Source organism: Panicum virgatum, chromosome 1K, assembly GCF_016808335.1.
Source record: "Panicum virgatum strain AP13 chromosome 1K, P.virgatum_v5, whole genome shotgun sequence".
NCBI classification, from domain to species: domain Eukaryota; kingdom Viridiplantae; phylum Streptophyta; class Magnoliopsida; order Poales; family Poaceae; genus Panicum; species Panicum virgatum.
Genome location: NC_053136.1, coordinates 37,955,379 through 38,072,521, shown reverse-complemented (window position 1 = coordinate 38,072,521; position 117,143 = coordinate 37,955,379). Strand labels below are relative to the sequence as shown.

Genomic DNA, 117,143 nt, shown 5'->3' with positions numbered 1-117,143 from the left:
GAGGGCGGCCCAGTGGCGAAGCAATTCTGCAGACAAATAATCGGCGAGGCGCTGACGTGTCGGGCCGGTATTGGCGTGGCAGCGCCGGAGTGGACAAATGGATGGGGTTTCTTTTGTCACGGTTTACCTGTTCTTTCAGTGACAAGATATGGGGAAAAAAAAGAAACAGATTGGCTCGTTGAGCATGCTACCTAGCGTCGTCCTTGCTCGAATCCTGTTAGGATGTTAAGCCAATCGAGAATTGATAACTCGGGAAATTGTCGCCTGTGATGTGATCACCTCGGAAGCCCCTTTTTTTAATACCCATTCTTCTATTGCATCCCCAGATGTCATGATCGAAGACGCAGACAAAAAGTCAAGAACATGGAGGGGGTTCATGCCCGGGTGTTCCCGTCCGAATAACGGAGATCGTTTCTTTTTGTTAAACAAAACAAAACAAAAATGAAGAACGAAGCACAAGCCGTCAGAGAAAGAGCGACACGACGCGGCGGCAGTTGGGGCTCGCATCATCCCCACCGGACCACCACCACCACCACCCGGTGTGCTCGCCGGCGTCACCCTTCACCTGCCCTCGGGGGCGTCCGGCTTGACCGCTTCCCGGTGCCGGATCGAATCGACCTGTGTGGGTGCGGCTGTGCGCATGCGGGCATGGCTTCTACGCCAAGTGACCAAGAGGCAACGGAGGCGTGGCCACATGCTCCGGAGCCCGGACACACATGCTCGCCCTCCTTCAGCGCCGCTGAACTGAATAGCTTCGGGCACTGGCGATCCAAGCCCAACGAACGGATCATCATGACAGGCGCCCTGCTTATGACGAGGGGAACGTACGGCTGTACGAGCTTCCTTTTCTTTTCGAAAGCGACGGCATTAGCGCTGGCTTAATGATCACGATCCGGCAAAGGCGAAAACAGAGAGAACCAGAACAAGCTGACGGTGCCCAGGACACTACTTGTTTATTGAAGCCACTGGATCGCCCTGACAGGGTCCAATCTGGCCAACAATCAATCCGACAGCACTCAAAGGTGCACGCTCAGTTATGAATTAGGCTCTCCTGAAACATCAAGTCTTCCCCCATTCGTGCGGCCCTCGATGCAACCACGGCGATCGTCAACGCGCAGGGGCGAAGCTATGCGCGGCTCGCCAAGACAGCTAATCAGCTATGCGCAGTGAAGTGGTGCGCGCTGGTGCACGGGCCCAGGGCCCAGGGGCGGGTTCACAGGCACAGCCTGAAGCAGAAAGTCTGACCACACTGCTCAAGAAGCTTATCTAAGTCACAGCGATAGAAGCTGCGACGGCCAGCAAGAACAATTAAGACGTTGCGAAGAGACCGTAAGACGTTGACAGTAACAGTTCACACAACCAAATCCGTAGTTAGAACAGGATACACATACGTCAAACGATGGATGAGGCATACACGACACCCAACTACAAGCTCAAATGACACGAATACTTGTACTTTGTCCAGACTCCAGCAACGCGACCAACTGACAAATCATACATGCGTCCAAGACTGGCGGGCGCGAGCGGTTTTTTCTTTTTTATATTTTTTAAAAATTAAAATTTCAAAAATATATGTCCGTTTTCAAATATTTCAAAAATATACCCCGGTCGCCCTCCCATAGGGCGACAGGCCCAATGTGTATTTTTTTTTTCAAATTTGCAACGAATTCCCTGGAGAGAAAAAAAAAGGCGGGGGACCTGTCGCCCCCCCAACGGGCGACAGGCCCCTGTCGCCCATTGGGGGGGCGACAGGCCCCCCTTTTTTTTCTTGGACTTTTATTTTTGCAGGGACCTATTTTGAGCTATTCGAGCGTGTATTCGTCATCATCGTCGGCAAGATCTCGGCCGCTAACTCCTACCGCACGTTACTTGTCCTTCATTAAATCACGGAAAAAAATCGCAAGAACTTCACTTATTTCACGAGCATTATGGAACCCACAAACATAATAAGTTCACATAAATAATATCTATAAAAACAAATGACAAGTAACCTACCACAATCATAAACATCGGATACAAATAAGCGGTCCACAGCTATCTCATTACAAATAAACATCATATACATCTAACCACCCCTAGGGCGTCGGACCCTCTTAGCCCTCTGCTGGGCACGGACATGTCCCTCGGAGTAGGTGAGAACATCCGGAGACCTCACCTGTCGCTCAGGACGCGCAAGGGGCTGCGGTGTCTGCTGCTGAGAGATCCCAAGTGGTGCTCCTCCTAGCTGTGAATACCCCAAGACATCGGGGTCACCTTGCGCGGCAGGCTCTTCTGGACTCAAGCTGTCGAAGTCGTCTAAGGTGAATGTCTCGTTATCTGGTCGAAAGGAGGAAGAAGAAGGTTCGGCGCCCGCATCGGGGTAGAATCCTACGCAAAAAATATGGATGTTAGCGTACGCTCGTATATTTCGTAATGACATGTAGAAACCGAAATACGAAACATAAATTAACCTGTGCACGCCGGTATCTGTGGCCCCGGTACCATCCCTGGATACGGTCCGCCAACTGGTGCTGTCCCTCTAAACATTCCAGTATGGCCGAACGCAGTAGCTGGATCGTATCCTGTATGTGATATTAGTAAATATATAGGAACACTTGATGTAATTTTAAAGAGATATGTACGTTACCTGTACTTGGGAAGAACTGCGACGTCGGCCCGTGTATGGTCGACGGACACGGGAACGACGACGACGCCTGAGACGACCCGTGGCTGTCTTCGTACTGCACACGGCTTCCGAAGTTGTGCGTTACCTGACGCAACTGATCACGCTGCCTCGACCATGCCTCTATCTGCTCAAACTGGGTCATTGGGGATCCGGCACGTACCCTCGTCAGGTAAGTCGAGCAGTCCGTCTCCATCATGTTGCAAAGGCGAAACTGCATCAATTCAGTAAAGTTACAAACACATGAATTATCTTATGAATATGATTATATATATATGCAAATATGATCAAGAGACTCACCGCGCCAGCTAGTGCCTCCACGTGGTGCCGGGCATAGCCATCCTGAGGCCTCGCCTGGTGTGGCTGCGGGTGAGTGTCAACAAAAACCAAACGAGCCCGAGTCCGGGGTAAGTACCAGGTGAGGTAAGCCCTAAAGGAGCTATCTGTGTGTGGTCCTGTTGGATGGACCAAGTGCTCGTCTGCCTGTTCCCATTGGTCCGCCCACGGCTGGATCTTGGTGAGCCAATCATCAGAGCACGGCAAGCCACTCCTTGACAACCTACAAAGTGGACCACGAAGAATCGTTAGAATCGACACGAATGTATGAGCCAAGTTCATTCATAATTACCTGTGGTCCTGGCGACTGACACACTCCAACGCGGTGGGCACCGGAAACTCCTGGCGCTGCCCAAACTGTCTCCTGACTCTCCAGGGGCAATATGCCTCAACCGCGATGTCATAAACCAGGACGGCGGAAGTAAGCCACAGGCTCGCATTCGCGGAGCAGTGCGAAGACAGGCCTGCTGGTGCACGGGTAGCCACAGCCTCTGGGCTGTAAGGCTCCCAGACAACGTCCTCGGGCGTCAGCATGTCGAGCTCCGAAACAAACTCAGGATATGCGCGTTTAACCCGCGCATGTGCCCAGGACCTCTGCATTCCGAATAAGTAAAATTAAAAGTGCGCTAATACATCATGTAAAAGTGCGCTAATACATCATGTAAAAGTGCGCTAATACATCATGTCTCCTGACGCCAGATCCAGATAGTTCCCATAGTGGGCCTCTCGTCCTCCTCGTCGCCGTACATGCCCCCGTGGTAAGGCTCGTGGCTGACCAAGGGGCGACCAACGGCTAGCCTCTCGTACGACCAAAGCTGTAGCAGTAGTGGGCACCCTGACAGGATAGCGTTCCCATGTGTCTTCATGCACCCATCGCAGAGTCCACGGTAAGTGGCTGCAAGTACCGCCTCACCCCAGCTGTAGGGCGGTACGTCCTCGTCCCCTTCCGCAATCTCCCGTGCATACGGAAGGAGAATCCTATCGACTGAGTTGCCATGAGTGTTGTTGAACATGATGTAACCAAACAACTAAAGTAGGTACGCCTCCAGCGATCTGGTCACACTGTACTCGTCGGCATCCGCAGCCAAAAGGGCAGGCTGCATAAACAATTAAGATAAATAGTTTCAACTATCAATGGAACATGTGAATTGTAACAATTAAATTTATATTTGGAATGAATACGTACTGTAAACTGTAGGAACCAGGTCTTCGAAGGACCTGCTGCTCGCGGGTGCGGGTTGATCGGACCTGCTTCATCCACGCGGTCAACCAGGGCAAAACGGGCCTCCAGCTCATCCTTCCATGAGGCCGCCACCACACGCGGACCTACAGCCTCCCCGACGATAGGGAGGCCGAGGAGGTAGGCCACGTCCTGCAGCGTAGGAGTCATCTCCCCACACGGGAGGTGGAACGTGTGTGTCTCCGGCCTCCATCTGTCAACGAGCGCCGTCAGGAGGGATCGGTCGAGCTGAATAGGCCCAACCTCGACAAGACGGCTCAGAGTCAGTAGGCTGGCCTCACGTAACCTGCAAAAAAACAAAAACAGTCGAAACAAAGGAATACCGGCGAATACATAAGTCATAAACAATAATATTTCATTACATACCGGTCACACCAATCGTTGTGTATAGAGATCGCCTCGCCGGGTGGACGAGGACGTAGCACCTCTAGGGCTCGGTGCTCAACAGCTGCAAAGTAAGACCTGTGGCTCGAGTCGATCACTGGGTCTAGCAAGGAGTCCATCTCCATACCTGCATTCAAAAATATATGAGAACACATAGCTAAATATATATTTCATACAAACTAGACACATAAATACAATAATACTTCATTACATACCTGTCATATTTCATTACTACATATTACAAATAATGAAATACAATTGTGGATCATGACACCGAATGCCTTCCACGAGCAATTCTCGCCGATGCTCGTCTGAACGTAGGAGGTGCTCCATCTCTGGGATTTCCGGAAGGACCGACGTCAGCAGCATCGTGAAGTGCATTCTGAGGACACTTCTTGTAGTTGTGACTCAATGATCCACATTGGCTGCAACGTTTTTGTGCCTTGCTTGCTTCCGACTCGTCCATATCATTCCGAATACGACGTGTCTGACGGCGGCCTTTGACTTTCTTAGTGGCTGGATCAGGAATAAACATCTTATTCTCATTATCCTGAGTGAAAGGCCCCACAATTCCAATCCCGTATACCTCATGTCCCCATGTGGATACAGCTGCTTCCTTGCTGAAGTACGGTGAAACAAATAGTCCTGGCTATAACGCAGACTCTGTACATGCCGCAATGAGATGGGAGCATGGCATATGCAATAACTTAGGCTTCATGCAGGAGCAGAATGCTTTGCCATCAACTGTAATCAAACTCTCTTGTACCACTCTATCTCTACGGATACCACGACCACTTCTATCCTTACATAGAACCTCAAATCTATGCTCCATTGTACCTGTGGATATGACGCGGTGCAGTTTTGCCTTTTCAATCTTCTCTTGCATATATTGTGTCACTCTTTTGCAAAACTGAATTTGGGGGTTGCTGATGTTTATGCTTGCAGCCGTGTAACGCTCTCTGAAATACTTCATGCACCCATACATGATGAACTCAACAATTCCCACAAGTGGAAAGGCACGACAAGAACGCATAACCATATTGAAACACTCTGCATGGTTCGTTGTCTGAATACCATACCGTATTCCGTTGGTATCATAAAGGAATGACCATTTCTCCTTAGGTGCACCTCGAATCCAGTGTGAAAATGGCTTCTCAATTGAATCCCTAGCCTCTGCAGCCTGACTCGTGCCTGCTCCTGATGCCCTTACCTTCACTAGCTCTGCAGTCAACTGATCAAGCATCTACCATAATGCATTGAATTTTCTCTGTTGATTTTGGGTGCATAACCTCTTAAACAGGTTCTTAAGATCCTTGTTCTTGAAGTGTTCATAGAAGTTTGCACCCATATGCCTAATGCACCACCTGTTTTGGACATCAGGCCATAATGGAGGCGTTGTCGCAGTTCCACATTGCAATTTCAGTATTGATTGCAGGATACCTGCATGCCTATCACTAATAAGGCACACATCTGGACGTGCAGCAACAACATGATTGTTCACTCGTTCAAGGAACCAATACCAACTGTCTATGTTCTCATTCTCAACAAATGCAAATGCGAGCGGAACAATTTGGTTGTTACAATCTACACCGATTGCGGTGAGTATCTAACCTTTATACCTTCCAGTCAAAAATGTGCCATCAATGCAGATCACCGGAAGACAAAACTGAAATGCTCTAACAGAAGCACCTATGCAAAAGATGGCTCGTTGCATAATTCTTTGTCCCCTAGTCACGGCTGGTAAAAGGTATGTGTCATAAAAGCTTCCAGGATTTCTAGCAGCAACCTGGGATAACATACGAGGTAGGTTATCATATGATGCCTCGTATGTGCCGAACCGCATCTCGAACACCATTTGTTTCCCGCCATGCCTTCAAATAACTGATGGTGTACTGGTAAGTCTGCTCAATGTGTCGAATAATCATTTTTGGCTCATAATTTAGGTTGTCCATAATAAACCCATACATTTGCTTTGCAACAAAGTCGCATGATATATTGCGATGCGAGGGAATAACTTCTGACAGCAAACAAGTGTGCTCTGTGACAATGGAACATTTCCAGTTTGACTTCCATTTTCCCTTGAATGCATGTACTCGCCATGGACATCCAGCATTCACACACTTCACCTCATATTCTTTACTGCCAGACTTCACGACTCTGAATTCTCGTTTCAATGAGATTGCCCATAGTCTCACAGCATCTTTTACGGCTTCAATGTTTGGATATGTTGCACCTTGCACTACCTCATTCCCTCTGTACTCTCACTCCTGATTTCGTACATCTTCTGCGATATGACTGCCAAAACCATGCTCTTTCCACTCTTTTGGCAATGAGTACTGCTCGTCATCAGATGAGTCCTCATATTCTTCCATCTCTATTGCGGTTTGGTCTTCTGCCTCCATCTCGTCCACAATGCTATGTATCCTCTCTCCCTCATCAGCAAGGCCCTGTGGTCCCATGTTTTGGTTCTCTGTTTCTTCTGACTCATCTTGCTCAACATAATTGGTCTCTCTTCGAATACTCGGAGTTCCTTGATCTGCACAATGTTGGATTTCATTTTGTGTCTTATCCCGGATTTGAACAAGAATGGCCAGAGGCCACCCACGCTCTAGAGCTGCTTGCATGTACTTCTGCCAGTCATCAGTGCTGTGTATCATCATTAATTCCCATAATTCACTTTCTACCTCCCAATTAACAAGAGACTGGACAGTGATCACATGTGTCAACGGATCAACATGGAACCCACGCTGCAGCCACTTACATATGGAACCAAAACTCCTTTCCAGAGGTTTATCTATGCCGCTAGATGTGCGCTTAAAGGCAGAAAGATCTACTCCATTTGGCCCATACATAACATTGTATTCACCATAAAATATTTGAAACTGCATTTTGCTCGACATATCTGTATATCACATAATACTTATCGAGTTATACTCTTTACTTCACTACCTTATTCAATAATCCGTAAAAACTAAGTATGGAATTCAACTATAACGTATAAGTATTCATAACTACGTGATGACTCTCGAATTCTATACTGCATATGCCAAATTCTATTCTAAATCATAATTAATTTATAAACATGTCTCTAATAGCACTGCAATTGTAATAATAAATGCGTAGAACTAATTTTCTAAACTAATTTACTACTACGTAACTACAAACTAAAATATCATTGAACTCCTACTTAAATGGATCTACTATAGCACTAATTAAATTAAATTACTCATATTTAAATACGTAGTACTTAAATATAACAATATTTAAACTAAATGTACTAACCTGCAGATCACAAGTGCTGAATCCGGCAGGGCTTCGCCGCTTTCCTTCTCCTCACTCCTCTCTTTTTTTCTGGATTTTTGGTGGAATTTTCGGGCTCAAATGAGGAGGGAAGGGGAGGGCTGAGGCTTTTATAAGGGGGAGACCCCGGTCGCCCGCGGGGGGGGGGGGGGGGGGGGGGGGGGGGGCGACAGGCCCCTCGGTCGCCCGCGGGGGGGGGTGCGACAGGCCCCCTGCCGCGACTATGGGCCGGGCCCAGCGGCGGTCGCCCGTGGGCCGGGCGACAGGCCCCTGTCGCCCCCCAACGGGCGACAGGGCTTGTTTTTTTTTTCTCTAGGGACTTCGTTGCAAATTTGAAAAAAAATTACACATTGGGCCTGTCGCCCTATGGGAGGGCGACCGGGGTATATTTTTGAAATTTTTGAAAACGGACATATATTTTTGAAATTTTATTTTTTTTAAATATAAAAAAGAAAAAAGTTCCGGGCGCGAGACGTTGAGACCGAGAGAGAGAGGACGAGCGCCGGGTCGGGCCCAACCCAATACAATGCGATCGCGTGCGTTGCAGTGGCGGACCGGCCCACATTCGAAGGGCCCGAGAAAGGCCCTTTCTTTTGAGTCTGCGGCAGCACACACTAGCGCGGTCAGTCTTGATGACGTGCATACGCTCGTCGGCCTTCGAGGAAACCAGGGGCCCCCTTCTGGTCATGGTCTTCGAAGAACGTGTTCTATCCCCCTACTTGTGGGAACCGGTCCGGTTTGACCGGTCAAACAGGACCGGTTCGGTTTGACCGGTCAAATCTTGATGGGTCAAACCGGTCCGGTTCCGGTTTGGGCCGGTACTAAATCGGCCCAAATTCAAAATTCAAAATTAAATTTATAAAAATAAATAATTCCTAAAAAATTCTTAAAAATACTTCAGGGTGCGACGAATTTAATGGTGTCAAATTTTCTCAAAAATTCGTTCGTCTAACATACTTTTTGGGCATTTAAAGTTAAAACAAAAAAGAAAAGGAAAAAATGAGACGGCCCATTAAGGCCCACTTGATAAACCGGTCAAACCGGCCGGTAAACCGGTCTAATCGGCCGGTATACCGGTCCAAACCGGTTACACATGCGATTTTAAATTTTGATTTGAATTCAAACCGGTCAAACTGGCTAGTAAACCGGTCAAACCGACTGGTAAACCGGTCTAACCGGTCGGTATACCGGTACGAACCGGTTGAACTGAGTTTTTTGAATTTAAATTTGAATTTGATCTGTTTTTACCGGTAACCGGTCAAACCGGTCCGGTTTACCGGAACCGGAGTGCTCCGGTTTGGAGTGTCCGGTTGGGAAAAAAAAACCCTGGGCAGCACACACTAGGGCGGTCAGTCTTGATGACGTGCATACGCTCGTCGGCCTTCGAGCAAACCAGGGGGCCCTTCTGGTCATGGTCTTAGAAGAACGTGTTCTATCCGTGCGTGCGCCTCTCCCAGCAGCGAGCCCCATCCGCGTCAAAGTCAAACAGTAGAGAGCGCACCGCCGTGGCATCATCTTCCGAGGGAGAGCGAATGCGACTCCCAAGTCCCATGTTGTGGATGGAAAGAAACAAAACAATTGAAGAGAGATCACCTCGAGTTAGTGGACTACTTGTTGACCCTATTCGGGATCAACGCACGAACGTGCTAGATTGCATGGTGTGAGGAGGAGCTTCTTGCAGCACCTCCTACGTGGAGCCGTCAGACCAGTTAGAGGAACCGATCAGACTGGTCGCCGTGCAGAATGATGACGATCCGACAAACGCTCACCCGGGAGGAGCCCTATCGGGGCAAGCGCGCATATGATTGCCCTAGATTCGGCAGGCCAGCTAGGGCGTCTTCAAACGCCATGGAGACGAAAAAAGAACAACATGTTGGGGGTTGGAAAAGCTAGGCTAAAGAGAAAAAGTAAAGATGATAAAAAGTAGATTTATTTGATAGATTCGATTGGGTTGTATCTCTCAATCGACCGTGACCCTTTATATTTATAGGATGGAGAGGTCTGTACTCGTGAAAGATCGAAAATACATTAAAAACCGACCTATAATCAATTTACAACTCTAATTCGGACTAAACTGCCAAAAACCGGTCAGACCGGTCACCAACTCCGGTCAGACCGGATTTATTACGACGCATAGCAGCCAAAACCGGTCAGACCACCCAGACAGGAAAACTTGCAGGTGCCATATCTCCTATGTCCGGACTTAAAATTAGGCGATCCATATATCCGTTTCGATCGTCTCGACAAGGGCTTCATCTTGGTGCACTCAAAATCATGATTTGACCTCATCTTAATGCTGTTTTGAGGCATTCTTTATCTCATTGATGAAATCATGTCCATAATATCCCAAAACGATCTTCATGTCCTACACAATAGTTATACATGCCAAACTTGCAAAATAATAGGATTTAGTATTGAATTGGTTATTTTGTTTTTTATCCTACTTTCTTTAGGTCATGCCAATTTTGAGTGTCAACACTACTTGGTCTGTTTGTGCGAACCGTCTCGGATTGGGTAGGTGGTGGTCTAAAGAAAGATCACCAGCATCTTCTCCCACCTTTTTCTTTTTGCGGGGAAAAAAACACATCTTCTCCTTTTCTCTATGCCTATTTCCCCCCTTTATTCTTTTGATTCTTTTGATCGTACATCTTTATTTTTTCTTGTAGAGAGCAGCATAACAGTGTGGCTGTAGAAGTATCTTTCTGAATTATATGATGCCGTACTGAATTAATTAGGCTCATTAGATTCGTCTCGCGAAAAAGCACTCAGCTGTCAAAAAACATTTATAAATAAATTTTATTTAATACTATAAAATAGTAAAATTTCTTTTAATGTGATAGGGACTTCTGAAAAAAAATCCTGGAGTCAAACAAGACCGTCCTTGAGATCTTCTTGGAGTGTTCGTGCTTAGCGACTGCAGGCTCGCTAGCGGGATGATTTTTTCAATCCTCTGCCCTCCATATTAAAAAACAGCTGCCATCTGCTGGCGACTTCGACCGCTTTTGGAGAAGGCCTTGTTGGCTCAGCCCGGCCCCTCGCGCGTGTGGATTACAGATTACGCATGGGTGCATCATGGGTGCGCATGCTGCAAACGCCACGCCCATGTGTGCCGTCGTACGTGTGGCTCGGAATTTCCGTGGCTAACCGTGCAACGACTTTTTCTTTTATAAAAATGAAACCATGCAACGAATTTTCCGCGGGCACGACACGGCCATCTCATTTCAACGGTTTCCCGGAACAGGCTTCTCTGTCCGACCTCTGTCTGACGTGGCCGTGCTGCATTCAAATCCTCCAAGGAAACAAACGAAGCGCAGGCTGCAGCCCAGCAGCCAACAGCGAGGGCTACTGGTTCGGGTCGCGTCAGCGTCGACGTCACGCTGTTGGAATCGCATGTCTGGCGGCTGGCGCAGCAGGGTCCTCCTCTTCCTCCTCCGCGGGCCATGGCTGCTTGACCGCCTTCCACCGGCGGGGGGGGGGGGGGGGGGGGGGGGGGGGGGTCAAATCTCATCCAGATCCAGTGGCTCCAGTCGGCTGCTGGTGCTCGCCAGGCCACAGCTCTCGTCTGCTCGGAACCGTCCGCGTGAAACGGCGACGCGTCGGGCCCCACGGCGTTTTCTTTCTGGATCGTCCGGATGCCGTTCATGCTCGGACCCGCATCCGATAAACCACCGGCCGTTTATTTTTTGCCGAAACACAATGCACGCACGCACACAAGCCGACATAGTACAAAGTCAAAAGGCGTTAGAAATCATAAATCTGTTTGTTCTTCCCCTCCTCTTCTCAGCCATGACCGTCGCACACGGGTGTCATCGACATCATGGGCGCCAACTGTAACAAATACAAATACCTTTCCGTCCAACTCGTACCCATTTACTGCTCCAACTAGGATTATACTTTTATTGCTCGCACCAGTGCCCGAACAAAACAGAAGGCGCATCAAAATTTTAGTTACAAAATTTAGTCCGAATTAGTAAAGTGTACGTGTGACACCAATGTATATTCAAAATCAGGGCCGGGGCGTGCGACCTGAGCGACGGGACAGGGGCCTCCAATTATGATGGCCCCCACCTCTAATGACGTACTCAACGAAAGGATTAACGAAGCCATCACACTGGAGCCATCACACGCGAGGAAAACATGGTACCTGTGCCGTGACACAAAACATTATCGCAGCATTGCCCGACGGCGCCAAAGTAATTACTCCTTTTGTTTCAAATTATAAGTCGTTTGACTTTTTTAACTCCAAATTTGGCCACTCATTTATTCAAAAATTTGTGCAAAATAAAGTTTTTTGAATAAAATGAGTGGTTAAACTTGATGTAAAAAAAAGTCAAACGACATATAATTTGGAACGGATGGAGTAGCCAGGGCGACGCGAGTCATGCGGACGCCGCTGACGGATCAGCGGCCATTGTGAGTTTGCCATCATCGGCGATTTGACGAGGTGGACGAGCCATGTTTCTTATTTTTGAGACTAGCTTAGTTGCTAATGCCTTTATATATTGATGAGTGAAAATATATATCAATTTTATTGACAATTCAATTTTTTTAAAAAAATTGGGCCCTGATTTATATTTCGAACATGGGCCTCAAATTTCTGGAGATGGCCCTGTTCAAAATATCGTCATATATAGTACATTTAGTAGCCTAAGTTTTTCTATTCAGTCAACATAAATGCAATTTGGCTAAGTTGTACGCCTGCGTGCAGGCATGACCTTGTCAAGAACGATTGTAATCCTTTGATCTAATTAATAAAACTCTCTTTTACTCGAAAAAAGCCGTCAAGTAGAGATGCAACTCACCAACCCGTAGCATTAGCGAGCCTTTCTTTGTTCAGTTGCTATTTCATTGCATCCATGAGGGAGATCAGCGACTGGGCGTCCCTCGAGGGTGGGCTGCTCGCGACATCTTCCTCCGGCTCCCTGCCAATGCCGACGCCGCCCGCTTTCGCCGCGTGTGCCGCGGCTGGCGCATCGCCGATGCGCACGTGCGTCGATGTCTTGATGCTCATCATGAATCCCGGCAGGATCGCAGTCTGCAATGTAGTGTTGGAATTTTGGGTTTGGTCTATTAATTATTTCAGCTATTCCAAATAAATCTCAAAGGCTCATATAAGCATGAGGAAATGAAAGAGTCGTAGTCCCATCTTACTTGAGGAAGTTGAGGATGTCTAACTTAAAAATAGTGAGGCCATCTTTATCTCTTCAAGCTATGTGTGTGGGGAGAGAAAGGGAACTCCGCACGCGTGCTCTCGCTCGCCTCGCCTCGCCGGGCTGGGGCCGGGGCGAAATACGCGGGTACGCGACGTCCGCATGAATGGTCCGCCGAAATCCGACTCCTCGCCTTGCGAAGGCGCGACTGCTTGCTTCACGTGCGGTGAAGGGGGACACTTCGCAAGAGATTGTCCAAATCGTGCTGACCGCAAGACAAAGACTAATCATGGATCAGGAGGATCCAAGGATGTCAACATGACAACTCTGGGAAGCACTGAGGATGGGTACGGTAATCTGTCTGCTGGGAAACACTGAGGATGGGTACGGTAATCTGTCTACTGTTCTTTTAGTATTTCAATTCATAAGTTGATGGTTTGATACAGGTGCTAATGTTCATGTGTGTGCTGACATCTTTTTGTTTTCTTCTTATCAGACCGTCCAAGGTTCAAGCGTGTTGATGGGAAACAGGTCACATGCTTCTGTTCGTGGTGTTGATACAATAGATCTGAAGTTTACTTCGAGAAAGATAGTGCAGCTGAAGAACGTGCAGCATGTCCTAACTATCAATAAGAATCTAGTGAGTGGCTTCCTTCTATGTTCAGGTTTAAGGTAGTGTTAGAGTCCAATAAATTAATCGTGTCGAAACATGGACAATTCATTGGTAAAGGCTATGATTGCGGAGGTTTGTTCCGCCTTCCCCTTGCAGATTTTTGTAATAAGTCAGTGAACCATATCTACGGTGCTGTTAATGATGATGCGAGTGTTTGACACTCTCGTTTATGTCACGTTAACTTTGACTTGATGTCTCGATTATTCAGCATGTGTTTAATTCCGAATCTTACTATTGCCAAAGGTTCAAATTGCCATAGTTGTGTGCAATCGAAATAGCCTGGAAAGCCTCACAAGGCAGCTGAGGAGAGAAACTTAGCACCTCTTGAACTCATACATTCTGATCTATGCAAGATGAATGGTGTGTTGACAAAAAGTGGAAAGAGATATTTCATGACTGATTTTGCTATGTTTACTTGTTGCAAACTAAAGATGAAGCGCTAGACTACTTTAAAATCTATAAGACCAAAGTTGAAAATCAATTAGAGAGAAAGACCAAACATTTAAGGTCAGATTGTGGTGGTGAATATTTTTCCAAAATCTTTGATGAATTCTGTGAGAAACATGTCATTATTCACAAGAGGACGCCTCCCTACTCACCCGAGTCTAACGGGATTGCTGAGAGAAAGAACCACACGTTGACTGATTTGGTTAATGTCATGTTAGACACTGGTGGTTTATTTAAAGCATGGTGGGGGAGGCTTTGTTGACTGCGAGTATGTCCTGAATAGACTTCCTAATAGAAATAAAGAACAGACTCCATATGAGATATGAATGGGGAGAAAATCATCACTTTCTTACTTGCGCTCATGGGGATGTTTGACAAAGGTCAATATTCCAATCAACAAGAAACCCAAGTTGGGACCTAAAACAGTAGATTGTGTCTTTATAGGATATGCTCAGAGGAGTATAGCTTATAGATTTTTAGTAGTTAAATCTGAGGTACCTGATATGCATGTTGATAGTATTATGAAATCTCGTGATGCAACATTTTTTGAGAATATATTTCCAATAAAAGATATACATAGCACTTTTAGATTTTCTTCTAAGATCACTCCTGAACGTGTTGCTGCTACTGTTTCTGAGACTTCTGAACAACCTGTAGAGCGTGAGGAAATCCTTGAGAAGGATGACAGTGAAGCTCCTCGGAGGAGTAAGAGACAAAGGATTACAAAATCTTTTGGTGATAACTTCACTGTGTACCTTGTGAATGCCACACCCACTACTATTGTTGAGGCATATGCATCTCCAGATACAGATGATTGGAAAGAAGCTGTCCAAAGTGAGATGGACTCGATTCTATCCAATGGTACGTGGGAACTCACTGAGCGACTCTATGATTGTAAACATGTGGATTGTAAATGGGTGTTCAAGAAGAAGCTTAGGTCTGATGGTACTATTGAGAAGTACAAGGCTCGGCTTGTGGCCAAAGGTTACACACAAAAAGAAGGCGAAGACTTCTTTGACACATACTCACCGGTTGCTAGACTGACTACTATTCGAGCACTTCTTTTCCTGGCTGCCTCATATGGCCTTATCGTTCATCAGATGGACGTAAAAACAACTTTTCTGAATGGAAAGTTGGATGAAGAGATTTATATGGATCAGCCTGACGGGTTTGTAGTGAAGGGTCAAGAAAGCAAAGTGTGCAAATTATTGAAGTCTTTGTATGGCCTGAAACAAGCACCTAAATAATGGCATGAGAAGTTTGATAGAACTTTAACTTCTGCGGGCTTTGTCATAAATGAGGCTGATAGATGTGTGTACTATCACTATGATGGGAGTGCAGGAGTCATATTGTGCTTGTATGTAGACGACATACTGATTTTTGGCACAAATATTGATGTGATCAAAGAGGTCAAGTCTTTTCTATCAAAGAGTTTTGATATGATGGATCTGGGAGAAGCTGATGTGATTATGAATATCAAGCTGATTAAGGGTGAGAATGTGATTACTCTTTCGCAATCTCATTATGTGGAGAAGATATTGAGTCGTTTTGGCTATATAGATAGCAAGCCTTCTCCAACCCCTTATGATCCCAGTGTGATACTCCAAAAGAACCAAAAGATTGCGAAAGATCAGCTGAGATACTCCCAGATGATTGGTTTACTCATGTACTTAGCTAGCGCAACGAGACCTGACATATCTTTTGCTGTGAGCAAATTGAGCAGGTTCATGTTCAACCCGGGTACTGATCATTGACATGCACTTGAAAGGGTTATGCGCTATCTAGTTGGTACTATGAGTTATGAGATTTACTATTATGGGCACCCTGCTGTGCTGGACAGATGTAGTGATTCGAACCGGATATCTGATGCTGATGACCTTTATGCCACTAGTGGGTACGTGTTTGCCCTTGCAGGTGGTGCGATATTATGGAGGTCTTGCAAATAGATCATTTTGACGAAGTCAACCATGAAAGCAGAACTTACTGCTTTGGATACTTCCACTGTTGAGGCAGAGTGGCTGCGTGAACTCTTGATGGACTTGTTTGTGGTTGAGAAACCAGTGCCGGCTATTCTTATGAACTGTGACAATCAAACAGTGATAGTCAAAGTGAACAGTGCTAAGGATAATACAAAGTCATCAAGACATGTCAAAAGACGACTGAAGTCTGTCAGGAAGATGAGAAACTCCGGAGTGATAAGTGTGACTTATATTCAAACAGATAAAAACCTGGCAGATCCCTTTACAAAAGGGCTATCACAGAATGTGATAGAAAGTGCATCGAGGGAGATGGGTTTGAGACCCATGTAGCTGCCATAGTGGTAACCCAACCTATGTGATCGGAGATCCCATGAATTAGAATCTGGGAAGAACAAACTATCGGTTAACTGAGGAGATTAACTCTCTTTAGAATCCTCTCTTAGTGAAGATGCAATACTCTCAGATGCTGTATGGTAGGTTGACTATGTGCCTTAATGTGTTTCTGTTGGCTTGATTAAGCGAAGATGCTGTCCTACAGAGCATTCTTGAAAGAAGCACACCTATATGAGCCCCGACTGTTGAATGTCGCAGTCTATGAGACTTGGGTAATCTCTAGCAAGCTCATGAAGAGACCATGGAGTATGTCGTATATGCTCCACCCGCGGTGTAGGCTACTGGCAGCCTTGTACTGGTTATGACTTTGAGTGAAACTTGTTCGCACCAAACTTGCAATTCAAGGCATAGTCTATTGTTCAAGTTGTGGATAAGTGTAGCTTGAAGTTCTAGGTGATAGTTAAACTTAACCGTCCTCACTGAAATACTGGTATATCAAACAGTAGTGAGAAACTGGCAAATCTCAAAATGGGCATTTGAGATCTTGTGGGGGATTGTTGGAATTTTGGGCTTGGCCCATTAATTATTTCAGCTATTCCAAATAAATCTCAAAGGCCCATATAAGCATGAGGAAGTGAAAGAGTGGTAGTCCCACCTTGCTTGAGGAAGTTGAGGGTGGCTAACTTAAATAGTGAGGCCATCATTGTCTCTTCAAGCTATGTGTGTGGGGAGAGAAAGGGAACTCCACACGCGCGCGCTCGCTCGCCGGGGCCGGGGCAAAATACGCGGGCACGCGACGTCTATGTGAATGGTCCGCCGAAATCCGGCTCCTCGCCTTGCGGGGGCGTGGCTTCCTTTTGCTGTTTTATTTTTTTGGTTGCTTGGTTGTTAGGTTTGCGAGATATGGAAGGTCTAGTCGGTTTCCTAATCTGATTACAGATCTGATTATGACGCGAGGTCGTGGGTTCTCCTATATATACATCCTATTGGCTGCCACCAAAATACATCTAATCTGAGTTAGGGTTTTGCCTCCTCTCATTGCTGCACCGCCACCGTAGTCTTCTTCATCCCGAGCGCCGGCGTGCACCGGTGAACGGGAGAGCAGGTCTCCAGAACCTTTTGCCTTTGGGATCCTGCACTGGGAGAGAGCGAATAAGATTTTTGGGAAGTGCCCGGCGCGACTGCTCAGCGATCTTTGCCACGGCTCGTCCTCCGTCCAAGTCCGGTGCTGCGGCATATCGACGTCTGCAACGCCGTCTGCTTCGTTCCGTTCGCACAACCGCCGTCATCCCGTCAGCGCCGTTCGTCTTCCCGACGGCAAACACTCAGTACGTACGCTGTTATTTAGTTCAGTGTTTAATCATGTGTTTACCGCATCTTGTTATTAGTATGATAGGGTTGTTCATGCTAATTCTAGTTAAATTCATGATTTATTTATTTCGGAATTTAATCAGACAATTGCTTAATTATTCAACATGTAGAAGCGCGGAGGCTTGTCGTGAGCTCGGTTACTTTACATGTTTTTTTTGTTCCACAATTACTTTACATAAAACTATTGACTACTGATTTTGTAGTTGCTTCTCAATTTTTGGCTCTGGAATGCTTACTTCAACATCCATCTTTAGTTGGCATTCCATAGCTTTCATTGAATCATTCTTCATGTTATTCTTATATTCTCTACAAGGATCCACACTTTGCTCAACAAACCTGGCTGGCAAAATTTGCTCCACGATGTCACTGTTTTCAGAAATTTTCTTGTCACTGCTTCTCTTGAATAGCGAAAGTTCTTCAGGAATATCCAAACCAGCCTTGGACAGCTGCAATATCAAGACTGTAAACCAGCCTACGTTTTTCTTCCAAAGTCTCAACCTGCAATATAATAGAGTTCTTTGAAATGCACTTGCATATTGGTAAAATAACAAAATTCTAAGGGTCATAGGTTGGTCCACCACACTTGACCAATAGTCCTTGAAGCATGCAACAGTGAATATGCATCTTCTGAGATCTTGTGCTTCCTATCGCACGAGATAAGTGATGTACACAGCCATCAGAAAAGGTATTATAGCAAGTAACTAAACATGTGTGGCTCTGTACAGAATAAGGTCAGACACATACTGCAAAATCTCGATGCTTTTAACTTGCAGCAGCTTCTTTTGCCTCTCCTCCTGGACGCAACCAAACCAGCAATAGATGTAAACGCCAAACAATAACAGCGAAAAAAGGGGAACCAATAGGTAAGGCAGTAGGCGCACCTCCAATTTCTGCAACTTTTTTAGCTTAGTCTTGCTCATCTTTGGGTCCTCCTTAGCTTTCTTACCATCCTGGCAATTCAGAGGTTACAAAGCTCAAACAGGCACATGATAACATTGGGTTGTTCTGGAGTTGTAAAGGAAAGCTAATAAACGGGCTCCAAGCCATGATGACATTACCTTGGATTTGCCCTGCCCCTTCCTCTTGCAGGGCAAAATCAGGCGTTGCTATCCTCCATTCTTGCACTGCAAAGGCCTCAATCTTAGACAAAGCTCACACACAAAGGCACGATCAGAGCACAGGCGGCCGGAAGACTGAACTTACCTTGTTCCAGCGTTCGCAGGAAAAGCAGTGTGAAGGCAGGCTGGCTTCTTGCTCGGCCCTGTGTGCGAGTGCACGTGGGAGGCGGCCCTGTGTAGCCCGGCACCCTACCCCCTGCGCGGCGGTGCTCCAGCCTCCTGCAGCCCTGTGCGGTTGCGCTGTCGAAGCCTGGCCCTTGTGCGTGCTCGAGCCGCTACCTGTGGGCGGGGGAACAGACGACGAGCGGCGGCGGCCGTCCCTGGCTCAACGCCAGCCCGTGCAGACACCGCCCCTACGTACCCTGCGTGCACGGTCGGAGGTCGACGATGAACGTGCCGTCAGCCGCCTCCCTTTGGGGGGGGGGGGGGGGGGGGGGGGTGGCGCTGCGATTCCCCGCGCCTCACAAATTTTGCATCACAAATTTGAGTCATGAGATTCACCTAAAAAGATACTTCCATGTGAGTATATACTACACATAAACGAGAAATGGCATGTGTCTTGTTGTAACAATATGATATGCATCTTTTATAATTTCAAACGTAAGGAGAAATTACTAAGTTGGGCATATGGCAGTGAAATACAGGTTGCAATAACTGTAGATTTAATATTTCAAGAGTCATGTACTGAATGCTACTGTTGGGAATTTGTCTAGGATAGAAACCAGGTGCTGAAAGCCTGAAACACAATACTGTACTATGTGATAACGTGCTTTAGGCCTCGTTTGGTTTTTTAAGTAGTTGTCATATCGAATATTTGGATGTCAATTCGAATACTCGGATGCCAATTTAATAATAACTAATTGCATAAGTTGCAATTAGGACTCTAGATGAATCTATTAATAGATCCTTTCACGAACAATACCCACAACTTCATAATATAGTTCGCAAAAAATAGGATACGGTGGCTGAGGCACTGAGTTCAGGTACTTAGCGAATTAATAGTACCCCCAATCTATCTTGGCGAAGAGATCCAATTGGCAGCAAATTAGTAATGTGGAATAATCTTGCTGCACGTCTAACTAATATTACACTTAACCACGAACGGGATGATTTCAAATGGAATCTAGACCAGATAGGTGTTTTTATGTAAAATCACATTAACTCAGACTAATATATCAGAATATCTCAAATACAAAAAAAAGTTTTGGAAACTTAAAATCCCACTCAAGATCAAAATCTTTCTATGGTACATAAAACGAGGAGTCATACTTACAAAAGACAACCCGACAAGACATAATTGGCAAGGGAGCCAATAATGCTGCTTTTGTCATGAAAATGAGACAAAACAACATCTTTTCTTTGATTGCCGCGTTACACGGTTAGTATGGGCCTCGGTCTACGTGGTTTGGGGTTTGCCTAAACCAAGTAGTGTATCTAATATGTTTGAAAACTGGTTGAATGGTATACCAAAAAATTACAAATCACTTGTCCTTGTAGGTGCTGCAGCCCTTTGCTGGTCTGTTTGGCACTGCAGAAATGCAGTGGTATTTGATAACAAAAAATATTCTTTTTCTGCAGGTGATCTTCGCGACTACACATTGGTTACGAACATGGGCTATCCTACAACAGCCCTGTTCACAGGACATCCTTGTGGCGGCGTCGCATTTTTTGGTCCAGGTGGTCAAGAACTTTTTTGCCTGGGTGCATGGGTGACAGTCTAGTCTTAGGATTGACAGTTATTAATGTCCTTGGCTTCTATAAAAACTTTTTTTGTAGGGTTGTGTGTCATTAGGGCAGAGGCCGGGAACATTTCAAGCCGATATCACCTCGATAATAAAGTTTCCCTTTTCTAAAAAAATGAATCTATTAAATATAATTAATACACAATTAATGAATAGTTACTGTATCAATTAGTGATCAAACTATGAATCAATTAGGCTTAATAGATTCATCTCGCGATTAAGTCATGACTTAGTTTTGTAGTAAATCTATATTAGTACTTCTAATTGGTGTTTAACCATAGAATGTGAAGGAACTTATAACTTAAACCAAAAAACCGGCACAAATCTCCCTCCAATGTTTAGCAATTTCGGGTGTGTATGGTCGACCCGACCCGCTGGTCCCCAGTGCCCAAGTCCAAGCTCCGGCCGTGCACGAGGCAGGGAGGAAGCTGCTGCGACCGTGGCCGCACGTTATAAAATTCACCCGCTCCGTCTCGTCGCCTATTCCACCCGCGGCCGCACCAAACCCCCGTCCCTAATCATCCCCCCAACCAAACCAAAACCAAAACCCAAACAAGTCTTCTCCTCCCCGATCCCCGACGTCGCCGGAGGCTTCGCCTGAGCAGCGTCAACGGTAAGCCATTCCCGCCCCTCGCCTGCTCCTTCTCCGCCGCCCTCTGAGCTTCTGGGCGCGAGGAATCGTCGTCTGCCATGTACCAGATCTCGCGTTCCCGCGGGGATTCCCGTTATTTTATTTTTCTTGCCCCCTCTCCCTGTTTCGCGATTGAAATTCGAGCGGCTTGGCCGTTCTATGTCTTGCTTGCCTAATCCGGCGCGCTCTGATTTGATTGCAGGTTGTCTAATCAAAAGGAGCATGACCGCGCTTGCGCCTCCGTCTTCCTCCGTCGCCGCTGCCCTCACCCGCCAACCGTAAGAAGCTCTCGCCTGCGCGACCCTCTCCCTAAGCGTGCTATTGCTTTTTTTGCCCCCGCATGTTTGCGCCGGCTCGGTTGTTTTCCTTTTTTATTTGTTCTGCTTTGGATCATAGAGATCCACACACAGGGTCACGTTTTTATATGCCTGGTATAATTGCCCTGTCTCAATCTGTGTGGACTTGTTAGTAAACCGAGTAACTGATGAACTAGCAGGAGAACATAGTTGAAATTGGATTAGAAAACGCGCCTTTTGTAGTTGGAACAGCTATGTGAAAAGAGCAAGCATTGCAGTTGGAACTGAACTGGAGAAAAATGGCTGCAAGAATTTTTAATGTTCATTCATAAGGCAATGCAGATTTGGTGGCTGAGAATGTTTTTTTAGTTTCTGAATTCCTGTTTGTGACAATGCAGGGCGCGGTTTTTGAAAGGGTGCAGTGTCGCCAAGGAGACAAAGGGCTCGGTTTGCAACCTCTTCACTCCAAATTCAAATAATGCCAAAGTAAAATCAGTGGGCTTGAGAATATCATCATCCTTGAAAAGGGATGGTGGCTATCCAGCTGGTGGTGCCTCTGGGAACGGCGACGTGCTATTGCCAAGAAGTACTTCCGTACGTGGCCAGGACCATTCGGTTGCTGACCCTGTACTCCCGACAGATTCCATGGTTGCGCCAGAAATTCTCTCTGCTAATCTGGCACGTGTTGCGGACAAGTTCGCAGATGAAGACACAGACACTGAACTTGATTTGGATAGCCCGACAGAGGGCTTTGCATCTATTGCAGATGCCATTGAGGATATACGACAAGGAAAAGTTAGTACATCTTGAAATTTACTTATGATATCTTGTACTTCCACTCCATCTATGCTCTGCTAACACTGGTTTATACTTGAAGCTTGTGATTGTTGTTGATGACGAGTCAAGGGAAAATGAAGGAGACCTTATAATGGCTGCTTCCTTGGTTACCTCAGAGGCTATGGCTTTTATAGTAAGGCATGGGACTGGAATTGTGTGTGTCAGCATGAAAGAAGAAGATCTGGAAAGACTGAACCTTCCATTGATGGTTACTGGGAAAGAAAATGAGGAGAAGCTATGCACTGCTTTCACTGTCACAGTGGTATGATGGTCTCATTATCATTCTCTTGCACTCACTATTGTATTAACTTTTCATGTTGCTATGGGACATTTTTTGTTGCTTGTCAGAAGTCTGTACGTGTAGCGTTGTTATCTTGTCGATTGGTTTCCTTATCAAATAGCTCATACACAGCACGTTGCTACTTATTACATGCTGAAACACTCATGTTCTGATTGAGGGATATATCTTTTTTGTACCTAGGAATTGACAGATTTAACTGATGAAAATTTGCCTTCATGAGTTATATTGTTGTGAATAATCAAAATTTCCTTCCTGCTCTATGCCACATCACATTGATCACAAGCTCAAGTCAGAACATTATTCCTTAACTAAATAACTATATATGAAATGTGCAAGGTTGTGCTTATTACAGTAGCGACTATGCCAGAATAGTTTATATATCACGATTTCTGGAACTGCTGGTTGTTAGTTATTTGATTTCCATTTTGGTCTGTGGTTTTGTTATCTTGGAACCTGTTTCTTTAAGGTCTTACTTCTCTGTTCCTGCTACCTTACTTCTGTAGCAATGAGTTTAATTTTCAGACAGTGAGTTGTTTACTGTTCTGTCAAACATAGTCTGCTCTTTCTTTACTGTTCTGTTCTGACAATGAGTTTGCAACAACTGGTACATTCTAGTGAATATTGAAAGTGATATAACTTTGTATTCTTTAGTTTAGGTTTAGTAAGCTAAAGGTGCATATATGTCCGCTACTGAGCTAAATGTCTGAATTTATTGCTTCTTAGGATGCGAAAGAGGGCACAACAACTGGGGTATCTGCCAAGGACAGGGCAAAAACAGTCATGACTCTTGCATCTCCTGACTCTAAGCCTGAGGACTTCAATCGCCCCGGTCATATTTTCCCTTTGAAATACAGAGAAGGAGGTGTTCTGAAACGAGCTGGACACACCGAGGCTTCTGTTGACCTTGCCATGCTGGCTGGATTACCTCCTGTTGCTGTCCTTTGTGAGATTGTGGATGATGCAGATGGCTCCATGGCTCGCCTACCAAAACTTCGTGTGTTTGCTGAAAGGGAGAATTTGAAGATTATATCTATTGCTGACTTGATTAGGTGAGTGCAGAGACTTCTGCTTCTGATGTTTGACATGTTGCCAGTTTGCCAGTAAGACAGTAGTCAGCAACTAACTATAATGTACGCCAATGTGTCATTGCTACTTTGATTACTGGTTAACATTTTTCTCGTTAATTATTGGTCTGATGTACATATGGTAACCTTTTTCATAATTACGCTGGAACAGTGGTTTCTGGCAAAAAAGGAAGAAAGAGAAAAGGATCTAAAAGTGCTTTCAGGCAGGGGTCGACATATATATTTTTCTACCCTAGTTTTAAAGTATTAATTCAACATGCTTTATATGGCTACAAGATTATATTAGTCCCTATGGCTGCCTATGTGAATGCTTCGTCGATGTTCTATGTGCTCTTACCAGTGATTCTTGAGGTATTGATTGGTATGTTAACAGAAGTTTCTGTATTACAGATATAGGAGGAAAAGGGACAGGCTAATTGAACGTGCTTCTGTTGCACGCTTGCCTTTGAGATGGGGCAATGTTCGTGCCTATTGCTACAGATCTGTCATTGATGGAATTGAACATATTGCAATGGTGAAAGTAAGTCATTGTTTTGTAATACTAATTACCACTGTAGAACTTGCTTGTGTGAGGTATTGTTGTGTGCACAGCACCTGAGCTAACTATGAATCATCCTAAATGACCAACAGGGCGAGATTGGTGATGGTCAAGATATTTTGGTGAGGGTTCACTCTGAGTGCCTCACTGGAGACATTTTTGGATCTGCAAGGTGCGATTGTGGTGACCAGCTTGCCATGTCAATGGAGATGATTGAGAAGGCTGGAAGGGGTGTATTAGTTTACCTTCGTGGACATGAAGGAAGGGGTATTGGTCTGGGTCACAAGCTCCGTGCTTACAACTTGCAAGATGACGGGCGTGACACTGTGGAAGCTAATGAGGAGCTAGGGCTTCCTGTTGATTCACGGGAATATGGGATTGGTGCACAGGTAAGACTGAAATTATCACTAAGTTTATTGTCCAACCGTTGACATATAAATGTCCCCCTTTTTTTTGTGAAACTCTGCACATTGAATATATAGGAAAGCTGTGGCATATGAAAGAGACAGTTTGGCAGCTCCAACTTCAAACGACTTAAAAACATTGAACATTTCATGCATGTTTCACTTTTATCATGTACTAAGCAGTACTGACACTTCATTGCTTCTCTGTAGATATTACGGGATCTAGGAGTCCGTTCAATGAAGTTGATGACCAATAACCCTGCAAAGTATAGCGGCCTCAAGGGTTACGGATTAAGCATTGCGGGCAGGGTGCCCTTGCTGACGCCAATAACCAGTGAGAATAGGAAGTACATGGAGACCAAAAGAACAAAGATGGGGCATGTATATGGACAGGCTAACCAAGCAAATGACAGCAACAGCGCAGGAGAGAAGCACTAAGCCAACAAGGCAATGGCACCAGCCCACCATTGGCATTCCAGCCAGTGATATGGTGATGCCATATTCTTCTCTGGTGGAGTTTGCCAAATGAGCTCTTTCCAGATATTCCAATAGATTGATTTGTTCTTCAATTGTATTGTAACAGTAGGTTCAAAGATGGGTAATAATAAGAAGGCAACGTATCTGGTGCAAACCAAGGACCTTGTGCAAACCCGTGCAAACCTACTAAACAAAGTTTCAAATTTTTTTGAAAAAAATCATGAATGTGCTTCTCAGATTACATCATCTATATATACAATTTCATGGTCAAAATCGTCTTACTCTAGAAGTTACAAAAAAGACAAATTTGAGATGCATTTGAACCATTATTGTTGTCAGAAAATTTTTCTTTTTTGTAACTTTTAGAGTAAGATGAATTTGACCATAAAATTTTGTATATAGATGAGATAAGCTGAGAAGCATATTCATGATTTTTTCCAGAAATTTTTGAAACTTTTTTTAGTAGGTTTGTACGGGTTTGTACAAGATCTTTGGTTTGCACTAGATACGTTCCCTAATAAGAATGGCCCCCTTTTTTTTCGTTTTCTGCCCCATGTTATTCTCTGCTGCCATCATATTATCACTGTAAATACATGGTAACAGCCTCGAGACAGTACATAATCGAACCCATGTATACCTGATATCCAGTTGTCTGGGGAATTTTTTTTAGGTTCAAAACCAATACTGCCTTTGTTAAGAGTAGTAGTTCTTGGAGGCATCTGACGTATGTGTTACCCCTAATGGTTTTAACCATTTTCATTTATGCGATCTTGTAAACTCGTTCGTTGAAGCTCAGTATGATCCACACACACAAGCTCTTTTCACCATATTACTGTACAGAATTTGCAGCCACAAGCTGCAGTTGGAACTGGTTTGCCCTGTTCCATTCCCACGTCAGGTGAACGTCATGCAGGGGTGTGAGTGTGAGGCTGCAGAGCCGTCTGCCCTGTCGGCTGTGGCCCGCCGGTCGCCGACGCCCAACAAGGCAACAACTCCCTGCCGCCGCAGCCACAGCCTGCCTACGCCGGTCACCGCTGCTGCCTCGCCCTCGCTCGACGCCAACAGAAAACGCCCGCCGCCGCCTCCGTCACGCCGCACTCAGTCCAGACTCTGGCCGCCGAAGTCACGCTACCGCGCGTTCCCGCGGGCGGAGTTTTTCCACGGGCACCGCGTACCCGGTTTAGTTTAGTTAGTGCCAGCGACCGACTCGCGAACGAGCCAGGAAATTCACCGAGCTGCTCCCTTCCCATCCACCGCGGCGTGCCCGTCCCCTCTCCTCCTCCAGCTCCGGCTGCGGCGAGCCACCCCGGAGCCACCGTGTCCTCCGGCGTGGTCCAGACCGACCGCCTCGATGCCGTCTGACGATCATCCTCCCCTCCCCGTCAATCCATGCGACGGACCACCAGACCCGAAGCACGAATGCTCGCCTCCTCCGCTTCTCCCTCCCCCGTCGCTTCACCCACCACCACCACCTACTTCCTCCTCTGCGGCCTCGCACGGCAGGAGCACCTTCGTCACCGCTCTCGTCATCGCCGGCTCGGTGCTAGCCTTCCTCGCCCTCTGCCTCTCCGTCTTCTTCTTGGCCCGCCGCTGGAGGCGGCGGTGGCGGCGGCGGCAGCGAGAGGCGCTTCTCGAGGCCGCCCTGGCCCCAGCGGCGGCGCCCCCCGACGGCGGCGCCGGCCTCAACCCCGCGGGTGAGGAAGTCGTGCACCACGCGTGGCACATCCGGACCGTCGGGCTCGACGAGGCGGCGATCGAGTCCATCGCGCTCACGCGGTACCGCGCCGGCGGCGCGCTCGGCGCCTCCGACTGCACCGTCTGCCTCGGCGAGTTCCAGGACGGTGAGCTCCTCCGGCTGCTCCCCAAGTGCGCCCACGCGTTCCACGTCCAGTGCATCGACACCTGGCTCCGCGCCCACGTCAGCTGCCCGCTCTGCCGCGCCAGCGTGACGGACCCCGCTGCCGAGCAACCCGACCCACCAACGCCTCCCGGCGCCGCGGCCGGCGCCGCCGCCGAACAGGAAGAACAAGACGCGGGGATCATCGGAGCCCCGGAACACGAGCAGCCGGGTCAGCACGGGGACGAACAGCGCGACCAGCCGAGCATCCCGTCGGAGCTACCGCACCGGCGCCCCGGTCCACGGGGGCGCAGCTTCCAGTTCCGGCGGGTGGCTTCCATGGACTCGCCGTCGCCGGTAGCGTCGGCCGAGGAAGACGAGCAGGCCGGTGGCGAGAAGCAGGGGACAGGGGTTGCTGTTTGCTGCGAGGTGTCAGCAGGATCCGACCGTCTGAACCGCGCCGCCATGAAGAGGTCGCTGTCCGCCGGCAGCCGGTGGACGCTGCTCTCGCGGCATTGCCGCGCGCGCACCTCGCTTCTGCCATTGTGACGGCGCGGGGATCGCCATCTGCTGCCGTGCTGCGTAATGGTGAAACTTTTGCCGAGCCCACCCAGATCACGCCTGTTCTTGAATGCTCGTAGCCATGATCAGCACAGTTTGCAAGTTCAGAGCAGTGGGTTGGCTGCACTACGTACTCTGCATTTCGGACACAGAAGAGGAACCGCGCGCTGGAGAATCATTTGTACAGTCTCGTTTTTTCGAGACTTTGTATCTTGGTGTTCAGCTTGTTCTTTGCAAGATTTTGAGGAATGCCTGGATTGTGTGCATTCAAGTGTTCGAGTAATCCCTGGTCTTAACCAAACCTCTCTTCATGAATCATGATAGTGCTGTATACAAATCCGAAAGTTCCTGGTGCCGTCATTTTTAACTGAAATTCCATCTGTTCATACGGGGCTATCTATCTAGATTTCTTTTTTTCCCCATCTTGTACGGCAGGCTCACGACATTTTGACTGAAATTCGTATTTCCTAGCTTGTGTTTGGGACAAATTTACTGGAATCCTTTACTCGTATGATAAATCGCAATCTCAAGTACTGAAAGTAACATGCTTCTAGTTTACCTCGGCACCTACTACTGAAAGAGAATTTTGTCTGTCCCATGAAAAGTCCAATTCTAGTTTTTTTTTTCAAATAGATTAGTGGTGGCGTGAAAAAGATTCTCATACCTTTATTGTTGGTTACATCAGTTAGCTTTGGTATATAAATCAAATTTAACCACTTAATTAAGTAGATAGTTGAGATCCAATTTATAGAATTACGCTTGTGAAATTCTTACGTTTTCATTGACGGAGGGAGTACAGAAGACACAAACAGCATGCCGGGCCGAGTAAACATTGTACGCGGTCGCTGTGCGTCACGGAAGTAGCTGGGCCTGGAGCTTCAATGTAGAGCGGGCCGCGCGGCTGATGAGATGTTGAAGACGCATCCTTTTCCTTGAATATAGATAGTGAAATTGTAGTATGATTTTTTTTGCAAATATTTCATCACAATATTTTTGAAATTACTTTCCAGACAATTCTAACCATATCATTTATTGAAGTTAAAAGAATTTTTAGTAGGATGCTAATCTCTAAAATTCAGCGTTTGCAGAGACGCAGTGGGGATGCAGTGGCGGAGTTAGAAATGATAGTTTTCAACGTTCATAGGGATGCAGTGCGGTCTACAACTTCTGCCAGTCTGGAGATAGCCCTTCAAGACTTGCATATACCTATGTGATTTCATTTGGACAAGAGGGTGGGGGGGGGGGGGGGTGGCACGACCACTTTTGCCAACATGTAGCTCCGGGAGTGAATGAGAATGACATCACTGATATGCATGGAAAATTCTAAATTAATAAACATTAAACTGAGCATCCAAATTAAGTTTATACTACACCGTTATCTTTCTTATAACAATATTCAAAATAAGGCCGCACTTACCTATATTTGCACAATATTTTTAAAACTATTTGCCTACGTGTCAATTGACGTTTGGCCATCCTACCAATCACAACCCTCCTAGTATTTTATCAACTTATCATCTGTACCGCATTTAAAAAGGAGAAATGACTAAAAATGAGAATATATATGGTATATGGAAAGCAGAGCACAGTCCTGCATCTCATACGTATCATGGATTCATGGGAAATTACCTGTAGCTGTCACGATCGTCCGTGAGACGGTGATCCGACGGTGGATATCAACTTCCAAACTCGTTCGACGTCACGTCACGAAAAATTGTGTCATTCGTAAAAACTCTGCATGGATTTGTGCTTTCTCACCCTTGTTGTGTGGGCTACTGTGGCGGACAGACAGCCTGCCATTCCTCGCGTCCAGCCGACGCCAGCTAAAGCATCTAATAATCTCATGAAAATCTTTTCAAAAAAGAGAGAAAATCCCCCACGCAACTAGTCCGTCATGGCGTCATCGCGATCGCGGCCTCTCTAAACCTCCCCCGAGCCGCAAATCATCATCAAACCCACCCGCCAAATCTGCGCCATCTGCCAAGCACCGCCACCCAAACCCTAGCCCCAGGGGCGGCGCCATGTCCGCCGCAACTACTGCCGCCGTCCTAGCGGCCACGGCCACGGCCGCGGCGGCCTCCGTTGCCGCCGCGGAGTCCCCGGGGCCGCGCGACAACGAGTCGGTCGTGCTGGGCATCTCCATCTTCATCTCCATCTTCTTCCCCATCTTCATCGTGCTCCTCGCCTTCGCCTGCCTCCACCTGTTCCGGCCCCCCCGCGACGACGAGCTACCCTCTCCGGACGCCTCCGCGTCGGCCTCGGAGCGGTCCCGCCGCGGGGGCAGCCGCAAGGGCGGGCTCGACGCGGCCGCGATCGCCGCCCTGCCGCTGGTGTTCTACCGCGAGGTGAGGCCCCACCGGGTCGTGGACGGGCGCGAGGACGCGCTCGAGTGCTCCGTCTGCCTCCTCGAGTTCGACGACGACGACGCGCTCCGCCTCCTGCCGACGTGCCCGCACGCGTTCCACCCCGAGTGCATCGCCCTCTGGCTGGAGAGGCACGCCACCTGCCCGCTCTGCCGCGCCAGCGTCCACGACGACGCGCCGCCGGCTCCGGTGCAGCTGGAGCTCCAGCCGATGCCGCCGCCGCCGCTGCAGTCGCCGGAAGCGTCCCCCGTTCACGCGACTGTCGTGGTGATCGGCGAAGCCGGCTCCAGCAGGGAGGAGGGCGAGGAGGAGGAGGACTGGGACACGATCCAGCGCCTCGCGAGGAACCGCCGCGCGGCGGGTCGGCAGGCGCTGCCGCGGTCCAACTCGACGGGGCACGGCGGCGGCGCAAGCGACGGCGGGATGGAGCGGTTCGCGCTGCGGCTCCCGGAGCACGTGCGCACGGAGATCCTCATGTCGCACCGGCTGAGGCACGTGACGAGCGCGGTGGCGTCCGTGCGCGTCAGGGAGGGCAGCGCCCACGACGCCAGCACGATGGGCGGGAGCGTCAGGAACGCCGTGGCGAGGCTGATGTCGCTCTTTGCGCCGGGCGCCGGGTGGATGAGCGACGGCGACGACAAGTCCGGCAAAGCAGACGCCACGGGGGCGTCGTCTGCAGTCCGCCGCCGCGAGAACTCATCGCGCGGAGCAGCGGCTGAAGAGAAGAGAAGAGAAGCGTCTGATCGGCAAAGAGAAGCCCCAAGCCAGGTGCCCAGGTTCAGCGCCAATGAGTGATTCTGTCCAAAACTTCTGACGATTCCATCGATTCTGTTCCAAAACTCTGACGATTCCGTCAGTCTGTTTCAGTAGCGATGCTTCCTCCAAAGTTGGAGCATCAGAGTGTAGGTTGCGGATGCAGTTTTGCGGATTTTGGTCATTTTCATTTGACCCCATTTTGTTAGATTGTGAGAACAGCATATCTGAACGAGGACAAACATTTGGGAGAACCTGCAAAACATGCAGAGTTCTGGCGCTGATTTGGTTGAGTATACTGGAGTGTAGCTGCGTAGGTTGATAATTCGGTGTTACAATTTTTTTTCATCCCATCCTTGTGACATTGAGAGAAAAAGATGGCAGAACAAAGACCAATTGGTTTCTCTAAAAGAGAAATTATTCAATTTTAGGCATGTGCCACTCTATTTTGCAATTATACATACATGTTTCATGTCCAGTAACGACATTAGCAGTGCAATTCTGTGCTGTTCATATGAGCAAGGTTTTTTTTTTTCCTTCAGAAGATTCCTATAGCATCTCCATTTACAAGAACAGCTGAACAGGGGCTATTCCTAAATGACGTCCTCGAATATGACCTGGGAGATGTGTTGTTTCAGGTGAGCGATGAATCGGCATAACAGTAGCGCTTGGCCACATGGAGAAATGTCTGCTGAAAGAGTAGCACCTCCGTCTCCAAATCCACTTGACTGACTGAATTCTCATTGCTCTCGATGTTTCCTCTAGTTTTTTTTACGAAGTATATATGTTTCCTCCATGGGTCATGGCTGAACTGTGGTGTCACTCGATTAGAGCTGAGTTGAGGCCGAGAATTGCAATTAGATAGTATCTCCAAGAGCTCTTGTATTTATTAATAGCTAAAATCCTGATATAACTATTATGTAAAATGAAATAGCTAGCGAAAAAGAAATGAAATCCAACAGTTTTTCCAAAATTCAAAAAGGGATGGCTAGCGCTCAACGCTAGACAAAAATGCCCAGCGGCACCCCCTGGATAGAAACCGAGGATAGAAGACAAGACAGATAGAGTTTCTGTTAGATTGAGTTTTTTGTTTTTTAGCTAACTCACCCAAGATCGTTGAAGTAGTTGACTGAACTGTGGTATATATTATTCGATTAAAACTGAAATGGTGGTTTATTTCGTTAGATTAGAGTTGTTGCTGTCTCTGTACATCTGTTTCTTTAGGTTATTATCATATATACCATCTATTATCTTATTACATAGCCAGAGAAAAGTCTATTAGTATCGGTCGGGAACCCCTATTTAGTACCGAGCGCCCGACCGGTACCGGTTGTCCAGTACTAAATGAGACGTCATTTAGTACTGGTCGGTAACACGGACCAATACTAAATGGTTTTAAGCCAAAAAAAATAAAGAAAAAAATTAACGAACCCCCGGGAGGCACGCACACCCGCATCGTCACATGCCAGGCGATTTTTTCACGCGTAAATGCACGTGCACAGTCGTGAGGATTCGAACCCATGACCTCCGGCCTCGTGCGTTGCTTTCTTACCATCTCACCTATGCATCACCTGTGACTGGGTGAGAGATGCATTCCTTTTGAAGTAACCCACTCGAAGATCATTTAGTACCGGGCCAAGCCACCGGCTGGTACTAAATTTCGTATTTTAGTACCGGCCGGTGGCTTGGCCCGGTACGAAAATAGTTTTGAGGGCTTTCAAATTTGAACTGGTACTAAAGTGGCGTCAAAGCAACTTTAGTATCAGACCAAAGAATGACCGGCACTAACAGTCATGGACGAATGAACCATTTTCTGGTAGTGTTATTGGCCAACAAACGGAGCCTCCACATTCTCTCTCAAGGTCTAGAAATTCCTACGTTAATATGAGAAAATAAGAGAAATTTAAATTACCCACCACTGCCATTATAATAAAATTAGTCAAAATTTAAATTACCCACCACTGCTATTATAATAAAATTAGTCAAAAATACCCCTTAGTCCCTAGACATGTAACAAAAAAATTATTAATTGAAGATGATAGTTGGAGGTAGATGAATAAAATATGTGAAAGTTGGTATAGAGGATGAGATATAGAGTATGGCGGGTGCGGAAGAAATTGGTACACGGGAGAGGATCTCGATGACTAAACAGAATATTTCTTTTAGATGATGGATTTAGAGTATGGCGAGTGCGAATAGTCTAAGGTAAAATGGAAGACAAAGACAAATCAAATGGGAAATAGATAAGGCTGATAAGGTTATTAAGGTCATTTCTCTATCTCATGTGAACTGTCCACGCTATTTTATTAACATTTGAGAGTTTACACATACCCTCAATAAACAACTTTGTATACTACTTTTATCTACAAAATGTCAAAACAAATTAAAACTTAAAAATTACACGTAAGAAATAAAGTTTGTACTCAAAGCTTAAAAGGCACAAAGTTAAAATACAATATAAAGGACATAACCTTATATAATATCTAGCCGCGCAAATGCACGGGTGGCCCACCTAGTTTTTAAGATAAAATGACAAGGTCTGTTTTAGCATTTCTGTTTTGAGCTTCCCAATCCCAAGTTGGCAAGATTTAAAACTGAAAGACGGCCCCTGCCTGCTAGTGAGTCTGGAACTCAGGATGGTATATGGTCTGTTGGCCTGTGCTTGCTTAACTGCTGGTGATTATCTCCGTTTTGTATTGGAATGATAGCTAGAAATTCTAATATAAGTGCTATTATCTATGTCGGCGTACTGTGTGTTCATTTTGTGTGTTGGTTCCTATGTCCATCACCTTAAGAGGGGGCATTGATTTTCTGAGAAAATGACTTTCTTCTTGAAGCAATTAGACACGCCGTTTCTATCAAGATAAGAGGGAATGGAGGGACGCCGTGTTTCATGCCGTTCGAGCGATGTAGTGGGTTCCCATGTTTTTCCTTTTGCAAAGTCAAGCCAATCTATCCCAAACAAATTGACAAAAACAAAAAACAAACTCACACAATAGATAAAGTAAAGAAAACAAAACTTTCCAAAATGAAAAGAAAATAACGAAATCAAACCACATTCTTGGCTTTGCACCGTGCCGGCCACCGCGCCGCCAGGGAGCATATAGCACATGACCGCACGGCGGCCGTGTTGTGCCTGCCTGTGGCCCCGCTGACCCTTCCCTGCCGCCCCGTGCCCCCGACCACGACGTCGTCCTGGACAAGAAGGACGCCCATCGGCGCCGCGCGTCGTGGCATCTCTCGCCACCAACCGAGCACGTCATCGAGCTTCCCGCGCAGTCGGAGCCGCCGCCGCCGCTGCCCAGGCTAATGACGAGGCTGGTTACCAAAATTTCATTGCTCCAGAATAGAAAGTACAAGTACATAAAGCATCTGGCATACCAGATGGAGATTATAACGATCTCAGCCGAGGAGGCGAGAGTGAAGAGAAGCTAGAGACTCGAGACAGGAGAGGAAATAAGGTTTCCACCTATCAAAGCCAGACCGGAGTTTCTTATAGCGGCACCTCCACATCTCCATGTCCTTGATAAGCCGGAGAAGGATATCGGTGTGGCTGGAGGTTTGCTTGTCGAAGATGAGAGCATTGCGTGCTTTCCAGATGTGCCAGAGAAGGAGCAGTGAGCTCCATGGCCTCCTCCACCCGCTCCACGTCTTCCTCCACCGCCACCGGAACAGCGACGGCCTGCGGTTCCGTCTCAGGCGAAGAAATCGGCACCGACGGCGATACGGGATTCTCGATGTTAGCACGGCCGGCACAGCGGGCAGGTGACGTGGTCCTCGAGCCAGGGGTCGATGCAGTCCGAGTGGAACGCGTGGGAGCACTGCGGCAGCAGCTGGAGCTCATCGCCGTCGTCGAACGCGGTCAGGCACAGGGTGCACTCTAGGCCGCCGCCGCTGCTCTTGTGCTTCCTGATCGCCACGTACGGCACGACCAGGAGCGCTGCCAACGTCGACGGGTGGAGCCCACGCCTGCGCCGCCTGATGGATCCCTGTTGTCCTCCGGCATTGGCGTCCGTGGAGCTGCCATGCTGAAACGAACATGACACCATTTATGTCATTTCGAGTGATTTTGGTGATTGAATGACAGCACAACACTTGGACTAATATGATTGTTAAGATAATCATTCTCAGGTTTTTAAGTTCAAGTGATGACAAAGAGAAAGAGAAGATAGGCGTAGCAAGGCCCGAAGGGCCTCCCCTACGGGGGTTCCGCTACCCGGTTAGCGGACGGGGGTCGAGGGGGAGCCACCCCTCGCGCGTCTCAGGGCAGCGCCCTGAAAGCTCTTCGGATCAGGAGCACCGGAAGAACCGATGCCTAAGCATCGGTGCATCCGACGCTTGTCGGAAGAACCGACGGTCCAAGAAAGGGCATCGGTGCATTGGGTGTACTGTGTACCAGAGACGATGTCAAGTGCCCAGGAGAAGTTTCTTCAGCACCGGTTCAACCGACGGTGCATCGGAGTATTGCGTCGGTGCAATGACGTCAGCGCCCAGGAGAAGATTCTTAAGCACCGGATGAACCGGTGATGCATCGGTACAAAGCATCGGTTCAACCGGTGATCACCGCGTCAGCTGTCAGAAGTTCAACGGCTACTTCGGGTTATGAGTGACCGGATGAACCGACGCTACCCCAGCCAGAGGCATCAGTTCATCCGGTGATACGCAGATTTTCAGCTGACCGTTGGAGCAACGGCTACAAGACTTGGTGGCCTATATATACGCCTCACCCCGGCCATTTGAAGCTTGCTAGAGTTGCTGGACATCCCACACACACCCAAGAACATCTCCAAGCCATACAAAAGCATCAAGATCATATCCTTAGCCCTTAGCACATTTTGAGAGTGTTGTGTAAAGGATTAGCTCTTAGTGAGTGAGTTTGCAAGGCTTCAAGGCTTTGTGCAGTGGTTCATTAGCGAACCAAAATAAGAGCTTGGTGCGCCGGCACCTTGGAGCGTGAAGCTCGTTGGCAACGTCATCGACCCTCCGACTTGGTGTGGAGCGGCGACGACATCTTTGTGCGGGGGACGTGGAGACCCCCATCCTTTGTGGAGAAGCTCCTTAGTGGAACCCGGGGCCAAGGTGACCGTGATTGTGTTCACGGAAGAGACTTGGTGGCCGAGTAGCAATACTCTTAGTGAGTGCTACAACAACGTGGATGTAGGTGTGCCTTTGTGGCTAACCGAACCACAGGATAAACACCCACGTCAAGAGTTTGCTATCTCCTATCCTGCTCATTAAGCTTCCGCATTTCATACTAGCAATTTGTGTGCCTTTACTTTTATAGAATAGTTTCTTGATAGGAAAGGCTATAGGTTGCTAAACTCTTTTGGGATAGGGGTTTGACACTAGAACTACCTAGTTGCACATCTAGATAGCTGTTTTAGTTTAAGTTTTGTGCAAACTAGTTGGAGCCATAGGTCTAAGTTTTTATTAGTGCCTAATTCACCCCCTCCCCCTCTTAGGCTAGAGCACTCGATCACTTTCACATGCCACTGATTGACAAGGACGTAGAGGAGGACGAGGACGCATAAGGCGATGCTGGCGATGGTGATGATTGAATAAAGTAAGCTTGCATCGGAGCTTGCATCGGCCATTCTTCTTCATCGGAGCTTGCATCATCATCATCATCATCATCGGAGCTTGCATCGGAATCCCACTCAATAAAGTAAGCTTGGCCATTCTTCTTCCTCTTGATGAACTTCTTTTTTTTTCTTGTCATCATCTTCTTTTTTTTTGTCATTTTTCTTGTTCGGACAATTGATGACAATATGAACTTCTTCACCACATTCAAAACACTTTTTGTTGACAAAAGAATTTTTCTTTGAATATTGACTTTTCTTGCCATAGCTCTTCTTGCTCATCAATCTGTTGAATCTTCTTACAAAAAGAGCCATTTCTTCATCTGATTCATCCTCATTGCAATCTTCATCATTTTCGCCATTGGAGCATTGTGCTTTTGAAAGCTACACTCTTCTTCTTCTCATCGGTTGCTGCACCATGAACCTCGTCTTATGACTTCTTGAACAAATCATGGGTGAGCACTTCTCCCAAAATTTGTGTAGGAGTAGTGGTCTTCAAATTTGACCTCACAAGCAATGTCACAATTGTGTCATATCTCTCCGGAAGACATCTAAAAAATTTGTGAGAGAAATCCACATCCGGCACATCAAATCCAAGACCCTTGAGCTCATTGACATTGTCATTCAACCGATTAAACATCTCGGGCACTCTCATCTTTCTTTATGGCAAATTCACTAAATTTTTCTTTAACCACATACAATTTTGCTTCTTTCACACTTGATGTACCCTCATGAATTTCCATAAGCTTCTTCCAAATTTCATTTGCATCATTAAGATTTTTGACCCGACTGAACTCACTAACATCAAGAACACTAACACAACACATTCACAGCTTCATCAAGTGTAAATCATTTTTTCATCACAAGATGTCAAGTTTTTCTTATCAAGAATGACATATCCCTTATTTACAATTGTCCATATGTTTCTATTCAATGCCTTTAGATAAGATGTCAAATCTTCCAATAATCATAATTGTTTCCATCAAAGAACGATGGCTTTCCAACATGAATCCCATTTTTACTAGTCATTATTCTTACTCCGGGATGATTAAATTTTTGTTAATAGAGTACATGACTCTGATACCACTTGCAGGATCAAGAACACCTACCAGAGGGGGATGAATAGGCGGCTTTAAACTAAAAACACAAACACTAGAGAAATTTAATTAGTAACACAAGAGAGCTCTTATGTCTAGCAACACCTATCAGGGTGACAAGAGGAAATTAAAACTCTAGAAAAGTAAGTTGCTCAATGTAAATTGCATGAATTGAAATGAGCAAAGAAATAACCGAGCATGAGACAAGATTTTTTCCCGTGGTGTCGATGACTTGCCGGTTACCCCTAATCCACGTTGAGGTGGATTCAAAGAATCAACCGCTCCTCTATCAAGACTCCTCTTAATCTTGAGCCGGCTTGAATCAATGAATCTCTCCAAACCTCGATTCCACCAGAGTTGCTCTTCACCACTCTAGTGAGGTGAGCACAAGAACCTCTCACAACCAATTTCAGGGCTCCTCCACAATCTTCTTGAAGGGCTCCACGAAATCACCTTCTCCACGACGTCTAGGGAGTGGCAACTCCCAAGAGTAACAAACCAATGACGCTTGCTTGAAGATTCCCTAGTGCCACAAAGCTCAAACTCTTGATGCAATGCACTACGATGCTCTCACACTCATAAAGGATGCAATCTCTAAGTAAGGAGTGAGTGAGAGAGAGAGAGAAGAAAACCAGCTCAAATATGTCAAAAAAAGCTTTCAAATGGGCTAAGAGGGACCTCCCACGGCCTGGCAAGTAATATATATAGAGCCCCCCTCAGAAATTAGCCATTATACTCAAAACTCGTGATGACTATCTGCCTCACAGAAACCGGACTGTCCGCCATTTAAAACTAACAGCTAGATCTGCATGACATAGATGACCGTTAATAGCCCACGCGGATTGTCCGCGCCCTTAGGGCGTACCGTCCGCCGTTCAAACTCTAAGCCACTCAGAGACGACAACATTTTTGGGCAAAACAGATAATGAGGGGCGGACCGTCCGCGCCCCCTGGGCGGACCATCCGCCCTTCACTTTTTCTGCGCCACCAGAAATGCTATCATTTTGTCCAAAACCAAAAGTTAGAGGGCAGACTGTCCGCATCTTTGTTACAGAGCCAGCGATGACGGGTACCCGGAGACTCCGGGTATAATCTCAGAAACTCCGGACAGACGTTCGGACATCCAAACCACAGTCCGGATAGTCACGGGGAAAAAGTCCGGATACTCCGGACAACCCAACCATTCAGATCACATATTTTAAACTCGGTTTGCCATATCTCAAACGGTGTTATCCCTCATGCATGCAACATTGAAATTTGAGCAAAATGGCACTAGAGAACGATCAAGCAAAAGCACAATGACCTCTCTTGATAGTACGACTAGTTATCCTATTAATCCTGTCAATTTTCATCCTCTAATCATCTCATGACCTGTAAAAGTAAAAAACCCTATCTTTATACCTTTGCCTTGAGCTTATCCTTTGAACATCATCACCAAAATATCTCCCATACAATGAGGTATGCTCAGTCATCCATGGACCAACCAATACTCATTTTTCTATCAAGAAATTGTTAGTTCATAAATGTTGTCATTAATTACCAAAACTTGAATTAGGGTCCTAGATGCTTTCAAGGGTTTCATGACATTAAATATCATCAATTTTGCTGAAATGACAAAGAGAGAAAATGATGAAATCTCATGAAATGTGAGGAGAGTTTCATCACTTTGAAACCCATCTGGCACGATTTGATTTGGGTTGGGGTCGCTGCTCTATGCTGGGCCATTTGGAATACCCACAATGACATTGTTTTTTATAGAATTAAATATAACTCTATTCTGCAGGATATTTTTAGGGGAATGTACTGGCTACGTCTTTGGGCGCGGTTGCAGCGTGATGAGCACAACAAGAACTTACTATCATCGTTGAGCACTAGAATTGAGATGGTCTCGTTGGAGCAGGCTGACGGTGGATGGAAGCACTTATATAGGTTGTGCTAATTCGTTGTTCTTATTTGTGAACAAGTGTTGCTCTTTTTCATAAACGTTGTAATAATTGGGCTGTGTACGTCTCTGGACGTAGAGGCCGGATATTTTATCCATTATCTAAAAAAAATCTGGCACAGTTATCTAGGTAACTGTGCTATGAAACTGTGAACCGAGACTGGCCTGATTTGGCAATACAATTAAAGAGGAGAGAGAGGAAAATGCTAAGAAACTAGGTCTCATGCAAGAAATATTTTCTTGCACAGAAATCAAAGTGTAAGGAACTAAACAAAACCTATTGCGATGGATATCACAAATACCACGATAGAATTAAAGAATATGGATCAGGAAGGGAATTGGTAGGGACAGGAGAATTGTCATTGGATGAATTTATTTTGTAACCACAATTACAAATTATTACAAATTATGCATGGAGAAATCATAGTTTCTTATGTTAGACGGTGTCTACGTGACACAACATGTCATAGACAGTAGTGCTACTAGCCTACTACATAGTTTCTTGGTTGGGATGGCCCTAAAGAACATCCTCAAATATGACCTTGGAGATGTGACTGTCGATTGTTTCAGATGAAGAATGAGCAACGTAGCAGTAGCTCTTAGTCACATGGAGAAATGTCTGCTTGGTCACCCTGCTTATAGCGTCGCATGTCTGATAAACACACTGACACAGCTCTTGCATCTCCTGATCTACTCGCTGTTCTAAATTCTCAATGTTCTCCTTGGGTGTTCCATTCTGATTGATTTATTAATAAAAAGAAAAGTGAATTAGTAGAGTTCAAGAAAGGACGTGTGTAATAATTTTGTGATGATCGATGCACGCGCATACCTGAGAAAGAATCCTAGAGCCAACTTTGCTGCAGATGGAAGAGGTAAGCTTCTCAAGCTGCGAATAGTCGGAAAGCTTCAGATTCTGGTTGGCCGAACAGTGTCTCCCTGAGTAGATCTCCACTGCGCGAACTAACAACAGTGCTGTGTTTCCTTGACATGATTCATGGCCACCGTTCGAAGTCAATTCCATCAGCCATGTCTTCCACTGCAATAGCAAAAAATGGATGAATTCGATCATCATTATTTTTCCAACATCTATTTCATGACAATTTTGTTTAAAATCTTCATCATGAAGGCATAATTAGAGATGACGTGTCAGATTTTACAGCTTCACGCAGATTGTTGGAAGCATCTTTTCCAGGTGCAAAGAGATTGATCAGCTCATTAAGTGCATTGAGGAGGCCATTCTCCGTCCTCGAATACTTGCCTCCACGCCTGCATTCAACACATGTACATTGTCCACTGGATTCAGATTTGGGATCAGCAGAATCTACAACAAATTTACAAGCTACATGTCGCCTGGGTTGCCTAGCTCTGAATTCCCAAAATAAAAACCAAAGTACAGTGCTATGCTCAAACCTTGCAAGATTGTGGCCGTCACTAGTGAGCTCAGCATTGAGCCCTTCCAGCATGCTTTCAGTAACAGAAGCGTTGCTGCTCAGGAAGCATGAAGAGATGGCCTGGGCAATCACCGCCGTGCGCGCCCACCCCAGCCGCTCCGCCGCTCGGTCTGGTTCGTAGATGTTGGCTGCTGCCAGGAAGTAGGCTCTCATAGCGCTACTTGGAGTCACCCCATACATTTCAAGATTGTTTTTCTCACACCAGCTGTGTACAGGATAGATCGATTGCCATGTAAGTAGATAGCTTGGGGACAGAGCAGGATGCTCGCGGCGACCGACAAAAATTCAAGATTGGATTGGAGGAGTTTCATCACCTTTGGAGGCCTTGCCACTCAAGCCGGCACTGTCTCTGGAAGTTGCTGAAATCAGCCTTTGCCAACTTGAGAAACAAGTCGTTGTTGAACATATGCATCCTAAAATATAGAGAGTTAATTCGAGTGTACCCGTGGAAAGATTTGCAGAAGTGCAGAGTTGGGAAGTATTTAAGGTCTGTGTTTAGTTTCCGGGTAAAAACTTTATACATCAATCACATCAATATTTGGACACATGCACGGCGTATTAAATGCAGATGAAAAAAAAATCAGTTTTCACATATTGTCTACAAATTGCGAGATGAATCTTTTAAGACTAATTAGTCAGTGATTAGACAATAAATTGCTTCAGTAAACATGTTCTAATGATAGATTAATTAGTCTTAATAAAATTCATCTCGTAGTTTACAGACAAATTCTGTAATTAGTTTTGTGATTAGTCTATGTTTAATACTTCAAATGTGAAAAGATTTCATTTCAAAAACTTTACCCAAACAAACTAAACAAGGTCTAAGCTTGGAAATATGAGTACCTGTAAAGGTTCTTCCCGATCCACAGATCTTCACTGCCATGGAACTGCTCCAGATACATCCTAGTCTGGACGCGCGGCAAATTTGCCTTCCAGGGGAAGTCGAGGCCGTAGGCGAGCTCACTGGGCAGGCCTGAGGAGATGATCCACTTGTCGTTGAGGTCGCCGGCGGCTCGCCTCTCCTGGAGGAACGCGTAGCTATAGGCCTTGGCCCGCTGGACAACACCGTCATCGCCGGGGAAGGCGGCCTGGTCGGCAGCGCGGTACAGGTTGTACGTCACGGTCAACGACTCGATGGGCGTCTCCAAACTCGAAGTTTCAAAAAAGAAAAAATCCTTCGTCTCGAAACTCTTTAAGGCCTCTTTATATATATGCACACCAATAATCCAAATCGGAATAATTAAGGATCAGAAATGTTGCCGAATAATACTGTAATTAAATTTGTAATGCACAGCCTGCGTACCAATGGAGACGTGGTATCCGTGCTGCCGGAGGAGACGGAAACCCATGACCGTGTCATCGAGGTCCTTCACCGTGCTGTCGCAGGTAAAACCTATGCCTTCATCACTCCAGTGCCTGTTCAAGGTAAGGGGTGAATTAAATATTACCCGGTCGAGTAGAAATAATAATGATCACAGCAGAGGCCATTTAAGTTTATGGTACCTGTAAACGTAGTCTAAATAGCTGTCAATTTCGCTCCTGAAGTAGGAGGATATTCCCAACCGGTCCAACCGATCGACAACCCATAAGCGTTCGAACAGCTCCAAGGGGTAGATATAGGGTGCTGAAAATGAAGTTATCGATCAGAAGAGAAAATCAATTATATTGCCGCTTTTATGTAGTCAACAGAAACTACTTGCAGGCCGCTGTAGCCTGTATGTAGCTAATAAGAGATGTCTTTATTCGTTCACTCTACACACCTCCCCCGTTGAACTTGTTGACGATATCGGTAAGGAACTCGAGGCATTTCTTATTGCCTGTTTGCATAAGAGCATAAGCTGTCGCAGATGGTGTCCCCAAGAAGGAGCCATCTGGAAACTGAAGTTTGAATAACCTGTCCCAGTCTAATCCTGGAATTCCCTCTAAGCTAAAAAGCAGAGCTGTTGGTACGGAGTGCAGTACATCTATAGGAATCCTACAAGTAAGATAGCCAAACATTTTGGTTAGCCCTAGAAAACCAAAACTATATTATTCATGCTGCTTGAAAGCCAAAATAAAGATGTAGGGTTCCCACAACAAATTTTCTAGAGGGAGTATACCTAATTCAGTAGGTGGGAGATCTTCTATGGTACACAATAACACAATACTGGTCTATACTAGTATTTGAAAATGACTAGTATAGAAATATCCGACGGTTCAGATCAGTTGTATACTATTGAAAAGTTAAGTAGTAGTATACATGAGTAGAATATGGGTATTATGGGAAACAATATTAATAACATCAAGATTCATTTTATCTGGACTATGTTTCTAATTCAACATCGAGATTTTCATTTATAACTGAAAAATAATTATAAAATTATCCCTACTAATTAAGGGTTAGATCTCCTCTATACTATGTACTACTAAATTGTGGTATTATGCGCTATAAAAAAAACCTCGTATGTGGATGTTTCTTCAAAATTCCTACCTAACACCCTTACACACGATAGGTCCTATAATGTAGAAATTATATAAATATGAAAAGCACCAGTTAAATATTTTTTTTACCGGGTGCGCCCTCTTTTTGCTTGAAAACTACCAAAAAGAATCCGAAATATATTTAACAATCAAGCAGATGTAGTTATCGTACTGTGCGAGTGTTAGATCTCTTTTCGCATATATGTCTTGCAATGCGGGCTCATCATAAGGCAAGTCAAGGCCTATATCCTTGGCCATCTCTAGCTGCATTGGGAAGGTCATCTCAAAACCGAACAGCATCCAGTTCTCATCGTCCTCACGTAGTCTCTTTATATTTTCATGGATAAACGACAAGCCTACAACGACAGATCAAGTTAGCTTTCGAAAAACAACAGATCAAGTTCATGCCATTATTTGTGGGGTGACTACTATACATTAGCAAAAAAAAAACATTAATTAGCTCGATAAGGAAAGTCATCAATACAATATATTCCTTGATGGATATATGTCAATGTTTTAGATTTTGATTATTACTTATTATAAGACAAACTATAAAAAATGTACCTTTGTTGCACTTGTCGCTATGAACATTCCAAGTTTTCAGAGCGATGACACAAGCCAAGGTGTTGATGAGCCGGTCTTGGACTAAGAAGAAGGCTTCATATCCCCATGAGCCATCTGGGAGCTGGTTCCTAGTGATACAGTCGATGGACGAGGGGAACTCCGGGCCTTCTCCACCGTCCAGCTTTCTCACAAGCGCGATCCATGCCGTGTCATATAGGGAGATATTGAGATCACCGCCTGCTGCTGACCTCAACGCAGCTCTGATGGTGCCGACCATTTCGTCAATGTGTCTAGGCTCACCCTTTATATATGCAGGGAAAGATTAGTGCTGTTTCTGTAAATTAAATATTTGATTCCCTTATCAAGCATGAGTTTGTAGTATGTATGCACCTTATGCTGCTGTGTCTTCCCAACAACTGGTTTGTGTGCTTCCGCATGTGCTTCGCTCTGTAGTGCCTCCACGATGAACCCTACAAAGCAGACATGCCAAGAGTGCCCCTTGTTATTCTTATTGCTGTTATTTTGTTTTGGACGGATCATTTGATTTCATGTCTTCATTCCGCATGGTTAGAATTTTGAAAGTTTGGCCATTAATATCCGAAGTTATTATATTTTTTCTATGTACATTTATGAAAAAGTATGAATATGCAAACAAATCATGAACTCACACATAGTAAAAATGTTGCTTTTGTTTTGAAGAGAACAAATAGGTAGTAATTTCATTAAAAAAGAATAGATTGAGTCCTAAACCTGCAGATTGAGGAACGGTGAGCATGGAGTATGCACACTTTGAATATTTGCATACATAAATGGCTACTACTTGTTATTTTGGACGTCATTATAGCCTTAAAATATATACAAAGTGGAAAAAATGTAATACCAAATATGAGATGTATCTTTCAAAGAAAAAAGCTTTAATTTTTGAATAAGAGAATTGATTTAGATCCCTTCGATCCACTACTATCCCCTCTGGATATACATTATAAAAAAATATAATGGTGTTAAATAAACATAAATTCATTGCAACGTTGATATATACCTGTTACTGGGGACGCAGCAGCGGGTGCTGTGAACAAGCTCTGCATTCTCTCTCTCTCTCTCTCTCTCTCTCTCTCTCTCTCTCTCTCTCTCTCTCTCTCTCTCTCTCTCTCTCTCTCCTCTCCGTGTCTCGGTCTCTCTCTCTCTCTCCGTGTCTCTGTTTCTCTCTCTGACTGACTACGCCCAATGCTCTGAGATCACAAACTATGTTGGGCCGGTATATATATACAGGTCTGCGCGCACGGGCAAGTTGCTTGGCACCGAATCGGCGAAGAGTATCAACAGGTAGCTAGCTCTAATCAATGCAAAACTATAGTCCATCCACGAGGTGTTGACTATGCGGTTGGGGCGTGCTTGAGCAAAAAGAGGATGCATGCATGATCCGCATGCACCGGCTGCAACGCCGTGGCGTTCTGGCAGCTGTTACTTGATTGTCTTCTCCTCCGATAGTCCATCCACGGTGTTGACTATGCGACGCGGCCGATCGACAGGTGTTGTGGGGCTTGTACAATCAAGATCAAGCAAATTAAGGATGGATAGATGGGCCCAGTCAGATAAAAAATCGATCCATGCGCGAAACGTTTCATGGTGCTCATGTGTGGGCGATGATGTTGTGGTTGGTAGAGATCTTCTCACTACTACTTGTTAATTGTTTTTTTGAAATATAGCTATCAAAAGTGAATAGAGGGAGTATTGTTATCCGCAGTATTAGAGCTCAATAATGACCGATTCTCAAAAGTCCACACACGTGGTGTGCTGGTCAACGATGCAGAGTTACTGCTGATGAAAATCATTGGCAACTTCCTCTCAGTGTTCCAGTGTCGGTGGAACTGCTCTTGGACAGGGTTTGCCTCGATCTGGTGCATGCACATTCATGCGTTAATTTGCTCTGCACACGACGAAACTAAAGGGAAAAAACGAGCAGGCAAAATTTTTGGCGATTCATGCATGCGTCCGAAAGTGAAATTAAACCACATACTCTCTCTGTATTCTAAAGGATGACACGGTCTCCAAAAAACAACTTTGACAGCTAACTTTTTAGTGTAAAAAATTTATAAAATATAGTCAACATATTTTTTTACGAAACAACATTTCAAGATGATGCTTTTAATTTTCAAACTCAACCCAAAAATTTTTATTTATAATTAAAGTTTAAAATATTTGACTTAAGACAAACTCAAAACAATTTCATTTATAATATGGAGGGAGTATGCTTTCATCTTCAACCTTGCGGGCACAAAACTTCCCATACCTCGGGACGTATCATGCATGGGGCACATCTATCTATCTATCTATCTATCTATCTATAATAAAAGTTGAAACAACTGAAACACTTTCACACTAAGATTAGGCCTACCATACTAGCTTTTCACGGATATCCCACTTGTCAAGCTAAAGGTTTGATGAAAGAGGGTGTAGACCCACGAAATTAATATAGAAGGATGTTGACGCGAAAATCCTACCATATGGGGACTCTCACGCTCCACGTACGCTAGGGCCAGGGAGATCTACTTTGCTCCGACATATCAAACCCAACCGGCGCGCGTACGGTGCACTAGGCATGCCAATCAATTTAACCTGCAATTGACAAGGAAGTTAGACGTTAAATTCTAGGCGGGTTATCGGCTAGCCAGCCGATAACGATGGGCACGCCCGGATCGGCCATCGTACAGCCGATTCACGGGGAGACAGGCCAAGCTCATAGAAACGCAACCTACATGCAACACATAGATCCAATTACAATCGGCTATGGTTGAATCCGAAATGATAAAGAGCCGATAGCGAACAGATCTAAGCTGGATAACTGTGATGTAAACTTAAAACAAACTAGATTAAAAGCAATCTAGCAGGATCTAAGCATACATCGATAATTTGGTGATAAAAGCAACAACAAGCTAGACTAACGGATCAAATTAATCAAGTTGTTCCAGAAATTCCACAAATTCCTGATCGGTTGTCGAATCAGGGGATTGTGGTATAGGTTCGTCGTTGATGATGAGGTCGGAGTTAGTGGCCCCTTTTGATCTAGAGGGGAAATCCCCCGTCTAAGATTCTTTGGGTTTCCAGTAGGTCTTCAGCCCATTGTGAGTTTGTTCTTTATATCCTTATGCATGAAGAGTGTCTTCCGCTAATTTGATACAGTAGGCTAGAGATGTGTGGACTCAGTCTGTTCCTGAGAAAATATCGCCCGTTCGATCAAGTCGAGGGCTAGATCGCTCAGGAGGTTGAGGGATTTTGACATCGTGGCGCTGGAGAGTTGATTCCGCAAGATTAATGCAGACTTCAGTGTTGCGAGAGACCCGATCTACTCCAGCGAGTAGTTCGGTGTTGCTTATCCTTGGTCGTTTGATAGTCTTGAGATCCCGGATGTAATTCCTGAGTAGATCGAAAATTTTGGATGTATGGATGATTGAAGTGGTCTCAAGATCGGGGATGGATGCCTGTCGCATAACGGTGGCTTCCTGCTCCGCAATCTTGAGTAGTTCATCCCAATCCTTTTCTATTTTGGGGAGGGACTTGGGTTGAATTGGGTTTTCAACGTGGAGTGGAAGCGGAATTTTGTGGAGTTGATCAATGAAGTTGTTGACGTTGTTGCGTCAAGTCGAATCACGTGTCACCAGCTCCATGGGATTGGCTAGGTTGCTGGTGAAACCCCCAAAGCTGTTGGCAGTGTAGACGCAGGAATCGAAGACGATGGTTGTGCCCTCTGGCATGGTATTGGAGTCGCCGAAATTGGCCATCGAGTTCTCTAGATGATTTTTGGCGAAGACCCCTATCTGGCGCGCCAGCTGCCGGTGTTTTACCGCTAAGCCTACCGTGGGTTCCCCAAAGTAGTTGATTGTAGGCAGGGACTCGCTGAGATCAGAAACGCGATGGTGCATCATCCGCCTATCTATATGCAGAAAACAACGGAGATAAGCTGTTCAATGCCACCAGTTCCACGTCAATATTGAATCCGAGGTAATAGGAATCATTGAAACTCATGGTCATCCAGAATCTATCAGGATGTCATATCACCGTCTTTTGGAGTATGGGGTCTTGTATCATGTTGGAGTTCATTAGAGTACAAGTCTATATAATGGCACCTTTCTCTCTGCACGCATGCATGCTGGTTATGTGCGAGGAGGTGCAAATGACCTTCAATTTCCAGGTTTAAGATTTATTAATAAAAGTACAATCATATTTATGGCATGTTGATTTACTACATGACTTTAAATGCAATGGAAGTCGGGTTTAAGGGCAGTCCAAATGCGATGACTATGATAGTTTTCATAGTATTTAATATGCTACCATGTAGGATATTTTGCTAGAATATCTATTATCTTATTATTTGGCCAATAAATGGAGCCTCCACGTTCGCTCTCAAGGTCTAGAAATTCCCACATTAATCGGAGAAAAATAGAAAAATAAAAATTACCCACCACTGCCATTACGATAAAAATTAGCCTAAAATACCCCTGTGCCTAATTAAAAATCACCCACCAATGCCATTATAAAAAATTAAATACAAAATATTATTTAGCTATGTATCAGTTACAAATATATACTATTAATAAAAATTAAAGCTAACAACAATCAATCAAAATAAAATAAAAATAAAATTAATTATCCGCATAATATTATTAAAGCTCAACAATTCAAATTATTGTTATAAGTAGATCATAGTTGAATTGTTTTGATCAACAATAAGACATAATTTATGATAATGAACAGGATGATGTATGGTAAAAAAAATATAACCTTTAAGTAAGGATACAATGACATGCAATTTTTTTTAATTTTCAATACTAGCCGCGCAAATGCGCGGGCTATACACCTAGTTTTGATGATTTGGCAATGCAATTAAAGAGGAGAGAGAGAGAAAGGAAAATGATAAGAAACTGGGTGTTATGCCAGAAATACTCCCTCTATTTTTATTTACATGCCATATTAAGTTTGTCCTAAGTTAAATTTGGCAAACTTTTGACAAAACTTATAGGAACAAATAATAATATTTACAAAACCAATTTTATTTCATTGAATCTACCATGAAGTATATATTGATAGTGCATATGTTGGATAGTACAGTTGTTGCTATATTTTTTATAGATTTGGTCAAAATTATTCACGTTTGACTTAGGATAAACCTAATCCGACATCTATATAAAAATGGAGAGTAATTTCTTGCAAGAAACCAAAGTGTAAGGAACTAAATAAAACATATTTGGATGGATATCACAAATACCACGATAGAATTAAAGAGTGTGGATCAAGAAGGGGATTGGTAGGGAGAGGAGAAATATCATTGAATGAATTTATTTTGTAACCACAATTACAAATTATGCATAGGGAATTATAGTTTCTCAGGCGGTGTCTATGTGATAATACAGCATGTCATAGACAGTACTACTCATAGTTTCTTGGTTGGGATTGCTCTAAAGGACATCCTCAAATATGACCTTGGAGATGTGACTGTCGATTGTTTCAGATGAAGCATGAGCAACGTAGCAGTAGCTCTTAGTCACATGGAGAAATGTCTGCTTGGTCACCCTGCTTATAGCGTCGCATGTCTGATAAACACACTGAGCCAGCTCTTGCATCTCCTGATCTACTCGTTGTTCTAAATTCTCAGTGTTCTCCTTGGTTGTTCCATTCTGATTGATTTATTAGAAAAGTGAATTAGTAGAGTTCAAGAATGGGCGTGTGTAATAATTTTGTGATGATGCACGCGCATACGTGAGAAAGAATTCTAGAGCAAACTTTGCTGCAGATGGAAGAGGTAAGCTTCTCAAGCTGCGAATACTCGGAAAGCTTCAGATTCTGGTTGGCCGAACAGTGTCTCCCTGAGCAGATCTCCACTGTGCGAACTAACAACAGTGCTGTGCTTCCTTCACATGATTCATGGCCACCATTCGAAGTCAATTCTGTCAGCCATGTCTTCCACTGCAATAGCAAAAAATGGATGAATTCGATCATCATATTTTTTCTTAAAATCTTCATCATGAAGCCATAATTAGAGATTATGTGTCAGAATTTACAGCTTCACGCAGATTGTTGGAAGCATCTTTTCCAGGTGCAAAGAGATTGATCAGCTCATTAAGTGCATTGAGGAGGCCAGTCTCCATCGTCGAATACTTGCCTCCACGCCTGCATTCAACACATGTACATTGTCCACTGGACTCAGATTTGGGATCAGCAGAATCTACAACAAATTTGCTAGCTACACGTCTCCTGGGTTTCCTAGCTCTGAATTCCCAAAACAAAAATCAAAGTGATGCTCAAACCTTGTAAGATTACGGCCGTCACTAGTGAGCTCAGCATTGAGCCCTTCCATCATGCTTTCGGTAACAGAAGCGTTGCTGCTCAGGAAGCACGAAGAGATGGCCTGGGCAATCACCGCTGTGCGCGCCCACCCCAGCCGCTCCGCCGCTCGGTCTGGTTCGAAGATGTTGGCTGCTGCTAGGAAGTAGGCTCTCATAGCGCTACTTGGAGTCACCCCATACATTTCAAGATTGTTTTTCTCAAACCAGCTGCGTACAGGATAGATCGATTGCCACGTAAGTAGATAGCTTGGGGACAGAGCTGGATGCACGCGCGTGGCAACCGGCAAGAATTCAAGATTGGATTGTTGGAGGAGTTTCATCACCTTTCGAGGCCCTGCCACTCAAGCCGGCACTGTCTCTGGAAGTTGCTGAAATCGGCCTTTGCCAACTTGAGAAACAGATCGTTGTTGAACAGATGCATCCTAAAACATAGAGAGTTAATTGGAGCGTACCCATGGAAAGATTTGCAGAAGTGCAGAGTTGGGAAGTAAAAATATGCGTACCTGTAAAGGTTCTTCCCGATCCACAGATTTTCACCGCCACCGTACTGCTCCAGATACATCCTAGTCTGGACGCGCGGCAGATTTGCCTTCCAGGGGAAGTCGAGGCCGTAGGCTAGCTCACTGGGCAGGCCTGAGCAGATGATCCACTTGTCGTTGAGGTTGCCAGCGGCTCGCCTCTCCTGGAGGAACGCGTAGCTGTAGGCCTTGGCCCGCTGGACAACACCGTCATCGCCGGGGAAGGCGGCCTGGTCGGCAGCGCGGTACAGGTTGTACATCGCGGTCGGTGACTGGCTGGACTGCCCCGGGTACACAACGAACTCGCCATCCTTCGTCTTGAAACGCTTTATGGCTTCTTCATATATATGAGCATCGATAATCCAAATTGATATAATTAAAGATAAAAAATGTTGCCAAATAATACTGTAATTAAATCTGTAATGAACAGCATGTTTACCGGTAGAGATGTGGTAGCCATGCTGCCGGAGGAGACGGATAGCCATGGCCGTGTCATCGACGTCCGGCACCGAGTTGACGACCCAGCTAAAACCTATGCCTTCGTCACTCCAGTGCCTGTTCAAGATAGGGGTGAATTAATTATACCCGGTCGAGTAGAAATAATGGTCACAGCAGAGGCCATTTGAGTTTATGTTACCTGTAAACATAGTCCAAAAAACTGTTAATTTCACTCCTGAAGTAGGAGGATATTCCCAACCGGTCCAACCGATCGACAACCCATAAGCGCTCGAACAGCTCCACCGGGTAGATAAAGGGTGCTGAAAATGAAGTTATGGATCGGAAGAGAAAATCAATTATATTACTACTGCTTTTATGCAGTCAACGGATACTACTTGCTGGCTGTAGTCTAAGCTAATAAGAGATGTCTTTATTCGTTCACTCCACACACCTCCCCCGTTGAACTTGTCGATGACGTCGGTAAGGTACTCGTGGCATTTCTTGTCCCCTGTTTGCATAAGAGCATAAGCTGTCGCAGCTGGTGCCGCACAGAAGGAGCCATCTGGAGCCTGGAGTTTGAATAACCTGTCCCAGTCTAATCCTGGAATTCCCTCTAAGCTAAAAAGCAAAGATGTTGGTACGGAGTGCAGTACATCTATAGGAATCCTACAAGAAAGATAGCCAAACATTTTGGTTATTAGCGCTAGAAAACAAAGAAATATATTATTAATGCTGCTTGAAAACCAAAATATAGATGTATACAACAAATTTTCTAGAGGGTGTACCTAGTTTAGTAGGTGTACCTAGTATTGATTAATTAGTAGGTGTTATGTGAAACAATATTAATAACATCAGGATTCATTTCATCTGGACTATCTTTCTAATTCCATATCATTAAAAATTTACCCCTACTAATCAAGGGTTAGATCTCCCCCGTACTATATAACACTAAATGGTGGCATTGTGTGCTATAAAAAACCTCGTAGGTGAATGTTTCTTCAAAATTCCTACCAAACGCACTTAAACACGATGAGTCCTATTAATGTAGAAATTATATAAATATGAAAAGCATTGGTTCAATATTGTTTTTCTGGTTGCTTGGTTCACCCTCTTTTTGCTTGAAAACTACTGAAAAGAATCCAAAATATATTAACAAACAAGCAGATGTAGTTATCATACTTGGCGAGTTTTAGATCTCTTTTTGCATATATGTCTTGCAACGCAGGCTCATCGTAAGGCAGGTCAAGGCCTATATCCTTGGCCATCTCTATCAGTGTTGGGAAGGTCATCTCAAAACCGACCATCATCCAATTCTCATCATCGTCACGTAGTCTCTTCATATTTTCATGGAGAAACGACAAGCCTACAACAACAGATCAAGTTCATGCCATTACTTGATGAATGTCAATGTATCAAACTTTGATTATTACTTATTATTATACAAACTATTAAAAATTGTACCTCTGTTGCACTTGTCGCTATGAACATTCCAAGTTTTTAGAGCGATGATGCAAGCCAAGGTGTTGATGAGACGGTCTTGGGCTACGAAGAAGGCCTCATCGCCCCATGAACCATCTGGGAGCTGGTTCCTAGCGATACAGTCGATGCACGAGGGGAACTCCGGGCCTTCTCCACCGTCCAGCTTTCTCACAAGCGCGATCCATGCTGTGTCGTATAGGGAGATATCGAGATCACCGCCTGCTGCTGACCTCAACGAAGCTCTGATGGAGCCGATCATTTCGTCGATGTTTCTCGGCTCACCCTTTTATATATGCAGGGAAGATTATTAGTGCTGTTTCAGAGATATATTCACCTTTCTGCTATTGGTGTCTAAATTAAATGTTTGATTCCCTTATCAAGCATGAGTTTGTAGTATGTGTGCACCTTATGCTGCTGTGTCTTCCCAACAACTGGTTTGTGTGCTTCGGCATGTGCTTCGCTCTGTACTGCCTCCACGATGAACCCTACAAAGCAGACATGCCAAGAATTGCCCTTGTTATTTCTAGTGCTGTTTTTTGTTTTGGATTTCATGTCTTTATTCGGCATGGTTAGAATTTCAAAAGTTTGGCAATTAACATCTGAAGTTATTATATTTTTCTTTCGAAGTACATTTCTGAAAGTATAATTTTATTCGTACACAAATATGACAAAGTACAAATTAATATAATATTATTTCAATATGCACTGTGGTAATGTGCACCAAATTAATACTTAACTGGAGCTTAACTAAATGCATGGACCCACAAGAGCATTTTCTGCTGAGGTGCAGATCGAAAATGCTAGCAAGGGTGACCTATGTCATAAGAAAGTTGACGTGCAACAACAACGCATCACCTTTGTGCGCGTCACCTTAGAGTGTTTTTTACATAGTGCACGTGCCGTTACGTAACACACTCTCGATGTTTTGTTGGTGTACATTGGACGCTTCATTGAAGCAAAATTTGCAAAGAGGCTGCATATCGGTGCAAGGACGGGCGTGAAGACGATATTCCAGTGACACAGGTTCAGATGGCCAATAGCTAGCTAGTCCAACAGATAAGTTAGCTTAGTTTTATTTTATTAATTACTAGTACCCACTACATATATATACATATATATATATATTATATATATATATATATATTATTATACACGCACACACCAAACCGTACGTGGCGCGGCGAGTTGGTGAGAGAGGGTGGTGAGAGGCTCGAGGAGAGGAGGATGTTGCGAGGCCCATGTGTCAGACGATGGCCAGCAGCTACCATGCCGGCATGCCGAAAGAAGCCGACGTAAAAACCTTTATTACAATAGCAGATCAAAAAAATTACCCTGATGAAATCGCTGACGTCGCCAGAGCGGAGCGCGCCCAGGCAGGGCATGCTGAACCTGCTGCGTCCCCGCAGTCCATCGTCGCAGCAATGCCGCTGTGACCGGGGACGCAGCAGCGGGTGCTGTGAATAAGCCCTGCATTCTCTCTCTCTCTCTGACTGACTGAGACTACGCACAATGCTCTGAGATCACAAACTATGTTGGGCCGGTATATATACAGGTCTGCGCGCGAGCGCATGTGGCACCGAATCGGCAAAGTGTATCAGGAGCTAGCTAGCTCTAATCAATGCAATACTTCAGTCCACCCACGAGGTGTGGACTACGCGACACGGCCAGCCGGGTTGGGGTTTGCTTGTACAATCAAGCTCAATCAAAACGGATGGATGCATCATGCATGATCCGCATGCACCGGCTGCAAGCCTACAACGCCGTGCCGTTCTGGCAGCAGTTACTTGATTGTCTTCTCCCATAGTACATCCACGGTGTTGACAATGCGACGCGGCAGACAGGTGTTGGGGCCTGCGCAATCAAGCTCAAGCAAAGGATGCGTGGGCCCAGTCCAATAAAAAACCGATCCATGCGCGAAACGTTTCATGCAGCTGATATCAGTAGACGTATCATGGGGCATATCTATATCTATATCGTCTATCTATACTATAAATAGTTGAAATATATGAAACTCTCACCCACAAAAAAATAATTGAAACTCTCATCAAGATTAGGCCCACTGTACCCCTCACGGAGTCTCACTTGTCAGGCCAAAAGGTTCGATGAAAGGGTTGGAGACCCATTTTTTGATAGAAGAAAATGTTTCTACCAAAATCATAATATTTTTTACACACTTTATTACTTTTATTGGCATACACTTTATTCCTATATATACGCATCTCGTGTACCCGTTTATTACTTTTATTGGCACACACTTTACTTTTCTTTGCACATGCATTCACCCATAATTCGCGTCATTATTTGTTTTGGAAGGATAATAATTGACATCAATGTTTTATGGAAGAATAAGAAGGAAGACGCGTATTATTTTTGAAAGAAAAATATATGGCATTGTTGCTTGATGGAAGAAAAATTAAATACGTGCATGTGGAAAGTACATCTCCACTAGTATTATGGAATGTACACAATAGATATTTAATTTATTGTAAATGCATCAAAAACTATAACAAGAAGTTTTGAAATAGTTGGCATATTCATATTGACAGTATGATGCACATATTCAGGAAAAACAACATTGAAGCATAGATCGCTGAAACGGTACGGTTCAAAAAAAAACACACTCACACACTGTACGTATATCTATATTGCATCTTGTTGCATTCTATATAGATGCTTTTGGTTTTACTTCCACCACTCTGCCGCCCCACCGAATCCTTCCTCGAGGATTTCGCCTCCGATAGTCCATCCACGGTGTTGACTATGCGACGTTGCCGGCCGGTTGGGGCTTGTACAATAGAAAATCGATGGATGGATGGGCCCAGTCCAATAAAAAATCGTCCATGCGCGAAACGTTTCATGGCGCTGATATATAGAGCTCTTCTCGATTAGTACTAGTACTTGTTAATACCCCTAAAAAAACTACTACTTGTTAATTGTTATCTGCTTCCGAAATCACTGGAGCTCAATAATGATTGATATAGCCCACACACATGTGGTGTGGCTGGGTCAACGATGCATAATTACTGCTGATTAGAAAAATCATTAGCAACTTGGGTTGCCTCTATGCACATTCATGCGTTAATTTGCTCTGCACACGACGAAATTAAAGAGAAAAAACGTGCAGGCCAAAAATGTTGGGATTATATTCATCCATGTCTCTGAAAGTGAAACCATGTGATTATTCTAGATAGGGTGCATTCAAACGTTTTGTGGTCACAGGTGGCGGAGGACATCACGATTATACTATATCCGCATGGACCATCAATTAGATGTGTCCACATCGTAAGGGGGATAAAAGGAAAGAACTTGCGACAAACAATCGATGCTTTCATCTTCAACCTTGCGGGCACAAAACTTTACATACCTCAATGGATCGGGACATATCATGCATGGGGCATATATAATGAAAACACAACATATATGAGATATTTAAGTTTTTGTAAATTCATCAAAAACTATAACAAGAACTTTTGAAATAGTTGAAATTTGGCATATCCATACTTGACAGTATGATGCACATATATATCTAGGAAATACAACATTGAAGCATAGTTCACTAAGCTGAAAAGGGTCAAAACCAACGTAATATGCATGTTAGCATATGGTTTTATTTAAACCTGTGTGACAAGATATATATATATGTTCAAATCCTGTAAATAAGGAAAACCATCTATTAATTATTGCTATTATATCGGGGTCAGTACCGGGTACCCCAAAGAAAGGTCTCCACAGGACAAAACCGTAACCCGACGGCCCTAATAATAATAATAATAATAATAATAATAATAATAATAATAATAATAATAATAATAATAATAATAATAATAATAATAATAATAATAATAATAATAGTGGCACTTTGACTGCTAATTAGAGTGTCAAACAAAGTCAATTGACAAAACTAACTTCAGAATCTCGCGCTAGGAACCTGAAGAATCTAATGAGGTCTTTTACCGCGCGATTAGAGAATAGTTACGATAGCATCACTGTAGCCATTATCTATTAATTACCATCATTAGATTCGTCGCGAAAAGTTACACACATCCCTGAAAAAGTTTTGCAAATTGACTTCATTTACTACTTTATGCATAGAAGATTCTCTCGTAGCGTAGCGTAGCGTGACCATGATGCGGTTGGTTGGCCTGGCTATAGAGCAAGCTATTCTATAGTGGGACATAGAGTATAATTTATTACTATTGTACTAATAATCAATTGTTACTATCATGTCCTCGCATTACCTAATACTAATATCTATCGTGGCATTAGTATTAGGTCATGACACGACCTGTTACTAATGATGGAGACATTAGTATCAGATTATGCCACGACTCGGTATTAACTCTCCTAAGAGTTACTGGTACCGGATTATGGCTCCACCAGATACTAATAAATACGCATTAGTACTGTATCGTGCCACGCCCCGTTACTAATACCAATAGCCCTTTCCTAGGGCTGAAGGTACTGGCTGCAACAGTTTCTATAAATTTATTAGTATCGTGCCACGCCCCGTTACTTAATACCAATAGCCCTTCCATAGGGCTGAAGGTACTGGCTGCAACAGTTTCTATACCAATAGCTCTTTTCGGCTGCATCCGTGTAGAGTAATACAACTGGAAACTAATTATGTGCGTAGAATAAACTCAAAAATCATCTAAGTAGAACCTTAAGGTTATTATAGACTTTTCACGTCCCAAAACTAATTGGATGCGCATTACATGTTTCTATAAATTTCCTCACGGGCCACGGTAGGATTTGATTTCGCATCTAGGCTACCGCTCCAGGCGTGTAGTTAGCATGGCGACCTGTGGCTCGGTGTGCAGTAAACTAAGTCATGACTGCGTACGGCTTTGTACCATCGGAGTCCAACATGAGTTAGGTGTGGCACTTGCGCCTTGTTCGGCTGGCTGACTGGCTGGATGATTTGGCGTGAGAGAAAAATACTGCTGGCTGGCTGGCTGGCTGATTTGGCGTGAGAGAAAAATACTGTTGTGGCTGGCTGAATCTCCCAACCAAACAAGCCGTTAATATATTGTGATATCATCAGTTTTCAAAAAGCAATCACTACTCCACGAGTCAAAGATGCGGAACAGCTGGGACAATCTTGTTTTTTTTCATGGGGCGCCCTCGTGCGTTGATCATCAATCTAAGGAGCCCACAACGTCCATCGATGGATAAACGAAATTTCAATCGTTTAATAAAGAGCAAATATGTTAAAATTATCCCCACGACCCAACGATGCACAGAGCTATTCATAAATTATTAGATGCAGAAGTTAATAATTAAGGTAGATGCAAAGTTAGGGTGTGTTTAGATTTCAAAATATTTCCAGTGCTACAGTACTTCGAATATTTGACCACTAATTAGGAGTATTAAATGTGAATAATCGACAAAATCCATTAAATAACTCCTGGTGTAATTGCGATACGGATATTTTAAGCCTAATTGGATCATGATTTGACAATGCTGTGCTACAGTTAACAACATCCTCTAATGGCGAATTAATTAGACTTAATAGATTTATCTCGTGATTTTCCGTCCATCCATATAATTAGTTTTATAGTTAGATCATGTTTATTTCTTCTACTCTTCGGTTGAAAATTGATATAGTGAATTTAGTCCAAATTTTTATAGGATCTAATCTTCTCTAAACCTAGAAATTTGAAAGATCGAACTGTAAAGGATTTATAATTTCGAACAGATGTTTGATCTGATGATCTGGCACTGGCCACCAGGTTGTAAACGCATCCTGTCCGCTCCCAATCTCCCATCAATATGCTGGCGCGGCTAGAGCCTAGAGATACATGTACTACGCCATAATGAATGCAACAAACGGAAGGGTCAAACACATGTGTCGAAAACTGAGCTCCGCGCGCGCGATGGCACTGCTCGTCAAAGCACGTGTGAGACAAAACAAAGGGAAAAGTTCACTTTGTCCGCTTAATCCCCTGAGCATAGAAAATATTGAGGATAAATATTATGTATATATGTTATTGGAGTTCATCTATATATGTTTACATACACATATATACATATACTTAATTACATACAAAATGCAACATTTTTTTTTGCATATATCATTATATTTGGAGTTATCTATGTTAGTTTCATCATAGTAGAATTCGCATAGGACTTCTTGAATCGTCAAAACCCTTTCCTCTAGTATGAGGTGATCTCGCATCATGTAGATCTATGGAAAAGTAAAACTATTAATTATGATAATTTACAAAATGAGTTGAAGCATTAATAAAGTTTTTTTACTTAATTCCATCTACCAAGCAGTATTCTCTTTTAAGGATCGATTAGTCCATGGATGTTCTTGCAAAAATAGTATGCGCATAAATTATTTCCTTGTGCCTCCCTCCAACACTTTAAGAGAAAAAAGTCATCAGATATCCATATGAATATATAATAAAATAAATAAAATTTACAAAGCAGCATCCAGTAGATACCAGAAAGTCTGTTTTCAAACCCCGCGCATGATCGAAAATGAATAAATTTATTTATCGCATGATTTCGAAGTAATGGTGATGGAAGTGGTATGACCGTAATTACCTTTTCAACATGTGAGTCATGTCTTGGTATAGTTCATATTTTTTTCTCAATGAGTACATAACTATTGCTAAGCTCAAGTCAGAAATTATGACAACTAGTATTCGGTGATTTTTGCAAGATTACATGGAGTCACTTCTTGGCAGTTAGAAATGCATTTTTACAAGATAAATTATGCTTTTGCTTATTCACTAGATAATGTAAATACCATGTCTTTTGCTTATTCACTAGATAAATTATGCTTGCATTTTTATACATCAATATTAAAATTTAAATACCCTAATGCATCCGCCGAATGTATGGTATTATGAATAAATCTTGCAAGTACAAAATACACTTACAGTGTTTCCATTAAGTTGTTTTCCATATTTTCTTCTAGGGAACGACGACCACACTCATCTCGCTGGAGCCGACAATGTGGATGTGCGGTGGAAGCCAATTAAAGCTTATGCAAGCGTGTCTTGTGGGGAAGGACAACTGTTGACGCGAAAATCCCACTAGATGGATCTCCACGCTCCACATACGTTAGGGCCGGGGAGATCTGCTTTGCTCCATCGTACCGAACCCAATCGGCGCACGTGTCGTACGCTTGGCGTACCAGTCAATCTGACTTGCAATTGACAAGAATGATAAACATTAAATTTTGAGAGCTATCGGTTATCTTGCCGATATCAATGATGTAAGCAAATCGGCTATCGCTTAGCTGATTCAGGAGGAGGCAAGCCGCACCTAGGATGACCTAACCTGCAGAAAATACCTAGATCCAGATCCGATCGGCCATGTTTGAGACAACACGAAAGAAGTCGATAGTGAGCAGATCTAGGCTGGATAACTTATGACAAAAAAACTTAAAGCAAACTAGAATAAACAAATTAAACTAGCAAGGTTTAAGCAGATGTCGATAACTTATGGTAAAAGTAACAACATAGATTAACAGATCAAATAACCTAACAGATTGATAATTTCTACCGGTAAATTAGTGAGCAAGCTAGACCCCACCGGACGGATCTAACAAGCTCGATAAACTATATTTGTGAACAGCTAGACCCCACCGTACAGATCTAATGTGCTCGATAATTTTGAGTGTTGTAGACATAGGAAGAAGCAATGCTCTATCAACCTGGGCCTATCTACACAATTCGACTCAGAACTTACCAGCAAACGATGAACGTGCTTGCTAAGAAGAACTCGTAAAGGGAAAAAGGTACTGCAACTAGGGTTTTGGCGAAGTCGCCGACATAAAAAGTAGATGTACTGAATATAAAGGTTTTTGATTGGATGTGGTTGATCAACATTTACAAATCCCAAAGGTCCGCTTTTTATAGCCTAAACATAGACCCCCTTTGCCGATATGGCAAGATTACAACTTGAACTGCAAGAAACAAACTTTCCTAAATAAATAACTCCAAATCTACAAGATAACTTGCTGATGTGATCTCGTCTGCCCTTCCATAGCTCCACTGACTACGACATCAATGTCCATTCCGGCCCACTAGCCCAGTATGATTCTCTGTGCCCTTCGTCGGCCCACTCCTCATCGGCTGCCCATCATCAGATTGACATGTGCCAAAAAAAAATAGTGTCAACACACGGCCCTCCAATTTCGGAGTATGAAGATTTCATGCTTTGAAACTTTGTACATCCAATGCCTCAATCTGCATGACAGACTTGACACCTCGGCCTTTCTGATACTATCTTTTCATAGCCAATGTCTTTTTTCAGGTTCCTTACCATAATTCAGCTGATGCTCCAGCATAGCAACCTTGAGATTTCAATAACTGACAGATAAATCAAGACAAAACGACAGCGGTGCCCCCAGAAGTTAAAGCTTAGAAAATCTGATAGATGAAAACTGCAGCGATTCGGAGACCTTGACGAACTTTTCTGGTACAATTCTCTCATAGCCGATAATCCCCTTCAGGATCATAATTTTCTAAGCCAATATGAAGAGTCATATCAACTCTACTTCTCCTCATAAATAACTTGGGTCTTTTGAAAGAAATTGTAACTTTACTCCTCAAATAATTCTCTCGGATCACTGAACGTGTATGATTCCTCACCAAGGCATTGCATTGCCTCTTTTCTTCCTCCCTCTAATAAGGATTTCTGTGGAGCTCAGGGTAGGGGATGAAAATGAAGCATACTTGTTCCGCACATATTGGAAAGCCAAAAATCGGACACAATGGAGAAAACATCATACAATCAAATCAAGATGTGCATGTGTGTGGAATTTTTGTGAATGGAACTCGCACTCCTTTTGCACAACTCTATCTTTTATTTGTTTCTTGAGATATGAGCTATCTTTCTTCTTTCCTTTTTTTTTCCACGTCTCTGGGCATGGATAAGTTTTTTTTTTCTGCATAGCCCAAATCTTTTTGCATGATGAGTATGAAGAGTTGTGTCAAAGGGATGGAGTATTTTTTGCATGGACGGAAGGTATGTTTTTGCGTAACTTCCAGGGTAGAAGTCAGCATATGAGTAACTGAGTAGGTGAATTTGGACAAAACCACAGCGATGCGCCCGGTAGTTAATGCCTAGAATACCCAGCAGTGGGAAATAGGTGGACTATACATTATCTTATCTTAAAAGTATGAAATGAATCTCACAAGGGTCACAAACAATTTGACAATACTCAATGCAAAAAACAAGTAGCACATGTAAAAGGTTTTTTCAAAGACATCAACATATGGCTCTGGTAGAAATTTAATATCATCGGGGAACTAAGCTATGTTTGTTTTTTGCAAGATAAAATTCTCATGTATTTTTGTAGTAAGAAATAGAGTTTCTTTGATCATACCACATTTTTCTGATGGAGACTTCACTCGCTGGCTCTTTTCATGTGCTATGCTCATTGAGTCTTTATCAATTTAAACAATGACCAATGTAATGGACTTGCATTGAAGCCTCACAACTTGTAGTCATCATGGTCAAGGTCGGCTCATGGTTTTCAAGGGTCTCAGGGCGAGCCAGACACTACGAGTCCGTTTAGGCCCTCCACAATGTTGTAGTAATTAAAAAAATCTCAAAGTGAATGAATAGGCATCAACCTTTCAGAGCTGCAGTGTATAGATGAATGGGCGTTGCTTTTAGTTTATCTCTTCCCAGGCTTGAAACAAGATTTGAGCTGCAGTTGGTGAGGAGAGCTGACAAGAACAATGAATCAATTTTTGATGGAATTGGCAACGGCGCAAGTTCTTGCCCCGCTCCATATTTTCTTGGCATCGCTTGAACTAAGCATCGCCTTCCACAGTGTGTAGAGTAATGCCCCAATCCTCTCTCTCCTTTTTAGCATCACTGAAGACTCACATTTTGGACGATCTTAGACCATCTATTTTCTATTTAAGACCGTAATTAAAAGAAAGGTATAAATTTTAATAATATATGTAATTCATGCGGACGTCCGGAAGACCTACGTGCCTGGCAGCGTGCCTAAGTGCCTGCTCGTATGCTCCGAATTGGGGGAAAGTATTACTACCTACTACATACTAGACCTTGGAACCCCCCCCCCCCACCCACCCACCCCCATAGCCCCGGCTGCCCTCTCCTCTAAGCCAGCCATGATCATGGTGATACAAACAATCTTTCATTGTGAAATATTTTTGCACTAAGGGCGACACATATTGTAACATCCCATAATTTTTACGGAATGTTACATACTCCAATAATGTGAATTTTTAAAAACTTTTTGTGTGCAAGTGCAAATAGCCAGAATAATGTAAGGTTGGCTTCTCCAAAAATATGGTGATTCCTCACGATATTTACCCAAAAAAAATACTTTACAATTTAGAGAGTTTCCGGCTGCATTCTTGTGCAGATTATTACAACTGGAAGCTAATTATGTGTGTAAAAACTCAAAAATCATCTAAATAGGACCTTAAGGTTATTGTAGACTTTTCGCGTCCCAAAACTAATTGGATGCGCATTACAACATCTTTGGTCAACTGCACATGTTTCTATCCATTTCCTCACGGGCCGCGGAAGAACAGATCTCACAAACGGAAGTTGACTTTGCATCTAGGCTGTCCCGTACGGAATTTGACTTTGCATCTAGGCTGCACGGTACGGAATTTGACTTTGTATCTATAGGCTGCCCGGTGCGGGCGTGTAGTCAGCATGGCGACCTGTGTCTGGGTGTGCAGTAAATAAGGTCCTGCTTGCTAGAGCTCCTAGAGCTTTTCTAATTTAGGAGAAGCTCCTGCCAATGGCAGGCTGCCATATAACTTTTTCGAGAGAAGTGATTTTGTGCTGATTATGTAAAGTGATTCTCTAAAATAAATTAAAAAGCTGGCAGCTAAAAAATATATTATTTTAATTCACTTCTCACACTGAATCTATTTTTTTATAAAATTCAATTTAAAAAACATTAAGAATCACTTTTAGCTAGTAAATAGTTACTATCATAGAATCAACACGCTGCACGCGTGGCCAGCAAATTGATCCGACGCTAGGGGCAACTGAGGCTCTATCGCACGCTGGCTCAGCTTGCGCAGGTGCAGCGCTGCTCCCTGTTGACAAATAGAGATTTTTATAGATTTAGATTTTATAATAGGATTTCTTGCGGGATAAGTCCACCCACCCTATAAATACAAAGGGTCACGGCTGATTGAGGCATCCAATCAATCAAATAATATAACTTCTATCTTTTTATCATTTCTTTTTGCCTTAACTTTTCCAATTTATTATTTGTTGTTCCTCCTTCGTCTCTACGTCGATTGAGGGCGTTCTAGGTGGCCTGCCGACCCTAGAGTAACCTTGCGTGCGCCTGCCCCAACGGGTCCTTCTCGGACGACGTTCGTTGGTCTCGCCGCCGGTCGTCCCGGCGACAACCGGTCTGACCGGTATACCCAACCAGTTTGAGTATCGGCGCTACGTTGTGCCGTCGCTCGCTGCGCGTTCTAGCGCTTTGGTGTGTTGGCCCTAGTTCTGCGCCAACATACTTTTTGGTGACTCCGCTGGAGATCAGAAAAATAAATCTGCTGCCATGGCCGGTATTCCTAAACCTGGTGAAGTTGATGCTGCCAACATCAAGAGGCCGACTGTTCAACAACTTCCGGCCGAGCATCAGAAGGTTCTTCAGGACATCCAAAAGAAGATCAGAGAAAAGAAGGAGAAGGAGATCCAGAAGCTGGAAGAAGAAGCTATGAACCAGTACATCTCGCACTTCTCCATCGATCGACAAGGGAAGGTCACAACAGATGCCGCCTCCAATGCTTCACAGTTTGAGGTAAAATTCGATGAGAGCGAACAGCCTGCCCTTAATTTCGAAATAGCTAATGCTATAGATAATGCTGTTTCTTCTCATGTGAATAATAAGTTGGAATTTATTGGTCAACATATGCATGATATGTTTGATGATCGTTTTAGTCGAATTGTAGTACATCTTGGTATGAAGTCTGTCGGTAATAATGCATCTACATCTAATACCGATAAGACAATGCGTGGTTCGGCAATTCCAACTAATTATGCTATTGTGACTAATTCGGCTAATCAGCATAGCCGAATTAATTATAATGCATCACCTAATGCCAATGTGCCATATGGGACAGCAAGTTCGTTGCGACATTCTACACCGATGAACTTTGCTCAACCTAATAATACACCGATCACAAATCGGCTTAACGCCGATGATGTTGGATCATGTAATGTTAAAGAGGAGGTGATTAAAATATTTCAGCAAACATTTGGTATAGAGCCTAAAGTCAAATGCCGATCTTATCAAAGACCATACCCTGAGAATTACGATTATGTTGCATATCCTCAAGGGTTTAAAATTTCTGAATTTGTTAAATTCACCGGTGATGATAGTAGAACTACATTGGAGCATATTGGTCAATTTATTATACAATATGGTGAAGCTAGCACTAATGACATTTACAAATTAAGGTTATTTCCTTTATCTCTATCCGGTGCTGCATTTACTTGGTTTATTTTATTGCCACCCAATTCAGTTTTCGCTTTTGCTGATTTAGAGAAAAATTTCGTGATTATTTCTTTAGTGATGAAACTGAATTGAAATTGTCACATCTTACATCGGTTAAGTAAAAGATACATGAAGGTGTTTCTGAGTATAATAGAAGATTTAGAGATACTAGAAATCGATATTATAATTTGAAAATTTCTAATAGAGATTTAGCTGATCTAGTTTTTGCTAGTTTACTTGATTTTCATAAAGCAAAGCTAGAGGGACAAAAATTTCTAGATGTTAGTGAAGTCTTAAAAAAGCTCTGGCTAATGAAAGTCGAGCTAAAGAAGCTAGAGATTTATAAAAGTTCAATGAAAAGACTAATCGTCCTGTTTATGTGATTGAGTGTGATTCCAATTGTTCGGACGATGAAGATAAAGAAGTATATACTGCTGAATTTGTTTGGCCCTCAAATGATAAACCTTGCATTTGTGGTTCTCTTAACCCGATTCACAAAGATCGGCAAGAAGGATTCACTTTTGATGTATCCAAATACGAGAGTATATTTGATGAATTATATAAAAATGGATACATCAAGATGTCGCATGTCATACCGCCGCTTGAAGAATTAAAGCAGCGAGCTTATTGCAAGTTTCATAATACTTTCTCTCATGCGACTAATGATTGCAATGTGCTTCGGAGACAAATTCAATCGGCTATTAATGAAGGCCGAATAATTGTTCCACAAATGAAGGTGGATCAGAATCCTTTTTTTGCACATACACACATGCTTGAATTGAATAATTGCAAAGTGTTAATTCGGCCAAATCAAGCTGAATCAGCAAAAGGGAAAAATATAATTGTGGGTAAAGAGAGATCTGAGCCTTCGAGATTTCGCCAGGAAGCTCCAGCAAAGAAGGTTCCTGAAGATTCATTGGAGAATTCAATGCTCGGGGGCAGAAATAGAAAAAGGGAGCCGAGTCTGCAAAGATCGGTCTGACCGGGCACTCTGGGAATTCTGAAAACAATTCCAAAAACAAAAGGAAAAGGAAAGGCCGAGTTTTAAATAACTCTTGGCCAAATATAAGAAAAAAGGAGTCGTCTAGAAGCAAAGGGGACGGCCAGACAAAGTTAAGGATACAAATCCATCATCATCTCAAGAGCAATCGAGTTCATGTCAAGGTAATTCATTTAATGAACCGATTGCTTCATGGTATTACTGGTATCCTTGTTATATGTCTTTGGATTATAGTAGGATGCACATGCAGTTGTATTATATTCATTATCCTCCTATATATCCAAATTTTGCTTCACAAAGACCGATTAAAGATAATCTAGTCAAAAAGGATATTGATTGCAGTAAAGAGTGTGAGAAGAGCTTAAAACAAGATTCATAATATCTACAACCGAAGTGGTGTCCCTCAGGCTTGTCTCACACCCAAAAGAGAAGGCTGCAACGGATGCGCAAGAAGGAGTGTATGGAACAGCAAGCGGAGGTTGTACCAGCAAGGTCGGTCACCATGAAGCAGGTATGGAGGCCTAAGCAAGTTGTTTCATCATCAGCTTGAAGGAGAAGTAAGATATGGTCGATAAATTGTTATCGCCCTTAGCACAAAAAATGGCCGATGTATTCATCGCCCTTAGACAATTTTAATTCAAAAGAGTGTTCTTTGGTACGCAAGTTTTGCCAAAGAATAGGGGGGCATATGTTGACAACCAAAATTGGCAGCAGATTAGATCAACCGGTCTGACCGGTCTGACCAAGCGGTCTGACCGGTCTAGGCGTTGTAGCTGGTCTGGCACGACCGACCGGTCAGACCCACCGGTCTGACCGGTCTAAGCAGAGTCCGAGTACAACTAGGGATTTTCATAGATTTAGATCTTGTAATAGGATTTCTTGCAGGATAAGTCCACCCATTATATAAATATAAAGGGTCACGGTCGATTGTGGCATCCATTCGATCAAATAATACAACTTTTATCTTTTTATCTTTTTTTGCCCTAGCTTTTTCAATCTACTATTTGTTGTTCTTCCTTCGTCTCTACGTCGATTGAGGGTGTTCTAGGTGGCCTGCCGATCCTAGAGTAACCCTACATGCGCCTGCCCCGACGGGTCCTTCCCGGGCGACGTTCGGTTGTCTCGCCGCCGGTCTTCCCAGCGATAACCGGTCTGACCGGTATACCCGACCGGTCTGATCGATCTGAGCATCGACACTGCATTGTGTCGTTGCTCACTGCGTGTTCTAGCGCTTTGGTGTGTTGACTCTAGTTCTGCGCCAACACTCCCTCGTGCCTTGCAGCTCGTGGCTCCCAGACGACACTTAGTTGCTCAGCTTCGTTATAGGCTTTGTTGTGAGGGCATACATATCAATCAATCCACACGACTCCGCGAGCAAGGGGCCAAGGGCAGCCTTCCCTGCTGGTGCCCGCCTTCTCCTTCCTCCACCCCCGCTCCTCCCTCACGCACTCCCGGCAGCGGCAGGAGCAGTCAACCCTTTCTACAATTTGGATCAGCTTCTACCGCCATGGCGCCTAGCGGCTAGCCTTGCTCGTTGTGATCTATACGATCAGAAACAAACCGTCAGGTCTCCCGACGAAGTGGGCGTGATGGCCATGGCCTGGCCTGATTGGGAGGAACCCAAGCCAGGCCTGGGAGTCGAGCTGCGTGAGCCGAGCAACGTGAGGGATTGAGCAAGGCAATAGAGCCGCAGTTGCCACGGGTAGGGGTGATAGTAGGTCATGGTCCTAGTGACCTCTTCACAACCTAACAAAATCTTTAAATATTTTAGCTCAAAATTGTATAAAATTAGAGCCCGACCCTTTTAAAGTCCGGTCCTTAGATTTTTTAAGTTCAAAATGTTGAGCCCTTTACCACCCCTAGCCACGAGCTAGTCCAATACTACTATCCACGAGTCAAAAGATGCGGATCAGGGACAATCTTATTTTTTCATTAAAATTATTCCCACGAGCCAACCACTTGACCAACGATGCACATAGCTGTTCATAATATATTAATTAGATGTAGATGTTAATTAAGATAGAAGTAAGGGGTGTTTAATGAGGATGTTAAAGAATCTACAAATTTATATGGCATAAATTGGGCTGGGCACGTGCTGCAGCACCCGGCCCCCAGCACGGGCCCTGGCTCCACCCCCTGCGGAAGCTAGCTCGACAGGAGCAACCGGACGAACACATGCGCTGAAAACTGAGCTCCGCGCGCGCGATGATGGCACTACTCGTCAAAGCACGTGTGAGGAAAAAAACAATTGGCTGATCTGATGATGAAATGTCCTATAAATCAAGCCAATACCGGCGCCATGTAGAATAGTACTAGAAAGCCGGGCACCATGGAGGACAAGCTGCTTCTCGCCGTCGCCGCCGCCGTGGTGCTCGTCGTCCTCTCCTGGAGGCTCATCATCAGGCCTTCCCTCGCCGCGAAGCCGAAGCTCAACCGGCCTCCCGGCCCGCGGATGCTGCCGGTGATCGGCAGCCTCCATCACCTGGTCAGCAGCCCGCTGCTCTTCCGGGTCTCCTGCGCGAGCTCGCGAAGAAGCACGGCCCGCTCATGACGCTCCGCCTCGGCGAGGTGCCCTCGCTGGTGGCGTCGTCGATGGAGGCCGTGCAGGCGATCCTGAAGGTGCACGACACTAACTTCGCCGACCGGTTCACCCCGGCCACCTTCGCGACGGTCGCCTATGGGGGCACCAACCTGATACTCTCGCCCTACGGCGAGTGGTGGTGCCATCTCCGCAAGATCGTCGTGCAAGAGATGCTCACCGCCACACGGGTGCAGTCCTTCAAGCACATCCGCCAGGAGGAGGTGGGCCGGTTTCTGCAGGGCATGGCCGCATCCGTGTGACGGAACCGCCAAATTAAAACTCTAAATTAAGGGTAATGATCGTCATTTGAACACATCGGACGCATTAGCTTAATGATTTGATTTGACGGTCCTTTTTCAACCCACGGCCCGATCGAAACAACACCGGTAGTCCCGCGTGAAAGCGGGCGCAGATGGTACAAGCACAACACATATTTGAAAATATACAAGAGTGACATACGATATTAACAAAGAGTTTTACAAACCGAGTTCAAATACACCAATAGTTTAAATAATCTACCTAAACTGAATAGTTTACAAACTATACAATAGGGTAGCCAAGTTCAAATAGAAAAGAACCTACAACTACGCTAGTGTTCTGCCTCTTCTCAATCGGTAAGACCGGTTCATCCAACCGGTCAGACCGGTCTGCATCGGAACTCTACGTAGACACCGGTCAGACCGGTCCCACCGACCGGTCAGACCGGTCTGAACAGACAGAGGAGCTGCACACATCGGCCACACACGTGCAACTCGCCAAATCCCTAATCTAAGGGTCTCTATCCACCACTTTCCACCCCTCTGCATCTCTGCGGATAAATTTGACGCAGAAGGGGCAGAAATCGACGTCTGGGTGCCCTGAAATAAAATATGGTGGCAACAAACCCTGAGCAACTAATACTCAGCAAGACTTACCCGACCAGTGGGTATAACTTAGCCCACATACCTAGACATGCAAGTCATTTGGCTGGTGGTTATTTTGCAGAAAAGCAACTAAAGTAATTCCTTACTTTCATTATTTTAGTCTCAGATTATATATGAATTAACTCTAATCTAATATTTGCAGGAATCAACTATAGCAAACATGGTGGTGCAATCCAAATAACTCAATGTGTTCAAGATTTTATATATATACATAAATAACTTACATTCTAACATTTTGCTACAATGCAGCAAAGAGATCAAGGCCCTCATAACCGCGAGACACGACGAATCGATTCGATTTAACCTTGTAAGGTGGACCTAACCAACACGGCACGCAAAAGCCCCGTCGGACCTCACGCACCAACCTTTCCCCTCCTCGCCTCGAACTACAAGAACCAGTCCAACGACATATGGTCAGCCGATTTCAACGTGAGACCACTAAAAGTAAACATATGCATCCCCAATTCTCCGCGACTACTCGACTCGCCCCAGGAGTTGGGTGCGGGTTCCTATACTTTCGAAGCAAAGTAGTACTTGGCTTACCGGTTTCGACTACGTCCTACTCCCGGTATGCGGTTAGTACAGTTCAATCCCCGATCAGCACTGCCGACAACGACCGGTCCTTAATTGACACGGACGGAGCTAAGACACCCAGGAATTCTGTCCTGCTGCCATACCTATATATCATTACCATCCCCGTCCAGTCTCCAATTTCCATATCAAATTCAATAACTCTTGTACTGGAATATAATAATACCCTAAATCTCGCGAGTAACCGGAAATTACTCGACTTCTAAATATCATATATCTCGCGAGTGACAAGAATCACTCGTCTTCTATCGAGAATTATTAGCATAGCATTTCTATCGCCCTATACATACTAGTATAACTCAAGGAAACCTAGGGATCATGCAACTAGGGTTCCAAACAATTTCTAAACCTAATGCACAAGTAATAGAATCATATATATATATGTGTCATAATTTAAAATAGTAGGATGTGCACCGGGGCTTGCCTTGCGTCTGCTGCTCAGTACTAGGGTGAATTGGGCCTTGGGCCGGCTCCTCACGATCCTCCTGCTGCAGGGCTGGCCCCTGTGGCTCCGCAACCACCTCGTACACAATTTCCTCCGCCGCGGCTGCTACACGTATGCATATGCATATGACATGAGAGAATGAATGTATGATTTGCAAAAATTATAAGTAATCAATAACCCTATTAATTTCTAACTATTTACATTAGCAACCCCTTATTAACCTCTCTCAGCCACTGCCACACCGGTCAGACCGGTGCCCCTTACCGGTCAGACCGGTCACTCTCAACCCAATCACGATACCGGTCAGACCGGTCCCTCCGACCGGTCAGACCGGTCCCTCCGACCGGTCAGACCGGTCCTGCCCAGACCTAGCTCCAAGAACTGAAATCTTTGCTGCGCCACAACCGACCCACCAAAGTTGAAACCCTTCTAGGGAATAGTTCAGGGATATATTTGGACATTTTTGACCAGAGGAAATCACCTAAGATCATCTAGAAAAGGAGATCGATCCAAACCAAGCAAAAATACCTTGAGTGAGTCTTTCCCCATGGAGAGCTTGAATCCACTGCACACTAGGGAAGGAATCGAGGAGATGAAGCTTCCCAACACCGATTTGATCCGTTCTAGGCCTTGGAATCAAATGGAGAGGGAGGATTTGGGGATTAGGGTTTGGGAAAGAAAAATGAGAGGGAGAGAGCTCAGCAGGTGAGCTGAGCACGGGAATGAGGGAGTTGGTGAGGAAGGGAGTGAGAGAGTGGTTTAAATGTTGTGGGCCCCAAAAATGGTTAACCCAGGTTCAACTGGTCTGACCGGCCAGACCGGTCCCGCCTAGGCTGGCAGGAGTAGTTTTGATTTGTTGCTTTGTTGCGTAAGTTTGAATCTAATGACCATGATTAAGTTAACTACAGAGGATTAACACCTGTAGTGTTACAATCCGCCGCCGCCGGCACCGCGGTGAACTTCTCCACGGCAGTCTCCAAGCTCATCAACGACGCCTTTCTGAGGGAGTGCGTCGGCAGCCGGTGCAAGTACCAGGACGAGTTCCTTGACGCCGTCCACACGACGTCTCTACTGCCGTCGGGTGTAACCATCGCCGACCTCTACCCGTCTTCCAGGATCATGCAGATGCTGGGCACGGCACCACGCAAGGCTCTCGCAGTCCGCCGAAGGGTCGACCGCATAGTCAAGCAGATCATCCAGGAGGCCAAGGAAGCCATGGAGTGCGACGACAAGACAGTCGACGACAGCTTCATTAGCCTGCTGCTCAGGCTCCAGAAGGAGGGAAGCATGCCCATCCCGCTCACAAATGAAACCATCATTGCTCTCATGTTTGTAAGTTTTCTCACTCTATCACCACCTTCCCCACTCCTCATCCAGCCGGAAAGTAATCAAGCTAGGAAGCTGATGAAAATACCTGTGTGTGCACAAATGTTTCTTCTAGGACATGTTAGCTGCGGGCAGCGAGACCTCCTCGACCACGCTGAACTGGGCCCTGACAGAACTAATCCGGTCGCCAACTGCGATGGCCAGGGCACAGGCTGAGGTGCGAGAAGCCTTCAAAGGAAAGAGCATCATCACCGATGACGACATCGCCAAGTCAGGGATCAGCTACCTCAAGCTAGTGTTCAAAGAAACCCTCAGGCTGCATCCTAGTTCACCACTCCTGATCCCACGTCAGTGTCGCGAGACCTGTCAGGTCATGGTGATATGACACAATTTAATCGTCATAGATCAACATATTTCTTGTAATGAATCCAATTTTTTTTTCACAATTTTAGTTTTGACCTTTGATATAAATTTTTCTATAACCTACATATTTCGTCTGCAAATCTTTTGTAATTTGATGAATTTTGTATAACCAAATTTTGATACAAATTTTGTGTATATAATTTTTCTGTGAATAATGTCTTGTTGAAAGGGTACGAGAAATTTGTATAATGTTTGTGTATAATCATTTTGTGTATAAAACATGGGTACTAGAAAAAGCCAAAATGCGCTTGTTGTGGCCGGCACTTGTGACACCGGTGATTAGCAGATGCGAAGACCGATTGGGTGTGTTAGATGTGGGACCGGAACGGGCGACCAGAGGTAGGGGTGGTAATGGGTCATGACTCTAATGGCCTCTTCACAGCCCAATATGGCCATTAAATTTTTTAGCTTAAAATTTTGTAGGATTAGAGCTCGGCTCTTTTAAAACCCAGTCCTTAAATTCTCTAGGCCAAATTCCAAGGCCATTTACCACCCCTAACTAGAGGGAGTGAATGGGAGCCTTCAAAAACTCAACGAAAAAGCCGACTCCAATTTACTGTTCAGAAGCCCTCTCTTATAATTGCCAAGATAACACGAGTCAACTAGTTACACGCTCATCCTAGAAACGATTAGGAATCCTTGACTCAAAGAAGATGTCAAAGAAAATCCACTACCAAAAGGAACTCCTTTTTCAATTAAGCATGCAAGAATAAAACTAACTAAGCAGCAGGACTAACGAAGAGCTAATCGAGCAAGTAAAGATCCAAGACTATCAGAAAGATCAACCACTAATTAAATTAATTACTAGAGAAAGCACGGTAGCAGGAAATATAGATAACAAATGTGAAAGAAAGAAAGAAAAAGAGAAGACAAGCTCACGATGCTTTCTTGTAGAAGCTGGCCTGCTGCAGTGCGTGCCTGGCCTGCTCGCTCCACCAGGCCTAGAGCAACGCTGCACCTTGCTAGCTGCTCGTGGGCCGCCTGCCACGCCGGCCCATACGCGTGCTGGGCTGCCCCCGAGCTGGGCCGCTGCTCCCCCTTGCGCAGGAATTTTATTCATCTTCCACTAGATTTGTAGTCCACATATTTTTCAGGGTTTGAGATTCGTACTACTTTATAATTACATCCGAGATAGTGCCGCACGTGGGCGCCCGCCGCCAGGCATACACACAGCAGCGTGCGCTTGGAGAAGGGGGGCAATGATGGGATATCCACGTGTCACGATGCAAAAAGGAGGGAGAGGATGGGAAGTTTAACAGATTTCCAAACTTCAATCGACATTTTCTTTTCCACCATAGATCTAATTAAAAATCCGTTTGAACCATAATATCCGTTGGAATTAATCCAATAAAATAAGATCCAATATGTTATTTTTATTTTTTTAATCGAATAGTTTAACATTTTAATGTACTAGTTCAACAATTTAATATATAATTTTAACATTTGCAACATACTATTTCAATATTTTTCTAAGAAATGTTGAATTAATTTTTCCAAAGTGTCAAATTAATTTTTCTAAAATATTGAATCGGCTTGACAATATTGTTGAATCCATTAAAAGAGTTAAGTAAAAGGACAAAATACTAGACTGGTCTACTAGCTTCCGTGGTCGATGACAAAATATCATCACTGTTTGTTGGCTGCCGCTTTACCGTTGCAATGCCTTTTCTCTCCTCTCTCATTGTTCTGTTGTTCTATACGTGGGCAAGTGGATTGAGTTGGACTGGGTTGTCTTTTATTAGACAGGCGAGCCGATTTGGGTTGTGCGACAAGTCGATTAACTATCTTCCGGACGACGCATAGGGGAACCTCGAGCGTGCGTGTGCTGCACTCGCTAGCACAGCAGCTCGCCTCGAGCGCCGCTTGCTTGCTGCGCTCGTGCGTACGCCGCCGCCGCCTCGCAGGATGCGCCGCCGCGCGCCTGGGCACGCGCCGCAACTAACGCCTGGAGCTACGCCCCGCGAACCGCGTCGCCTTCTTCCCTCCGTGAACTGTGTGCTCAGCAGAAACAAGATGCAAGAACGGCCAAGAAAACGAAGGGGAGAGAAAACAAGGGTGAACAGCAAAGCGAAGAACACGACCGATCTACTTGCTCAGTCCATAAAACACAAATTCCTCTAGACAAAAAGATAAAATTTCCATCAAAAATCTCCAACAACTTTAATTCAAAAAACAAAACATAAAATTTCTATATATGAAAGTTCTGGCAAAAGTCGCCAACGTAGCCCATCCACGTCGACAGAAATACTGTGTCCGTTCGATTGAAACTGAAGGACTACCATATGGCCACGTATCTATTTGTTTATTTCTCTCTTGTCAACACGGTGCACTTGCATTCACATTTTGCAGCTTTGTTCCTCTCTTATCAACACGGTGAACTTGCGTTCACATTTTGTAGCTGCCTCTCGTAACTCCTCCCCTCTCCCCCTCCTGTTTCACAAAGCACTGCTGTGCAGACACACTCCCCTCCCTCGCTCACAGCTCTCCTCCTTCCCCCCAAATCTTGCTTCCTTCTCAACGGGCTGCCTCCTTCCTTGGCATTCCTTGCATCTCTCACCGGCGGCCATTGGTGCTGCCCAAGCAAGTTCCGATATACTCTCGTCGACCGGGATAGCTTGATTCGTACTGTCCTCGTAAACCTGTAAGCATCCTTCAACATTTATTTACCTTTCTCTAGATCTGCCCTTTGCCGATAGTTTTATGCGGTCATTCTTTACCCTACCCAACTTCTTCTACAGGATCGAGGACGAGTGCTGTGAAATCTACTGCGGGTTCTTTGATTTGTTCCTGTATGTGCGCTTCTTGGTCCCTTTTTTTCTCCCCTGCACCGAAACCCTGCTGCGGCTAGCTGTCTTCCAATAAATCCAGCTGAAAGCAACCCAGCACTCCTTTTTTTAGGGTCTACTACTTGGCTCATAAAGACTTCTTCTCCTGTTCCTGCACATCATGCTTCAGATAGAGACACCGTTGTGGTCCTCACTTTAAAATTTCTAAAAACAACGACCAGAACCACGTGCTATCAACAAAACAAAAGCACGCAGCTTGGTACCACTTGTGCTGTTGTTCAGTTTGTAGGGGCCATTCATGCTTCGCACACACTAATCGCCATAACAAATGATTAAGTGCCACAAATCTTCACCAACAATCTTCACCCGGGAAGCATGTATTCATGCTTCGCACACACTGCTTGGCACTTATTCATGCTTCGCACACACCTGCCTGCTTTGCATAGTCCATATGTTCTGGCCCCCATAAAGATCCTTTAATTAGGCTAACTATAACATTTTGATTGCTTCCACTTATAGGTTTATCTTCTGTTTGCGCATCAGCCAACTGTCAACAAAGAACGCTCTGTCGAAAAGGTCAACGACAAAGGTAACAACCATCTATACAGCCGTTACTCACTGTTCAGTACTTGATTCGTTTTGCTTATTACCTTCTAAGGTCCTACTACTCTGTTATATATATATATATTCTACAGTAGCCATCTAAGCATGGACAGTGGGGATTATTGTCCTCCTTTAGGTATGAAAGTCATTCTGTCTGAAAAAGGATAGCCACTTTACTCTCTTTTTTAACATAGATTGTTTCTTCTTCACGAGTGCTAACTGGTGCTTCCGTCAGGAAACCTAACAACTACGGCAATCAAACGGCCACGAAAGCGTTCTAACTCTATCTGTAATTCTCACTGCCATCTGGTTCCTTGCTCTCCTCAAATTTTCATCACATATCTCTAAAATCACGGACTTCTCACATTTTTCAAACTAGGTAACACTTCTGCATATAATCCTGTCAGCTCAGACCCTAATGAGAATCGTCAAAAACGCAGAAAATACATACTTCAAAAAAGACTAACCCATGCAGGTACATATAAAACCCTCTTTGCCCCCTTCCAAATGTTATTTTACATCTTACTATCACGTTTAATTTACCTTCAACCCCCTTTCGCATCACCCTTCGCCTCCACTTTCTTTCACTCTTGCATTATTATCATCCGTTTGTTCATAGCTGTTATCCGCGGCGCTCAAGGAGCTCAGGAATGTGGTCGTTTTTCCCAAGAATACATAGATGCTTTGAAAGGTGCGTAACAAAGGGAAAAAAATTATATATAACGTCTGTTTGCAACTTCACCTAACCTAGCAGCATCCACAAGTTGCATCTTGGTGTAACAAATTCACTGCTGGCTCATTTGCAGCATCCTACACTGGAAGATCTAATTACGGTGCTCCGGACTATGAGTGTTCCTTTTGCCATGCCATATTCTGGTATCGGGAGAGATCGACATATTCTTCACGTGGTCAAAACAATATTGACTACCATTTATGCTGCAAGCAGGGAAAAATACAGATCCCTCCATACAAAAATAGGCTAGAGCCTCTATCATCTTTGGCCACTTTCAATGGTGGCACCACATCTAAGAAATTCTTGAAAAATATATGGCAGTACAACTGCCTCTTTGCTTTCACATCTATGGGTGCAAACATTGACAGATCAGTAAACGATGGCAGAGGTCCTCCTGTTTTTAAAATCAGTGGCCAAGTACACCATCGAATAGGCTCATTGCTGCCTCCTGAAGGTAGCCCACCTAAATTCCTTCAACTTTATATTTATGATACTGCTAATGAAGTCTCAAATCGGCTGAAAGCATTGCATTCAGATGATGGCTCTGCTTCATCTCTTGATCCTTCCATTATACAGAATCTTACTGCTATGCTAGATCAGCATAATCCTTTTGCTAAGAAATTCCGAATGGCAAGGGACAGACTTGAACAGAATTGTGATGACGAATTTGTTATAAGAATTGTTGGTGCTCAGGAAGGAGATCCTGTTCAATACAATTTGCCTACAACTGATCAGATTTCTCCCTTGAAACATTTAAACGGGACATCATTATCCAAACAAAATCTGGCAATCCAAGGCATATATCATCTCTTCATCCTGCATACATGCCCCTGCAGTATCCATTGCTGTTTCCTTTCGGGGAGCGTGGCTTCCAGGTTGGTATTCTTTATAGTGGTTTAGATGACCGGAAAAAAGGAAAGCGTCAAACCATTACAATGCATGAATATTTCCGCTATCACTTCCATTATAGACGAAATCAGCATAACCCATTTCTAAACTACGGCCTCCTTTCGAGTCAAGCAAAGATTGATGCACGAGCTGCAATTGATGAAAACAGATTGTGGTTCATTCTTAGAAACCAGTCTCGACTCCGAGTTGAGAACCTTCAGGGAATAGCAGATGCTATTGGAAGGGTTGCGTTGACGGCAGTGAGATGGGAAAATTAACTGTGCTACCTGCCTCCCACACCGGCGGTTAGTGTTATATGGTCCAGAACTATCATGATGGTATGGCTATCTGCAGGGTCTATGGACCTCCTGATTTTTTTTTGTCACATTCACATGTGACATTAACTGGCCCGAGATATCCCTTGGTATTCTAGAAGCTGGTCAAAAACCATCAGACAAAGCTGATATAGTTGTTCGTGTTTACAATATGAAGCTAGAAGAAATGTTAGACGACATCAAATCCGGCAATGCCTTTGGCCACATTCTTGCAGGTAATAGTTGGCCTACCACTGCTCCCTTTTTTGTTAGGGGCCCTATCCTTTTCCCGAATATTTACTGAAGTATGATTTCCACCCAACCAGCTACTAACTTAAAGAAAAAAATGCAGTTCTTCACACAGTTGAATTCCAAAAGTGAGGATTGCCTCACGCCCATATTATCTTTTGGACCGCCGAAGATACAACAAATCCGTCTCCATCTATGATCGATAAGTACATAAGTGCTGAAATTCCTGATCCAAAAGAAGATCCTCTTCTGTATGCATTAGTTGCCGAGCATATGATGGACGGACCTTGTGGGAAAGACAACCCTAAATGTCCCTGCATGAAAAATGGTAAATGTTCAAAGGGCTTTCCAAAATCTTTCCAAGAGGAGACAACTATTGATGAAAATGGCTTCGCAATTTACAAACAACCTAATAATGGACGGTTTGTCCAGAAAGGAGGCATCAGACTAGACAATAGATGGGTTGCTCCTTACAACCCATATCTGCTAAAGAAATTTCAGGCCCACATAAATGTTGAATGGTGCAATAAAGGTGGTACGACGAGGCCGACGCGGAGTACGCAGAGGAGAGCGTAGAAGCAACTGGGACTGGGGAAGAGAACGCAGGGCGTAGCACGAGGAGTGGACGGGCGGTGGACTGTCTTCGTCACCGGCGAGGTCAGGTTCCTCGGCCGTGACCGAAGCCAGCTCGCACCCAATACGGGAGAGCTTTATTCTTCGATGATCCAATTACATGCTAGGCGGTGACCTTTATAGATTAGGTCCCGATCAGGCTAGCCGCTAACAACTTGCTAACAAACCAAAACAAACTCCCTAAACAAACTCCCGTAACAGCAGCACCTTGCGCCCAAGCCTAGCCACTTGGTTGTTGCTTCTTGTTGCGCCGCCGGTACTGCTTGCCGAGGAAAGCGTCGACAACACTTCCTCCCTCACCGCAAAACAGCGCATCCTCGAGCTGCCAGTGAGGGTAGAGCTTGACGAACTCCTCCAACGGCTCCCAGGTGACATCGGCAGTCGAACACCCCGTCCAACGGACCAGAAGCTGCCAGGAGCCTCAATTGAGCCTTACTAGTATTGCATAGGTTAAGGTTGCTTCATATTGTTTTAGAAATTTGAAAAAGGCCCAATTCACCCCCCCTCTTGGTCCATCAATCCTTACAAACTAGCTGACACGGTGCGGGATCCTGCCGTCTCCCCAGGCAGTTCCACCCGAAGGGAACACTTCTCCGCGGACACCAGCTCTCAAACTAGCTGCACACGGGCACACAAAACAGCCATCAAACACGGAGGCTTCTCCTATAGGGTCCCTAGCACAGGCGCTCACACCACGCACGGACATGGCCGACAGACACAGGGGTAACAGAAGGGACCTACACCATTAAGACACGAGCGGGTTTACATACGGCTTTCCCTTTCGGGAAGCCCCAAGAACTGGGAAGAACAGAGGAGGCTCACCTCAACTCGGCTATGTTACAGTGGACGCACTCTCTGGGCAATGTATTATACAGTGGAACAGGAACTGGAACTATCTCCGCTACTCTCGCTTTCTCCGATCCTTCTTGTTTCCCAATGCCTTCGATTTCCCCAATGTCTCCTTGCATGCAGCAGAGCACCGCCTTTTATAGACACGGCCAGGATTGCTTCCAGTAGCGTCGACCTAATCCCCGCAGGCATGGGCTTGATTGCCTCGCATGCCACAGAGTTGAGCACTTCAGCAGCGTCGTCCTAATCCTCGCAGGCATGGACTTGATTGCCTCGCATGCCGCGGAGTTGAGCACTTCAGCAGCGTCGTCCGAATCCTCACAGGCATGGGCTTGATTGCCTCACATTTCACGGAGTTGTGGAGACGCCTGGCTTGCACCTCCATGGACGGATACGGCTTCAGTCTTGGAGTGGCCTTCCTTGGATGGATACGGCTCCAGTTTTATTCAAACAGATGATGGTATTTAATTTTACAAGCATTCATTCATATTTATATTTTGTTTATAGGCATTCGAGATATTGGTACATTCTACAGCATAAGCATTGATTCGAGAAAATTTATTCGGTGACCTTCTGCCGGGACATACGTGGCTTACCACGCCCGGAGATTTGGTAGTACCACTACCAAATACTAAACGGGGGAGGGTCTTCCCATGCCCAATTATTGATATTCGTGAGAATATTAATATACTTTGGCTATATTTCTAGAATATTTCGAATCTTTATCCAGATATTGGTAATATTAAGGTACCTTTGCGATGTTTGGATCTTATTTGGTATTCTGGCCATAGCCTCGAATATTCATATTATCTTCATTTTTGTCATCTTCCATGGCATCATCTACCATTGAAAAATCATATTTATCATTGAATTCCTTTTTGAGGCATTCAAATTTTTCTTGCATTTCTTTCTTGAGCTCATTCAGTATTTGATTTTTCAATTCTTGTTTGAGCTCTTGTATAATTTGGCTTTTTATTTCCTTCTTCCATTTAGGGGCTATATGTAACACCCCGATGTTAATTTTATGCTTAAACGTGCTAATCTCGAGCCTAAGCTTGTCATTAGCCTTAATTGAGTTTGCATAGTGTACTCCACTTTAGCTGAGTTCAATCCCCTTTTTCTCCCTGATCCGAGTTTCAAATCAACTTTTGTCCAATATCAAAGTTGTAGATCTTTTCATCCTCTACAACTTCTATTTTGGCCAAATTTCAAGTTTCAATATGAAATTTTGAAATTTGGGCGGTCAAAATTGAGTCAAAAGCCATCAAACTAGGTTCCTGTTTTTCCACTGTGCCCGTACCGCCGCCCATGCCGCGACCGGCAACAATGCCAGCGACTCCACGCGTCGGCCGTCGGCGATCCTCACTCCGCTCGAGCGCGTTCTTATCCCACCTGTGCGCCTTATCTCCCTCCTCTCTCTCGTTCATCCTCTTCCTTCTTCTTCGAGCAGAGCTGCCCGAGCTCGAGCAACCTCCATCGCCGGCCAAATCCAGCGGCCCCATTCAGTCCCCTTCCGATTCCTCGCACCCAAGCCTTCCTCTTCTCCTCCTCCACCTCTGCCGAGCCTCCCCGAGCCCGGCCGAGCCCAACCCCGGCAGGAATCGACACCCCCGCACCACGGCCTCCATTAAAGTTTCATCAAAACTCAGGCCGCCGTCGAACTCCACCTCCCGGCCACCGTTTCCACCAACCAACTGCTCAAATCGAACCTCGGTGGTCTCTTAAAGCTTATGCTCTCCTCGTTCTTGTGATTTCCCGTTGTTTCTGCACCCATTCCCGAACCATGCCGCCGCCGGCATGCTGCTGCTCACCAAGAGCCACGCGCACGCGCCCCTGCGCTGCGCCGCCGGGCGCCCCCACTCCGCCTGGCCCCGCTGAACCCTCCCATGGTCTCCCCATCACCATTCTACCTTGCTGCAGGCGACAGCGCCGCCGCCATTGCCACCCATGCTACTGCTCCTGTGGACAGCTCTTCTTCGGCCACCTCGGCGTCAACCGAGACCACTCTCAGGTAGCCCTCGCGTCCCTCATGCTCCCCCACACTTTCCTTGCCGCCAGGAAGCGTCCGCATTGCAGGAATCGTCGTTTCCCCATGCTCATCTACTTCAACTCGCGACCTGGGACCTTGTGCAACAATTGAAGCAAGTCCAGGGGGTTTTCTGCACTGTCATACACTCATATGAATAGTGCTACGCTGGGCTTTTTCAGGATTTTAGCTGCAAACTTTGAAAATCTGTAGAAAATAGTAGGAAAATGCTAAAAATGCAAATAGTTTTGTTAGCTTCATATTTTAATGATCTATATGATAGAACCATGATATGTGTTGTTTGACAACTTTGGCTGGGTCGTTTTATTTATTCTAGATAAATACTTTTGTAGCTTGTCAAATGTATAAATGGAGTTAGGAGCATGAGAAAAATATAGAACTAGTTGGGTTAGCTTTGTTTTGACATGTAGTACTTAGAAAAAATATTAAACCTACTGTTTGGTTAATATTTTTGTGATGTGTTGATTTAATCATGGTTAAGGCTTGTTTTAGTTTGTTTATCTAATATCTGCAGTTTTAGAAGTCCCAAAAATTATAAAATTTATGCAGTAGCTTACTCTTTGCATGCTTAGTTCACTGTAAAAATTTCATGTCCAGAAGCTATGTGCATGTTTGTAAATCTGTTTTTGTTCTATTTGTCTTGTTGAGGCTAAAATAAATGCTTTCTGTTATTAATAATTGTTGGTAAATTTTTGTTGCATGCTTTATCGATACCTTAACCTTCTGTAAAGTTTTGCTACCAGGTTATGGCTGCATGTCAACTTTTTGCATTTGTTTAGCTGCTAGCTATAGCCTTTTCTTTTATGTTTGTTGCTAAATAGTTCTTTTCTGCATGCTTAATTTCAGCAATTTGTGTTGATCATATGTAAATCGTGTTAACCTTGTTAGACCAGTTTGTGGTTTGTTTTTATGTACCTTGCTTAAACTTGCTTGCTAGTTAATAAAGTTCTAGTCTATAACCCTTCCTGCTTTGCACTGTGGGTTAGCTTTTCTAAAATAAGTTTAAGTAATGCTTTTTGGGAAGTGAAACACTTTATTTATATAGCCTGCTGGTTGTGTACCCTTCTTGATGTGTTGCTATCTCTATGGGCGGCTTGTGTGGTGTTTAATTAACCTTCTATCAATGCCCATGCAATAGTGACCTTGAGCTTGTCTTGATTACCTTGTCTGATGCATCGTCCATACATTCATATATTAGCATTGTTACATCTCATTCAGGGACGCTAGATGTACAATGAGTGGACATGAAGCAAGTGATGACGAACCGGACCACAAGGCGGTGTTGTTAGGCATATCCGGAAGAGAGGACTAGCTGGAGCAGCGAAGACCCGGCCCAAGGCCTTGTTAATATTAACACTGACTTAGTGTTAATTCTAGGCAAGCCCCGGAGCATAACCTTTACTTTCAGTATTCAATGTTTATCTAAGTATTTGTGCATTTATGTTTATAAGAGTTGTATGAAACCTTAGTATGCATATTTTTCCATAGGTACCTGTGAGTCTCTACTAGTGTGCAGGTCGTTAGTACTGACATGCTTAATTAGAACTCGGTAGAAGTTGAGTGATTCCTATCACTCGCGAGTTGTAGGTCCTTGTTATTTATGGTAACGTGGCTTGAGAATGAATCAATGAGGAAAGAGAAATGGAGACCGAGCGGAGATGAGTTTTGTTCTGGACTATGAAATGGATGTAGAGTAGCCTCCGGCTGTGTCGTTTGAGGACCGTACCGTTGTTGGCTGTGCTGACCAAGTTTGAATAGTACTAACCACATGCCGGGAGTAGGAGGTAGTCGAAACGGGTAAGCTAATTACATGAATTGCAACAATACTTTGAATCGCGACCTGCTACTCTGGGAGTGGGATGATGGCGGGTGTTGGAGTGTATGTCGCCTCCGAGTTCTCTGGGAGTTCGCCGTGAGGGACCCTCCACCCGGGTTTTGGCAGGCGCGGTTCAGACGTCGGGGTGATGTTGGGAACAGTTGACATGTGTGGTCCGGCGTGGCTGCACGTGTCATGTGTGTTAGGTCCACCTTGCAAGGTTAAATCGGATCGATTCGCCGTCTCTCTCGATTAAGAGAACCTTAGTCACTTCGTCACATCGTAGTAAAGAAATGGTAATGAGAATGGAATGAAAATGATTTGATTGTAATATTACCAGAGGATTTTTTTTTCTGATCTACCATGTGTGCTCTAGAAATTCAGGCAAACATCGCTGGTACGGTTTATACTAAACCTGAGTTAAAATTTGAAAGTAAGGATCCATTGTTAGTAGTCTTTTCAGCAAAATAAACTCCAGAGCCAAAAAGCTTTGCATGTCTAGATAGTGGGCTAAGTATACCCATGTAGGATAAACCTTGCTGAGTATTAGTATACTCAGGGTTTGTTGTTATCCTGTTTTCAGGTAGCTGCTGTTGGTTGGAGCTAACCAGGATTCACATCGGTGGGCTCGATGTGACGTCCTCACGTCTTCGTAGTCATCATTATTTTTAAACTGAAGTTCTATTTAAATTTCACTGCAGGTTGAACTCTGATAACTTATATTTAAACTAGTTTGTAAAACTTTGCATGATAAATTTAATTTTGAGAATTTTGTTTGCTTGTAATCATCTACGCTCTTTTTCATGCGAGACTTCCAGTGTTTTCGATCCTTAACCAAGCAGGCTGCCAGGTTATACCGTTTTAAGTGCGTGGTACCTTCATTAATCATTAAGATTATAGTTAGCGCACTTAAGCCGGTTTAATTTGTGCGGTTCTGTTACACTATACTTTCAAACTTCTCTATAATTTTTAAATCCAGATATTCGCCATCAAGGGGATCAATTTCCTTCTGAGAACTTTTCTTATATGAAGGCTTATTTGATCCTTCTTCCTTGGTATTGATTGGGGTATTTTGCTGCATAATACCTTTGTTTTTTGCCATCTTGAACTTTTGTATATATTCTTTGGCTATGGGCTCAATATAATAGTTGACACCAAGCATTGCCCTTGCCTTATTTAGAGCTTCATCTATTTCTGTTTCTTCCATGACATTCCAGTTCCTTCCACTTTAGCTTCCATCTTCTGGTATATTATTTCTTCAAATGTAATATATATTCCTGGCTTTGGACCTTCAAATTCCACATATATTGGTCTTTGCTGGATTAATTCAGTAGCATTTGATATTGGTAGCATACTATTTATTAAATGAAAATATTCAGCAAGACTATTGAGTATTGAGAGCATATATCATTTTTCTTCTCTTTTATTATTATATTGGTACTAGAAATTGTCAAGTATGCATTCATGAACTTCATCTAGGACAATAAGATCTCTGGGCTTGAACTTATATGAGTTTGGAGGAAACACTCGAAGCTTGTTTTCAGGAGAAAAGACAAAAGTCTCAATGCCTGAGAAGTTGGTTGTCTTCTTCATCATTCTGCAAGAAAGAAGAACGAGAAAACAAGCCAGGTAACTTATTATCTTTCCCATTTATATGTTCAAACACAATTTTATACCATTGCTAATAATAATATCCTCAAACAAAACCCATCTTCTAGTAGAACTCTTTTTGCTGTTGATTTGATTATAGTAACGACATATGGCTTCACAATCTGTTCTTACAATAAACTCTTTGAAATCCAAGTATATTCTAAAAGAGTTCAGCATGGATCACTGCTAAGATCTCTCTATCTGTGTTGTTTACTGTCTTTAGCTTATAAGTTCCTGAAGCATACCTACATATTCTTTCTTCTGACTTTGGAGAGTATTTATTTGGCTTTTGTTTTAATATGACACCCCAACCTGATATAGATGCATCAGTTTCAATTATAAAATAATTATTATCTAAAGGTAATTCTAAGAGTTTTAAGTTTTTCAATTTTTCTTTAATTTCTTTTACCAATTTTACATCTTCAAAGTTAAAATATTTCTGTCCATTCTTTCTTAGCTCAGCACACAAAGGACCAGCTAGTTTAGCCAAATTATCTATATAGTTTTTGGCCTAATTTACTATTCCAAGAAATTGTTATAAAGTTTTTCTTTTATCCATTCTATCAGGAAAATCCAAAATCTTTTTGGCAATATGCTCTTGTAGATATATTTTTCCTTCTTCTATTTCATGACAATTTAACCTTTTTTTTGCATATTTCCATTTTATTTTTGGATAAAATTAAACCATGTTGTTCAACTTTTCTAAAGAAAGCTTCTAAATGGGCAATATGTTCTTTATATGTTTTTGAAAAGACTAGTACATCATCTATATAGACAAGTATAAAATCTTGATATTCATTGAATATATTTTGCACTTTTCTTTGGAATAAAGCAGGTGCATTTTTTAATCCTAATGGCATAACAAGCCATTTATAGTGACCTTGTGGACATGTGAAGGCTGTCCAAGGTATAGATTCTTCTGCCATTTTTACTTGCCAGAAACCAGCTTTTAAGTCAAATTTTGAGAAGTATTTACTACCTTGTATTCTATTAATCCATTCTTGCTTATTCGGTATACTATAGGCATCATCTATTGTATTATCATTTAGCTTTTTGTAATTAATTACCATTCTCGACTTCCCTCTAGCTATTTCATTATTGTTTCTAACTATAAAGTCTGTTGATCTATGCGGGCTTCTACTTTCTCTGATTGCTCCTAACTTTAGTAACTCTTCAATATGCATTTTGAACTCTTCTATATCTTTTGGAGTGGCTTCTATTGGGCCGGTTTTAATTATATAATCAGGATTAATAATATTTATTTTACAGATTATAGTATTTTTTTCCCAATGCTTCATTGGAATTTCACCAATTATTTGAATATTTTCTAATCTTTGTATTATTCTTTCTATATTCTTTTTAGATTTTATATCTCTGTACCAGTTTGGTGCAAAAGATTGTAACCCAACACATTCTCTATTATAGTTTTCAACACAATATGTTTCTATATTATCACTAAGTTCTAATATTTCACTATCTTCTGATTCTTCATCTTTTATTTGCAAGCATTGTGGGGATTTTCTAATTTTTTGCACTTCTGAAATATAGGGAACACTATCATGATAGGGTATGAATGCTATTCCATGTTCAGTTAATATTAAACCACATATAGAATATTGTAGAAATCTTAAACCAATTATCATGTCATCATTGATTAGTGACAAGTCTCTTATTGTAACTTCATCTATAACATACTATGTTCCATTAATATATGTATCAATATTATATGCTATTTGATTATGGAGCTTCTTAGTTCCTAACATATCTGTAGATACTTCTGCCTTATCATCATCTATGGTTGTTACTAACTCAGGACACCTTGCAAAGTATTTGTCATGGATTATATTCTTAGTACAACCAGTATCTAGTAACGCTAGAAGTTTATATGATATGTTTGGTTTTAGAACTATTTTTATTGGAATTCTTATGCCAAGTATATCCTTGAATGAAAACTTTAATATATATTTACTACCAAAACTTGTTATTGCATCTTTTAGTTGTATTAGTTTGTCATCTTTATGATCTCTTATTGTTATCATTTGTTTATTATTTTCTATAACCACACCCTTTTGCTTAATATTATTATATTCAACTTTATTTTTTTAACTCTTCAAATTCTACTTCAAATTTATTCATTCTGTCCTCTAGTGTTCTGACTCTACTAGCTAGTATCTTTTCTTCCGATTCTAATTCTACTTCCATTCTCCAGTTATAATTTTTTGACTTTAAACACTCTGCATGCTTGCTTAAAGCATACACTGCATGTAGCTCTATTGTCTTGACTTAGATAATAAAAAATTTTAGGTTCCAACCAAATCAAATAATGTTGCTTGCCATTTTTTACTTTCCAAACTCAACTCGTACCTTCGTCCATAGCCAATAAAAACTTCGACTCACTCATGCTTGGAGCTGGAAAAAATAATTGTGTACGGATATTTAACATGATGCTTATACCTTCGAAAAACTACTTTCATTCACTACTTTTTACTATCTGCCATTCCAATCTATACTTCAGCGATACGCGGGGCAAGGCAGTCCATAAGACACGCACATCTGGAACAACAAATTTTTTGATGCCACGACCCACACGTAAGTGTGTCGTAGTTTTTTACTTCCGCAGATTCCAGTTTATACTCCATCTAAACATTTACATCAAACACGGAAAGATATGACACGCTCGTGTCGCCATATTCACTGGTCAACCGATGCTCAAAAAAATTTTTTTTTTGATATGCAAGGTTATCTGCACGACATTAGAAAAAAGGGATTAGACTGCTACACAAATACCGTGCCCACCAAAAATACAACTCAAAAAGTGTGAAAATACTACTTCAATATGAACATAACACTACTATGAATAAAGGGGGCGTGGGTGATTGAAGTTACCTGGTGTAGCACCTAGCGAGTGCTGATGAAATCTCGCTGCCGGTCAGCAGCGCTCGCGTGCATCTGATGGGGGAGGCGGGAGCACCGTCAGGTGGGATTCAACCGAATCGGCGTGGCGCGTCGCGCAGGGAAGGTCTGGCGGCATGGTGGATCCAGCGTTGATCTTCTTCGATGCTTCCTTTGGAATCACCTGGGTGGTATGCAAGGGTGCAGAGACAGGGATGGGATCCGGGGGAGGAAAGCCCATTGCAATTAATGGCGTGATTTCCTACAGCTTTGACAATCCCGATATTTTATATAGAATCCACCGCTCGTAAAGCAAACATGGACAGTAAAAGATGGTTTGGGTATTTACTTATTTGACTAGTGGTTATGCACGTGACCAGGCACGTGTTTGAAACTAATTCTATATCAACTCTACTGAGGTACATAGTATACTCTATGATCTGAGAGTTCCACCAAATGAACAGATCAAGAATATATATGTCAGCACCTAATGGACAGAGCAACAAAATAAAAATAATAATTTAACAAAAATATTATATTCAGAGCCACCGTATGAACTTGTCTTAATTCATTATTAATTATTGATTGGTACAGGAATTTAAAATATGGTCTAATTCGATGCAACACCAGAATTTAAAATATGGTCTAAAAATGTAGCAAGATCCATCCATGTTTCTCACTCAGCCTCTGGGTACACCAAAATCTTCTCTGTTAGCCCACCTGCACATTTATCAATATTCACAAATAAGACATATTAATATTATCAGAAATAAATATTTATAGCTGCACGATACTTATTATGGCATAAAAGATATTTTATCAGTGAATATGGAGGGGTAAATACTTGTACGCAATGGCAGCACAATTGATGCTTGAAATCTTGCCAAGCATAAGAGCCAGACATCATAGGGATAATTAGCTTCTCACCATGAAAGGCTGCTTTTCACACCTCAAACATCTTTTATTCATATTACTGCAACTTTATAATGTAAGCTCTATGTGCCATAAAAAACCCATGGGAAGGGATAGTCAAACATGTGTGCTTCCTTTGTTCAGTTTCACCTCTACGCCATCTCCTACTTTAGAATAGATATACAGATCCATGTATTTGGGACAATTAGAGCAACATAACAGTTAGTGCTGTAGGTAGATAACACCATACTCCTAAAAATACTTTACGTTTTACTGACATTGCTGATAGAAACACATTGGTCATAGACAGGTGCATATATCCTGTGCGACAATGACATTCAGAAGAACCAAACCAGACCTGTAATCACTTTCAAAGTTCGGCCACATTGAACACAGAAGAACAAGGATTAAGCTTTCTAGTTGTGACTCAATAGTACCCAAGTACCCAAATACAATAATGCAATTCTTCTAACGGAGAAGCATGCAGCATGTTCATCTAGAAAAATCTACTACAAATTCGAAACAAACCCTTTTATTGGTTAGATTAACAGAGAAGGGTACTCCCTCCGTTTCTACAAAGAATGAAATGTAAGATTAAATTTTTTGGAGTTCAACTATTTCTTTTAATCTTCTGCTTGAGTGTTTAACTGTACCCATCTATTTGTGGGGTTCAAAATCAGCATTAGGAAATTTCACTTTGTGTGTGCAAGGGGAAACATGAAAGGCCACCTGCAACCATAGTCACAAAGTTCCTGGGTCGACCGGGTCGAGGAACGGGGTCGAGGGTCGTCACTTTATAAAATTATGGTACGAAGGGGGTATACATCTATGGAACGATAAATTATTATGTGGGACGCGACCCTGATTCATCGGGGTCGATATCTTCGGGTCGATAAAGACAAAAACTATATATATGCTACTAATGAAGAAACTAATCTGCACAAGCATATAAGAAACATATAAAAGAGTACATTTAGACCATGCTACACGTACTCAGCTCATTGTCTAACAAAAACCACATCAATCCACTGTCCTTAACCTCCTTATCCCAATTAAATCTGCTAGCAATGGGGCTGCGACCCCTTTCAAACCGGGACACGATCCAACCTTGAATGGGACACTGACCCTCTTCGACCCCGACCCTCGAATCAGAACGACGTTCCCGGGTCGAGGGACGAGGCATCGACCCCGAATCCTGTGACTATGCCTGCAACAAGCATCCTTTCATTAGGCAATTTTAAAAGATCTAGCTCTTCCAACTAAAATCATCTAATGAACAAGCTGTTGTATTCACATTGCTTCGATCATGACTATACCTTTCTCGAGCTTGCCCTCTAGCTTCTTACGATCCTTGAGGCTCATGGTATTGATTGCATCTCCCACAAAGTCCTTCTGGAACATTGGACAAGTTAGACTATAATATCATATTCGTTTGTCAAAGCCAAAATAAACAGGTCTGAAGATTTAGACTGAAGGACACATTCTGAAAATTCAGATTGCACATTGACATTAAACACCAGAGGACTGATAGCACCAGCAACTAATACATACTAGAAAGTTACAGTTGCACCCACCAAATATTATTTTGACAGTCCTGTTATCATTGTTGCATATATGTATTAAAAGTTTCAGAGATGGTGGCATTTTAATGGATCCCGACATTTAGTCGATAGTCCATTAGAAATGTCAGATGCCTACAAAGTCGGTTGAGCTTACCTTCACTATTACTTGTGTATACAACTATTTATCCTACATCGAAAGTACCTTCCCCAGCGAAACATCCTAGATCCTATAATTTTTGCAGATATTTGCTTGACTTACTTCTTGAATGTTTATGGCTCTCTTTTACCAATTCTGCATGTATAGAGAATTAATTAGAGAGCAAAACCATCAAACACACATCATTATGCGTGATAACTTGATCATCCAGTCAATCACGTACTTGTATCTTGACTGAATGACATGCTTGAATCCATGAGGTGAGGAATAACGCAAGGGCATACTGCACCACATCGTTCAGCTACTTTGGAGCCAGCCAAATAGAAAAAAATTTCCACTCTTGATGGATACTGAAAACATAGAAACAATTGCCAAAGATCTCATGTGAAGACTTGCCCTAAAGTTTAATGGGCAAGGTGCCATACCTGATGCAGAATCGAAATGTGATGGTGGAAATGTGTCAGGCACTTCAAATCCCGCACTTTTATCATGGTCAAATTGCAAAGGAAAACATGGAGTGGTTGTTAAAAAATATTCATTTAGCCGAAGGGAAGCTATTATATTATCTATCAAAAAATTAAGTTAACACCAATTATAAAAAAACTTACTTGCGGTCTGGAAACTCGAATAACTGAAGACCTTCCCAAAACATTGGATTTATCCAATTGGTCCGACAGTGGTTCAGGATAGGGAGCAGCAGTATTATCATCCTCGATTCCTACTGACCAAATCGCCAATTACAAAAGTCGTAATTTTTGCCTAGATCCCAGGGGGAGACAAGAACTTAGATTTGAGGGATATTAACTTCATAAGTGATCACATTTAAACTGCAAGAAATCATGGTTATAGTAGAAGCCTTTTTTTTAAATGCAGAGCCTTTCTATTGCTTACAATGGATGGGTATTCAATCATTCTCTACTGCAAAAGATTTAGGATAAACAACACATATGTGGTTGCAGGGAAAATAAAAAAATAGACGCATCTAAACATGGGAAATTGTCCTAAACAAACAACAGTATGCATGCATAGTACCTCCTCGCGGTCGTGTTCAATTTTGCTCCCCTTGCTTGCAGTCCTGCCCCCTTTTCTTCAAGTCTGAGAAGTTCCATCAAGCACTTTACCGAAGGGAAGAACAAAATGCACTCTTATTATGTGCTGAGAAAAAACTGTAAAAAAGAGGTGCAAGAATCAATGCATTCTCAAGCTATAAAAATAAAGAATGAGTTGCAGCAAGATTGCAAAGGCACACCTGTATTGTGGCAGCAGGGATTGGCCTAAAGCTGTCTGGAGTCTTGATCTGCAGAATTGAGAATCAGCATGACACAAATTAGCTTCTCACCAAAGAAAGCTGATACTCTATCTCAACCAAGTGTTAATGGAAACACTATTTCATAATCTTTAAACACTACCCATATTGGGAAACAACCATGTATAAAGAGGCAAGAAGTACGGAATATAAAATTTAACATATCTATTTTGAAATATGGAGAGGCATAGGAGTAGACAGGGAGGCCAATGTTTACCTCAGCATGAATTGCATCCAACAGAACAAAGTAGATGAACAATGCCATCCCTCACGGCCTCTAGCACTAAAACCGCTTTCCTGTGTTTCCACATCTACATCTAAATCATCTGTTTGCTCTACCTTCTAGAGCAATGGTTCCACCATCACGGAATGTGTACAACTGTCAACAATGCAAAGATTGTAATTAGTAAACTCCCAACTTGCTAAAGAAAGTCATTTATTACTTTGAATAAAATCGTGTTAAGGGCTTAATCATTTGTTACTTTCAATAGAATCATTTATTAAGAGATAATGCATGATGAAAATAACCGATCAAGTGAATTAGTAAACTAAGAGGGGTAGTAAACAACAACTTGCTACAGTAACCTGAACGTCTCATCATTTGCTTGAAGCAGTCGTCAAAAAGTACATGCACCAAAATACCAATCATAGAGGATCATAACTGTCAGTAATCTACCCATAGTGCCATCTCAAACAATTTAGTTCACTGCAATATCAAACAACTAACATATTATGTAGTATATTTTTTTCCAAAAAATTTGATGGAGCATAATGAATATTGCACTTTTATCATAAAAACATGGCTCATACATGAACAGAGCAAACATAGTAGATGTTACTGAATCTGAACAGAGCAAACAGAGCACGTGGTAATCGCCTTGCAAAGATCGTTCTACTAAGATCGATCTGCTAGAGGATACCTAGATAGATCAACTTCCGTGCTGTACAAAAACTCATCTTCATGATTATCCTTCCATTGCACGGACATGCGCAAGAATGAATCTAAAACACATCAATTAAAGAAAGGGAGATAAGGATTAGTGAAGAACTTGAGACGACCAACACGTCCCTGCGCAGCACCCATGCCGATGCGGCGACAGGAGGAGGAACGGCGCCAGCGTTGCGCGATGGGGAGTGGAGGATGTCCGTCTTCAGCGCGCGGCGGGGCGTGCAGGAATTGCATCGGTGTGGCACACGACGACCAAAATTGCAACGGCGACGGCGACGGTGACGGAGCGAGTCGGCAACGGATCCTCGACGGCGATGGCAAGGGGGCGGGGTGGCCAGCACCGGCTCGAGCCCACCAGCATCGTGGAGGCAATGTTGAAATCGAGGAAGGCGGCGTGCTGATCTCAGGGGCGTGCGGATGGAGTGGAGGGGAAGGCGGAGAAGAGGGGGAGGGCGCGCCGTCAGGAGCGTGCAGACGGAGAGGAGGGGAGGGTGCACCGCGAGGGAGGAGGACTGGAGGAGGCGTCGGGGGGAGGCGCGTCAGGGGAGCACTGTCGCGGGGTGCCGCGGGGAAGGAGCGACGCGCCGACGGCTCGGGTGAGTCGCAACGTGATGCAGGGGGAGGCGGCGTCGTTACCGCGGCGGGCGAGGGAGGCGGCGTTGCAATGCACAGGCGGGTGGGCGGGGGAGGCGGCGCTACAGGCGGGCGAGCGGGAGAGGCGGCGTCATTAACGCGGGGAGGGGCGTCGCGAGGATTCGTGGGTACAGCGGGCGGGTATGAGGCGCGGTGGTGAAAAAAAACAGGCGATGATGGCAGAAACAATTTCTTTGATGCTGTTTTTGACTCCTACCAAATCCTGTCAAACACTTAGCCCTTTCATATGGGCCTTCAAGAAAGAATGTGTGAGAGGGATGGCTGGATTAATATAGGTGAGAAAAGTTCTCAATTCTTTCATTCTTTATAGTATAGATATAGTATAGATTTGCACACGCTGGTTGTATATGCTTTAACTGCAGGTGAGGCAGTAGTGACGGGTCGTTTGCCAGAGTTGTGGTGGGGCCGCCAGTGCATTAAATTATATTCAACACACGGTGAGTGAAATAGTAAATACCAAAACTATTATGAAATGCATTTTTTAATAGCTATCGAATTGGGTGGTGGAGGTAGTAATTAGGATGTTGATTTTACTCGCCGGAGCATGTCCAGCGCTGCCGGTGTGTTGAGAGTTAACCCCAATCGAATCTATCGGATGTTCGGATACCTCTTAAGGTGTTTGTACCTCGAGTTGGAAAATGCTCGGATCACTTAATAAATAGAGCTATAAGCCCCTGGTTGTTACTTCGGGTCTCTATTCCGTTATTTGGAATTGGGCCAAGAAAGAAAAGCATGGTGGTTTAAATTGGGTAATTTCTCGAATTGAATTGCTTATGGGCTTGTTTCTGATTTTAGTAGTAAAATCAAGCTATTAGGTAATCATAGGCGTTAGGGAAAGGTGAAAAGAACCCCAATCGGGAAGTGCAATAGAGAACATGAGATTGATGCGAACCAATTTGTCTTTCACTTTTTTTTCCTCAAACCTTAGTTTTTCCAATCCTAATTCTATTCTTCCTTCATCTTCATAGCATTTGAAGACGTATTGAGTGGTCTGCCGACCTTAAGGCAACCCTAGATTCTTAAGCTCCGACGGGGTCCCTCCCGAGTTTGAGGCTTGCACATAAATCGAAAGAATAAAAAAATTGATGATCTCATGCAGATCTGAGTATTTATATTACCCATAGCAATGCACGGGCACTATAGTAGTTTTGTCTTTTGTGCTGAAGCAATTTATATAGTAGTTTTTTATAATATAAAAAAGTGGATAAAAGAGGGATGATCCGGTTCTTAAAAAAAAGACTGGCTATACCGCCCGCCTAACTTACAGTATGGCCGTACGTAAGATATGGACCATGGTGATCTGGGCCGCCGTGGGTTTTGGCCTAATCCGAGTCCATCACGGGTTTTGGCCCACGCCGGAGAGGCAAATCAGACTAGGTTTCCGTTTCCCGTCGCCTCCTCTTCTTCTATCTCTCCGTGTATAAATCTTCAGCAAACCCACCCGAAGCGGCGTCGCCTCCGATCCACCGCATACACAGATTGAAACAGGTCGGATCGATTGTCAATCAATGGCGTCCGACGATGAGAAGAAGATTCGCCTCCGCAGCAAGGACGGCGAGGTCTTCGAGGTGCCGGAGAAGGCCATCGGCGCCTTCTCGGCCACGATCACGGGCATGATCGACGGCGGCGGCGGCGGCGTCGAGCTCCCGAACGTCTCCGCCGCCACGCTCTCCCGCGTCATCGAGTACGTGGAGAGGCACTTCGACGCCGACGAGTCCGACCCCTCCTCCTCCTTCAACCCCAGCGACGATGACCCCCTCGCCCGCTTCGACGAGGAGTTCGTCGGCGTCGACAACGACGCACTCTTCGACCTCTTGGAGGCGGCCAGCTTCCTCAACATCGCCAAGCTGATGGACCTGACGTGCAAGGCGGTAGCGGAGTGTAACAACACAGGTGTTAATTACTTATAATTAAATTGACCATAGTTATTAGTTCAAAACTCAAGCGACAAATCACCAACTCAAACTTGTTTCTGTCAGTCTGGGCCAGTTCAAACCGGACCGGTCTGACCGGTATGGGCGACCGGTCTGACCGGTCTAAACCGAGTTGGCGGTTTTGGGCCCCACAGCATTTAAATCACTCTTCTCTCTCTCCCAGCGACTCATTCATCCTCCCCAGCGCCAAGCCCGTCTCTCTCCCGAGCTCCCTCCTCCCTCAAACCCTCACCTCCAAATCCCTCCTCTCCATTGGATTCCAAGGGCGGGGAGAGCTTCAAATCGGTGGAGGATCAACTTCCCTATGTTCTCCTCCATGGGATGACGCGGGATCGTAAGTTCTTCGTGGGGGAGGAGCCATTCAAGGAATCAAGGTAAATAGGTTAGGGTTGGATCGATCTCTTATAATAGAAGGTTTTAGGTGGTTTCCTCTGGTCAAAAGCATCCACATGAACTCCTGAACTAGATCTTAGAAAGTATTTGGAGTTGGTGGGCGATTTTCGCTGCGCCAAGGTTTCTAGGTTCTGGTCTGAGTAGGACCGGTCTGACCGGTCGGAGGAACCGGTCTAACCGGTATCACGGTAGGCTAAGGGGGACCGGTCTGACCGGTCGGGTGGACCGGTCTGACCGGCATAGCTGGGCTGAGCAGGGGTAAATAGGTGGTTGTTGACACAGTTAGTTGGAAATTTATTTGGGTATTGATTACTTGTAATTTTATTAAATCGTGCATGCATTTCTCATGTCATATGCATATGCATACGTGTAGCAGCCGCGGCGGAGGAGGTCGTGTACGAGGTGGTTGCGGAGCCACAGGGGCCCCAGGGGCAAGCCCCGCAGCAGGAGGGTCGCGAGGAGTCGGCCCAAGGCCCAACTCACTCTAGTGTTAAGCAGCAGACTCAAGGCAAGCCCCGGTGCACATCCTACTATTTCAAATTTATGACACCTACATACATGACTCTATTACTTGTGCATTAAGTTAGGAACTGTTTGAAACTCTAGCTGCACGATCCTTAGGTTCCCTTGAGTTATACTAGTATGTTTAGGACGTTAGAAATGCTACGCTTAATAGACTTCGGTAGAAGTCGAGTGATCTCGGGTCACTCGCGAGATATAGGGTATCTCCATGTTTTGAAGATATGGTATAATGGATTATGTAGGAAAGGAAAACAATTTGGAGACCGGGCGGGAAAAGGTTAGCCCCGTCTGTGTCGGTTAAGGACCGTTCGTTGTCTGGCCCTATGATCGAGTTTGAATTGTACTAACCGCATGCCGGGAGTAGGAGGTAGTCGAAACCGGTAAGCCTAGTACTGCCTCGCTTCGAAAGTACAGAACTGCATCACCACCCCGTAGGGCGAGTCGAGTAGTCGCGGAGAAACGGGATGCATATGTTTACTTTTGGTGGTCTCACGTTGAGCTCGGCTGACTATATGAAGGTGGGGTGGTTCTGTAGTTCGAGGCGGGGAGGGGAAGGGTTGGTGCGTGTGGTCCGACGGGGCTTTTACATGCCGTGTGGGTTAGGTCAACCTTGCAAGGTTAAATCGGATCGATTCGCCGTCAGTCGCTCTCGGATATGAGCACCTTGATCTCAGCACTGCATCGTAGTAATGCCTTATGGAATTTAAGTGATGATTGGAAATGACTACCATGAATTATTACTCCATGTCTATTATGATTTCTTAGCAGGTGCAAATACTAGAGGAGAATGATGGTATATAGAATTTTGGAGCTAAAAGTGGAAAAAATAAGGACTCATCTTAGAAGCTTTTTATGCAAAATAACCACCAGCCAGAAAAGCCTTGCATGTCTATATATGTGGGCTATGTCATACCCCCTGGTCGGGTAAGCCTTGCTGAGTATTAGAATACTCAGGGTTTGTTGCCACAATATTATTACAGACACCCGGACGTGGACTTCTGCCCCTGCTGTGTCAAGTTCATCCGCCGGGATGCAGAGGGGTGGGAGGTCGTGGAGCGAGAGCCCTAGGCTGGGAGTCGTCGGGTTGTGTACTTGTGGGCTGAGAGTGCGGACTCTCTGTTTTGCGCAGACCGGACTGACCGGTCCGTGGGACCGGTCTGACCGATGGTGTCAGCAGGCAGTGCCGACCGGTCCGACCGGATGGGAGAATCGGTCTGACCGGTCCTGAAAGTTTAAAACTGATGAAAGCTAGAGTAGCAGTAGGATCTTTTATATTCGCACTTCAGTCATAACTATTGTAAAGTTTTGTAAATTATGCAACTCATGTACAGTTTATGGATATTTGATCTCGATTTGTAAAAATTAATCGTTCCAGAATCTTGTTGTGTATGTATTTTAAAGTATTACGTCGTGCTTGTACCATCTGCGTCTGCCTTCGCGTGGGACTTCCGGTGTTGTTTCGATCGGGCCGTGGGTTGAGAAAGGATCGCCAAATTAAACTGTTAAACTAATGCGCCTGATGTGTTCAAATGACGGTCATTACACTTAATTAGAGTTTTAATTTGGCGGTTCTGTCACAGCTGGTATCAGAGCCGAAACGCATCGGGGGTGGTATGAGCATGACTAATTTTCAGATATTACAAATTAAAAATGGGTGGGATTACTCGAAATAGCCCTATATAGTTCTTACTAGAGTCATACTTAGATGTTAGTTTTGGGTGAGAGAGAAACGTAAGACGCTCATGCATCATGGCATTTAAATTTTCGGTTGCATTTGAAAGTTTGGCAAAGGAGTTCATTCATTATATCATACATCGCGGCATTAGGATTTCCAAAATTTCAGTTAATGTTTTGGTTCAAGGGGGGTTGGTACACAGTTAGGACTTATAAGTTTATTTCTGTTGGGGACCGGTCTGACCGGTCTTGTCCACCGGTCTGACCGGTTACTCTACGTCGAGCCGGTCACAGTACCATGCAGACCATGCGGACCGGTCTAACCGGTCGGTTGCACCGGTCTGACCGGTTGAGCGCAGACAGAGACCCCCACAATGCGTTTGAATGATTTATTTTCTGCTATTTCTTTCATGATTCAGATATTAGTTGCGGTCATGATTACTTATATGTAATCATAAAAATATAACTAATCCAATCATGATTGAATGCATAATGGGAGAACCACCGAACCCTCCTGAGTTGGCCTAGGCCATTGCGGCCATGCTCACTGGGCACGACGAGCAGACCACACTCCTCCGTGAGCTCGTGGAGCAGGGCAGAGCGCCGCGGCCTGAGCCTCACCACCAGCCTCCTGCTCTTGGATACCCGGAGTTCCTGGCTACTCAACCACCGTTGTTTCATAAAGCGGATGAGCCACTGGAGGCGGACAGTTGGCTTCGGACCATCGAGTCCAAGTTTACCCTGCACCCATACAATGATGGGGATAAAGCAGGATTGGCAGCCCAACAGCTGAGGGGCCCCGCGCGCACATGGTGGGAGAATCACGTGGCCATGTTTCCTGAGGGTACTCGGTTCACTTGGGCTCAGTTCAAAGAAGCCTTCAGAGCCCACCATATTCCAGCGGGGGTGATTAGAAGAAAGCTCACCGAGTTCTTGGCCCTGAAACAGGGCAATAACAGTGTGCTACAGTATTCCCAGGCCTTCAACACACTGGCACAGTATGCTGGGTACCATGTAGACACCGATGAGAAGAAGCAGGCGTGCTTCAGGCATGGGCTTAGCAGCAAGCTCCAGGATCGCCTGGCCATGATCAAGTTTGATACCTTTAATGAGCTAGTCAATGGGGCTATCATTCAGGAGGACGCCCACCTAGCTCACAAGGCAGAAAAGAAGAGAAAGTCACCGGAAGCGGGATCTTCTAGCAGTGCTCCTCAGAGGTTCCGTCTGGTGTAGTCGGGCCCACAACGAGCCCCCTTCCAGCACCAGCCACAGCAGCAGTGGGGATACAGGTCCCCTCAGTACACTCAGCCATAGGGGACAGTCAGGCCTCCTGCTCCCCAGCAGAATGAGCAGAAGGTCTAGGTGCAGCAGCCGGGGGTGCGCCCCAATTTGTTCCCTTGTTACAACTGTGGGCAATCGGGACACTTCGCCCGTAACTGCCCAATGCCACCAAAGCAAGGCCAGTAGTCGAGCCAGCAGAACCAGAAGCAGCAAATGGCTCACTTCAAACCGGGGCAAGTGCACTACACCACCCTCGAGGGTATTCCTGAGGGAGCTCCAGTGATGACGGGTATGTTCTCCATAAATGATCAACCCGTTACTGTGTTGTTTGACTCGGGTGCATCTCACACCTTTATTAGTAAAGAGTGTGCTACTTGACTGGGGCTGGGTATAGAAACCATGTCGAAGCCGTATCATATTCATTCACCTGGGGGTCAATTGATAACCAATCAGATTACCAAGCAAGTGCCTTTATGGCTTCAGGGGAAAAATTTTGCGACCCATCTGATCATGTTACCAACCCAGAAAGTGGATATCATCCTCGGTATTGAATCCGAGGTAATAGGAATCATTGAAACTCATGGTCATCCAGAATCTATCAGGATGTCATATCACCGTCTTTTGGAGTATGGGGTCTTGTATCATGTTGGAGTTCATTAGAGTACATGTCTATATAATGGCACCTTTCTCTCTGCACGCATGCATGCTGGTTATGTGCGAGGAGGTGCAAATGACCTTCAATTTCCAGGTTTAAGATTTATTAATAATAGTACAATCATATTTATGGCATGTTGATTTACTACATGACTTTAAATGCAATGGAAGTCGGGTTTAAGGGCAGTCCAAATGCGATGACTATGATAGTTTTCATAGTATTTAATATGCTACCATGTAGGATATTTTGCTAGGATATCTATTATCTTATTATTTGGCCAACAAATGGAGCCTCCACGTTCGCTCTCAAGGTCTAGAAATTCCCACGTTAATCGGATAAAAATAGAAAAATAAAAATTACCCACCACTGCCATTACGATAAAAATTAGCCTAAAATACCCCTGTACCTAATTAAAAATCACCCACCAATGCCATTATAAAAAATTAAATACAAAATATTATTTAGCTATGTATCGGTTACAAATATATACTATTAATAAAAACTAAAGCTAACAACAATCAATCAAAATAAAATAAAAATAAGATTAATTATCCGCATAATATTATTAAAGCTCAACAATTCAAATTATTGTTATAAGTAGATCATAGTTGAATTGTTTTGATCAACAATAAGACATAATTTACGATAATGAACAGGATGATGTATGATAAAAAAATAATATAACCTTTAAGTAAGGATACAATGACATGCAAATTTTTTAATTTTCAATACTAGCCGCGCAAATGCGCGGGCTATACGCCTAGATTTGATGATTTGGCAATGCAATTAAAGAGGAGAGAGAGAGAGGAAAATGATAAGAAACTGGGTGTTATGCCAGAAATACTCCTTCTATTTTTATTTACATGTCATATTAAGTTTGTCCTAAGTTAAATTTGGCAAACTTTTGACAAAACTTATAGAAACAAATAATAATATTTACAAAACCAATTTTATTTCATTGAATCTACCATGAAGTATATATTGATAGTGCATATGTTGGATAGTACAGTTGTTGCTATATTTTTTATAGATTTGGTCAAAATTAGTCAAGTTTGACTTAGGATAAACCTAATCCGACAGCTATATAAAAATGGAGAGTAATTTCTTGCACAGAACCAAAGTGTAAGGAACTAAATAAAACATATTTGGATGGATATCACAAATACCACGATAGAATTAAAGAGTGTGGATCAAGAAGGGGATTGGTAGGGAGAGGAGAAATATCATTGAATGAATTTATTTTGTAACCACAATTACAAATTATGCATAGGGAATTATAGTTTCTCAGGCGGTGTCTATGTGATAATACAGCATGTCATAGACAGTACTACTCATAGTTTCTTGGTTGGGATTGCTCTAAAGGACATCCTCAAATATGACCTTGGAGATGTGACTGTCGATTGTTTCAGATGAAGCATGAGCAACGTAGCAGTAGCTCTTAGTCACATGGAGAAATGTCTGCTTGGTCACCCTGCTTATAGCGTCGCATGTCTGATAAACACACTGAGCCAGCTCTTGCATCTCCTGATCTACTCGTTGTTCTAAATTCTCAGTGTTCTCCTTGGTTGTTCCATTCTGATTGATTTATTAGAAAAGTGAATTAGTAGAGTTCAAGAATGGGCGTGTGTAATAATTTTGTGATGATGCACGCGCATACCTGAGAAAGAATTCTAGAGCCAACTTTGCTGCAGATGGAAGAGGTAAGCTTCTCAAGCTGCGAATACTCGGAAAGCTTCAGATTCTGGTTGGCCGAACAGTGTCTCCCTGAGCAGATCTCCACTGTGCGAACTAACAACAGTGATGTGCTTCCTTCACATGATTCATGGTCACCATTCGAAGTCAATTCCGTCAGCCATGTCTTCCACTGCAATAGCAAAAAATGGATGAATTCGATCATCATATTTTTGCTTAAAATCCTCATCATGAAGCCATAATTAGAGATTATGTGTCAGAATTTACAGCTTCACGCAGATTGTTGGAAGCATCTTTTCCAGGTGCAAAGAGATTGATCAGCTCATTAAGTGCATTGAGGAGGCCAGTCTCCATCGTCGAATACTTGCCTCCACGCCTGCATTCAACACATGTACATTGTCCACTGGACTCAGATTTGGGATCAGCAGAATCTACAACAAATTTGCTAGCTACACGTCTCCTGGGTTTCCTAGCTCTGAATTCTCAAAACAAAAATCAAAGTGATGCTCAAACCTTGTAAGATTATGGCCGTCACTAGTGAGCTCAGCATTGAGCCTTTCCATCATGCTTTCGGTAACTGAAGCGTTGCTGCTTAGGAAGCATGAAGAGATGGCCTGGGCAATCACCGCTGTGCGCGCCCACCCCAGCCGCTCCGCCGCTCGGTCTGGTTCGAAGATGTTGGCTGCTGCTAGGAAGTAGGCTCTCATAGCGCTACTTGGAGTCACCCCATACATTTCAAGATTGGTTTTCTCAAACCAGCTGCGTACAGGATAGATCGATTGCCACTTAAGTAGATAGCTTGGGGACAGAGCTGGATGCACGCGCGCGGCAACCGGCAAGAATTCAAGATTGGATTGTTGGAGGAGTTTCATCACCTTTTGAGGCCCTGCCACTCAAGCCGGCACTGTCTCTGGAAGTTGCTGAAATCAGCCTTTGCCAACTTGAGAAACAGATCGTTGTTGAACAGATGCATCCTAAAACATAGAGAGTTAATTCGAGCGTACCCATGGAAAGATTTGCAGAAGTGCAGAGTTGGGAAGTAAAAATATGCGTACCTGTAAAGGTTCTTCCCGATCCACAGATTTTCACCGCCACCGTACTGCTCCAGATACATCCTAGTCTGGACGCGCGGCAGATTTGCCTTCCAGGGGAAGTCGAGGCCGTAGGCTAGCTCACTGGGCAGGCCTGAGCAGATGATCCACTTGTCGTTGAGGTTGCCAGCGGCTCGCCTCTCCTGGAGGAACGCGTAGCTGTAGGCCTTGGCCTGCTGGACAACACCGTCATCGCCGGGGAAGGCGGCCTGGTCGGCAGCGCGGTACAGGTTGTACATCGCGGTCGGTGACTGGCTGGACTGCCCCGGGTACACAACGAACTCGCCATCCTTCGTCTTGAAACGCTTTATGGCCTCTTCATATATATGAGCATCGATAATCCAAATTGATATAATTAAGGATCAGAAATGTTGCCGAATAATACTGTAATTAAATCTGTAATGAACAGCATGCTTACCGGTAGAGACGTGGTAGCCATGCTGCCGGAGGAGACGGATAGCCATGGCCGTGTCATCGACGTCCGGCACCGAGTTGACGACCCAGCTAAAACCTATGCCTTCGTCACTCCAGTGCCTGTTCAAGATAGGGGTGAATTAATTATACCCGGTCGAGTAGAAATAATGGTCACAGCAGAGGCCATTTGAGTTTATGTTACCTGTAAACATAGTCCAAAAAACTGTTAATTTCACTCCTGAAGTAGGAGGATATTCCCAACCGGTCCAACCGATCGACAACCCATAAGCGCTCGAACAGCTCCACCGGGTAGATAAAGGGTGCTGAAAATGAAGTTATGGATCGGAAGAGAAAATCAATTATATTACTACTGCTTTTATGCAGTCAACGGATACTACTTGCTGGCTGTAGTCTAAGCTAATAAGAGATGTCTTTATTCGTTCACTCCACACACCTCCCCCGTTGAACTTGTCGATGACGTCGGTAAGGTACTCGTGGCATTTCTTGTCCCCTGTTTGCATAAGAGCATAAGCTGTCGCAGCTGGTGCCGCACAGAAGGAGCCATCTGGAGCCTGGAGTTTGAATAACCTGTCCCAGTCTAATCCTGGAATTCCCTCTAAGCTAAAAAGCAAAGATGTTGGTACGGAGTGCAGTACATCTATAGGAATCCTACAAGAAAGATAGCCAAACATTTTGGTTATTAGCGCTAGAAAACAAAGAAATATATTATTAATGCTGCTTGAAAACCAAAATATAGATGTATACAACAAATTTTCTAGAGGGTGTACCTAGTTTAGTAGGTGTACCTAGTATTGATTAATTAGTAGGTGTTATGTGAAACAATATTAATAACATCAGGATTCATTTCATCTGGACTATCTTTCTAATTCCATATCATTAAAAATTTACCCCTACTAATCAAGGGTTAGATCTCCCCCGTACTATATAACACTAAATGGTGGCATTGTGTGCTATAAAAAACCTCGTAGGTGAATGTTTCTTCAAAATTCCTACCAAACACACTTAAACACGATGAGTCCTATTAATGTAGAAATTATATAAATATGAAAAGCATTGGTTCAATATTGTTTTTCTGGTTGCTTGGTTCACCCTCTTTTTGCTTGAAAACTACTGAAAAGAATCCAAAATATATTAACAAACAAGCAGATGTAGTTATCATACTTGGCGAGTTTTAGATCTCTTTTTGCATATATGTCTTGCAACGCGGGCTCATCGTAAGGCAGGTCAAGGCCTATATCCTTGGCCATCTCTATCAGTGTTGGGAAGGTCATCTCAAAACCGACCATCATCCAATTCTCATCATCGTCACGTAGTCTCTTCATATTTTCATGGAGAAACGACAAGCCTACAACAACAGATCAAGTTCATGCCATTACTTGATGAATGTCAATGTATCAAACTTTGATTATTACTTATTATTATACAAACTATTAAAAATTGTACCTCTGTTGCACTTGTCGCTATGAACATTCCAAGTTTTTAGAGCGATGACGCAAGCCAAGGTGTTGATGAGACGGTCTTGGGCTACGAAGAAGGCCTCATCGCCCCATGAACCATCTGGGAGCTGGTTCCTAGCGATACAGTCGATGCACGAGGGGAACTCCGGGCCTTCTCCACCGTCCAGCTTTCTCACAAGCGCGATCCATGCTGTGTCGTATAGGGAGATATCGAGATCACCGCCTGCTGCTGACCTCAACGAAGCTCTGATGGAGCCGATCATTTCGTCGATGTTTCTCGGCTCACCCTTTTATATATGCAGGGAAGATTATTAGTGCTGTTTCAGAGATATATTCACCTTTCTGCTATTGGTGTCTAAATTAAATGTTTGATTCCCTTATCAAGCATGAGTTTGTAGTATGTGTGCACCTTATGCTGCTGTGTCTTCCCAACAACTGGTTTGTGTGCTTCGGCATGTGCTTCGCTCTGTACTGCCTCCACGATGAACCCTACAAAGCAGACATGCCAAGAATTGCCCTTGTTATTTCTAGTGCTGTTTTTTGTTTTGGATTTCATGTCTTTATTCGGCATGGTTAGAATTTCAAAAGTTTGGCAATTAACATCTGAAGTTATTATATTTTTCTTTCGAAGTACATTTCTGAAAATATAATTTTATTCGTACACAAATATGACAAAGTACAAATTAATATAATATTATTTCAATATGCACTGTGGTAATGTGCACCAAATTAATACTTAACTGGAGCTTAACTAAACGCATGGACCCACAAGAGCATTTTCTGCTGAGGTGCAGATCGAAAATGCTAGCAAGGGTGACCTATGTCATAAGAAAGTTGACGTGCAACAACAACGCATCACCTTTGTGCGCGTCACCTTAGAGTGTTTTTTACATAGTGCACGTGCCGTTACGTAACACACTCTCGATGTTTTGTTGGTGTACATTGGACGCTTCATTGAAGCAAAATTTGCAAAGAGGCTGCATATCGGTGCAAGGACGGGCGTGAAGACGATATTCCAGTGACACAGGTTCAGATGGCCAATAGCTAGCTAGTCCAACAGATAAGTTAGCTTAGTTTTATTTTATTAATTACTAGTACCCACTACATATATATACATATATATATATATTATTATACACGCACACACCAAACCGTACGTGGCGCGGCGAGTTGGTGAGAGAGGGTGGTGAGAGGCTCGAGGAGAGGAGGATGTTGCGAGGCCCATGTGTCAGACGATGGCCAGCAGCTACCATGCCGGCATGCCGAAAGAAGCCGACGTAAAAACCTTTATTACAATAGCAGATCAAAAAAATTACCCTGATGAAATCGCTGACGTCGCCAGAGCGGAGCGCGCCCAGGCAGGGCATGCTGAACCTGCTGCGTCCCCGCAGTCCATCGTCGCAGCAATGCCGCTGTGACCGGGGACGCAGCAGCGGGTGCTGTGAATAAGCCCTGCATTCTCTCTCTCTCTCTGACTGACTGAGACTACGCACAATGCTCTGAGATCACAAACTATGTTGGGCCGGTATATATACAGGTCTGCGCGCGAGCGCATGTGGCACCGAATCGGGTCAGTACCGGGTACCCCAAAGAAAGGTCTCCACAGGACAAAACCGTAACCCGACGGCCCTAATAATAATAATAATAATAATAATAATAATAATAACAACAACAACAACAACAACTAAATTACATACTAACTACATCCAAAAAAATAATTATTATATATAATAATTATAAACTAAATCACATGCTAACTACATCAAAAAAAACTTTAATTGTCACATGTGCAATAATTATTATAACAATAATAAAATAAATTACCGGCTACTACATCTAAAAGAATTAATTATCATATGTATAATAATTATAAACTAAGTAAGCTCCTAATTACATCTAAAAAATAATTGCTAGCTCATGGAGACAATTAATAACCTTTCTTAGCAAAAAAAATGAAAAATTTCCCTCCCGTCCCTTCGCTTAGCTACCATGAACAATGTTAAGATCACGCCTGCTCCGGGAGGGGGAGTCTGGTATATACAGGCGAATACCAAGCTGTGGTATGATCGAGTACTAATGCTCAATTGTTAGTATCGGGTCATCGCATGACCTGGTACTAATATCTATCTTGGTATTAGTACCAAGTCATGGCACGACCTGTTACTAATGGTGGCGACATTAGTACCGGATCGTGCCACAACCTCGTATGTACTTACTCCCCTAAGGGCTATTAGTACCGGATTATGGCTCCACCCGGTACGAATAAGTAAGCATTAGTACCGTGATTTGCCACAACGCGATACCAATAGTCCTTTTCTAGGACCAAGAGTACCGGCTGCAACAATGCGTGGTTGGCATATTTGTCATGGATCAAAGGTGTGGTTGGCATATTTGTCATGGATCAAAGGTTTGTTCTCTAGTAGCACCAATTCAATATAGTGATTATATTTTTCATTGCATTATTATTTTGGTTTGCTGCCGCAACGAGTTCGATAAGGTGATTATATTTCTCACCGGAAAAATACTTTACAAGTTAGAGAATTTCCGGCTGCATCCTTGTGTACTAATTATGTGTGTAAAAACTCAAAAATCATCTTAATAGGACCCTAAGGTTATTATAGACTTTTCGCATCCCAAAACTAATTGGATGCGCATTACAACATCTTTGGTCAACTGTACATGTTTCTATTAATTTCCTCACGGGACACGGTGCAAAAGATCGCGCAAATGGGATTTGATTTCACATAATCACATCTAGCTAGGCTACCGGTGCAGGCGTGTAGTCAGCATGGCGACCTGTAGGCTGTAGCTCGGTGTGCAGGAAACTTAAGGGCATGTACAATGGTTAGACGGCTGCATCCTTGTGTAGAGTAATACAACTGGAAACTAATTATGTGCGTAGAATAAACTCAAAAATCATCTAAGTAGAACCTTAAGGTTATTATAGACTTTTCACGTCCCAAAACTAATTGGATGCGCATTACATGTTTCTATAAATTTCCTCACGGGCCACGGTAGGATTTGATTTCGCATCTAGGCTACCGCTCCAGGCGTGTAGTTAGCATGGCGACCTGTGGCTCGGTGTGCAGTAAACTAAGTCATGACTGCGTACGGCTTTGTACCATCGGAGTCCAACATGAGTTAGGTGTGGCACTTGCGCCTTGTTCGGCTGGCTGACTGGCTGGATGATTTGGCGTGAGAGAAAAATACTGCTGGCTGGCTGGCTGGCTGATTTGGCGTGAGAGAAAAATACTGTTGTGGCTGGCTGAATCTCCCAACCAAACAAGCCGTTAATATATTGTGATATCATCAGTTTTCAAAAAGCAATCACTACTCCACGAGTCAAAGATGCGGAACAGCTGGGACAATCTTGTTTTTTTTCATGGGGCGCCCTCGTGCGTTGATCATCAATCTAAGGAGCCCACAACGTCCATCGATGGATAAACGAAATTTCAATCGTTTAATAAAGAGCAAATATGTTAAAATTATCCCCACGACCCAACGATGCACAGAGCTATTCATAAATTATTAGATGCAGAAGTTAATAATTAAGGTAGATGCAAAGTTAGGGTGTGTTTAGATTTCAAAATATTTCCAGTGCTACAGTACTTCGAATATTTGACCACTAATTAGGAGTATTAAATGTGAATAATCGACAAAATCCATTAAATAACTCCTGGTGTAATTGCGATACGGATATTTTAAGCCTAATTGGATCATGATTTGACAATGCTGTGCTACAGTTAACAACATCCTCTAATGGCGAATTAATTAGACTTAATAGATTTATCTCGTGATTTTCCGTCCATCCATATAATTAGTTTTATAGTTAGATCATGTTTATTTCTTCTACTCTTCGGTTGAAAATTGATATAGTGAATTTAGTCCAAATTTTTATAGGATCTAATCTTCTCTAAACCTAGAAATTTGAAAGATCGAACTGTAAAGGATTTATAATTTCGAACAGATGTTTGATCTGATGATCTGGCACTGGCCACCAGGTTGTAAACGCATCCTGTCCGCTCCCAATCTCCCATCAATATGCTGGCGCGGCTAGAGCCTAGAGATACATGTACTACGCCATAATGAATGCAACAAACGGAAGGGTCAAACACATGTGTCGAAAACTGAGCTCCGCGCGCGCGATGGCACTGCTCGTCAAAGCACGTGTGAGACAAAACAAAGGGAAAAAGTTCACTTTGTCCGCTTAATCCCCTGAGCATAGAAAATATTGAGGATAAATATTATGTATATATGTTATTGGAGTTCATCTATATATGTTTACATACACATATATACATATACTTAATTACATACAAAATGCAACATTTTTTTTTGCATATATCATTATATTTGGAGTTATCTATGTTAGTTTCATCATAGTAGAATTCGCATAGGACTTCTTGAATCGTCAAAACCCTTTCCTCTAGTATGAGGTGATCTCGCATCATGTAGATCTATGGAAAAGTAAAACTATTAATTATGATAATTTACAAAATGAGTTGAAGCATTAATAAAGTTTTTTTACTTAATTCCATCTACCAAGCAGTATTCTCTTTTAAGGATCGATTAGTCCATGGATGTTCTTGCAAAAATAGTATGCGCATAAATTATTTCCTTGTGCCTCCCTCCAACACTTTAAGAGAAAAAAGTCATCAGATATCCATATGAATATATAATAAAATAAATAAAATTTACAAAGCAGTATCCAGTAGATACCGGAAAGTCTGTTTTCAAACCCCGCGCATGATCGAAAACGAATAAATACATTTATCGCATGATTTCGAAGTAATGGTGATGGAGGTGGTATGACCGTAATTACCTTTTCAACATGTGAGTCATGTCTTGGTATAGTTCATATTTTTTCTCAATGAGTACATAACTATTGCTAAGCTCAAGTCAGAAATTATGACAACTAGTATTCGGTGATTTCTGCAAGATTACATGGAGTCACTTCTTGGCAGTTAGAAATGCATTTTTACAAGATAAATTATGCTTTTGCTTATTCACTAGATAAATTATGCTTGCATTTTTATACATCAATATTAAAATTTAAATACCCTAATGCATCCGCCGAATGTATGGTATTATGAATAAATCTTGCAATTACAAAATACACTTACAGTATTTCCATTAAGTTGTTTTCCATATTTTCTTCTAGGGAACGACGACCACACTCATCTCGCTGGAGCCGACAATGTGGATGTACGGTGGAAGCCAATTAAAGCTTATGCAAGCGTGTCTTGTGGGAAAGGACAACTGTTGACGCGAAAATCCCACTAGATGGATCTTCACGCTCCACATACGTTAGGGCCGGGGAGATCTGCTTCGCTCCATCGTACCGAACCCAATTGGCGCACGTGTGGTATGCTTGGCGTACCAGTCAATTTGACTTGCAATTGACAAGAAGGATAAACATTAAATTTTGAGAGCTATCGGTTATCCTGCCGATATCAATGATGTAAGCAAATCGGCTATCGCTTAGCTGATTCAGGAGGAGGCAAGCCGCGCCTAGGATGACCTCACCTGCAGAAAACACCTAGATCCATATCCGATCGGCCATGTTTGAGACGACACAAAAGAAGTCGATAGTGAGCAGATCTAGGATGGATAACTTATGACAAAAAAAACATAAAGCAAACTAGAATAAACAAATTAAACTAGCAAGGTTTAAGCAGATGTCGATAACTTATGGTAAAAGTAACAACAACATAGATTAACATATCAAATAACCTAACAGATTGATAACTTCTACCGGTAAATTAGTGAGCAAGCTAGACCCCACCGGACGGATCTAACAAGCTCGATAAATTATATTGGTGAACAGCTAGACCCCACCGTACAGATCTAATGTGCTCGATAACTTTGAGTGTTGTAGACATAGGAAGAAGCGATGCGCCATCAACCTGGGCCTATCTACACAACTCGACTCAGAACTTACCAGCAAACGATGAACGTGCCTGCTAAGAAGAACTCGTAAAGGGAAAAAGGTACTGCAACTAGGGTTTTGGCAAAGTCGCTGACATAAAAAGTAGATGTACTGAATATAAAGGTTTTTGATTGGATGTGGTTGATCAACGTTTACAAATCCCAAAGGTCCGCTTTTTATAGCCTAAACATATACCCCTTTGCCGATATGGCAAGATTACAACTTGAATTGCAAGAAACAAACTTTCCTAAATAAATAACTCCAAATCTACAAGATAACTTGTTGACGTGATCTCGTCTACCCTTCCATAGCTCCACTGACTACGACATCGATGTCCATTCCGGCCCACAAGCCCAGTATGATTCTCTGTGCCCTTCGTCGGCCCACTCCTCGTCGGCTGCCCATCATCAGATTGACATGTGCCAAAAAAAAATGGTGTCAACACATGCCCCTCCAGTTTCGGAGTATGAAGATTTCATTCTTTGAAACTTTGTACATCCAATGCCTCAATCTGCATGACAGACTTGACACCCCGGCCTTTCTAATACTATCTTTTCATAGCCAATGTCTTTTTTCAGGTTCCTTACCATAATTCAGCCGATGCTCCAGCATAGCAACCTTGAGATTTCAATAACTGACAGATAAATCAAGACAAAATGACAGCGGTGCACCCAGAAGTTAAAGCTTAGAAAATCTGATAGATGAAAACTGCAGCGATTCGGAGACCATGACGAACTTTTCTGGTACAATTCTCTCATAGCCGATAATCCCCTTCAGGATCATAATTTTCTAATCCAATATGAAGAGTCATATCAACTCTACTTCTCCTCATAAAGGTCTTTTGAAAGAAATTGTAACTTTGCTCCTCAAATAATTCTCTCGGATCACTGAACGTGTATGATTCCTCACCAAGGCATTGCATTGCCTCTTTTCTTCCTCCCTCTAATAAGGATTTCTGTGGAGCTCAGGGTAGGGGATGAAAATGAAGCATACTTGTTCCGCACATATTGGAAAGCCAAAAATCGGACACAATGGAGAAAACAGATCATACAATCAGATCAAGATGTGCATGTGTGTGAAATTTTTGTGAATGGAACTCGCACTCCTTTTGCACAACTCTATCTTTTATTTTTTTCTTGAGATATGAGCTATCTTTCTTCTTTCCTTTTTTTTCTTTCCACGTCTCTGGGCATGGATAAGTTTTTTTTCTGCATAGCCCGTATCTTTTTGCATGATGAGTATGAAGAGTTGTGTCAAAGGGATGGAGTATTTTTTGCATGGACGGAAGGTATGTTTTTGCATAACTTCCAGGGTAGAAGTCAGCATATGAGTTACTGAGTAGGTGAATTTGGACAAGACCACAGCGATGCGCCCGGTAGTTAATGCCTAGAATACCCAGCAGTGGGAAATAGGTGGACTATACATTATCTTATCTTAAAAATATGAAATGAATCTCACAAGGGTCACAAACAATTTGACAATACTCAATGCAAAAACAAGTAGCACATGTAAAACGTTTTTTCAAAGACATTAACATATGGCTCTGGTAGGAGTTTAATATCATCGAGGAACTAAGCTATGTTTGTTTTTTGCAAGATAAAATTCTCATGTATTTTTGTAGTAAGAAATAGAGTTTCTTTGATCATACCACATTTTTCTGATGGAGACTTCACTCGCTGGCTCTTTTCATGTGCTATGCTCACAGAGTCTTTATCAATTTAAACAATGACCAATGTAATGGACTTGCATTGAAGCCTCACAACTTGAAGTCATCATGGTCAAGGTCGGCTCATGGTTTTCAAGGGTCTCAGGGCGAGCCAGACACTACGAGTCCGTTTAGGCCCTCCACAATGTTGTAGTAATTAAAAAAATCTCAAAGTGAATGAATAGGCATCAACCTTTCAGAGCTGCAGTGTATAGATGAATGGGCATTGCTTTTAGTTTATCTCTTCCCAGGCTTGAAACAAGATTTGAGCTGCAGTTGGTGAGGAGAGCTGACAAGGACAATGAATCAATTTTTGATGGAATTGGCAACGGCGCAAGTTCTTGCCCCGCTCCATATTTTCTGGGCATCGCTTGAACTAAGCATCGCCTTCCACAGTGTGTAGAGTAATGCCCCAATCCTCTCTCTCCTTTTTAGCATCACTGAAGACTCACATTTTGGACGATCTTAGACCATCTATTTTCTATTTAAGACAGTAATTAAAAGAAAGGTATAAATTTTAATAATATATGTAATTCATGCGGACGTCTGGAAGACCTACGTGCCTGGCAGCGTGCCTAACTGCCTGCTCGTATGCTCCGAATTGGGGAAAGTATTACTACCTACTACATACTAGACCTTGGAAACCCACACCCCCCCCACCTCCATAGCCTCGGGCCGTCGCCCCGGCTGCCCTCTCCTCTAAGCCAGCCATGATCATGGTGATACAAACAATCTTTCATTGTGAAATATTTTTGCACTAAGGGCGACACATATTGTAACATCCCATAATTTTTCCGGAATATTACATACTCCAATAATGTGAATTTTTAAAAACTTTTTGTGTGCAAGTGCAAATAGCCAGAATAATGTAAGGTTGGCTTCTCCAAAAATATGGTGATTCCACACGATATTTACCCAAAAAAAATACTTTACAATTTAGAGAGTTTCCGGCTGCATTCTTGTGCAGAGTATTACAACTGGAAGCTAATTATGTGTGTAAAAACTCAAAAATCATCTAAATAGGACCTTAAGGTTATTGTAGACTTTTCGCGTCCCAAAACTAATTGGATGCGCCTTACAACATCTTTGGTCAACTGCACATGTTTCTATCCATTTGCTCACGGGCCGCGGAAGAACAGATCTCACAAACGGAAGTTGACTTTGCATCTAGGCTGTCCCGTACGGAATTTGACTTTGCATCTAGGCTGCACGATACGGAATTTGACTTTGCATCTATAGGCTGCCCGGTGCGGGCGTGTAGTCAGCATGGCGACCTGTGGCTGGGTGTGCAGTAAATAAGGTCCTGCTTGCTAGAGCTCCTAGAGCTTTTCTAATTTAGGAGAAGCTCCTGCCAATGGCAGGCTGCCATATAACTTTTTCGAGAGAAGTGATTTTGTGCTGATTATGTGAAGTGATTCTCTAAAATAAACTAAAAAAGCTGGCAGCTAAAAAAATATATTATTTTAATTCACTTCTCACACTGAATCTATTGTTTTATAAAATTCAACTTAAAAAACATTAAAAATCACTTTTAGCTAGTAAATAGTTAGTATCATAGAATCAACACCACGCTGCACGCGTGGCCAGCAAATTGATCCGACGCTAGTGGCAACTGAGGCTCTATCGCACGCTGGCTCGGCTTGCGCAGGTGCAGCGCTGCTCCCTGTTGACAACTAGAGATTTTTATAGATTTAGATATTGTAATAGGATTTTTTGCGGGATAAGTCCACCCACCCTATAAATATAAAGGGCCACGGCTGATTGAGGCATCCAATCAATCAAATAATACAACTTTTATCTTTTTATCATTTCTTTTTGCCTTAACTTTTCCAATCTATTATTTGTTGTTCCTCCTTCGTGTCTACGTCGATTGAGGGCGTTCTAGGTGGCCTGCCGACCCTAGAGTAACCCTGCGTGCGCCTGCCCCAACGGGTCCTTCTTGGACGACGTTCGTTGGTCTTGCCGCCGGTCTTCTCGGCGACAACCGGTCTGACCGGTATACCCAACTGGTCTGAGTATCGGCGCTGCGTTGTGCCGTCGCTCGCTGCGCGTTCTAGCGCTTTGGTGTGTTGGCCCTAGTTCTGCGCCAACATACTTTTTGGTGACTCCGCTGGAGATCAGAAAAATAAATCGGCTGCCATGGCCGGTATTCCTAAACCTGGTGAAGTTGATGCTGCCAACATCAAGAGGCCGACTGTTCAACAACTTCCGGCCGAGCATCAGAAGGTTCTTCAGGACAACCAAAAGAAGATCAGAGAAGAGAAGGAGAAGGAGATCCAGAAGCTAGAAGAAGAAGCTATGAACCAGTACATCTCGCACTTCTCCATCGATCGACAAGGTAAGGTCACAACGGATGCCGCCTCCAATGCTTCACAGTTTGAGGTAAAATTCGATGAGAGCGAATAGCCTGCCCTTAATTTCGAAATAGCTAATGCTATAGATAATGATGTTTCTTCTCATGTGAATAATAAGTTGGAATTTATTGGTCAACATATGCATGATATGTTTGATGATCGTTTTAGTCGAATTGAAGTACATCTTGGTATGAAGTCTGTCGGTAATAATGCATCTACATCTAATACCGATAAGACAATGCGTGGTTCGGCAATTCCAACTAATAATGCTATTGTGACTAATTTGGCTAATCAGCATAGCCGAATTAATTATAATGCATCACCTAATGCCAATATGCAATATGGGACAGCAAGTTCGTTGCGACATTCTACACCGCTGAATTTTGCTCAACCTAATAATACACCGATCACAAATCGGCTTAACGCCGATGATGTTGGATCAGGTAGTATTAAAGAGGAGGTGATTAAAATATTTCAGCAAACATTTGGTATAGAGACTAAAGTCAAATGCCGATCTTATCAAAGACCATACCCTGAGAATTACGATTATGTTGCATATCCTCAAGGGTTTAAAATTTCTGAATTTGTTAAATTCACCGGTGATGATAGTAGAACTACATTGGAGCATATTGGTCAATTTATTATACAATATGGTGAAGCTAGCATTAATGACATTTACAAATTAAGGTTTTTTTCTTTATCTCTATCCGGTGCTGCATTTACTTGGTTTATTTTATTGCCACCCAATTCAGTTTTCACTTTTGCTGATTTAGAGCAAAAATTTCATGATTATTTCTTTAGTGATGAAACTGAATTGAAATTGTCACATCTTACATCGGTTAAGTAAAAGATACATGAAGGTGTTTTTGAGTATAATAGAAGATTTAGAGATAATAGAAATCGATGTTATAATTTGATAATTTCTGATAGAGATTTAGCTGATCTAGATTTTGCTGGTTTACTTGATTTTCATAAAGCAAAGCTAGAGGGACAAAAATTTCTAGATGTTAGTCAAGTCTTTCAAAAAGCTCTGGTTAATGAAAGCCGAGCAAAAGAAGCTAGAGATTTATAAAAGTTCAATGAAAAGCCTAATCGTCTTGTTTATGTGCTTGTGTGTGATTCCAATTGTTCGGACGATGAAGATAAAGATGTATATACTGCTGAATTTGTTTGGCCCTCAAATGATAAACCATGCGTTTGTGGTTCTCTTAACCCGATTCGCAAAGATCGGCAAGAAAGATTCACTTTTGATGTATCCAAATGCGAGAGTATATTTGATGAATTATATAAAAATGGATACATCAAGATGTCGCATGTCATACCGCCGCTTGAAGAATTAAAGCGGCGAGCTTATTGCAAGTTTCATAATACTTTCTCTCATGCGACTAATGATTGCAATGTGCTTCGGAGACAAATTCAATCGGCTGTTAATGAAGGCCGAATAATTGTTCCACAAATGAAGATGGATCAGAATCCCTTTTCTGCACATACACACATGCTTGAATTGAATAATCGCAAAGTGTTAATTCGGCCAAATCAAGCTGAATCAGCAAAAGTGAAAAATATAATTGTGGGTAAAGAGATATCTGAGCCTTTGAAATTTCGCCAGGAAGCTCCAGCAAAGAAGGTCCCTGAAGATTCATTGGAGAATTCAACGCTCGGGGGGCAGAAATAGAAAAAGGGAGCCGAGTCTGCAAAGATCGGTCTGACCGGTCACTCTGGGAATTCTGAAAACAATTCCAGAAACAAAAGGAAAAGGAAAGGCCGAGTTTTAAATAACTCTTGGCCAAATATAAGAAGAAAGGAGTCGTCCAGAAGCAAAGGGGACGGCCAGACAAAGTTAAGGATACAAATCCATCATCATCTCAAGAGCAATCGAGTTCATGTCAAGGTAATTCATTTAATGAACCGATTGCTTCATGGTATTACTGGTATCCTTGTTATATGTCTTTGGATTGTAGTAGGATGCACATGCAGTCGTATTATATTCATTATCCTCCTATATATCCAAGTTTTGCTTCACAAAGACCGATTAAAGATAATCTGGTCAAAAAGGATATTGATTGCAATAAAGAGTGTGAGAAGAGCATAAAACAAGATTCATAATATCTACAACCGAAGTGGTGTCCCTCAGGCTTGTCTCACACCCAAAAGAGGAGGCTGCAACGGATGCGCAAGAAGGAGTTTATGGAACAGCAAGCGGAGGTTGTACCAGCAAGGTCGGTCACCATGAAGCAGGTATGGAGGCCTAAGCAAGTTGTTTTATCATCAGCTTGAAGGAGAAGCAAGATATGGTCGATAAATTGTTATCGCCCTTAGCACAAAAAATGGCCGATGTATTCATCGCCCTTAGACAATTTTAGTTCAGAAGAGTGTTCTTTGGTACGCAAGTTTTGCCAAAGAACAGGGGGGCATATGTTGACAACCAAAATTGGCAGCAGATTAGATCAACCGGTCTGATCGGTTTGACCAAGCGGTCTGATCGGTCTAGGCGTTGTAGCTGGTCTGGCACGACCGACCGGTAAGACCCACCAGTCTGACCGGTCCAAGCAGAGTCCGAGTACAACTAGGAATTT

General features: G+C 43.7%; 9 protein-coding genes, 2 long non-coding RNA genes and 1 pseudogene across 25 annotated transcripts; 7 read left to right on the top strand and 5 right to left on the bottom strand.

Moving 5' to 3' along the window:
* Positions 1-18,064: 18,064 nt before the first annotated feature.
* Positions 18,065-19,344, bottom strand: LOC120656917 (ATP-dependent RNA helicase DEAH13-like). The gene is made up of 6 exons (XM_039935151.1): positions 19,079-19,344; positions 18,934-18,999; positions 18,757-18,825; positions 18,620-18,669; positions 18,459-18,519; positions 18,065-18,373 (listed from the first exon to the last, which is right to left on the bottom strand). Exons 3-6 carry the CDS (start codon positions 18,793-18,795, stop codon positions 18,293-18,295), a joined length of 231 nt encoding a protein of 76 aa, XP_039791085.1. The 5' UTR covers positions 18,796-18,825; positions 18,934-18,999; positions 19,079-19,344; the 3' UTR covers positions 18,065-18,292.
* A 1,845-nt stretch (positions 19,345-21,189) lies between these two features.
* LOC120705993 (probable bifunctional riboflavin biosynthesis protein RIBA 2, chloroplastic) lies at positions 21,190-26,009 on the top strand. Of its 3 annotated transcripts, XR_005688147.1 has the most exons (9): positions 21,224-21,348; positions 21,569-21,644; positions 22,061-22,457; positions 22,540-22,761; positions 23,524-23,849; positions 24,276-24,405; positions 24,516-24,812; positions 25,038-25,429; positions 25,820-26,009. XR_005688147.1 is itself a non-coding variant. In XM_039990568.1 (8 exons), exons 2-8 carry the CDS (start codon positions 21,589-21,591, stop codon positions 24,921-24,923), a joined length of 1,446 nt encoding a protein of 481 aa, XP_039846502.1. In that variant the 5' UTR covers positions 21,190-21,348; positions 21,569-21,588; the 3' UTR covers positions 24,924-25,054. The 3 variants fall into 3 exon arrangements, 2 of the variants coding, with proteins under 2 accessions (XP_039846502.1, XP_039846497.1); XM_039990568.1 differs by lacking the exon at positions 25,820-26,009 and having other exon boundaries at positions 21,190-21,348; positions 24,906-25,054; XM_039990563.1 differs by lacking the exon at positions 25,820-26,009 and having other exon boundaries at positions 25,038-25,462.
* Positions 26,010-26,401: 392 nt separating this feature from the next.
* LOC120705989 (RING-H2 finger protein ATL64-like) lies at positions 26,402-28,172 on the top strand. Its single transcript, XM_039990549.1, has one exon. It carries the CDS (start codon positions 26,656-26,658, stop codon positions 27,688-27,690), a length of 1,035 nt encoding a protein of 344 aa, XP_039846483.1. The 5' UTR covers positions 26,402-26,655; the 3' UTR covers positions 27,691-28,172.
* Positions 28,173-29,669: 1,497 nt separating this feature from the next.
* LOC120656910 (RING-H2 finger protein ATL38-like) lies at positions 29,670-31,243 on the top strand. Its single transcript, XM_039935140.1, has one exon. It carries the CDS (start codon positions 29,724-29,726, stop codon positions 30,858-30,860), a length of 1,137 nt encoding a protein of 378 aa, XP_039791074.1. The 5' UTR covers positions 29,670-29,723; the 3' UTR covers positions 30,861-31,243.
* A 3,315-nt stretch (positions 31,244-34,558) lies between these two features.
* On the bottom strand, positions 34,559-37,037 carry LOC120655021 (RING-H2 finger protein ATL34-like). Its single transcript, XM_039932741.1, has 2 exons — positions 36,975-37,037; positions 34,559-34,846 (listed from the first exon to the last, which is right to left on the bottom strand). Exons 1-2 carry the CDS (start codon positions 37,035-37,037, stop codon positions 34,559-34,561), a joined length of 351 nt encoding a protein of 116 aa, XP_039788675.1.
* Positions 37,038-39,782: 2,745 nt separating this feature from the next.
* On the bottom strand, positions 39,783-54,202 carry LOC120705908 (ent-copalyl diphosphate synthase 2-like). Of its 4 annotated transcripts, XM_039990464.1 has the most exons (14): positions 54,019-54,202; positions 53,093-53,172; positions 52,670-52,970; positions 52,388-52,571; positions 51,660-51,874; positions 51,408-51,528; positions 51,210-51,325; positions 50,756-51,107; positions 50,576-50,674; positions 50,214-50,459; positions 49,968-50,076; positions 49,666-49,872; positions 49,523-49,583; positions 39,783-40,135 (listed from the first exon to the last, which is right to left on the bottom strand). In XM_039990464.1, exons 1-14 carry the CDS (start codon positions 54,158-54,160, stop codon positions 39,954-39,956), a joined length of 2,415 nt encoding a protein of 804 aa, XP_039846398.1. In that variant the 5' UTR covers positions 54,161-54,202; the 3' UTR covers positions 39,783-39,953. The 4 variants fall into 4 exon arrangements, with proteins under 4 accessions (XP_039846398.1, XP_039846407.1, XP_039846422.1 ...); XM_039990473.1 differs by lacking the exons at positions 49,523-49,583; positions 49,666-49,872; positions 49,968-50,076; ... (7 more) ...; positions 52,670-52,970; positions 53,093-53,172 and adding exons at positions 40,266-40,472; positions 40,594-40,702; positions 40,847-41,092; ... (6 more) ...; positions 43,912-44,212; positions 44,302-44,381 and having other exon boundaries at positions 39,783-40,172; positions 54,019-54,183; XM_039990488.1 differs by lacking the exons at positions 49,523-49,583; positions 49,666-49,872; positions 49,968-50,076; ... (8 more) ...; positions 53,093-53,172; positions 54,019-54,202 and adding exons at positions 40,266-40,472; positions 40,594-40,702; positions 40,847-41,092; ... (7 more) ...; positions 44,302-44,381; positions 44,951-45,074 and having other exon boundaries at positions 39,783-40,172.
* Positions 54,203-68,480: 14,278 nt separating this feature from the next.
* Positions 68,481-72,407, top strand: LOC120655010 (annotated as a pseudogene).
* A 2,334-nt stretch (positions 72,408-74,741) lies between these two features.
* On the top strand, positions 74,742-86,314 carry LOC120705983. Of its 2 annotated transcripts, XR_005688141.1 has the most exons (5): positions 74,742-75,086; positions 75,184-75,234; positions 75,751-75,820; positions 83,947-84,992; positions 85,849-86,314. It is a non-coding gene; the product is annotated as an uncharacterized LOC120705983 (long non-coding RNA). The 2 variants fall into 2 exon arrangements; XR_005688138.1 differs by lacking the exons at positions 83,947-84,992; positions 85,849-86,314 and adding an exon at positions 82,766-83,497 and having other exon boundaries at positions 74,770-75,086.
* LOC120705942 lies at positions 75,831-82,759 on the top strand. Its single transcript, XM_039990503.1, has 4 exons — positions 75,831-75,970; positions 76,070-76,123; positions 76,214-76,525; positions 76,641-82,759. The coding sequence occupies exons 1-4, from the start codon at positions 75,940-75,942 to the stop codon at positions 77,465-77,467; spliced, it is 1,224 nt and encodes a 407-aa protein (XP_039846437.1). The 5' UTR covers positions 75,831-75,939; the 3' UTR covers positions 77,468-82,759.
* A 2,095-nt stretch (positions 86,315-88,409) lies between the features above and the next one.
* On the bottom strand, positions 88,410-91,839 carry LOC120705955. 9 transcript variants are annotated; one of them, XR_005688129.1, is made up of 9 exons: positions 91,786-91,839; positions 91,569-91,702; positions 91,145-91,295; positions 90,962-91,017; positions 90,760-90,886; positions 90,534-90,671; positions 90,134-90,206; positions 88,750-89,546; positions 88,410-88,625 (listed from the first exon to the last, which is right to left on the bottom strand). It is a non-coding gene; the product is annotated as an uncharacterized LOC120705955 (long non-coding RNA). The 9 variants fall into 9 exon arrangements; XR_005688133.1 differs by having other exon boundaries at positions 90,134-90,209; positions 90,582-90,671; XR_005688124.1 differs by having other exon boundaries at positions 90,639-90,671.
* A 3,114-nt stretch (positions 91,840-94,953) lies between these two features.
* On the top strand, positions 94,954-95,355 carry LOC120655003 (SKP1-like protein 4). Its single transcript, XM_039932722.1, has one exon. It carries the CDS (start codon positions 94,954-94,956, stop codon positions 95,353-95,355), a length of 402 nt encoding a protein of 133 aa, XP_039788656.1.
* A 5,751-nt stretch (positions 95,356-101,106) lies between these two features.
* LOC120705933 (ent-copalyl diphosphate synthase 2, chloroplastic-like) lies at positions 101,107-106,079 on the bottom strand. Its single transcript, XM_039990493.1, has 13 exons — positions 105,896-106,079; positions 104,989-105,068; positions 104,566-104,866; positions 104,284-104,467; positions 103,556-103,770; positions 103,304-103,424; positions 103,106-103,221; positions 102,652-103,003; positions 102,472-102,570; positions 102,110-102,355; positions 101,864-101,972; positions 101,562-101,768; positions 101,107-101,479 (listed from the first exon to the last, which is right to left on the bottom strand). Exons 1-13 carry the CDS (start codon positions 106,035-106,037, stop codon positions 101,261-101,263), a joined length of 2,391 nt encoding a protein of 796 aa, XP_039846427.1. The 5' UTR covers positions 106,038-106,079; the 3' UTR covers positions 101,107-101,260.
* Between the last annotated feature and the right edge of the window lie 11,064 nt (positions 106,080-117,143).

Bases quoted from the DNA above. Each gene is read 5' to 3' on its own strand.
- LOC120656917 (XM_039935151.1), bottom strand. From the start codon at position 18,795: ATGAGCAAGACTAAGCTAAAAAAGTTGCAGAAATTGGAG. The intron at 18,520-18,619 runs GTATGTGTCTGA...CTCGTGCGATAG, and splicing joins AAAAGCATCGAGATTTTGCA to GAAGCACAAGATCTCAGAAG. The intron at 18,374-18,458 runs GTGTGGTGGACC...ATTATATTGCAG, and splicing joins CTTCAAGGACTATTGGTCAA to GTTGAGACTTTGGAAGAAAA.
- LOC120705993 (XM_039990563.1), top strand. From the start codon at position 21,589: ATGACCGCGCTTGCGCCTCCGTCTTCCTCCGTCGCCGCTGCCCTCACC. The intron at 21,645-22,060 runs GTAAGAAGCTCT...GTGACAATGCAG, and splicing joins GCTGCCCTCACCCGCCAACC to GGCGCGGTTTTTGAAAGGGT. The intron at 22,762-23,523 runs GTATGATGGTCT...ATTGCTTCTTAG, and splicing joins CTGCTTTCACTGTCACAGTG to GATGCGAAAGAGGGCACAAC.
- LOC120705989 (XM_039990549.1), top strand. From the start codon at position 26,656: ATGCCGTCTGACGATCATCCTCCCCTCCCCGTCAATCCATGCGACGGA.
- LOC120656910 (XM_039935140.1), top strand. From the start codon at position 29,724: ATGTCCGCCGCAACTACTGCCGCCGTCCTAGCGGCCACGGCCACGGCC.
- LOC120655021 (XM_039932741.1), bottom strand. From the start codon at position 37,037: ATGTTTAATCGGTTGAATGACAATGTCAATGAGCTCAAGGGTCTTGGA. The intron at 34,847-36,974 runs GTGGATTTCTCT...TGTTCGTTTCAG, and splicing joins TTGGATTTGATGTGCCGGAT to CATGGCAGCTCCACGGACGC.
- LOC120705908 (XM_039990464.1), bottom strand. From the start codon at position 54,160: ATGCAGGGCTTATTCACAGCACCCGCTGCTGCGTCCCCGGTCACAGCG. The intron at 52,572-52,669 runs GTACAATTTTTA...CTGTTGTTGTAG, and splicing joins TAGCGACAAGTGCAACAGAG to GCTTGTCGTTTCTCCATGAA. The intron at 50,460-50,575 runs GTGATGAAACTC...TCCTGTACGCAG, and splicing joins GAGTGGCAGGGCCTCGAAAG to CTGGTTTGAGAAAAACAATC.
- LOC120705942 (XM_039990503.1), top strand. From the start codon at position 75,940: ATGGACAGTGGGGATTATTGTCCTCCTTTAG. The intron at 75,971-76,069 runs GTATGAAAGTCA...TGCTTCCGTCAG, and splicing joins GGATTATTGTCCTCCTTTAG to GAAACCTAACAACTACGGCA. The intron at 76,124-76,213 runs GTAATTCTCACT...TTTTCAAACTAG, and splicing joins AAAGCGTTCTAACTCTATCT to GTAACACTTCTGCATATAAT.
- LOC120655003 (XM_039932722.1), top strand. From the start codon at position 94,954: ATGGCGTCCGACGATGAGAAGAAGATTCGCCTCCGCAGCAAGGACGGC.
- LOC120705933 (XM_039990493.1), bottom strand. From the start codon at position 106,037: ATGCAGGGCTTATTCACAGCACCCGCTGCTGCGTCCCCGGTCACAGCG. The intron at 104,468-104,565 runs GTACAATTTTTA...CTGTTGTTGTAG, and splicing joins TAGCGACAAGTGCAACAGAG to GCTTGTCGTTTCTCCATGAA. The intron at 101,973-102,109 runs GTTTGAGCATCA...TGTTGAATGCAG, and splicing joins GACGGCCATAATCTTACAAG to GCGTGGAGGCAAGTATTCGA.